This window comes from Scyliorhinus torazame, chromosome 4 (genome assembly GCF_047496885.1).
Source record: "Scyliorhinus torazame isolate Kashiwa2021f chromosome 4, sScyTor2.1, whole genome shotgun sequence".
Taxonomy (NCBI): domain Eukaryota; kingdom Metazoa; phylum Chordata; class Chondrichthyes; order Carcharhiniformes; family Scyliorhinidae; genus Scyliorhinus; species Scyliorhinus torazame.
Window position 1 is genome coordinate 61161860 of NC_092710.1, and position 143494 is coordinate 61305353.

Sequence of the window (143494 nt, forward strand, 5' to 3'; positions counted from 1 at the left end):
GCCTGTGAGAGATGGAGTGAGATTGAAAATCCCGCCCCATTCTGGACACGACACCTGCGGAACGATGTTAGTGTTTTAGAAAATGTGCAAAAATTGATGAAGCTATTTTTTACGGAAAGATCAACTTCTGTTCAGTCGAGGGATTATAGAAACTGGATTGTCCTCCATCGTGAAAAGAAAGGGGAAATCGATAATGACGGGTTTTAATGATATAGAGAGATACTGTCAAAGGCAGCCATGTCGAAAACAGAACAACACAATTTAAGTTGATTTGCAATTGAATCAAAGGTGGAATGAAAGAAACACAGTTTTACAGGGCACTTGGTGAGGATCTAAAATGAATAGGTGGAGAGCAGCGAAGCCATACTCAAGCAGAACCAAATTAAATAGGGAACTGAATTGAAATCTGCAGCACAGAGACGGCAATGTTAGATGAGCTGAGCTGATCTTGCAGGGAGTCGACCAGACAAACCAGCTGAAAGGACATTCTGACGTCCAGGAATTAATTACTGAATGATCAGTCAGAGTGAATGACATCTCTGAAACATACGACATCAAGAGGACGGAGTCATGATTGCCAGAGCAACATTTCTATCGCTCTTTAATACAACTTTCAATTATGAAGATGTGATCATCTGGAGGTAGGAATATTTCAATTAAATCCCAGCGCATAGAATGTTACCTAAAATATTCCCACTGTTTCCTCGAAGCAAAACAAAATCATTTTTAAAAACATAACCACTCCATCAAACACAATGTAAGCCAGGTTTTTAAACACTTAAGTTGTCCCAATATTTAGAAGTCTATATTCATAAAATCCTCCATTCACCACAATCTTTATATTCGCACGTGATTCCAAAAGCGTTATCCCAACTTGAAACGGGACACACTTTCCAGGATAATTTAATACAATGCAATGGAAAAATAGGCTGAGGAGCGGCTGAGGTTCTAACTGAGGCTCTCTTATTGACGGCAGATACTTTCACTCACTGAGGCACGGTGCCAACTACCAAGCGAAAATTGCAATGCACTGTTTCGAATTGTATTCCATTATTTTGCTGCATACACATCGCAAATTGTTTCCCTGTTAAGGAGCTTTATGCCAGTACGAACTGAGTTTTCTGGAATGGTAAATGGAGGCAAAGAATCAGCCAGGAAATTCCCAAATGCTTCTGAAGCCGTGAAATCCATGATCCACCTGCTCCTTTCAAAACCCTTTTCCGACAGATACTACTCAGAGGAGATACCAAGGTTATATTGATCTTGGAGTAGAAGCAATGTTGGTTTTCCCGTGGAGTTTTCGCGTTTAGTGGTTTACTTCAGGAGTTCAAGATCCATATTCCTATACTGTTGCAATAGATTTAGCACAGAAGCATTTGAGATAGCACTTCCTATCTGGGGTTCAATGTTACCATGCTTTTTCCACAGGGTTAGTGTCGAGGTCAAAAACTTTTCACTCTTAAGGAAACTGAGAACCCGGAAACAAATCTTCAGCGCGTTCGAGACGACCATAATTTGGAGAGGTTTTGTAAAAAAACATTTACAGGCTGTGGGCGCCGCTGGTTAGGCGAATATTTATTGACCATCCCCTGTGCATGCTATGTGGATTCCGTATTCTAAATAAATAAAGATATTCGCTTCCTATTATCTTACCATAACTTTTCCATTTCCTCCACAAAGCATTGGCAATCCACTCAAGATTAATGCGTTATTGGCCAGGGGCAGCATGCTAAATTTATGATATGCGAACAAATTCTAAAATTTTGATGTAAAACAAGAGATTCATTCAACAGTGTTCACATTTATTGCAGATTGAGGAATTTTGTCCCCATGTTAAAAGCAGGTTTATGAATATACATAGGACCATGAGAACTTAGGAACAGGGATGGGCAATTCTGGCCCTTGAGCATGTTCTACCATTTAATCAGATCATTGCTAATCTATGCCCCAACTCCGTGAGTCGAATCTTCCGTCAAGTGACAATCACCATTTCATTACCACTCTGTTCCTTCTAAATTACACGAGACTGGAGCTGCACATTTATCACCCATACTTCAGACACAGGCCTGCTGAAACACATGCAGTGCAGCTGCTCCTGGAGTCCTTCTGTGGTGTGCAGGGTTGTTGAGGGGTACAAAGTCACACCCTCTTTTATACTGCACTAACTGTCATAAATTGGCAAGTTTAAAGGTCCCAACCACTTTGACAGAAGTGAATGTAAGTGTGTAATGTGAGTGGGTGAGGGGTTAGCATTGCCAGGGGGACGGTTGGGTAGTCTGGTGGGGTTTGTGGAATGGGGATGGCTGATGTAGTCTCGGGGTGGGAGATTGCGTGGTAATTGGGAGGGGGGGGGGATTATGATGGCATCTGGGATTGATTTTCTTCCTTTTGTCTCTTCCTTTCTTTGCACTTCCCAAAGTACAAGAGAGATCAAAATCTCATTGCAAAGGAATGTCAAACACCCCACCATTGCATCCTATAATTTTATTTCCCCCTCTTCCTCTGTTATGGTTTTACACAAGACATATACGTTGTATAAAACAATGAGCACCATGAGTATGGGAACGGGGAGGATTTGATTATGGAAAGAAGCAAACCTTTTTGCAAAGTCTTTTCTGCAGCTGGCTAGTCCACTGGAATTCTGCAGCTGGATTCAATCCTCGTGGTGGGGGGGGGGGTGCGAATCCCGCGCCGCCACCCCGACATCGTCTGCCGTATTCTCCGCCACCGGTTTACGAGCGGGGCCGTGATATCCGCCACGCCGATCTGGGGCCGTTAGATTCCGGCACCCCCAGCAATTCTCCACGCTGCGATGGGCCGAGCAGTCGTCCGTTTCTGGCCAGTCCCGCCGGCGTGGATTAGACATCATCCCACACGGCGGGACGTGGCAGGTAAATCGGCTGATGAGGAGCCTTTTCTGCATCTGAATGTGAACTTATCCGCGGATTTAGAAGACTGTTCAGAATATTTTTGGACATTTGGAAATTTCGGTTCTGAAGGGTGGGGAGTATCGTGCTGATATTTGAAAATAAAAGTAAAATACTCCCTTTAGTTGATGCGGAATGGAAACGTTAACTCGGTTTCTCTCTCCACTGATGCTGCCAGACCCGCTGAGTTTTTCCTGAAGTTTCTGTGTCCTGAAACTTAATGGGTTTGGTGTAACTCAGATTATCATAGAATTAACAGTGCAGAAGGAGACCATTCAGCCCATCGAGTCTGCACCGGCCCTTGGAAAGAGCACCCTACCCAAGGTCAACACCTCCACCCTATCCTAGTAAGCCCACCCAACAATTTTGGACACTAAGGGCAATTTATCATGGCCAATCCACCTAACCTGCACGTCTTTGGACTGTGGGAGGAAGCCGGAGCACCCGGAGGAAACCCACGCACACACGGGGAGGATGTGCAGACTCCGCACAGACAATGACCCAAGCCGGAATCGAACCTGGGACCTTGGAGGGGTAAAGCAATTGTGCTATCCACAATGCTACCGTGCTGCCCCTGATGTTTGTGAACACAGAGGATAATTCCTGCATTTTCACAATCCAGCACCAATTCTAGTTTGTATTGTGATTTATGTCGGTGCATTATCGCCATGTCATTAAATACAGAAAGAAAATGTAGAGAGTGGGAAATTGCGAATTCGAATAAAATCAAATGAAATTTCCGAATTCAACAAAGGGATGCAATCAACGCTTTCCTCTCGCGACTCTAACGGAGTTATTGTGTCATCTCGGGTTTGGATTTCGTAAGGTTGTGAATGAAAGAATATTTATTGCGAACACAATAATGTTCAGAATTGATATTCTATGTGTCTGTCGGCGACTGCCAAATAGAAAAATACCTTTTGCGTCAAATGGCACCATGGCGGCTTATGTGTAGGTGTAGTCGTGACCGAGTGGTTAAGGCGATGGACTAGAAAGCCATTGGTCCCCGCGCAGGTTCGAATGCTGCCGACCACAAGTATTATTTTTCTCATTCAGGTTCAAGTTTCACCACGTTCTTTGGAACGAATGGAGTCTGATGCGAAATGGTATCCCACACGTTTCAAAAAACGAGATGTTTGTTCCCAACAGAGTGCTCTCTATTTGAAAAGTCGGGACACAGTTCAACATGTGTTATTATTCAGTGATTGGAGAAGTACACAGCGCTTTCTGGATAAGAATTTTACAATGGAACATATGCTATCATTTGGTGAACAGCTTTCTCATTAAGACCATTGGGCAAGCGTTATTGACCAGGGAGGGGAGACGTAAAAGCCTGAATCTTGCTAGCAACAATTCCAATTTTCATTTTTGTCCAGGGATTGACTATGGTGAATGCAGGAAAACTAGTGATTCAAAACAAACCTGTTGGACTTTATCCCGGTGTTGTAAGACCTCTTACTGTGCTCACCCCAGTCCAACAGCAGCATCTCCACATCATGGCTATCGTCAAACTAAGAATGCTTTTTGGATATTGTATATCGCTAATTTATTGTGATTGGTTGAATAAATACAAGAAACTAAAAGGGAACAAGTCAAGATCAGCATCTAGAGAAATGTTCATCACTCACTCGTCAGTCAGGAATGTTGGTTCTTTCCCAAGCACTGGATCCGGGATCGATTACCAAGCATTGCCAATGTAACCTAATGGCGATCAAATGAGGGCTCCCAAGTCTCGAACGTTACTTTGTGACTCTAAAGACGTCGACGAGTGCAATTCAAATAACCGTACTTTCAAACTCCATCTATCTCTCATTGAACTCAGGTTTCTTCTTTATTGTTAATGATGGCTTACCATTGTGGGTTTGATGGCAGACCCGAGTTTTTGCATAAAGGTGGTGAAAGTGATTGAGGAGTATGTGGAAATAAACCAAAATGGGAACGAATCGCCGTCCGTGGTTTGGGAGGCATTGAAGGCCGTAGTGAGGAGATCATTTAATTCACGACAAAGGTGTCTCACGAGGCGCGGGAGGAAGGGCAGCGGTTGATCGGGAGATTTTGGCGGGCGATTGAATATATGTGGTGCACCCGCAACCGCGACATTTAGTGAGGAGGAAGGAGTTGCAGGTGAAGTTTGATCTTCTGTGGAAAGGGAGGGCGGGTCAGCAATGAAGGTGCGCAAGTGGGTTGGCGGTGAATATGGCGAGAAAGCCATTGGATTGCTGGCGGGTCATTTCCATCGGCAGGCAGCAGCGAGGAAAGTGCGAGGGAGTATTTCTGCATCTGAATGTGAACTGGTTCCTGGATTTAGAAGAATGTTCAGAATATTTTTGTGACATTTGGGCATTTCGGTTCTGAAGGGAGGGGAGTATCGAACTGATATTTGAAAATAAATGTAAAATCCTCTCTTTAGTTGATGCGGAATGGAAAGGTTAACTCCGTTTCTCTCAACACTGATGATGCCAGACGGGCTTAGTTTCCCCTGAAGTTTCTGTTTTTCTGTCCTGAAACTTATTGGGTTTGCTTTAAGCAAGAATCTTTCTGGACCCGGAGGATACTTCCTGCATTTTCGGAATCCAGTACTAACTCCTGTTTGTATTGTGATTTCTGTCGGTGCATTATCGCCCTGTCAACAAATACAGAAAGAAAATGCACCGAGTTCAACAGCAGATTGCGAATTTAAATCAAACCAAATGACATTTCCGAATTCAAAAAAGGGATTCCATCAAAGCTTTCCTAGAGCAACATTCACGGAGCTATTGGTTTAGCACACTGGGCTAAATCGCTGGCTTTTAAAGCAGACCAAGGCAGGCCAGCAGTACGTTTCAATTCCGCACCAGCCTCCACGAGCAGGCGCCGGATTGTGGCGACTAGGGGCTTTTTACAGTAACTTCATTTTTAGCCTACTTGTGCGAATAAGCGATTTTCATTTCATTTCTCGGGTTTGGATTTCATCAGGTTCTGAATGAAGGAATATTTATTATGAACTCAATACTGTTCAGAATTGCATTCTGTGTTTCTGTCTGCTAATACGGAATAAAAAAATACCTTCCGTGTTAAATGACACCAAAGCAACTGTTGCGCTCGTGTAGTCGTGGCCGAGTGGTTAAGGCGATTGATTAGTAATCCATTGGGGCCTTCCCGCACAGGGTCGAATCCTGCCGATTATGAGTATACGTTTTCTCATTCAGGTTCAAGTTTCACCACGTTCCTTTGGAACGAATGCTGTCTGGTGCGAAATGGTATCCGACACTTTTCAAAAAGACGAGTTGTTTTTCCCAACAGAGTGCGCTCTATTTGAAAAGTCGGGACACAGTTCAATATGTGTTATTATTCAGTGATTGGAAAAGTACACCGCGCTTTCTGGATAAGAATTTTACAATGGAACATATGCTATTATTTAGTGAACAGAGATGTACAGACAGCTTGCTGATGAAGAGTTAGGCCATGGGCAAGCGTTATTGACCAGGGAGGGGAGAAGGAAAAGCCTGAATCTTGCGAGCAATAATTGCAATTTCCAATTTTGTCCAGTGATTGGCTATGGCAAATGCAGGAAAGTTAGTGTTTCGAAACAAACCTGTTGGACTTTAACCTGGCGTTGTAAGACTTCTTACTGTGCTCACCCCAGTCCAAAACCGGCATTTGCAAATCATGGCTATCTTCAAACTAAGACAATATGAACGCTTTTTGGATATTGTATATCGCTAATTTAGTGTAGATTGTTGAATAAATATTAGACACCAAGAGAGAACAAGTCAAGATCAGCATGGAGAGAAATAAGCCTTACTCACCCGTCAGTCAGGAAAGTTGGCTGCTGCCCAAGTACTGGATCCGTGTTCGATACCCCAGCATTGCCAATGCAACCTGATGACGATCAAATGAGGACTCCAAAGTAGCGAACGTTGCTTTGTGACTCTAAAGACGTCCGCGGGTGCAATTGAAATAACCATAGTTTCAAACTCCATCTACCTCCCATTGAACTCATGTTTCAGACCCGATTTTTTACATTAAGGTGGGGAAACTGATTGAGGAGCACGTGGAAATTAACGAAAATGGGAATGTCTTGCCGTCCGTGGTTTAGGAGGCATTAAAGGCCGTAGTGAGGGAGAAGGTCATTTCATTCATGGCAAAGGTGGTCAGCGAGGCGCTAGTGGAATACAGCCGTTGATCGAGTAGATTTGTTCGGACGATTGAATATAGGTGGTGCACCCGAAACCGGGACATTTAGTGAGGAGGAAGGAGGTGCCGGTGAAGTTTGATCTTCTATCTAAAGGCTGGGCGGTTCAGCAATGGAGGCGCGCAAGGGGGGTTGGCTATGAGTATGGCGAGAAAGCCATTGGATTGCTGGCGGGTCATCTCCATCCGCAGGCATGAGCGAGGGAGGTGGGTGGGGGTACTTCTGCATCTGAATGTGAACAGGTTCGTGGATTCAGAAAAATGTTCAGAAACCTTTGGGGAATTTGGGGCATTTCGGTTCTGAAGGGAGGGGAGTATCAAACTGATATTTGAAAGTAAATGTAAAATCCTCTCTTTAGTTGATGCGGAATGGAAACCTTAACTCCGTTTCTCTCAACACTGATGATCACCGGCTGAATTTACCCTGAAGTTTGTGTTTTTGTGTGTTGAAATTTAATGGATTTGCTTTAACCCAGATGTTTCTGGACCCGGCGGATAATTCCTGCATTTTCGAAATCCAGCACTAACTCCAGTTTGCATTGTGATTTCTGTCGGTGCATTATCGCCCTGTCAACAAATAGAGAAAGAAAATGCACAGAGTCCAACAGCAAATTGCGAATTTAAATCAAATCAAATGACATTTCCTAATTCAACAAGGCGGTGCTATCAAAACTTTCCTATAGCAACCTTAACAAAGCTATTGGCTCATCTCGGGTTTGGATTTCGTCAGGTTCTGAATGAAGGAATATTTATTATGAACTCATACTGTTCAGAATTGTATTCTGTTTGTCTGTCTGCGAATAGAAAAATACCGTCCGCGTCAAATGACACCAGAGCAGCTATTGCGCAAGCGTTATTGACCAGGGAGGGGGGAAGTAAAACCATGAATCTTGCGAGCAACAATTCCAATTTTCAATTTTGTCCAGGGATCGGTTATTGTGAATGAAGGACAGATAGTGTTTCGATACAAACCTGTTGGACTTTAACCTGGTGTTGTAAGACTTCTTACTGTGCTCACCACAGTCCAACACCGGCATCTCCAAATCATGGCTATCTCCAAACTAAGACAATGCGAATGCTTTTTGGATAGTGTATATCGCAATTTTATTGTAGATGGTTGAATAAATACTAGAAATTCAGAGGGAGTAATCCAAGACCAGCATGGAGAGAAATAATCCTCACTCACCCGTCAGTCAGGAATATTGGCTGTCTCCCAAGCACTGGATCCGGGTTCTGTTACCGAGCATTGCCATTTTAACCTTATGGCGATAAATGAGCACTCTCAAGTCGCGAACGTTGCTTTGTGACTCTAAAGAGGTCCGCGGGTGCAATTCAAATAACCATAGTTTCAACTTCCACCTACCTTCCATTGAGCTCAGTCTTCATCTTTATTGTTAACAATGACTTGCCATTGTGGGTTTGATGGCAGACCCGATTTTTTGCATTAAGATGGGGAAAGTGATTGAGGAGTATGTGGAAATGAACCAAAATGGGAACGTCTCGTCGTCCGTGGTTTGGAAGGTATGGAAGGCGGGAGTGAGGGGAGGTCATTTAATTCAAGACAAAGGTGGTTAGCGAGGCGCGGGAGGAAGGCAGCGTTGATCGGGGAGATGTTGGCGTGCGATGGAACATATCTGATGCACACGGAAGCGGGACATGTAGTGAGGAGGAAGGAGTTGCCGGTGAAGTTTGATCTTCTATCGAAAGGGAGGGCGGTTCAGCAATGGAGGCCCGCAAGGGATTGGCGATGAATATGGTGAGAAAGCCATTAGATTGCTGGCGGGTCATTTCCATCGGCTAGCAACAGCGAGGGAGGTGGGAGGGAGTATTTCTGCATCTGAATGTGAACTGGTTCGGGGATTTAGAAGAATGTTCAGAATATTTTTGTGTCATTTGGGCATTTTGGATCTGAAGCGAGGGGAGTATCGAACTGATATTTGATAATAAATGTAAAATCCTCTCTTTAGTTGATGCGGAGTGGAAACGTGAACTCCGTTTCTCTCTCCACTGATGATGCCAGACCGGCTGAGTTTTCCCTGAAGTTTCTGTTTTTGTGTGTTGAAACTTAATGGGTTTGCTTTAACCCATATGTTTCTGGACCCTGAGGATAATTCCTGCATTTTCAGAATCCAGCACTAACTCCAGTTTGTATTGTGATTTCTGTCGGTGCATTATCGCCCTGTCAACAAATACAGAAAGAAAATGCACAGAGTCCAACAGCAAATTGCGAATTTAAATCAAATCAAATGACATTTCCTAATTCAACAAAGTGGTGCCATCAAAGCTTTCCTATAGCAACCTTAACAAAGCTATTGGCTCATCTCGGGTTTGGATTTCGTCAGGTTCTGAATGAAAGAATATTTATTGGTAACTCAATAATGTTCAGAATTGTATGATGTGTTTCTGCCTCCTCCTCCCGAATAAAAAAATACCTTCCGCGTCAAATGACACCGAAGCAGCTTTTGCGCTCGTGTAGTCGTGGCCGAGTGGTTAAGGCGATGGACTAGAAATCCATTGGGGTCTCCCCGCGCAGGTTCGAACCCTGCCGACTACGTATCTTCTTTTTCGCATTCAGGTTCAAGTTTCACCATGTTCTTTGGAACGAATGGTGTCTGATGCGAAATGGTATCCCACACTTTGCAAAAAGACGAGTTGTTTTTCCCAACAGAGTGCGCTCTATTTGAAAAGTCGGGACACAGTTCAACATGTGTTATTATTCAGTGATTGGAAAAGTTCACAACGCTTTCTGGATAAGAATTATACAATGGAACATATGCCATTAATTAGTGAACGGAGATGTACAGACAGCTTGCTGATGAAGAGTTAGGCCATGGGCAAGCGTTATTGACTAGGGAGGGGAGAAGTAAAAGCCTGAATCATGCGAGCAACAATTCCAATTTTCGATTTTGTCCAGGGAATGGCTCTGGTGAATGCAGAAAAGCTAGTGTTTCGAAACATACTTGTTGGACGTTAACCTGGCGTTGTAAGACATCGTACTGTGCTCACCACAGTCCAACACCTGCATCTCTAAATCATGGCTATCTCCAAACTAAGACAATGTGAATGATTTTTGGATAGTGTATATCGCAAATTGATTGTAGATGGTTGAATAAATACTAGAAACTAAGAGGGAACAAGCATGGAGAGAAATAAGCCTCACTCACCCGTCAGTCAGGAATGTTGGCTGTCTCCCAAGCACGAGATCCGGGTTCGCTTACCGAGCATTGCCAATTTAACCTTGTGGCGATCAAATGAGGACTCTCAAGTCGCGAACGTCCGCGGGTGCAATTCAAATAACCATAGTTTCAAACTCCATCTACCTTCCATTGAACTCAGGTTTCTTCTTTATTGTTAACAATTACTTGCCATTGTGGGTTTGATGGCAGACCCAATTTTTTGCATTAAGAGGAGAAAGTGATTGAGGAGTATGTGGAAATGAACCAAAATGGGAACGTCTCGCCGTCCGTGGTTTGGAAGGTATGGAAGGCGGTAGTGAGGGGGGAGGTCATTTCATTCAAGACAAAGGTGGTTAGCGAGGCGCGTTAGGAATGGCAGCGTGGATCAGGGAGTTGTTGGCGGGCGATGGAATATATCTGATGCACACGGAAGCGGCACATTTAGTGAGGAGGAAGGAGTTGCAGGTGAAGTTTGATCTTCTATCGAAAGGGAGGGCGGTTCAGCAATGGAGGCCCGCAAGGGATTGGCTATGAGTATGGTGAACAAGCCATTGGATGGCTGGCTGGTCATTTCCATCGGCAGGTAGCAGCGATGGAGGTGGAAGGGAGTATTTCTGCATCTGAATGTGAACTGGTTCGTGGATTTAGAAGAATGTTGATAATATTTTTGTGACATTTGGGCATTTTGGATCTGAAGCGCGGGGAGTATCGAACTGATATTTGATAATAAATGTAAAATCCTCCCTTTAGTTGATGCGGAGTGGAAACGTTAACTCCGTTTCTCTCTCCACTGATGATGCCAGACCGGCTGAGTTTCCCCTGAAGTTTCTGTTTTTGTGAGTTGAAATGTAATGGATTTGCTTTAACCCAGATGTTTCTGGACCCTGAGGATAATTCCTGCATTTTCAGAATCCAGCACTAACTCCAGTTTGTATTGTGATTTCTGTCGGTGCATTATCGCCCTGTCAACAAATACAGAAAGAAAATGCACAGAGTCCAACAGCAAATTGCGAATTTAAATCAAATCAAATGGCATTTCCTAATTCAACAAAGCGGTGCTATCAAAACATTCTTATAGCAACCTGAGCAAAGCTATTGGCTCATCTCGGGTTTGGATTTCGTCAGGTTCTGAATGAAAGAATACTTATTATGAACACAAGAATGTTCAGAATTGTATTTTGTGTGTCTGCCTGCTCCTCCCGAATAAAAAAATACCTTCCGCGTCAAATCACCGAAGCAGCTTTTGTGTTCATGTAGTCGTGGCCGAGTGGTTAAGGCGATGGTGTCGAAATCCATTGGGGTCTCCCCGCGCAGGTTCGAACCCTGCCGATTACGTATTCCCTTTTTCTCATTCAGGTTCAAGTTTCACCACGTTCTTTGGAACGAATGGTGTCTGATGCGAAATGGTATCCCACACTTTGCAAAAAGACGAGTTGTTTTTCCCAACAGACTGCGCTCTATTTGAAAAATCGGGACACAGTTCAACATGTGTTATTATTCAGTGATTGGAAAAGTACACAGCGCTTTCTGGATAAGAATTTTACAATGGAACATATGCTATTAATGAGTGAACGGAGATGTACATTCAGCTTGCTGATGAAGACTTCGGCCATGGGCAAGCGTTATTGACCAGGGAGGGGAGAAGTAAAATGCCTGAATCATGCGAGGAACAATTCAAATTTTCAATTTTGTCCAGGGATTGGCAATGGTGAATGCAGAAAAGCCAGTGTTTCGAAACAAACCTGTTGGACATTAACCTGGTGTTGTAAGACATCTTACTGTGCTCACCACAATCCAACACCGGCATCTCCAAATCATGGCTATCTGAAAACTAAGACAATGTGAATGCTTTTTGGATAGTGTATATCGCAAATATATTGTAGATGGTTGAATAAATACTTGAAATTAAGAGGGAACAAGTCAAGACCAGCATGGAGAGAAATAATCCTCACTCACCCGTCAGTCAGGAATATTGGCTGTCTCCCAAGCACTGGATCCGGGTTCTGTTACCGAGCATTGCCAATTTAACCTTAGGGCGATCAAATGAGGACTCTCAAGTCGCGAACGTTGCTTTGTGACTCGAAAGACGTCCGTGGGTGCAATTCGAATAATCATAGTTTCAAACTCCACCTACCTTCCATTGAACTCAGGCTTCTTCTTTATTGTTCACAATGACTTGCCATTGTGGATTTGATGGCAGACCCGATTTTTTGCATTAAGATGGGGAAAGTGATTGAGGAGTATGTGGAAATGAACCAAAATGGGAACGTCTCGCCGTCCGTGGTTTGCAAGGTATGGAAGGCGGGAGTGAGGGGAGGTAATTTCATTCAAGGCAAAGGTAGGTAGCGAGGCGCGGGAGGGAGGGCAGCGTTGATCGGGGAGATGTTGGCGGGCGATGGAATATATCTGATGCACACGGAAGAGGGACATGTAGTGAGGAGGAAGGAGTTGCCGGTGAAGTTTGATCTTCTATCGAAAGGGAGGGCGGTTCAGCAATGGAGGCCCGCAAGGGATTGGCTGTGAAGATGGTGAGAAAGCCATTGGATTGCTGGCGGGTCATTTCCATCGGCAGGCAGCAGCGAGGGAGGTGGGAGGGAGTATTTCTGCATCTGAATGTGAACTGGTTCGTGGATTTAGAAGAATGTTCAGAATATTTTTGTGACATTTGGGCATTTTTGATCTGAAGCAAGGGGAGTATCGAACTGATATTTGATAATAAATGTAATATCCTCTCTTTAGTTGATGCGGAGTGGAAACGTTAACTCCGTTTCTCTCTCCACTGATGATGCCAGACCGGCTGAGTTTTCCCTGAAGTTTCTGTTTTTGTGTGTTGAACTTTAATGGATTTGCTTGAACACATATGTTTCTGGACCCTGAGGATAAGACCTGCATTTTCAGAATCCAGCACTAACTCCAGTTTGTATTTTGATTTCTGTCGGTGCATTATCGCCCTGTCAACAAATAATGAAAGAAAATGCACAGAGTCCAACAGCAAATTGCGATTTTAAATCAAATCAAATGGCATTTCCTAATTCAACAAAGTGGTGCCATCAAAGCTTTCCTTTGCAACCTTAACAAAGCTATTGGCTCATCTCGGGTTTGGATTTCGTCAGGTTCTGAATGAAAGAATATTTATTGGGAACTCAATAATGTTCAGAATTGTATGATGTGTTTCTGCCTCCTCCTCCCGAATAAAAAAATACCTTCCGCGTCAAATGACACCGAAGCAGCTTTTGCGGTCGTGTAGTCGTGGCCGCGTGGTTAAGGCGATGGACTAGAAATCCATTGGGGTCTCCCCGCGCAGGTTCGAACCCTGCCGACTATGTATCTTCTTTTTCGCATTCAGGTTCAAGTTTCACCACGTTCTTTGGAACGAATGGTGTCTGATGCGAAATGGTATCCCACACTTTGCAAAAAGACGAGTTGTTTTTCCCAACAGAGTGCGCTCTATTTGAAAAGTCGGGACACAGTTCAACATGTGTTATTATTCAGTGATTGGAAAAGTTCACAACGCTTTCTGGATAAGAATTATACAATGGAACATATGCCATTAATTAGTGAACGGAGATGTACATTCAGCTTGCTGATGAAGAGTTAGGCCATGGGCAAGCGTTATTGACTAGGGAGGGGAGAAGTAAAAGCCTGAATCATGCGAGCAACAATTCCAATTTTCGATTTTGTCCAGGGAATGGCTCTGGTGAATGCAGAAAAGTTAGTGTTTCGAAACATACTTGTTGGACGTTAACCTGGCGTTGTAAGACATCGTACTGTGCTCACCACAGTCCAACACCTGCATCTCTAAATCATGGCTATCTCCAAACTAAGACAATGTGAATGATTTTTGGATAGTGTATATCGTAAATTGATTGTAGATGGTTGAATAAATACTAGAAACTAAGAGGGAACAAGCATGGAGAGAAATAAGCCTCACTCACCCGTCAGTCAGGAATGTTGGCTGTCTCCCAAGCACGAGATCCGGGTTCGCTTACCGAGCATTGCCAATTTAACCTTGTGGCGATCAAATGAGGACTCTCAAGTCGCGAACGTCCGCGGGTGCAATTCAAATAACCATAGTTTCAAACTCCATCTACCTTCCATTGAACTCAGGTTTCTTCTTTATTGTTAACAATTACTTGCCATTGTGGGTTTGATGGCAGACCCAATTTTTTGCATTAAGAGGAGAAAGTGATTGAGGAGTATGTGGAAATGAACCAAAATGGGAACGTCTCGCCGTCCGTGGTTTGGAAGGTATGGAAGGCGGTAGTGAGGGGGGAGGTCATTTCATTCAAGACAAAGGTGGTTAGCGAGGCGCGTTAGGAATGGCAGCGTGGATCAGGGAGTTGTTGGCGGGCGATGGAATATATCTGATGCACACGGAAGCGGCACATTTAGTGAGGAGGAAGGAGTTGCAGGTGAAGCTTGATCTTCTATCGAAAGGGAGGGCGGTTCAGCAATGGAGGCCCGCAAGGGATTGGCTATGAGTATGGTGAACAAGCCATTGGATGGCTGGCTGGTCATTTCCATCGGCAGGTAGCAGCGATGGAGGTGGAAGGGAGTATTTCTGCATCTGAATGTGAACTGGTTCGTGGATTTAGAAGAATGTTGATAATATTTTTGTGACATTTGGGCATTTTGGATCTGAAGCGCGGGGAGTATCGAACTTATATTTGATAATAAATGTAAAATCCTCCCTTTAGTTGATGCGGAGTGGAAACGTTAACTCCGTTTCTCTCTCCATTGATGATGTCAGACCGGCTGAGTTTCCCCTGAAGTTTCTGTTTTTGTGAGTTGAAATGTAATGGATTTGCTTTAACCCAGATGTTTCTGGACCCTGAGGATAATTCCTGCATTTTCAGAATCCAGCACTAACTCCAGTTTGTATTGTGATTTCTGTCGGTGCATTATCGCCCTGTCAACAAATACAGAAAGAAAATGCACAGAGTCCAACAGCAAATTGCGAATTTAAATCAAATCAAATGGCATTTCCTAATTCAACAAAGCGGTGCTATCAAAACATTCTTATAGCAACCTGAGCAAAGCTATTGGCTCATCTCGGGTTTGGATTTCGTCAGGTTCTGAATGAAAGAATACTTATTATGAACACAATAATGTTCAGAATTGTATTTTGTGTGTCTGCCTGCTCCTCCCGAATAAAAAAATACCTTCCGCGTCAAATCACCGAAGCAGCTTTTGTGTTCATGTAGTCGTGGCCGAGTGGTTAAGGCGATGGAGTAGAAATCCATTGGGGTCTCCCCGCGCAGGTTCGAACCCTGCCGATTACGTATTCCCTTTTTCTCATTCAGGTTCAAGTTTCACCACGTTCTTTGGAACGAATGGTGTCTGATGCGAAATGGTATCCCACACTTTGCAAAAAGACGAGTTGTTTTTCCCAACAGAGTGCGCTCTATTTGAAAAATCGGGACACAGTTCAACATGTGTTATTATTCAGTGATTGGAAAAGTACACAGCGCTTTCTGGATAAGAATTTTACAATGGAACATATGCTATTAATGAGTGAACGGAGATGTACATTCAGCTTGCTGATGAAGACTTCGGCCATGGGCAAGCGTTATTGACCAGGGAGGGGAGAAGTAAAATGCCTGAATCATGCGAGGAACAATTCAAATTTTCAATTTTGTCCAGGGATTGGCAATGGTGAATGCAGAAAAGCCAGTGTTTCGAAACAAACCTGTTGGACATTAACCTGGTGTTGTAAGACATCTTACTGTGCTCACCACAATCCAACACCGGCATCTCCAAATCATGGCTATCTGAAAACTAAGACAATGTGAATGCTTTTTGGATAGTGTATATCGCAAATATATTGTAGATGGTTGAATAAATACTTGAAATTAAGAGGGAACAAGTCAAGACCAGCATGGAGAGAAATAATCCTCACTCACCCGTCAGTCAGGAATATTGGCTGTCTCCCAAGCACTGGATCCGGGTTCTGTTACCGAGCATTGCCAATTTAACCTTAGGGCGATCAAATGAGGACTCTCAAGTCGCGAACGTTGCTTTGTGACTCGAAAGACGTCCGTGGGTGCAATTCAAATCATCATAGTTTCAAACTCCACCTACCTTCCATTGAACACAGGCTTCTTCTTTATTGTTCACAATGACTTGCCATTGTGGATTTGATGGCAGACCCGATTTTTTGCATTAAGATGGGGAAAGTGATTGAGGAGTATGTGGAAATGAACCAAAATGGGAACGTCTCGCCGTCCGTGGTTTGCAAGGTATGGAAGGCGGGAGTGAGGGGAGGTAATTTCATTCAAGGCAAAGGTAGGTAGCGAGGCGCGGGAGGGAGGGCAGCGTTGATCGGGGAGATGTTGGCGGGCGATGGAATATATCTGATGCACACGGAAGAGGGACATGTAGTGAGGAGGAAGGAGTTGCCGGTGAAGTTTGATCTTCTATCGAAAGGGAGGGCGGTTCAGCAATGGAGGCCCGCAAGGGATTGGCTGTGAAGATGGTGAGAAAGCCATTGGATTGCTGGCGGGTCATTTCCATCGGCAGGCAGCAGCGAGGGAGGTGGGAGGGAGTATTTCTGCATCTGAATGTGAACTGGTTCGTGGATTTAGAAGAATGTTCAGAATATTTTTGTGACATTTGGGCATTTTTGATCTGAAGCGAGGGGAGTATCGAACTGATATTTGATAATAAATGTAATATCCTCTCTTTAGTTGATGCGGAGTGGAAACGTTAACTCCGTTTCTCTCTCCACTGATGATGCCAGACCGGCTGAGTTTTCCCTGAAGTTTCTGTTTTTGTGTGTTGAACTTTAATGGATTTGCTTGAACACATATGTTTCTGGACCCTGAGGATAAGACCTGCATTTTCAGAATCCAGCACTAACTCCAGTTTGTATTTTGATTTCTGTCGGTGCATTATCGCCCTGTCAACAAATAATGAAAGAAAATGCACAGAGTCCAACAGCAAATTGCGATTTTAAATCAAATCAAATGGCATTTCCTAATTCAACAAAGCGGTGCTATCAAAACTTTCCTATAGCAACCTTAACAAAGCTATTGGCTCATCTCGGGTTTGGATTTCGTCAGGTTCTGAATGAAAGAATATTTATTGCGAACTCAATAATGTTGAGAATTGTATTATGTGTGTCTGCCTGCTACTACCGAATAAAAAAATGCCTTCCGCGTCAAATCGCCGAACCGCATCTGCTCTCGTGGCCGAGTGGTTAAGGCGATGGACTAGAAATCCATTGGGGTCTCCTCGCGCAGGTTCGAACCCTGCCGACTACGTATGTTCTTTTTCGCATTCAGGTTCAAGTTTCACCACGTTCTTTGGAACGAATGGTGTCTGATGCGAAATGGTATCCCACACTTTGCAAAAAGACGAGTTGTTTTTCCCAACAGAGTGCGCTCTATTTGAAAAGTCGGGACACAGTTCAACATGTGTTATTATTCAGTGATTGGAAAAGTTCACAACGCTTTCTGGATAAGAATTATACAATGGAACATATGCCATTAATTAGTGAACGGAGATGTACAGACAGCTTGCTGATGAAGAGTTAGGCCATGGGCAAGCGTTATTGACGAGGGAGGGGAGAAGTAAAAGCCTGAATCATGCGAGCAACAATTCCAATTTTCGATTTTGTCCAGGGAATGGCTATGGTGAATGCAGAAAAGCTAGTGGTTCGAAACATACCTGTTGGACGTTAACCTGGTGTTGTCAGACATCGTACTGTGCTCACCACAGTCCAACACCGGCATCTCTAAATCATGGCTATCTCCAAACTAAGACAATGTGAATGATTTTTGGATAGTGTATATCGCAAATTGATTGTAGATGGTTGAATAAATACTAGAAACTAAGAGGGAACAAGCATGGAGAGAAATAAGCCTCACTCACCCGTCAGTCAGGAATGTTGGCTGTCTCCCAAGCACGAGATCCGGGTTCGCTTACCGAGCATTGCCAATTTAACATTGTGGCGATCAAATGAGGACTCTCAAGTCGCGAACGTCCGCGGGTGCAATTCAAATAACCATAGTTTCAAACTCCATCTACCTTCCATTGAACTCAGGTTTCTTCTTTATTGTTAACAATTACTTGCCATTGTGGGTTTGATGGCAGACCCAATTTTTTGCATTAAGAGGAGAAAGTGATTGAGGAGTATGTGGAAATGAACCAAAATGGGAACGTCTCGCCGTCCGTGGTTTGGAAGGTATGGAAGGCGGTAGTGAGGGGGGAGGTCATTTCATTCAAGACAAAGGTGGTTAGCGAGGCGCGTTAGGAATGGCAGCGTGGATCAGGGAGATGTTGGCGGGCGATGGAATCTATCTGATGCACACGGAAGCGGCACATTTAGTGAGGAGGAAGGAGTTGCAGGTGAAGTTTGATCTTCTATCGAAAGGGAGGGCTGTTCAGCAATGGAGGCCCGCAAGGGATTGGCTATGAGTATGGTGAACAAGCCATTGGATGGCTGGCTGGTCATTTCCATCGGCAGGCAGCAGCGATGGAGGTGGAAGGGAGTATTTCTGCATCTGAATGTGAACTGGTTCGTGGATTTAGAAGAATGTTGATAATATTTTTGTGACATTTGGGCATTTTGGATCTGAAGCGCGGGGAGTATCGAACTTATATTTAATAATAAATGTAAAATCCTCCCTTTAGTTGATGCGGAGTGGAAACGTTAACTCCGTTTCTCTCTCCACTGATGATGCCAGACCGGCTGAGTTTCCCCTGAAGTTTCTGTTTTTGTGAGTTGAAATCTAATGGATTTGCTTTAACCCAGATGTTTCTGGACCCTGAGGATAATTCCTGCATTTTCAGAATCCAGCACTAACTCCAGTTTGTATTGTGATTTCTGTCGGTGCATTATCGCCCTGTCAACAAATACAGAAAGAAAATGCACAGAGTCCAACAGCAAATTGCGAATTTAAATCAAATCAAATGGCATTTCCTAATTCAACAAAGCGGTGCTATCAAAACATTCTTATAGCAACCTTAACAAAGCTATTGGCTCATCTCGGGTTTGGATTTCGTCAGGTTCTGAATGAAAGAATACTTATTATGAACATAATAATATTCAGAATTGTATTATGTGTGTCTGCCTGCTCCTCCCGAATAAAAAAATACCTTCCGCGTCAAATCACCGAAGCAGCTTTCGCGCTCATGTAGTCGTGGCCGAGTGGTTAAGGCGATGGAGTAGAAATCCATTGGGGTCTCCCCGCGCAGGTTCGAACCCTGCCGATTACGTATTCCCTTTTTCTCATTCAGGTTCAAGTTTCACCACGTTCTTTGGAACGAATGGTGTCTGATGCGAAATGGTATCCCACACTTTGCAAAAAGACGACTTGTTTTTCCCAACAGAGTGCGCTCTGTTTGAAAAGTCGGGACACAGTTCAACATGTGTTATTATTCAGTGATTGGAAAAGTACACAGCGCTTTCTGGATAAGAATTTTACAATGGAACATATGCTATTAATGAGTGAACGGAGATGTACATTCAGCTTGCTGATGAAGACTTCGGCCATGGGCAAGCGTTATTGACCAGGGAGGGGAGAAGTAAAATGCCTGAATCATGCGAGGAACAATTCAAATTTTCAATTTTGTCCAGGGATTGGCTATGGTGAATGCAGAAAAGCCAGTGTTTCGAAACAAACCTGTTGGACATTAACCTGGTGTTGTAAGACATCTTACTGTGCTCACCACAGTCCAACACCGGCATCTCCAAATCATGGCTATCTCAAAACTAAGACAATGTGAATGCTTTTTGGATAGTGTATATCGCAATATATTTTAGATGGTTGAATAAATACTAGAAATTAAGAGGGAACAAGTCAAGACCAGCATGGAGAGAAATAATCCTCACTCACCCGTCAGTCAGGAATATTGGCTGTCTCCCAAGCACTGGATCCGGGTTCTGTTACCGAGCATTGCCAATTTAACCTTAGGGCGATCAAATGAGGACTCTCAAGTCGCGAACGTTGCTTTGTGACTCGAAAGACGTCCGTGGGTGCAATTCAAATAACCATAGTTTCAAACTCCACCTACCTCCCATTGAACTCAGGCTTCTTCTTTATTGTTCACAATGACTTGCCATTGTGGGTTTGAAGGCAGACCCGATTTTTTGCATTAAGATGGGGAAAGTGATTGAGGAGTATGTGGAAATGAACCAAAATGGGAACGTCTCGCCGTCCGTCGTTTGCAAGGTATGGAAGGCGGGAGTGAGGGGAGGTAATTTCATTCAAGGCAAAGGTCGGTAGCGAGGCGCGGGAGGGAGGGCAGCGTTGATCGGGGAGATGTTGGCGGGCGATGGAATATATCTGATGCACACGGAAGAGGGACATGTAGTGAGGAGGAAGGAGTTGCCGGTGAAGTTTGATCTTCTATCGAAAGGGAGGGCGGTTCAGCAATGGAGGCCCGCAAGGGATTGGCAGTGAATATGGTGAGAAAGCCATTGGATTGCTGGCGGGTCATTTCCATCGGCAGGCAGCAGCGATGGAGGTGGGAGGGAGTATATCTGCATCTGAATGTGAACTGGTTCGTGGATTTAGAAGAATGTTCAGAATATTTTTGTGACATTTGTGCATTTTTAATCTGAAGCGAGGGGAGTATCGAACTGATATTTGATAATAAATGTAAAATCCTCTCTTTAGTTGATGCGGAGTGGAAACGTTAACTCCGTTTCTCTCTCCACTGATGATGCCAGACCGGCTGAGTTTTCCCTGAAGTTTCTGTTTTTGTGTGTTGAACTTTAATGGATTTGCTTGAACACATATGTTTCTGGACCCTGAGGATAAGACCTGCATTTTCAGAATCCAGCACTAACTCCAGTTTGTATTTTGATTTCTGTCGGTGCATTATCGCCCTGTCAACAAATAATGACAGAAAATGCACAGAGTCCAACAGCAAATTGCGATTTTAAATCAAATCAAATGGCATTTCCTAATTCAACAAAGCGGTGCTATCAAAACTTTCCTATAGCAACCTTAACAAAGCTATTGGCTCATCTCGGGTTTGGATTTCGTCAGGTTCTGAATGAAAGAATATTTATTGCGAACTCAATAATGTTGAGAATTGTATTATGTGTGTCTGCCTGCTACTGCCGAATAAAAAAATGCCTTCCGCGTCAAATCACCGAACAGCATCTGCTCTCGTGTAGTCGTGGCCGAGTGGTTAAGGCGATGGACTAGAAATGCATTGGGGTCTCCCCGCGCAGGTTCGAACCCTGCCGACTACGTATGTTCTTTTTCGCATTCAGGTTCAAGTTTCACCACGTTCTTTGGAACGAATGGTGTCTGATGCGAAATGGTATCCCACACTTTGCAAAAAGACGAGTTGTTTTTCCCAACAGAGTGCGCTCTATTTGAAAAATCGGGACACAGTTCAACATGTGTTATTATTCAGTGATTGGAAAAGTTCACAACGCTTTCTGGATAAGAATTATACAATGGAACATATGCCATTAATTAGTGAACGGAGATGTACAGACAGCTTGCTGATGAAGAGTTAGGCCATGGGCAAGCGTTATTGACGAGGGAGGGGAGAAGTAAAAGCCTGAATCATGCGAGCAACAATTCCAATTTTCGATTTTGTCCAGGGAATGGCTATGGTGAATGCAGAAAAGCTAGTGTTTCGAAACATACTTGTTGGACGTTAACCTGGCGTTGTAAGACATCGTACTGTGCTCACCACAGTCCAACACCGGCATCTCTAAATCATGGCTATCTCCAAACTAAGACAATGTGAATGATTTTTGGATAGTGTATATCGCAAATTGATTGTAGATGGTTGAATAAATACTAGAAACTAAGAGGGAACAAGCATGGAGAGAAATAAGCCTCACTCACCCGTCAGTCAGGAATGTTGGCTGTCTCCCAAGCACGAGATCCGGTTTCGCTTACCGAGCATTGCCAATTTAACATTGTGGCGATCAAATGAGGACTCTCAAGTCGCGAACGTCCGCTGGTGCAATTCAAATAACCATAGTTTCAAACTCCATCTACCTTCCATTGAACTCAGGTTTCTTCTTTATTGTTAACAATTACTTGCCATTGTGGGTTTGATGGCAGACCCAATTTTTTGCATTAAGAGGAGAAAGTGATTGAGGAGTATGTGGAAATGAACCAAAATGGGAACGTCTCGCCGTCCGTGGTTTGGAAGGTATGGAAGGCGGTAGTGAGGGGGGAGGTCATTTCATTCAAGACAAAGGTGGTTAGCGAGGCGCGTTAGGAATGGCAGCGTGGATCAGGGAGATGTTGGCGGGCGATGGAATCTATCTGATGCACACGGAAGCGGCACATTTAGTGAGGAGGAAGGTGTTGCAGGTGAAGTTTGATCTTCTATCGAAAGGGAGGGCTGTTCAGCAATGGAGGCCCGCAAGGGATTGGCTATGAGTATGGTGAACAAGCCATTGGATGGCTGGCTGGTCATTTCCATCGGCAGGCAGCAGCGATGGAGGTGGAAGGGAGTATTTCTGCATCTGAATGTGAACTGGTTCGTGGATTTAGAAGAATGTTGATAATATTTTTGTGACATTTGGGCATTTTGGATCTGAAGCGCGGGGAGTATCGAACTTATATTTAATAATAAATGTAAAATCCTCCCTTTAGTTGATGCGGAGTGGAAACGTTAACTCCGTTTCTCTCTCCACTGATGATGCCAGACCGGCTGAGTTTCCCCTGAAGTTTCTGTTTTTGTGAGTTGAAATCTAATGGATTTGCTTTAACCCAGATGTTTCTGGACCCTGAGGATAATTCCTGCATTTTCAGAATCCAGCACTAACTCCAGTTTGTATTGTGATTTCTGTCGGTGCATTATCGCCCTGTCAACAAATACAGAAAGAAAATGCACAGAGTCCAACAGCAAATTGCGAATTTAAATCAAATCAAATGGCATTTCCTAATTCAACAAAGCGGTGCTATCAAAACATTCTTATAGCAACCTTAACAAAGCTATTGGCTCATCTCGGGTTTGGATTTCGTCAGGTTCTGAATGAAAGAATACTTATTATGAACATAATAATGTTCAGAATTGTATTATGTGTGTCTGCCTGCTCCTCCCGAATAAAAAAATACCTTCCGCGTCAAATCACCGAAGCAGCTTTTGCGCTCGTGTAGTCGTGGCCGAGTGGTTAAGGCGATGGAGTAGAAATCCATTGGGGTCTCCCCGCGCAGGTTCGAACCCTGCCGATTACGTATTCCCTTTTTCTCATTCAGGTTCAAGTTTCACCACGTTCTTTGGAACGAATGGTGTCTGATGCGAAATGGTATCCCACACTTTGCAAAAAGACGACTTGTTTTTCCCAACAGAGTGCGCTCTATTTGAAAAGTCGGGACACAGTTCAACATGTGTTATTATTCAGTGATTGGAAAAGTCCACAGCGCTTTCTGGATAAGAATTTTACAATGGAACATATGCTATTAATGAGTGAACGGAGATGTACATTCAGCTTGCTGATGAAGACTTCGGCCATGGGCAAGCGTTATTGACCAGGGAGGGGAGAAGTAAAATGCCTGAATCATGCGAGGAACAATTCAAATTTTCAATTTTGTCCAGGGATTGGCTATGGTGAATGCAGAAAAGCCAGTGTTTCGAAACAAACCTGTTGGACATTAACCTGGTGTTGTAAGACATCTTACTGTGCTCACCACAGTCCAACACCGGCATCTCCAAATCATGGCTATCTCAAAACTAAGACAATGTGAATGCTTTTTGGATAGTGTATATCGCAATATATTTTAGATGGTTGAATAAATACTAGAAATTAAGAGGGAACAAGTCAAGACCAGCATGGAGAGAAATAATCCTCACTCACCCGTCAGTCAGGAATATTGGCTGTCTCCCAAGCACTGGATCCGGGTTCTGTTACCGAGCATTGCCAATTTAACCTTAGGGCGATCAAATGAGGACTCTCAAGTCGCGAACGTTGCTTTGTGACTCGAAAGACGTCCGTGGGTGCAATTCAAATAACCATAGTTTCAAACTCCACCTACCTCCCATTGAACTCAGGCTTCTTCTTTATTGTTCACAATGACTTGCCATTGTGGGTTTGATGGCAGACCCGATTTTTTGCATTAAGATGGGGAAAGTGATTGAGGAGTATGTGGAAATGAACCAAAATGGGAACGTCTCGCCGTCCGTGGTTTGCAAGGTATGGAAGGCGGGAGTGAGGGGAGGTAATTTCATTCAAGGCAAAGGTCGGTAGCGAGGCGCGGGAGGGAGGGCAGCGTTGATCGGGGAGATGTTGGCGGGCGATGGAATATATCTGATGCACACGGAAGAGGGACATGTAGTGAGGAGGAAGGAGTTGCCGGTGAAGTTTGATCTTCTATCGAAAGGGAGGGCGGTTCAGCAATGGAGGCCCGCAAGGGATTGGCAGTGAATATGGTGAGAAAGCCATTGGATTGCTGGCGGGTCATTTCCATCGGCAGGCAGCAGCGATGGAGGTGGGAGGGAGTATATCTGCATCTGAATGTGAACTGGTTCGTGGATTTAGAAGAATGTTCAGAATATTTTTGTGACATTTGTGCATTTTTAATCTGAAGCGAGGGGAGTATCGAACTGATATTTGATAATAAATGTAAAATCCTCTCTTTAGTTGATGCGGAGTGGAAACGTTAACTCCGTTTCTCTCTCCACTGATGATGCCAGACCGGCTGAGTTTTCCCTGAAGTTTCTGTTTTTGTGTGTTGAACTTTAATGGATTTGCTTGAACACATATGTTTCTGGACCCTGAGGATAAGACCTGCATTTTCAGAATCCAGCACTAACTCCAGTTTGTATTTTGATTTCTGTCGGTGCATTATCGCCCTGTCAACAAATAATGACAGAAAATGCACAGAGTCCAACAGCAAATTGCGATTTTAAATCAAATCAAATGGCATTTCCTAATTCAACAAAGCGGTGCTATCAAAACTTTCCTATAGCAACCTTAACAAAGCTATTGGCTCATCTCGGGTTTGGATTTCGTCAGGTTCTGAATGAAAGAATATTTATTGCGAACTCAATAATGTTGAGAATTGTATTATGTGTGTCTGCCTGCTACTGCCGAATAAAAAAATGCCTTCTGCGTCAAATCACCGAACAGCATCTGCTCTCGTGTAGTCGTGGCCGAGTGGTTAAGGCGATGGACTAGAAATCCATTGGGGTCTCCGCGCGCAGGTTCGAACCCTGCCGACTACGTATGTTCTTTTTCGCATTCAGGTTCAAGTTTCACCACGTTCTTTGGAACGAATGGTGTCTGATGCGAAATGGTATCCCACACTTTGCAAAAAGACGAGTTGTTTTTCCCAACAGAGTGCGCAATATTTGAAAAATCGGGACACAGTTCAACATGTGTTATTATTCAGTGATTGGAAAAGTTCACAACGCTTTCTGGATAAGAATTATACAATGGAACATATGCCATTAATTAGTGAACGGAGATGTACATTCAGCTTGCTGATGAAGAGTTAGGCCATGGGCAAGCGTTATTGACTAGGGAGGGGAGAAGTAACAGCCTGAATCATGCGAGCAACTATTCCAATTTTCGATTTTGTCCAGGGAATGGCTATGGTGAATGCAGAAAAGCTAGTGGTTCGAAACATACCTGTTGGACGTTAACCTGGTGTTGTCAGACATCGTACTGTGCTCACCACAGTCCAACACCGGCATCTCTAAATCATGGCTATCTCCAAACTAACACAATGTGAATGATTTTTGGATAGTGTATATCGCAAATTGATTGTAGATGGTTGAATAAATACTAGAAACTAAGAGGGAACAAGCATGGAGAGAAATAAGCCTCACTCACCCGTCAGTCAGGAATGTTGGCTGTCTCCCATGCACGAGATCCGGGTTCGCTTACCGAGCATTGCCAATTTAACCTTGTGGCGATCAAATGATGACTCTCAAGTCGCGAACGTCCGCGGGTGCAATTCAAATAACCATAGTTTCAAACTCCATCTACCTTCCATTGAACTCAGGTTTCTTCTTTATTGTTAACAATTACTTGCCATTGTGGGTTTGATGGCAGACCCAATTTTTTGCATTAAGAGGAGAAAGTGATTGAGGAGTATGTGGAAATGAACCAAAATGGGAACGTCTCGCCGTCCGTGGTTTGGAAGGTATGGAAGGCGGTAGTGAGGGGGGAGGTCATTTCATTCAAGACAACGGTGGTTAGCGAGGCGCGTTAGGAATGGCAGCGTGGATCAGGGAGATGTTGGCGGGCGATGGAATCGATCTGATGCACACGGAAGCGGCACATTTAGTGAGGAGGAAGGAGTTGCAGGTGAAGTTTGATCTTCTATCGAAAGGGAGGGCTGTTCAGCAATGGAGGCCCGCAAGGGATTGGCTATGAGTATGGTGAACAAGCCATTGGATGGATGGCTGGTCATTTCCATCGGCAGGCAGCAGCGATGGAGGTGGAAGGGAGTATTTCTGCATCTGGATGTGAACTGGTTCGTGGATTTAGAAGAATGTTGATAATATTTTTGTGACATTTGGGCATTTTGGATCCGAAGCGCGGGGAGTATCGAACTTATATTTGATAATAAATGTAAAATCCTCCCTTTAGTTGATGCGGAGTGGAAACGTTAACTCCGTTTCTCTCTCCACTGATGATGCCAGACCGGCTGAGTTTCCCCTGAAGTTTCTGTTTTTGTGAGTTGAAATCTAATGGATTTGCTTTAACCCAGATGTTTCTGGACCCTGAGGATAATTCCTGCATTTTCAGAATCCAGCACTAACTCCAGTTTGTATTGTGATTTCTGTCGGTGCATCATCGCCCTGTCAACAAATACAGAAAGAAAATGCACAAAGTCCAACAGCAAATTGCGAATTTAAATCAAATCAAATGGCATTTCCTAATTCAACAAAGCGGTGCTATCAAAACATTCTTATAGCAACCTTAACAAAGCTATTGGCTCATCTCGGGTTTGGATTTCGTCAGGTTCTGAATGGAAGAATACTTATTATGAACACAATAATGTTCAGAATTGTATTATGTGTGTCTGCCTGCTCCTCCCGAATAAAAAAATACCTTCCGCGTCAAATGACACCGAAGCAGCTTTTGCGCTCATGTAGTCGTGGCCGAGTGGTTAAGGCGATGGAGTAGAAATCCATTGGGGTCTCCCCGCGCAGGTTCGAACCCTGCCGATTACGTATTCCCTTTTTCTCATTCAGGTTCAAGTTTCACCACGTTCTTTGGAACGAATGGTGTCTGATGCGAAATGGTATCCCACACTTTGCAAAAAGACGACTTGTTTTTCCCAACAGAGTGCGCTCTATTTGAAAAGTCGGGACACAGTTCAACATGTGTTATTATTCAGTGATTGGAAAAGTACACAGCGCTTTCTGGATAAGAATTTTACAATGGAACATATGCTATTAATGAGTGAACGGAGATGTACATTCAGCTTGCTGATGAAGACTTCGGCCATGGGCAAGCGTTATTGACCAGGGAGGGGAGAAGTAAAATGCCTGAATCATGCGAGCAACAATTCCAATTTTCGATTTTGTCCAGGGATTGGCTATGGTGAATGCAGAAAAGCTAGTGTTTGGAAACATACCTGTTGGACGTTCACCTGGTGTTGTAAGACATCGTACTGTGCTCACCACAGTCCAACACCGGCATCTCCAAATCATGGCTATCTCAAAACTAAGACAATGTGAATGCTTTTTGGATAGTGTATATCGCAAATATATTGTAGATGGTTGAATAAATACTAGAAACTAAGAGGGAACAAGTCAAGACCAGCATGGAGAGAAATAATCCTCACTCACCCGTCAGTCAGGAATGTTGGCTGTCTCCCAAGCACTAGATGCGGGGTCGCTTACCGAGCATTGCCAATTAAACTTGTGGCGATCAAATGAGGACTCTCAAGTCGCGAACTTGCTTTGTGACTGTAAAGACGTCCGTGGGTGCAATTCAAATAACAATAGTTTCAAACTCCACCTACCTTCCATTGAACTCAGGCTTCTTCTTTATTGTTAACAATGACTTGCCATTGTGGGTTTGATGGCAGACCCGATTTTTTGCATTAAGATGGGGAAAGTGATTGAGGAGTATGTGGAAATGAACCAAAATGGGAACGTCTCGCCGTCCGTGGTTTGCAAGGTATGGAAGGCGGGAGTGAGGGGAGGTAATTTCATTCAAGCAAAGGTCGGTAGCGAGGCGCGGGAGGGAGGGCAGCGTTGATCGGGGAGATGTTGGCGGGCGATGGAATATATCTGATGCACACGGAAGCGGCACATTTAGTGAGGAGGAAGGAGTTGCAGGTGAAGTTTGATCTTCTATCGAAAGGGAGGGCTGTTCAGCAATGGAGGCCCGCAAGGGATTGGCTATGAGTATGGTGAACAAGCCATTGGATGGCTGGCTGGTCATTTCCATCGGCAGGCAGCAGCGATGGAGGTGGAAGGGAGTATTTCTGCATCTGAATGTGAACTGGTTCGTGGATTTAGAAGAATGTTGATAATATTTTTGTGACATTTGGGCATTTTGGATCTGAAGCGCGGGGAGTATCGAACTTATATTTAATAATAAATGTAAAATCCTCCCTTTAGTTGATGCGGAGTGGAAACGTTAACTCCGTTTCTCTCTCCACTGATGATGCCAGACCGGCTGAGTTTCCCCTGAAGTTTCTGTTTTTGTGAGTTGAAATCTAATGGATTTGCTTTAACCCAGATGTTTCTGGACCCTGAGGATAATTCCTGCATTTTCAGAATCCAGCACTAACTCCAGTTTGTATTGTGATTTCTGTCGGTGCATTATCGCCCTGTCAACAAATACAGAAAGAAAATGCACAGAGTCCAACAGCAAATTGCGAATTTAAATCAAATCAAATGGCATTTCCTAATTCAACAAAGCGGTGCTATCAAAACATTCTTATAGCAACCTTAACAAAGCTATTGGCTCATCTCGGGTTTGGATTTCGTCAGGTTCTGAATGAAAGAATACTTATTATGAACATAATAATGTTCAGAATTGTATTATGTGTGTCTGCCTGCTCCTCCCGAATAAAAAAATACCTTCCGCGTCAAATCACCGAAGCAGCTTTTGCGCTCATGTAGTCGTGGCCGAGTGGTTAAGGCGATGGAGTAGAAATCCATTGGGGTCTCCCCGCGCAGGTTCGAACCCTGCCGATTACGTATTCCCTTTTTCACATTCAGGTTCAAGTTTCACCACGTTCTTTGGAACGAATGGTGTCTGATGCGAAATGGTATCCCACACTTTGCAAAAAGACGACTTGTTTTTCCCAACAGAGTGCGCTCTATTTGAAAAGTCGGGACACAGTTCAACATGTGTTATTATTCAGTGATTGGAAAAGTACACAGCGCTTTCTGGATAAGAATTTTACAATGGAACATATGCTATTAATGAGTGAACGGAGATGTACATTCAGCTTGCTGATGAAGATTTCGGCCATGGGCAAGCGTTATTGACCAGGGAGGGGAGAAGTAAAATGCCTGAATCATGCGAGGAACAATTCAAATTTTCAATTTTGTCCAGGGATTGGCTATGGTGAATGCAGAAAAGCCAGTGTTTCGAAACAAACCTGTTGGACATTAACCTGGTGTTGTAAGACATCTTACTGTGCTCACCACAGTCCAACACCGGCATCTCCAAATTGTGGCTATCTCAAAACTAAGACAATGTGAATGCTTTTTGGATAGTGTATATCGCAAATATATTGTAGATGGTTGAATAAATACTAGAAATTAAGAGGGAACAAGTCAAGACCAGCATGGAGAGAAATAATCCTCACTCACCCGTCAGTCAGGAATATTGGCTGTCTCCCAAGCACTGGATCCGGGTTCTGTTACCGAGCATTGCCAATTTAACCTTAGGGCGATCAAATGAGGACTCTCAAGTCGCGAACGTTGCTTTGTGACTCGAAAGACGTCCGTGGGTGCAATTCAAATAACCATAGTTTCAAACTCCACCTACCTCCCATTGAACTCAGGCTTCTTCTTTATTGTTCACAATGACTTGCCATTGTGGGTTTGATGGCAGACCCGATTTTTTGCATTAAGATGGGGAAAGTGATTGAGGAGTATGTGGAAATGAACCAAAATGGGAACGTCTCGCCGTCCGTGGTTTGCAAGGTATGGAAGGCGGGAGTGAGGGGAGGTAATTTCATTCAAGGCAAAGGTAGGTAGCGAGGCGCGGGAGGGAGGGCAGCGTTGATCGGGGAGATGTTGGCGGGCGATGGAATATATCTGATGCACACGGAAGAGGGACATGTAGTGAGGAGGAAGGAGTTGCAGGTGAAGTTTGATCTTCTATCGAAAGGGAGGGCGGTTCAGCAATGGAGGCCCGCAAGGGATTGGCTGTGAATATGGTGAGAAAGCCATTGGATTGCTGGCGGGTCATTTCCATCGGCAGGCAGCAGCGAGGGAGGTGGGAGGGAGTATATCTGCATCTGAATGTGAACTGGTTCGTGGATTTAGAAGAATGTTCAGAATATTTTTGTGACATTTGTGCATTTTTAATCTGAAGCGAGGGGAGTATCGAACTGATATTTGATAATAAATGTAAAATCCTCTCTTTAGTTGATGCGGAGTGGAAACGTTAACTCCGTTTCTCTCTCCACTGATGATGCCAGACCGGCTGAGTTTTCCCTGAAGTTTCTGTTTTTGTGTGTTGAACTTTAATGGATTTGCTTGAACACATATGTTTCTGGACCCTGAGGATAAGACCTGCATTTTCAGAATCCAGCACTAACTCCAGTTTGTATTTTGATTTCTGTCGGTGCATTATCGCCCTGTCAACAAATAATGACAGAAAATGCACAGAGTCCAACAGCAAATTGCGATTTTAAATCAAATCAAATGGCATTTCCTAATTCAACAAAGCGGTGCTATCAAAACTTTCCTATAGCAACCTTAACAAAGCTATTGGCTCATCTCGGGTTTGGATTTCGTCAGGTTCTGAATGAAAGAATATTTATTGCGAACTCAATAATGTTGAGAATTGTATTATGTGTGTCTGCCTGCTACTGCCGAATAAAAAAATGCCTTCTGCGTCAAATCACCGAACAGCATCTGCTCTCGTGTAGTCGTGGCCGAGTGGTTAAGGCGATGGACTAGAAATCCATTGGGGTCTCCGCGCGCAGGTTCGAACCCTGCCGACTACGTATGTTCTTTTTCGCATTCAGGTTCAAGTTTCACCACGTTCTTTGGAACGAATGGTGTCTGATGCGAAATGGTATCCCACACTTTGCAAAAAGACGAGTTGTTTTTCCCAACAGAGTGCGCTCTATTTGAAAAGTCGGGACACAGTTCAACATGTGTTATTATTCAGTGATTGGAAAAGTACACAGCGCTTTCTGGATAAGAATTTTACAATGGAACATATGCTATTAATGAGTGAACGGAGATGTACATTCAGCTTGCTGATGAAGATTTCGGCCATGGGCAAGCGTTATTGACCAGGGAGGGGAGAAGTAAAATGCCTGAATCATGCGAGGAACAATTCAAATTTTCAATTTTGTCCAGGGATTGGCTATGGTGAATGCAGAAAAGCCAGTGTTTCGAAACAAACCTGTTGGACATTAACCTGGTGTTGTAAGACATCTTACTGTGCTCACCACAGTCCAACACCGGCATCTCCAAATTGTGGCTATCTCAAAACTAAGACAATGTGAATGCTTTTTGGATAGTGTATATCGCAAATATATTGTAGATGGTTGAATAAATACTAGAAATTAAGAGGGAACAAGTCAAGACCAGCATGGAGAGAAATAATCCTCACTCACCCGTCAGTCAGGAATATTGGCTGTCTCCCAAGCACTGGATCCGGGTTCTGTTACCGAGCATTGCCAATTTAACCTTAGGGCGATCAAATGAGGACTCTCAAGTCGCGAACGTTGCTTTGTGACTCGAAAGACGTCCGTGGGTGCAATTCAAATAACCATAGTTTCAAACTCCACCTACCTCCCATTGAACTCAGGCTTCTTCTTTATTGTTCACAATGACTTGCCATTGTGGGTTTGATGGCAGACCCGATTTTTTGCATTAAGATGGGGAAAGTGATTGAGGAGTATGTGGAAATGAACCAAAATGGGAACGTCTCGCCGTCCGTGGTTTGCAAGGTATGGAAGGCGGGAGTGAGGGGAGGTAATTTCATTCAAGGCAAAGGTAGGTAGCGAGGCGCGGGAGGGAGGGCAGCGTTGATCGGGGAGATGTTGGCGGGCGATGGAATATATCTGATGCACACGGAAGAGGGACATGTAGTGAGGAGGAAGGAGTTGCAGGTGAAGTTTGATCTTCTATCGAAAGGGAGGGCGGTTCAGCAATGGAGGCCCGCAAGGGATTGGCTGTGAATATGGTGAGAAAGCCATTGGATTGCTGGCGGGTCATTTCCATCGGCAGGCAGCAGCGAGGGAGGTGGGAGGGAGTATATCTGCATCTGAATGTGAACTGGTTCGTGGATTTAGAAGAATGTTCAGAATATTTTTGTGACATTTGTGCATTTTTAATCTGAAGCGAGGGGAGTATCGAACTGATATTTGATAATAAATGTAAAATCCTCTCTTTAGTTGATGCGGAGTGGAAACGTTAACTCCGTTTCTCTCTCCACTGATGATGCCAGACCGGCTGAGTTTTCCCTGAAGTTTCTGTTTTTGTGTGTTGAACTTTAATGGATTTGCTTGAACACATATGTTTCTGGACCCTGAGGATAAGACCTGCATTTTCAGAATCCAGCACTAACTCCAGTTTGTATTTTGATTTCTGTCGGTGCATTATCGCCCTGTCAACAAATAATGACAGAAAATGCACAGAGTCCAACAGCAAATTGCGATTTTAAATCAAATCAAATGGCATTTCCTAATTCAACAAAGCGGTGCTATCAAAACTTTCCTATAGCAACCTTAACAAAGCTATTGGCTCATCTCGGGTTTGGATTTCGTCAGGTTCTGAATGAAAGAATATTTATTGCGAACTCAATAATGTTGAGAATTGTATTATGTGTGTCTGCCTGCTACTGCCGAATAAAAAAATGCCTTCTGCGTCAAATCACCGAACAGCATCTGCTCTCGTGTAGTCGTGGCCGAGTGGTTAAGGCGATGGACTAGAAATCCATTGGGGTCTCCGCGCGCAGGTTCGAACCCTGCCGACTACGTATGTTCTTTTTCGCATTCAGGTTCAAGTTTCACCACGTTCTTTGGAACGAATGGTGTCTGATGCGAAATGGTATCCCACACTTTGCAAAAAGACGAGTTGTTTTTCCCAACAGAGTGCGCAATATTTGAAAAATCGGGACACAGTTCAACATGTGTTATTATTCAGTGATTGGAAAAGTTCACAACGCTTTCTGGATAAGAATTATACAATGGAACATATGCCATTAATTAGTGAACGGAGATGTACATTCAGCTTGCTGATGAAGAGTTAGGCCATGGGCAAGCGTTATTGACTAGGGAGGGGAGAAGTAACAGCCTGAATCATGCGAGCAACTATTCCAATTTTCGATTTTGTCCAGGGAATGGCTATGGTGAATGCAGAAAAGCTAGTGGTTCGAAACATACCTGTTGGACGTTAACCTGGTGTTGTCAGACATCGTACTGTGCTCACCACAGTCCAACACCGGCATCTCTAAATCATGGCTATCTCCAAACTAACACAATGTGAATGATTTTTGGATAGTGTATATCGCAAATTGATTGTAGATGGTTGAATAAATACTAGAAACTAAGAGGGAACAAGCATGGAGAGAAATAAGCCTCACTCACCCGTCAGTCAGGAATGTTGGCTGTCTCCCATGCACGAGATCCGGGTTCGCTTACCGAGCATTGCCAATTTAACCTTGTGGCGATCAAATGATGACTCTCAAGTCGCGAACGTCCGCGGGTGCAATTCAAATAACCATAGTTTCAAACTCCATCTACCTTCCATTGAACTCAGGTTTCTTCTTTATTGTTAACAATTACTTGCCATTGTGGGTTTGATGGCAGACCCAATTTTTTGCATTAAGAGGAGAAAGTGATTGAGGAGTATGTGGAAATGAACCAAAATGGGAACGTCTCGCCGTCCGTGGTTTGGAAGGTATGGAAGGCGGTAGTGAGGGGGGAGGTCATTTCATTCAAGACAACGGTGGTTAGCGAGGCGCGTTAGGAATGGCAGCGTGGATCAGGGAGATGTTGGCGGGCGATGGAATCGATCTGATGCACACGGAAGCGGCACATTTAGTGAGGAGGAAGGAGTTGCAGGTGAAGTTTGATCTTCTATCGAAAGGGAGGGCTGTTCAGCAATGGAGGCCCGCAAGGGATTGGCTATGAGTATGGTGAACAAGCCATTGGATGGATGGCTGGTCATTTCCATCGGCAGGCAGCAGCGATGGAGGTGGAAGGGAGTATTTCTGCATCTGGATGTGAACTGGTTCGTGGATTTAGAAGAATGTTGATAATATTTTTGTGACATTTGGGCATTTTGGATCCGAAGCGCGGGGAGTATCGAACTTATATTTGATAATAAATGTAAAATCCTCCCTTTAGTTGATGCGGAGTGGAAACGTTAACTCCGTTTCTCTCTCCACTGATGATGCCAGACCGGCTGAGTTTCCCCTGAAGTTTCTGTTTTTGTGAGTTGAAATCTAATGGATTTGCTTTAACCCAGATGTTTCTGGACCCTGAGGATAATTCCTGCATTTTCAGAATCCAGCACTAACTCCAGTTTGTATTGTGATTTCTGTCGGTGCATCATCGCCCTGTCAACAAATACAGAAAGAAAATGCACAAAGTCCAACAGCAAATTGCGAATTTAAATCAAATCAAATGGCATTTCCTAATTCAACAAAGCGGTGCTATCAAAACATTCTTATAGCAACCTTAACAAAGCTATTGGCTCATCTCGGGTTTGGATTTCGTCAGGTTCTGAATGGAAGAATACTTATTATGAACACAATAATGTTCAGAATTGTATTATGTGTGTCTGCCTGCTCCTCCCGAATAAAAAAATACCTTCCGCGTCAAATGACACCGAAGCAGCTTTTGCGCTCATGTAGTCGTGGCCGAGTGGTTAAGGCGATGGAGTAGAAATCCATTGGGGTCTCCCCGCGCAGGTTCGAACCCTGCCGATTACGTATTCCCTTTTTCTCATTCAGGTTCAAGTTTCACCACGTTCTTTGGAACGAATGGTGTCTGATGCGAAATGGTATCCCACACTTTGCAAAAAGACGACTTGTTTTTCCCAACAGAGTGCGCTCTATTTGAAAAGTCGGGACACAGTTCAACATGTGTTATTATTCAGTGATTGGAAAAGTACACAGCGCTTTCTGGATAAGAATTTTACAATGGAACATATGCTATTAATGAGTGAACGGAGATGTACATTCAGCTTGCTGATGAAGACTTCGGCCATGGGCAAGCGTTATTGACCAGGGAGGGGAGAAGTAAAATGCCTGAATCATGCGAGCAACAATTCCAATTTTCGATTTTGTCCAGGGATTGGCTATGGTGAATGCAGAAAAGCTAGTGTTTGGAAACATACCTGTTGGACGTTCACCTGGTGTTGTAAGACATCGTACTGTGCTCACCACAGTCCAACACCGGCATCTCCAAATCATGGCTATCTCAAAACTAAGACAATGTGAATGCTTTTTGGATAGTGTATATCGCAAATATATTGTAGATGGTTGAATAAATACTAGAAACTAAGAGGGAACAAGTCAAGACCAGCATGGAGAGAAATAATCCTCACTCACCCGTCAGTCAGGAATGTTGGCTGTCTCCCAAGCACTAGATGCGGGGTCGCTTACCGAGCATTGCCAATTAAACTTGTGGCGATCAAATGAGGACTCTCAAGTCGCGAACTTGCTTTGTGACTGTAAAGACGTCCGTGGGTGCAATTCAAATAACAATAGTTTCAAACTCCACCTACCTTCCATTGAACTCAGGCTTCTTCTTTATTGTTAACAATGACTTGCCATTGTGGGTTTGATGGCAGACCCGATTTTTTGCATTAAGATGGGGAAAGTGATTGAGGAGTATGTGGAAATGAACCAAAATGGGAACGTCTCGCCGTCCGTGGTTTGCAAGGTATGGAAGGCGGGAGTGAGGGGAGGTAATTTCATTCAAGCAAAGGTCGGTAGCGAGGCGCGGGAGGGAGGGCAGCGTTGATCGGGGAGATGTTGGCGGGCGATGGAATATATCTGATGCACACGGAAGCGGCACATTTAGTGAGGAGGAAGGAGTTGCAGGTGAAGTTTGATCTTCTATCGAAAGGGAGGGCTGTTCAGCAATGGAGGCCCGCAAGGGATTGGCTATGAGTATGGTGAACAAGCCATTGGATGGCTGGCTGGTCATTTCCATCGGCAGGCAGCAGCGATGGAGGTGGAAGGGAGTATTTCTGCATCTGAATGTGAACTGGTTCGTGGATTTAGAAGAATGTTGATAATATTTTTGTGACATTTGGGCATTTTGGATCTGAAGCGCGGGGAGTATCGAACTTATATTTAATAATAAATGTAAAATCCTCCCTTTAGTTGATGCGGAGTGGAAACGTTAACTCCGTTTCTCTCTCCACTGATGATGCCAGACCGGCTGAGTTTCCCCTGAAGTTTCTGTTTTTGTGAGTTGAAATCTAATGGATTTGCTTTAACCCAGATGTTTCTGGACCCTGAGGATAATTCCTGCATTTTCAGAATCCAGCACTAACTCCAGTTTGTATTGTGATTTCTGTCGGTGCATTATCGCCCTGTCAACAAATACAGAAAGAAAATGCACAGAGTCCAACAGCAAATTGCGAATTTAAATCAAATCAAATGGCATTTCCTAATTCAACAAAGCGGTGCTATCAAAACATTCTTATAGCAACCTTAACAAAGCTATTGGCTCATCTCGGGTTTGGATTTCGTCAGGTTCTGAATGAAAGAATACTTATTATGAACATAATAATGTTCAGAATTGTATTATGTGTGTCTGCCTGCTCCTCCCGAATAAAAAAATACCTTCCGCGTCAAATCACCGAAGCAGCTTTTGCGCTCATGTAGTCGTGGCCGAGTGGTTAAGGCGATGGAGTAGAAATCCATTGGGGTCTCCCCGCGCAGGTTCGAACCCTGCCGATTACGTATTCCCTTTTTCACATTCAGGTTCAAGTTTCACCACGTTCTTTGGAACGAATGGTGTCTGATGCGAAATGGTATCCCACACTTTGCAAAAAGACGACTTGTTTTTCCCAACAGAGTGCGCTCTATTTGAAAAGTCGGGACACAGTTCAACATGTGTTATTATTCAGTGATTGGAAAAGTACACAGCGCTTTCTGGATAAGAATTTTACAATGGAACATATGCTATTAATGAGTGAACGGAGATGTACATTCAGCTTGCTGATGAAGATTTCGGCCATGGGCAAGCGTTATTGACCAGGGAGGGGAGAAGTAAAATGCCTGAATCATGCGAGGAACAATTCAAATTTTCAATTTTGTCCAGGGATTGGCTATGGTGAATGCAGAAAAGCCAGTGTTTCGAAACAAACCTGTTGGACATTAACCTGGTGTTGTAAGACATCTTACTGTGCTCACCACAGTCCAACACCGGCATCTCCAAATTGTGGCTATCTCAAAACTAAGACAATGTGAATGCTTTTTGGATAGTGTATATCGCAAATATATTGTAGATGGTTGAATAAATACTAGAAATTAAGAGGGAACAAGTCAAGACCAGCATGGAGAGAAATAATCCTCACTCACCCGTCAGTCAGGAATATTGGCTGTCTCCCAAGCACTGGATCCGGGTTCTGTTACCGAGCATTGCCAATTTAACCTTAGGGCGATCAAATGAGGACTCTCAAGTCGCGAACGTTGCTTTGTGACTCGAAAGACGTCCGTGGGTGCAATTCAAATAACCATAGTTTCAAACTCCACCTACCTCCCATTGAACTCAGGCTTCTTCTTTATTGTTCACAATGACTTGCCATTGTGGGTTTGATGGCAGACCCGATTTTTTGCATTAAGATGGGGAAAGTGATTGAGGAGTATGTGGAAATGAACCAAAATGGGAACGTCTCGCCGTCCGTGGTTTGCAAGGTATGGAAGGCGGGAGTGAGGGGAGGTAATTTCATTCAAGGCAAAGGTAGGTAGCGAGGCGCGGGAGGGAGGGCAGCGTTGATCGGGGAGATGTTGGCGGGCGATGGAATATATCTGATGCACACGGAAGAGGGACATGTAGTGAGGAGGAAGGAGTTGCAGGTGAAGTTTGATCTTCTATCGAAAGGGAGGGCGGTTCAGCAATGGAGGCCCGCAAGGGATTGGCTGTGAATATGGTGAGAAAGCCATTGGATTGCTGGCGGGTCATTTCCATCGGCAGGCAGCAGCGAGGGAGGTGGGAGGGAGTATATCTGCATCTGAATGTGAACTGGTTCGTGGATTTAGAAGAATGTTCAGAATATTTTTGTGACATTTGTGCATTTTTAATCTGAAGCGAGGGGAGTATCGAACTGATATTTGATAATAAATGTAAAATCCTCTCTTTAGTTGATGCGGAGTGGAAACGTTAACTCCGTTTCTCTCTCCACTGATGATGCCAGACCGGCTGAGTTTTCCCTGAAGTTTCTGTTTTTGTGTGTTGAACTTTAATGGATTTGCTTGAACACATATGTTTCTGGACCCTGAGGATAAGACCTGCATATTCAGAATCCAGCACTAACTCCAGTTTGTATTTTGATTTCTGTCGGTGCATTATCGCCCTGTCAACAAATAATGAAAGAAAATGCACAGAGTCCAACAGCAAATTGCGATTTTAAATCAAATCAAATGGCATTTCCTAATTCAACAAAGCGGTGCTATCAAAACGTTCCTATAGCAACCTTAACAAAGCTATTGGCTCATCTCGGGTTTGGATTTCGTCAGGTTCTGAATGAAAGAATATTTATTGCGAACTCAATAATGTTGAGAATTGTATTATGTGTGTCTGCCTGCTACTACCGAATAAAAAAATGCCTTCCGCGTCAAATCACCGAACCGCATCTGCTCTTGTGTAGTCGTGGCCGAGTGGTTAAGGCGATGGACTAGAAATCCATTGGGGTCTCCCCGCGCAGGTTCGAACCCTGCCGACTACGTATGTTCTTTTTCGCATTCAGGTTCAAGTTTCACCACGTTCTTTGGAACGAATGGTGTCTGATGCGAAATGGTATCCCACACTTTGCAAAAAGACGAGTTGTTTTTCCCAACAGAGTGCGCTCTATTTGAAAAATCGGGACACAGTTCAACATGTGTTATTATTCAGTGATTGGAAAAGTTCACAACGCTTTCTGGATAAGAATTATACAATGGAACATATGCCATTAATTAGTGAACGGAGATGTACATTCAGCTTGCTGATGAAGAGTTAGGCCATGGGCAAGCGTTATTGACTAGGGAGGGGAGAAGTAAAAGCCTGAATCATGCGAGCAGCTATTCCAATTTTCGATTTTGTCCAGGGAATGGCTATGGTGAATGCAGAAAAGCTAGTGGTTCGAAACATACCTGTTGGACGTTAACCTGGTGTTGTCAGACATCGTACTGTGCTCACCACAGTCCAACACCGGCATCTCTAAATCATGGCTATCTCCAAACTAAGACAATGTGAATGATTTTTGGATAGTGTATATCGCAAATTGATTGTAGATGGTTGAATAAATACTAGAAACTAAGAGGGAACAAGCATGGAGAGAAATAAGCCTCACTCACCCGTCAGTCAGGAATGTTGGCTGTCTCCCAAGCACGAGATCCGGGTTCGCTTACCGAGCATTGCCAATTTAACCTTGTGGCGATCAAATGAGGACTCTCAAGTCGCGAACGTCCGCGGGTGCAATTCAAATAACCATAGTTTCAAACTCCATCTACCTTCCATTGAACTCAGGTTTCTTCTTTATTGTTAACAATTACTTGCCATTGTGGGTTTGATGGCAGACCCAATTTTTTGCATTAAGAGGAGAAAGTGATTGAGGAGTATGTGGAAATGAACCAAAATGGGATCGTCTCGCCGTCCGTGGTTTGGAAGGTATGGAAGGCGGTAGTGAGGGGGGAGGTCATTTCATTCAAGACAAAGGTGGTTAGCGAGGCGCGTTAGGAATGGCAGCGTGGATCAGGGAGATGTTGGCGGGCGATGGAATCTATCTGATGCACACGGAAGCGGCACATTTAGTGAGGAGGAAGGAGTTGCAGGTGATGTTTGATCTTCTATCGAAAGGGAGGGCTGTTCAGCAATGGAGGCCCGCAAGGGATTGGCTATGAGTATGGTGAACAAGCCATTGGATGGCTGGCTGGTCATTTCCATCGGCAGGCAGCAGCGATGGAGGTGGAAGGGAGTATTTCTGCATCTGAATGTGAACTGGTTCGTGGATTTAGAAGAATGTTGATAATATTTTTGTGACATTTGGGCATTTTGCATCTGAAGCGCGGGGAGTATCGAACTTATATTTGATAATAAATGTAAAATCCTCCCTTTAGTTGATGCGGAGTGGAAACGTTAACTCCGTTTCTCTCTCCACTGATGATGCCAGACCGGCTGAGTTTCCCCTGAAGTTTCTGTTTTTGTGAGTTGAAATCTAATGGATTTGCTTTAACCCAGATGTTTCTGGACCCTGAGGATAATTCCTGCATTTTCAGAATCCAGGAGTAACTCCAGTTTGTATTGTGATTTCTGTCGGTGCATTATCGCCCTGCAACAAATACAGAAAGAAAATGCACAGAGTCCAACAGCAAATTGCGAATTTAAATCAAATCAAATGGCATTTCCTAATTCAACAAAGCGTTGCTATCAAAACATTCTTATAGCAACCTTAACAAAGCTATTGGCTCATCTCGGGTTTGGATTTCGTCAGGTTCTGAATGAAAGAATACTTATTATGAACACAATAATGTTCAGAATTGTATTATGTGTGTCTGCCTGCTCCTCCCGAATAAAAAAATACCTTCCGCGTCAAATCACCGAAGCAGCTTTTGCGCTCATGTAGTCGTGGCCGAGTGGTTAAGGCGATGGAGTAGAAATCTATTGGGGTCTCCCCGCCGAGGTTCGAACCCTGCCGATGACGTATTCCCTTTTTCTCATTCAGGTTCAAGTTTCACCACGTTCTTTGGAACGAATGGTGTCTGATGCGAAATGGTATCCCACACTTTGCAAAAAGACGAGTTGTTTTTCCCAACAGAGTGCGCTCTATTTGAAAAGTCGGGACACAGTTCAACATGTGTTATTATTCAGTGATTGGAAAAGTACACAGCGCTTTCTGGATAAGAATTTTACAATGGAACATATGCTATTAATGAGTGAACGGAGATGTACATTCAGCTTGCTGATGAAGACTTCGGCCATGGGCAAGCGTTATTGACCAGGGAGGGGAGAAGTAAAATGCCTGAATCATGCGAGGAACAATTCAAATTTTCAATTTTGTCCAGGGATTGGCTATGGTGAATGCAGAAAAGCCAGTGTTTCGAAACAAACCTGTTGGACATTAACCTGGTGTTGTAAGACATCTTACTGTGCTCACCACAGTCCAACACCGGCATCTCCAAATCATGGCTATCTCCAAACTAAGACAATGTGAATGCTTTTTGGATAGTGTATATCGCAATATATATTTAGATGGTTGAATAATTACTAGAAATTAAGAGGGAACAAGTCAAGACCAGCATGGAGAGAAATAATCCTCACTCACCCGTCAGTCAGGAATATTGGCTGTCTCCCAAGCACTGGATCCGGGTTCTGTTACCGAGCATTGCCAATTTAACCTTAGGGCGATCAAATGAGGACTCTCAAGTCGCGAACGTTGCTTTGTGACTCGAAAGACGTCCGTGGGTGCAATTCAAATAACCATAGTGTCAAACTCCACCTACCTTCCATTGAACTCCGGCTTCTTCTTTATTGTTCACAATGACTTGCCATTGTGGGTTTGATTGCAGACCCGATTTTTTGCATTAAGATGGGGAAAGTGATTGAGGAGTATGTGGAAATGAACCAAAATGGGAACGTCTCGCCGTCCGTGGTTTGCAAGGTATGGAAGGCGGGAGTGAGGGGAGGTAATTTCATTCAAGGCAAAGGTAGGTAGCGAGGCGCGGAAGGGAGGGCAGCGTTGATCGGGGAGATGTTGGCGGGCGATGGAATATATCTGATGCACACGGAAGAGGGACATGTAGTGAGGAGGAAGGAGTTGCCGGTGAAGTTTGATCTTCTATCGAAAGGGAGGGCGGTTCAGCAATGGAGGCGCGCAAGGGATTGGCTGTGAATATGGTGAGAAAGCCATTGGATTGCTGGCGGGTCATTTCCATCGGCAGGCAGCAGCGAGGGAGGTGGGAGGGAGTATTTCTGCATCTGAATGTGAACTGGTTCGTGGATTTAGAAGAATGTTCAGAATATTTTTGTGACATTTGGGCATTTTTGATCTGAAGCGAGGGGAGTATCGAACTGATATTTGATAATAAATGTAAAATCCTCTCTTTAGTTGATGCGGAGTGGAAACGTTAACTCCGTTTCTCTCTCCACTGATGATGCCAGACCGGCTGAGTTTTCCCTGAAGTTTCTGTTTTTGTGTGTTGAACTTTAATGGATTTGCTTGAACACATATGTTTCTGGACCCTGAGGATAAGACCTGCATTTTCAGAATCCAGCACTAACTCCAGTTTGTATTTTGATTTCTGTCGGTGCATTATCGCCCTGTCAACAAATAATGAAAGAAAATGCACAGAGTCCAACAGCAAATTGCGATTTTAAATCAAATCAAATGGCATTTCCTAATTCAACAAAGCGGTGCTATCAAAACTTTCCTATGGCAACCTTAACAAAGCTATTGGCTCATCTCGGGTTTGGATTTCGTCAGGTTCTGAATGAAAGAATATTTATTGCGAACTCAATAATGTTGAGAATTGTATTATGTGTGTCTGCCTGCTACTACCGAATAAAAAAATGCCTTCCGCGTCAAATCACCGAACAGCATCTACTCTCGTGTAGTCGTGGCCGAGTGGTTAAGGCGATGGACTAGAAATCCATTGGGGTCTCCCCGCTCAGGTTCGAACCCTGCCGACTACGTATGTTCTTTTTCGCATTCAGGTTCAAGTTTCACCACGTTCTTTGGAACGAATGGTGTCTGATGCGAAATGGTATCCCACACTTTGCAAAAAGACGAGTTGTTTTTCCCAACAGAGTGCGCTCTATTTGAAAAGTCGGGACACAGTTCAACATGTGTTATTATTCAGTGATTGGAAAAGTTCACAACGCTTTCTGGATAAGAATTATACAATGGAACATATGCCATTAATTAGTGAACGGAGATGTACATTCAGCTTGCTGATGACGAGTTAGGCCATGGGCAAGCGTTATTGACTAGGGAGGGGAGAAGTAAAAGCCTGAATCATGCGAGCAACTATTCCAATTTTCGATTTTGTCCAGGGAATGGCTATGGTGAATGCAGAAAAGCTAGTGGTTCGAAACATACCTTTTGGACGTTAACCTGGTGTTGTCAGACATCGTACTGTGCTCACCACAGTCCAACACCGGCATCTCTAAATCATGGCTATCTCCAAACTAAGACAATGTGAATGATTTTTGGATAGTGTATATCGCAAATTGATTGTAGATGGTTGAATAAATACTAGAAACTAAGAGGGAACAAGCATGGAGAGAAATAAGCCTCACTCACCCGTCAGTCAGGAATGTTGGCTGTCTCCCATGCACGAGATCCGGGTTCGCTTACCGAGCATTGCCAATTTAACCTTGTGGCGATCAAATGAAGACTCTCAAGTCGCGAACGTCCGCGGGTGCAATTCAAATAACCATAGTTTCAAACTCCACCTACCTTCCATTGAACTCAGGCTTCTTCTTTATTGTTAACAATGACTTGCCATTGTGGGTTTGATTGCAGACCCGATTTTTTGCATTAAGATGGGGAAAGTGATTGAGGAGTATGTAGAAATGAACCAAAATGGGAACGTCTCGCCGTCCGTGGTTTGCAAGGTATGGAAGGCGGGAGTGAGGGGAGGTAATTTCATTCAAGGCAAAGGTAGGTAGCGAGGCGCGGGAGGGAGGGCAGCGTTGATCGGGGAGATGTTGGCGGGCGATGGAATATATCTGATGCACACGGAAGAGGGACATGTAGTGAGGAGGAAGGAGTTGCCGGTGAAGTTTGATCTTCTATCGAAAGGGAGGGCGGTTCAGCAATGGAGGCCCGCAAGGGATTGGCTGTGAATATGGTGAGAAAGCCATTGGATTGCTGGCGGGTCATTTCCATCGGCAGGCAGCAGCGAGGGAGGTGGGAGGGAGTATTTCTGCATCTGAATGTGAACTTGTTCGTGGATTTAGAAGAATGTTCAGAATATTTTTGTGACATTTGGGCATTTTTGATCTGAAGCGAGGGGAGTATCGAACTGATATTTGATAATAAATGTAAAATCCTCTCTTTAGTTGATGCGGAGTGGAAACGTTAACTCCGTTTCTCTCTCCACTGATGATGCCAGACCGGCTGAGTTTTCCCTGAAGTTTCTGTTTTTGTGTGTTGAACTTTAATGGATTTGCTTGAACACATATGTTTCTGGACCCTGAGGATAAGACCTGCATTTTCGGAATCCAGCACTAAATCCAGTTTGTATTTTGATTTCTGTCGGTGCATTATCGCTCTGTCAACAAATAATGAAAGAAAATGCACAGAGTCCAACAGCAAATTGCGATTTTAAATCAAATCAAATGGCATTTCCTAATTCAACAAAGCGGTGCTATCAAAACTTTCCTATAGCAACCTTAACAACGCAATTGGCTCATCTCGGGTTTGGATTTCGTCAGGTTCTGAATGAAAGAATATTTATTGCGAACTCAATAATGTTGAGAATTGTATTATGTGTGTCTGCCTGCTACTACCGAATAAAAAAATGCCTTCCGCGTCAAATCACCGAACAGCATCGGCTCTCGTGTAGTCGTGGCCGAGTGGTTAAGGCGATGGACTAGAAATCCATTGGGGTCTCCCCGCGCAGGTTTGAACCCTGCCGACTACGTATGTTCTTTTTCGCATTCAGGTTCAAGTTTCACCACGTTCTTTGGAACGAATGGTGTCTGATGCGAAATGGTATCCCACACTTTGCAAAAAGACGAGTTGTTTTTCCCAACAGAGTGCGCTCTATTTGAAAAGTCGGGACACAGTTCAACATGTGTTATTATTCAGTGATTGGAAAAGTTCACAACGCTTTCTGGATAAGAATTATACAATGGAACATATGCCATTAATTAGTGAACGGAGATGTACATTCAGCTTGCTGATGAAGAGTTAGGCCATGGGCAAGCGTTATTGACTAGGGAGGGGAGAAGTAAAAGCCTGAATCATGCGAGCAACTATTCCAATTTTCGATTTTGTCCAGGGAATGGCTATGGTGAATGCAGAAAAGCTAGTGGTTCGAAACATACCTGTTGGACGTTAACCTGGTGTTGTCAGACATCGTACTGTGCTCACCACAGTCCAACACCGGCATCTCTAAATCATGGCTATCTCCAAACTAAGACAATGTGAATGATTTTTGGATACTGTATATCGCAAATTGATTGTAGATGGTTGAATAAATACTAGGAACTAAGAGGGAACAAGCATGGAGAGAAATAAGCCTCACTCACCCGTCAGTCAGGAATGTTGGCTGTCTCCCAAGCACGAGATCCGGGTTCGCTTACCGAGCATTGCGAATTTAACCTTGTGGCGATCAAATGAGGACTCTCAAGTCGCGAACGTCCGCGGGTGCAATTCAAATAACCATAGTTTCAAACTCCATCTACCTTCCATTGAACTCAGGTTTCTTCTTTATTGTTAACAATTACTTGCCATTGTGGGTTTGATGGCAGACCCAATTTTTTGCATTTAGAGGAGAAAGTGATTGAGGAGTATGTGGAAATGAACCAAAATGGGAACGTCTCGCCGTCCGTGGTTTGGAAGGTATGGAAGGCGGTAGTGAGGGGGGAGGTCATTTCATTCAAGACAAAGGTGGTTAGCGAGGCGCGTTAGGAATGGCAGCGTGGATCAGGGAGATGTTGGCGGGCGATGGAATATATCTGATGCGCACGGAAGCGGCACATTTAGTGAGGAGGAAGGAGTTGCAGGTGAAGTTTGATCTTCTATCGAAAGGGAGGGCTGTTCAGCAATGGAGGCCCGCAAGGGATTGGCTATGAGTATGGTGAACAAGCCATTGGATGGCTGGCTGGTCATTTCCATCGGCAGGCAGCAGCGATGGAGGTGGAAGGGAGTATTTCTGCATCTGAATGTGAACTGGTTCGTGGATTTAGAAGAATGTTGATAATATTTTTGTGACATTTGGGCATTTTGGATCTGAAGCGCGGGGAGTATCGAACTTATATTTGATAATAAATGTAAAATCCTCCCTTTAGTTGATGCGGAGTGGAAACGTTAACTCCGTTTCTCTCTCCACTGATGATGCCAGACCGGCTGAGTTTCCCCTGAAGTTTCTGTTTTTGTGAGTTGAAATCTAATGGATTTGCTTTCACCCAGATGTTTCTGGACCCTGAGGATAATTCCTGCATTTTCAGAATCCAGCACTAACTCCAGTTTGTATTGTGAATTCTGTCGGTGCATTATCGCCCTGTCAACAAATACAGAAAGAAAATGCACAGAGTCCAACAGCAAATTGCGAATTTAAATCAAATCAAATGGCATTTCCTAATTCAACAAAGCGTTGCTATCAAAACATTCTTATAGCAACCTTAACAAAGCTATTGGCTCATCTCGGGTTTGGATTTCGTCAGGTTCTGAATGAAAGAATACTTATTATGAACACAATAATGTTCAGAATTGTATTATGTGTGTCTGCCTGCTCCTCCCGAATAAAAAAATACCTTCCGCGTCAAATCACCGAAGCATCTTTTGCGCTCATGTAGTCGTGGCCGAGTGGTTAAGGCGATTGAGTAGAAATCCATTGGTGTCTCCCCGCGTAGGTTCGAACCCTGCCGATTACGTATTCCCTTTTTCTCATTCAGGTTCAGGTTTCACCACGTTCTTTGGAACAAATGGTGTCTGATGCGAAATGGTATCCCACACTTTGCAAAAAGACGAGTTGTTTTTCCCAACAGAGTGCGCTCTATTTGAAAAGTCGGGACACAGTTCAACATGTGTTATTATTCAGTGATTGGAAAAGTACCCAGCGCTTTCTGGATAAGAATTTTACAATGGAACATATGCTATTAATGAGTGAACGGAGATGTACATTCAGCTTGCTGATGAAGACTTAGGCCATGGGCAAGCGTTATTGACCAGGGAGGGGAGAAGTAAAATGCCTGAATCATGCGAGCAACAATTCCAATTTTCAATTTTGTCCAGGGATTGGCTATGGTGAATGCAGAAAAGCCAGTGTTTCGAAACAAACCTGTTGGACATTAACCTGGTGTTGTAAGACATCGTACTGTGCTCACCACAGTCCAACACCGGCAACTCCAAATCATGTCTATCTCAAAACTAAGACAATGTGAATGCTTTTTGGATAGTGTATATCGCAAATATATTGTAGATGGTTGAATAAATACGAGAAATTAAGAGGGAACAAGTCAAGACCAGCATGGAGAGAAATAATCCTCACTCACCCGACAGTCAGGAATATTGGCTGTCTCCCAAGCACTGGATCCGGGTTCTGTTACCGAGCATTGCCAATTTAACCTTAGGGCGATCAAATGAGGACTCTCAACTCGCGAACGTTGCTTTGTGACTCGAAAGACGTCCGTGGGTGCAATTCAAATAACCATAGTTTCAAACTCCCCCTACCTTCCATTGAACTCAGGCTTCTTCTTTATTGTTCACAATGACTTGCCATTGTGGGTTTGATGGCAGACCCGATTTTTTGCATTAAGATGGGGAAAGTGATTGAGGAGTATGTGGAAATGAACCAAAATGGGAACGTCTCGCCGTCCGTGGTTTGCAAGGTATGGAAGGCGGGAGTGATGGGAGGTAATTTCATTCAAGGCAAAGGTGGGTAGCGAGGCGCGGGAGGGAGGGCAGCGTTGATCGGGGAGATGTTGGCGGGCGATGGAATATATCTGATGCACACGGAAGAGGGACATGTAGTGAGGAGGAAGGAGTTGCCGGTGAAGTTTGATCTTCGATCGAAAGGGAGGGCGGTTCAGCAATGGAGGCCCTAAAGGGATTGGCTATGAATATGGTGAGAAAGCCATTGGATTGCTGGCGGGTCATTTCCATCGGCAGGCAGCAGCGAGGGAGGTGGGAGGGAGTATTTCTGCATCTGAATGTGAACTGGTTCGTGGATTTAGAAGAATGTTCAGAATATATTTGTGACATTTGGGCATTTTGGATCTGAAGCGAGGGGAGTATCGAACTGATATTTGATAATAAATGTAAAATCCTCTCTTTAGTTGATGCGGAGTGGAAACGTTAACTCCGTTTCTCTCTCCACTGATGATGCCAGACCGGCTGAGTTTTCCCTGAAGTTTCTGTTTTTGTGTGTTGAAATTTAATGGATTTGCTTGAACACATATGTTTCTGGACCCTGATGATAATACCTGCATTTTCAGAATCCAGCACTAACTCCAGTTTGTATTTTGATTTCTGTCGGTGCATTATCGCCCTGTCAACAAATAATGAAAGAAAATGCACAGAGTCCAACAGCAAATTGCGATTTTAAATCAAATCAAATGGCATTTCCTAATTCAACAAAGCGGTGCTATCAAAACTTTCCTATAGCAACCTTAACAAAGCTATTGGCTCATCTCGGGTTTGGATTTCGTCAGGTTCTGAATGAAAGAATATTTATTGCGAACTCAATAATGTTGAGAATTGTATTATGTGTGTCTGCCTGCGACTACCGAATAAAAAAATACCTTCCGCGTCAAATCACCGAACAGCATCTGCTCTCGTATAGTCGTGGCCGAGTGGTTAAGGCGATGGACTAAAAATCCATTGGGGTTTCCACGCGCAGCTTCGAACCCCGCCGACTACGTATGCTCTTTTTCTCATTCAGGTTCAAGTTTCACCACGTTCTTTGGAACGAATGGTGTCTGATGCGAAATGGTATCCCACACTTTGCAAAAAGACCAGTGGTTTTTCCCAACAGAGTGCGCTCTATTTGAAAAGTCGGGACACAGTTCGACATGTGTTATTATTCAGTGATTGGAAAAGTTCACAACGCTTTCTGGATAAGAATTATACAATGGAACATATGCCATTAATTAGTGAACGGAGATGTACAGACAGCTTGCTGATGAAGAGTTAGGCCATGGGCAAGCGTTATTGACTGGGGATGGGGGAAGTAAAAGCCTGAATCATGCGAGCAACAATTCCAATTTTCAATTTTGTCCAGGGATTGGCGATGGTGAATGCAGAAAAGCTAGTGTTTCGAAACAACCCTGTTGGACGTTGACCTGGTGTTGTAAGACACCGTACTGTGCTCACCACAGTCCAACACCGGCATCTCTAAATCATGGCTATCTCCAAACTAAGACAATGTGAATGCTTTTTGGATAGTGTATATCGCAAATTGATTGTAGATGGTTGAATAAATACTAGAAACTAAGAGGGAACAAGAATGGAGAGAAATAATCCTCACTCACCCGTCAGTCAGGAATGTTGGCTGTCTCCCAAGCACCAGAACCGGGCTCGCTTACCGAGCATCGCCAATTTCACCTTGTGGCGATCAAATGAGGACTCTCAAGTCGCGAACGTCCGCGGGTGCAATTCAAATAACCATAGTTTCAAACTCCATCTACCTTCCATTGAACTCAGGTTTCTTCTTTATTGTTAACAATTACTTGCCATTGTGGGTTTGATGGCAGACCCAATTTTTTGCATTAAGAGGAGAAAGTGATTGAGGAGTATGTGGAAATGAACCAAAATGGGAACGTCTCGCCGTCCGTGGTTTGGAAGGTATGGAAGGCGGTAGTGAGGGGGGAGGTCATTTCATTCAAGACAAAGGTGGTTAGCGAGGCGCGTTAGGAATGGCAGCGTGGATCAGGGAGATGTTGGCGGGCGATGGAATATATCTGATGCACACGGAAGCGGCACATTTAGTGAGGAGGAAGGAGTTGCAGGTGAAGTTTGATCTTCTATCGAAAGGGAGGGCGGTTCAGCAATGGAGGCCCGCAAGGGATTGGCTATGAGTATGGTGAACAAGCCATTGGATGGCTGGCTGGTCATTTCCATCCGCAGGCAGCAGCGATGGAGGTGGAAGGGAGTATTTCTGCATCTGAATGTGAACTGGTTCGTGGATTTAGAAGAATGTTGATAATATTTTTGTGACATTTGGGCATTTTGGATCTGAAGCGCGGGGAGTATCGAACTTATATTTGATAATAAATGTAAAATCCTCCCTTTAGTTGATGCGGAGTGGAAACGTTAACTCCGTTTCTCTCTCCACTGATGATGCCAGACCGGCTGAGTTTCCCCTGAAGTTTCTGTTTTTGTGAGTTGAAATGTACTGGATTTGCTTTAAACCAGATGTTTCTGGACCCTGAGGATAATTCCTGCATTTTCAGAACCCAGCACTAACTCCAGTTTGTATTGTGATTTCTGTCGGTGCATTATCGCCCTGTCAACAAATACAGAAAGAAAATGCACAGAGTCCAACAGCAAATTGCGAATTTAAATCAAATCAAATGGCATTTCCTAATTCAACAAAGCGGTGCTATCAAAACATTCTTATAGCAACCTTAACAAAGCTATTGGCTCATCTCGGGTTTGGATTTCGTCAGGTTCTGAATGAAAGAATACTTATTATGAACACAATAATGTTCAGAATTGTATTATGTGTGTCTGCCTGCTCCTCCCGAATAAAAAAATACCTTCCGCGTCAAATCACCGAAGCAGCTTATGCGCTCATGTAGTCGTGGCCGAGTGGTTAAGGCGATGGAGTAGAAATCCATTGGGGTCTCCCCGCGCAGGTTCGAACCCTGCCGATTACGTATTCCCTTTTTCTCATTCAGGTTCAAGTTTCACCACGTTCTTTGGAACGAATGGTGTCTGATGCGAAATGGTATCCCACACTTTGCAAAAAGACGAGTTGTTTTTCCCAACAGAGTGCGCTCTATTTGAAAAGTCGGGACACAGTTCAACATGTGTTATTATTCAGTGATTGGAAAAGTACTCAGCGCTTTCTGGATAAGAATTTTACAATGGAACATATGCTATTAATGAGTGAATGGAGATGTACATTCAGCTTGCTGATGAAGACTTAGGCCATGGGCAAACGTTATTGACCAGGGAGGGGAGAAGTAAAATGCCTGAATCATGCGAGCAACAATTCCAATTTTCAATTTTGTCCAGGGATTGGCTATGGTGAATGCAGAAAAGCCAGTGTTTCGAAACATACCTGTTGCACGTTAACCTGGTGTTGTAAGACATCGTACTGTGCTCACCACAGTCCAACACCGGCATCTCTAAATCATGGCTATCTCCAAACTAAGACAATACGAATGCTTTTTGGATAGTGTATATCGCAAATTGATTGTAGATGGTTGAATAAATACTAGAAACTAAGAGGGAACAAGTCAAGACCAGCATGGAGAGAAATAATCCTCACTCACCCGTCAGTCAGGAATGTTGGCTGTCTCCCAAGAACTAGATCCGGGGTCGCTTACGGAGCATTGCCAATTTAACCTTGTGGCGATCAAATGAGGACTCTCAAGTCGCGAACTTGCTTTGTGACTGTAAAGACGTCCGCGGTTGCAATTCAAATAACCATAGTTTCAAACTCCATCTACCCTCCATTGCACTCAGGTTTCTTCTTTATTGTTAACAATTACTTGCCATTGTGGGTTTGATGGCAGACACGATTTTTTGCATTAAGAGGAGAAAGTGCTTGAGGAGTATGTGGAAATGAACCAAAATGGGAACGTCTCGCCGTCCGTGGTTTGGAAGGTATGGAAGGCGGGAGTGAGGGGAGGTCATTTCATTCAAGACAAAGGTAGGTAGCGAGGCGCGGGAGGGAGGGCAGCGTTGATCGGGGAGATGTTGGCGGGCGATGGAATATATCTGATGCACACGGAAGAGGGACATGTCGTGAGGAGGAAGGAGTTGCCGGTGAAGTTTGATCTTCTATCGGAAGAGAGGGCGGCTCAGCAATGGAGGCCCGCAAGGGATTGGCTATGAGCATGGTGAACAAGCCATTGGATTGCTGGCGGGTCATTTCCATCGGCAGGCAGCAGCGAGGGAGGTGGGAGGGAGTATTTCTGCATCTGAATGTGAACTGGTTCGTGGATTTAGAAGAATGTTGAGAATATTTTTGTGATATTTGGGCATTTTGGATCTGAAGCGCGGGGAGTATCGAACTTATATTTGATAATAAATGTAAAATCCTCCCTTTAGTTGATGCGGAGTGGAAACGTTAACTCCGTTTCTCTCTCCACTGATGATGCCAGACCGGCTGAGTTTCCCCTGAAGTTTCTGTTTTTGTGAGTTTAAATGTAATGGATTTGCTTTAACCCAGATGTTTCTGGACACTGAGGATAATTCCTGCATTTTCAGAATCCAGCACTAACTCCAGTTTGTATTGTGATTTCTGTCGGTGCATTATCGCCCTGTCAACAAATACAGAAAGAAAATGCACAGAGTCCAACAGCAAATTGCGAATTTAAATCAAATCAAATGGCATTTCCTAATTCAACAAAGCGGTGCTATCAAAACTTTCCTATAGCAACCTTAACAAAGCTATTGGCTCATCTCGGGTTTGGATTTCGTCAGGTTCTGAATGAAAGAATACTTATTGTGAACTCAATAATATTCAGAATTGTATGATGTGTTTCTGCCAACTCCGACCGAATAAAAAAATACCTTCCGCGTCAAATCACCGAAGCAGCATTTGCGCTCGTGTAGTCGTGGCCGAGTGGTTAAGGCGATGGACTAGAAATCCATTGGGGTCTCCCCGCGCAGGTTCGAACCCTGCTGACTTCGTATGTTCTTTTTCTCATTCAGGTTCAAGTTTCACCACGTTCTTTGGAACGAATGGTGTCTGATGCGAAATGGTAGCCCGCACTTTGCAAAAAGACAGGTTGTTTTTCCCAATCAGAGTGCGCTCTATTTGAAAAGTCGGGACACAGTTCAACATGTGTTATTATTCAGTGATTGGAAAAGTACACAGCGCTATCTGGATAAGAATTTTACAATGGAACATACGCTATTAATTAGTGAACGGAGATGTACATTCAGCTTGCTGATGAAGACTTCGGCCATGGGCAAGCGTTGTTGACAAAGGAGGGGAGAAGTAAAATGCCTGAATCATGCGAGCAACAATTCCAATTTTCGATTTTGTCCAGGGATTGGCTATGGTGAATGCAGAAAAGCTAGTGTTTCGAAACATGCCTGTTGGACGTTAACCTGGTGTTGTAAGACATCTTACGGGGCTCACCACAGTCCAACACCGGCATTTCTAAATCATGGCTATCTCCAAACTAAGACAATGCGAATGCGTTTTGGATAGTGTATATCGCAAATTGATTGTAGATGGTTGAATAAATACCAGAAACTAAGAGGGAACAAGTCAAGACCAGCATGGAGAGAAATAATCCTCACTCACCCGTCAGTCTGGAATGATGGCTGTCTCCCAAGCACTAGGTCCGGGGTCGCTTACCGAGCATTGCCAATTTAACCTTGTGGCGATCAAATGAGGACTCTCAAGTCGCGAAATTGCTTTGTGACTGTAAAGACGTCCGCGGGTGCAATTCAAATAACCATAGCTTCAAACTCCATCTACCCTCCATTGCACTCAGGTTTCTTCTTTAGTGTTGACAATGACTTGCCATTGTGGGTTTGATGGCAGACCCGATTTTTTTCCATTCAGAAGAGAAAGTGATTGAGGAGTTTGTGGAAATGAACCAAAATGGGAACGTCTCGCCGTCCGTGGTTTGGATGTTATGGAAGGCGATAGTGAGGGGGGAGGTCATATCATTCAAGACAAAGGTGGTTAGCGAGGCGCGTTAGGAAGGGCAGCGTGGATCGGGGAAATGTTGGCGGGCGATGGAATATATCTGATGCACACGGAAGCGGGACATGTAGTGAGGAGGAAGGAGTTGCAGGTGAAGTTTGATCTTCTATCGAAAGGGTGGGCGGTTCAGCAATGGAGGCCCGCAAGGGATTGGCTATGAATATGGTGAGAAAGCCATTGGCTTGCTGGCTGGTCATTTCCATCGGCAGGCAGCAGCGAGGGAGGTGGGAGGGAGAATTTCTGCATCTGAATGTGAACCGGTTCGTGGATTCAGAAGAATGTTCAGAATATTTTTGTGACATTTGGGCACTTTGGATCTGAAGCGAGGGGAGTATCGAACTGATATTTGATAATAAATGTAAAATCCTCTCTTTAGTTGATGCAGAGTGGAAACGTTAACTCCGTTTCTCTCTCCACTGATGATGCCAGACCGGCTGAGTTTTCCCTGAAGTTTCTGTTTTTGTGAGTTGAAATGTAATGGATTTGCTTTAACCCAGATGTTTCTGGACCCTGAGGATAATTCCTGCATTTTCAGAATCCAGCACTAACTCCAGTTTCTATTGTGATTTCTGTCGGTGCATTTTCGCGCTGACAACAAATACAGAAAGAAAATGCACAGAGTCCAACAGCAAATTGCGAATTTAAATCAAATCAAATGACATTTCCTAATTCAACAAAGTGGTGCTATCAAAGATTTCCTATAGCCACCTTAACAAGGCTATTGGCACATCTCGGGTTTGGATTTCGTCAGGTTCTGAATGAAAGAATACTTATTATGAACACAATAATGTTCAGAATTGAATGATGTGTTTCTGCCGACTCCGACCGAATAAAAAAGTACCTTCCGCGTCAAATGACAGCGAAGCAGGTTTTGAGCTCGTGTAGTCGTGGCCGAGTGGTTAAGGCGATGGACTAGAAATCCATTGGGGTCTCCCCGCGCAGGTTCGAACCCTGCCGACTACGTATGTTCTTTTTCGCATTCAGGTTCAAGTTTCACCATGTTCTTTGGAACGAATGGTGTCTGATGCGAAATGGTATCCCACACTTTGCAAAAAGACAGGTTGTTTTTCCCAACAGAGTGCGCTCTATTTGAAAAGTCGGGACACAGTTCAACATGTGTTATTATTCAGTGATTGGAAAAGTACACAGCGCTATCTGAATAAGAATTTTACAATGGAACATATGCTATTAATTAGTGAACGGAGATGTACATTCAGCTTTCTGATGAAGACTTCGGCCATGGGCAAGCGTTGTTGACAAAGGAGGGGAGAAGTAAAATGCCTGAATCATGCGAGCAACAATTCCAATTTTCGATTTTGTCCAGGGATTGGCGATGGTGAATGCAGAAAAGCTAGTGTTTCGAAACATACCTGTTGGACGTTAACCTGGTGTTGGAAGACATCGTACTGTGCTCACCACAGTCCAACACCGGCATCTCTAAATCATGGCTATCTCCAAACTAAGACAATGCGAATGCTTTTTGGATAGTGTATATCGCAAATTGATTGCAGATGGTTGAATAAATACTAGAAACTAAGAGGGAACAAGTCAAGACCAGCATGGAGAGAAATAATCCTCACTCACCCGTCAGTCAGGAATGTTGGCTGTCTCCCCAGCACTCGATCCGGGGTCGCTTACCGAGCATTGCCAATTTAACCTTGTGGCGATCAAATGAGGACTCTCAAGTCGCGAACTTGCTTTGTGACTGTAAAGACGTCCGCGGTTGCAATTCAAATAACCATAGTTTCAAACTCCATCTACCCTCCATTGCACTCAGGTTTCTTCTTTATTGTTAACAATTACTTGCCTTTGTGGGTTTGATGGCAGACACGATTTTTTGCATTAAGAGGAGAAAGTGATTGATGAGTATGTGGAAATGAAACAAAATGGGAACGTCTCGCCGTCCGTGGTTTGGAAGGTATGGAAGGCGGGAGTGAGGGGAGGTCATTTCATTCAAGACAAAGGTAGGTAGCGAGGCGCGGGAGGGAGGGCAGCGTTGATCGGGGAGATGTTGGCGGGCGATGAAATATATCTGATGCACACGGAAGAGGGACATGTAGTGAGGAGGAAGGAGTTGCCGGTGAAGTTTGATCTTCTATCGGAAGAGAGGGCGGTTCAGCAATGGAGGCCCGCAAGGGATTGGCTATGAATATGGTGAGAAAGCCATTGGATTGCTGGCGGGTCATTTCCATCGGCAGGCAACAGCGAGGGAGGTGGGACGGAGTATTTCTGCATCTGAATGTGAACTGGTTCGTGGATTCAGAAGAATGTTCAGAATATTTCTGTGACATTTGGGCATTTTGGATCTGAAGCGAGGGGAGTATCGAACTGATATTTGATAATAAATGTAAAATCCTCCCTTTAGTTGATGCGGAGTGGAAACGTTAACTCCGTTTCTCTCTCCACTGATGATGCCAGACCGGCTGAGTTTTCCCTGAAGTTTCTGTTTTTGTGAGTTGAAATGTAATGGATTTGCTTTAACCCAGATGTTTCTGGACACTGAGGATAATTCCTGCATTTTCAGAATCCAGCACTAACTCCAGTTTGTATTGTGATTTCTGTCGGTGCATTATCGCCCTGTCAACAAATACAGAAAGAAAATGCACAGAGTCCAACAGCAAATTGCGAATTTAAATCAAATCAAATGGCATTTCCTAATTCAACAAAGCGGTGCTATCAACACTTTCCTATAGCAACCTTAACAAAGCTATTGGCTCATCTCGGGTTTGGATTTCGTCAGGTTCTGAATGAAAGAATACTTATTGTGAACTCAATAATATTCAGAATTGTATGATGTGTTTCTGCCAACTCCGACCGAATAAAAAAATACCTTCCGCGTCAAATCACCGAAGCAGCTTTTGCGCTCGTGTAGTCGTGGCCGAGTGGTTAAGGCGATGGACTAGAAATCCATTGGGGTCTCCCCGCGCAGGTTCGAACCCTGCTGACTTCGTATGTTCTTTTTCTCATTCAGGTTCAAGTTTCACCACGTTCTTTGGAACGAATGGTGTCTGATGCGAAATGGTATCCGGCACTTTGCAAAAAGACAGGTTGTTTTTCCCAATCAGAGTGCGCTCTATTTGAAAAGTCGGGACACAGTTCAACATGTGTTATTATTCAGTGATTGGAAAAGTACACAGCGCTATCTGGATAAGAATTTTACAATGGAACATACGCTATTAATTAGTGAACGGAGATGTACATTCAGCTTGCTGATGAAGACTTCGGCCATGGGCAAGCGTTGTTGACAAAGGAGGGGAGAAGTAAAATGCCTGAATCATGCGAGCAACAATTCCAATTTTCGATTTTGTCCAGGGATTGGCTATGGTGAATGCAGAAAAGCTAGTGTTTCGAAACATGCCTGTTGGACGTTAACCTGGTGTTGTAAGACATCTTACGGGGCTCACCACAGTCCAACACCGGCATTTCTAAATCATGGCTATCTCCAAACTAAGACAATGCGAATGCGTTTTGGATAGTGTATATCGCAAATTGATTGTAGATGGTTGAATAAATACCAGAAACTAAGAGGGAACAAGTCAAGACCAGCATGGAGAGAAATAATCCTCACTCACCCGTCAGTCTGGAATGATGGCTGTCTCCCAAGCACTAGGTCCGGGGTCGCTTACCGAGCATTGCCAATTTAACCTTGTGGCGATCAAATGAGGACTCTCAAGTCGCGAACTTGCTTTGTGACTGTAAAGACGTCCGCGGGTGCAATTCAAATAACCATAGCTTCAAACTCCATCTACCCTCCATTGCACTCAGGTTTCTTCTTTAGTGTTGACAATGACTTGCCATTGTGGGTTTGATGGCAGACCCGATTTTTTGCATTCAGAAGAGAAAGTGATTGAGGAGTTTGTGGAAATGAACCAAAATGGGAACGTCTCGCCGTCCGTGGTTTGGATGTTATGGAAGGCGATAGTGAGGGGGGAGGTCATATCATTCAAGACAAAGGTGGTTAGCGAGGCGCGTTAGGAAGGGCAGCGTGGATCGGGGAAATGTTGGCGGGCGATGGAATATATCTGATGCACACGGAAGCGGGACATGTAGTGAGGAGGAAGGAGTTGCAGGTGAAGTTTGATCTTCTATCGAAAGGGTGGGCGGTTCAGCAATGGAGGCCCGCAAGGGATTGGCTATGAATATGGTGAGAAAGCCATTGGCTTGCTGGCTGGTCATTTCCATCGGCAGGCAGCAGCGAGGGAGGTGGGAGGGAGAATTTCTGCATCTGAATGTGAACCGGTTCGTGGATTCAGAAGAATGTTCAGAATATTTTTGTGACATTTGGGCATTTTGGATCTGAAGCGAGGGGAGTATCGAACTGATATTTGATAATAAATGTAAAATCCTCTCTTTAGTTGATGCAGAGTGGAAACGTTAACTCCGTTTCTCTCTCCACTGATGATGCCAGACCGGCTGAGTTTTCACTGAAGTTTCTGTTTTTGTGAGTTGAAATGTAATGGATTTGCTTTAACCCAGATGTTTCTGGACCCTGAGGATAATTCCTGCATTTTCAGAATCCAGCACTAACTCCAGTTTCGATTGTGATTTCTGTCGGTGCATTTTCGCGCTGACAACAAATACAGAAAGAAAATGCACAGAGTCCAACAGCAAATTGCGAATTTAAATCAAATCAAATGACATTTCCTAATTCAACAAAGTGGTGCTATCAAAGATTTCCTATAGCCACCTTAACAAGGCTATTGGCACATCTCGGGTTTGGATTTCGTCAGGTTCTGAATGAAAGAATACTTATTATGAACACAATAATGTTCAGAATTGAATGATGTGTTTCTGCCGACTCCGACCGAATAAAAAAGTACCTTCCGCGTCAAATGACAGCGAAGCAGGTTTTGAGCTCGTGTAGTCGTGGCCGAGTGGTTAAGGCGATGGACTAGAAATCCATTGGGGTCTCCCCGCCCAGGTTCGAACCCTGCCGACTACGTATGTTCTTTTTCGCATTCAGGTTCAAGTTTCACCATGTTCTTTGGAACGAATGGTGTCTGATGCGAAATGGTATCCCACACTTTGCAAAAAGACAGGTTGTTTTTCCCAACAGAGTGCGCTCTATTTGAAAAGTCGGGACACAGTTCAACATGTGTTATTATTCAGTGATTGGAAAAGTACACAGCGCTATCTGGATAAGAATTTTACAATGGAACATATGCTATTAATTAGTGAACGGAGATGTACATTCAGCTTTCTGATGAAGACTTCGGCCATGGGCAAGCGTTGTTGACAAAGGAGGGGAGAAGTAAAATGCCTGAATCATGCGAGCAACAATTCCAATTTTCGATTTTGTCCAGGGATTGGCGATGGTGAATGCAGAAAAGCTAGTGTTTCGAAACATACCTGTTGGACGTTAACCTGGTGTTGGAAGACATCGTACTGTGCTCACCACAGTCCAACACCGGCATCTCTAAATCATGGCTATCTCCAAACTAAGACAATGCGAATGCTTTTTGGATAGTGTATATCGCAAATTGATTGCAGATGGTTGAATAAATACTAGAAACTAAGAGGGAACAAGTCAAGACCAGCATGGAGAGAAATAATCCTCACTCACCCGTCAGTCAGGAATGTTGGCTGTCTCCCCAGCACGAGATCCGGGGTCGCTTACCGAGCATTGCCAATTTAACCTTGTGGCGATCAAATGAGGACTCTCAAGTCGCGAACTTGCTTTGTGACTGTAAAGACGTCCGCGGTTGCAATTCAAATAACCATAGTTTCAAACTCCATCTACCCTCCATTGCACTCAGGTTTCTTCTTTATTGTTAACAATTACTTGCCATTGTGGGTTTGATGGCAGACACGATTTTTTGCATTAAGAGGAGAAAGTGATTGAGGAGTATGTGGAAATGAAACAAAATGGGAACGTCTCGCCGTCCGTGGTTTGGAAGGTATGGAAGGCGGGAGTGAGGGGAGGTCATTTCATTCAAGACAAAGGTAGGTAGCGAGGCGCGGGAGGGAGGGCAGCGTTGATCGGGGAGATGTTGGCGGGCGATGAAATATATCTGATGCACACGGAAGAGGGACATGTAGTGAGGAGGAAGGAGTTGCCGGTGAAGTTTGATCTTCTATCGGAAGAGAGGGCGGTTCAGCAATGGAGGCCCGCAAGGGATTGGCTATGAATATGGTGAGAAAGCCATTGGATTGCTGGCGGGTCATTTCCATCGGCAGGCAACAGCGAGGGAGGTGGGACGGAGTATTTCTGCATCTGAATGTGAACTGGTTCGTGGATTCAGAAGAATGTTCAGAATATTTTTGTGACATTTGGGCATTTTGGATCTGAAGCGAGGGGAGTATCGAACTGATATTTGATAATACATGTAAAATCCTCTCTTTAGTTGATGCGGAGTGGAAACGTTAACTCAGTTTTTCTCTCCACTGATGATGCCAGACCGGCTGAGTTTTCCCTGAAGTTTCTGTTTTTGTGAGTTGAAATGTAATGGATTTGCTTTAACCCAGATGTTTCTGGACCCTGAGGATAATTCCTGCATTTTCAGAATCCAGCACTAACTCCAGTTTGTATTGTGATTTCTGTCGGTGCATTATCGCCCTGTCAACAAATACAGAAAGAAAATGCACAGAGTCCAACAGCAAATTGCGAATTTAAATCAAATCAAATGGCATTTCCTAATTCAACAAAGCGGTGCTATCAAAACTTTCCTATAGCAACCTTAACAAAGCTATTGGCTCATCTCGGGTTTGGATTTCGTCAGCTTCTGAATGAAAGAATTATGAACACAATAATGTTCAGAATTGTATGATGTGTGTCTGCCTGCTCCTCCCGAATAAAAATATACCTTCCGCGTCAAATCACCGAAGCAGCTTTTGCGCTCATGTAGTCGTGGCCGAGTGGTTAAGGCGATGGACTAGATATCCATTGGGGTCTCCCCGCGCAGGTTCGAACCCTGCCGATTACGTGTGTTCTTTTTCTCATTCAGGTTCAAGTTTCACCACGTTCTTTGGAACGAATGGTGTCTGATGCGAAATGGTATCCCGCACTTTGCAAAAAGACGAGTTGTTTTTCCCAACAGAGTGCGCTCTATTTGAAAAGTCGGGACACAGTTCAACATGTGTTATTATTCAGTGATTGGAAAAGTACACAGCGCTTTCTGGATAAGAATTTTACAAGGGAACATATGCTATTAATTAGTGAACGGAGATGTACATTCAGCTTTCTGATGAAGACTTAGGCCATGGGCAAGCGTTATTGACCAGGGAGGGGAGAAGTAAAATGCCTGAATCATGCGAGCAACAATTCCAATTTTCAATTTTTCCAGGGATTGGCTATGGTGAATGCAGAAAAGCTAGTGTTTCGAAACATACCTGTTGGACGTTAACCTGGTGTTGTAAGACATCGTACTGTGCTCACCACAGTCCAACACCGGCATCTCCAAATCATGGCTATCTCCAAACTAAGACAATGTGAATGCTTTTTGGATAGTGTATATCGCAAATTGATTGTAGATGGTTGAATAAATACTAGAAATTAAGAGGGAACAAGTCAAGACCAGCATGGAGAGAAATAATCCTCACTCAACCGTCAGTCAGGAATATTGGCTGTCTCCCAAGCACTGGATCCGGGTTCTGTTACCGAGCAGCCAATTTAACCTTAGGGCGATCAAATGAGAACTCTCAAGTCGCGAACGTTGCTTTGTGACTCGAAAGAGGTCCGCGGGTGCAATTCAAATAACCATAGTTTCAAACTCCACCTACCTTCCATTGAACTCAGGCATCTTCTTTATTGTTAACAATGACTTGCCATTGTGGGTTTGATGGCAGACCCGGTTTTTTGCATTAAGATGGGGAAAGTGATTGAGGAGTATGTGGAAATGAACCAAAATGGGAACGTCTCGCCGTCCGTGGTTTGGAAGGTATGGAAGGCGGGAGTGAGGGGAGGTCATTTCATTCAAGACAAAGGTAGTTAGCGAGGCGCGGGAGGAAGGGCAGCATTGATCGGGGCGATGTTGGAGGGCGATGGAATATATCTGACGCACACGGAAGAGGGACATGTAGTGAGGAGGAAGGAGTTGCCGGTGAGTTTGATCTTCCATCGAAAGGGAGGGCGGTTCAGCAATGGAGGCTCGCAAGGGATTGGCTGTGAGTATGGTGAGCAAGCCATTGGATTGCTGACGGGTCATTTCAATCGGCAGGCAGCGACGGAGGTGGGAGGGAGTATTTCTGCATCTGAATGCGAACTGGTTCGTGGATTTAGAAGAATGTTCAGAATATTTTTGTGACATTTGGGCACTTTGGATCTGAAGCGAGGGGAGTATCGAACTTAGATTTGATAATAAATGTAAAATCCTCTCTTTAGTTGATGCGGAGTGGAAACGTTAACTCCGTTTCTCTCTCCACTGATGATGCCAGACCGACTGAGTTTTCCCTGAAGTTTCTGTTTTTATGTGTTGAAATTTAATGGGTTTGCTTTAACCCAGATGTTTCTGGACTCTGAGGATAATTCCTGCATTTTCAGAATCCAGCAGTAACTCCAGTTTGTATTGTGATTTCTGTCGATGCATTATCGCCCTGTCAACAAATACAGAAAGAAAATGCACAGAGCCCAACAGCAAATTGCGAATTTAAATCAAATCAAATGACATTTCCTAATTCAACAAAGTGGTGCTATCAAAGCTTTCCTCTAGCAACCTTAACAAAGCTATTGGCTCATCTCGGGTTTGGATTTCGTCAGGTTCTGAATGAAGAATATTTATTATGAACTCAATAATGTTCAGAATTGTATTATGTGTTTCTGCCTGCTCCTCCCGAATAAACAAATACCTTCCGCGTCAAATCACCGAAGCAGCTTTTGCTCTTATGTAGTCGTGGCCGAGTGGTTAAGGCGATGGACTAGAAATCCATTGGGGTCTCCCCGCGCAGGTTCGAACCCTGCCGATTACATATGTTCTTTTTCTCATTCAGGTTCAAGTTTCACCACGTTCTTTGGAACGAATGGTGTCTGATGCGAAATGGTAGCCCACACTTTACAAAAAGACGAGTTGTTTTTCCCTACAGAGTGCGCTCTATTTGAAAAGTCGGGACACAGTTCAACATGTGTTGTTATTCAGTGATTGGAAAAGTTCACAACGCTTTCTGGATAAGAATTATACAATGGAACATATGCCATTAATTAGTGAACGGAGATGTACAGACAGCTTGCTGATGAAGAGTTAGGCCATGGGCAAGCGTTATTGACTAGGGAGGGGAGAAGTAAAAGCCTGAATCATGCGAGCAACAATTCCAATTTTCAATTATGCCCAGGGATTGGCGATGGTGAATGCAGAAAAGCTAGTGTTTCGAAACAAACCTGTTGGACGTTGACCTGGTGTTGTAAGACATCGTACTGTGCTCACCACAGTCCAACACCGGCATCTCTAAATCATGGCTATCTCCAAACTAAGACAATGCGAATGCTTTTTGGATAGTGTATATCGCAAATTGATTGCAGATGGTTGAATAAATACTAGAAACTAAGAGGGAACAAGTCAAGACCAGCATGGAGAGAAATAATCCTCACTCACCCGTCAGTCAGAAATGTTGGCTGTCTCCCAAGCACTAGGTCCGGGGGCGCTTACCGAGCATTGCCAATTTAACCTTGTGGCGATCAAATGAGGACTCTCAAGTCGCGAACTTGCTTTGTGACTGTAAAGACGTCCGCGGTTGCAATTCAAATAACCATAGTTTCAAACTCCATCTACCCTCCATTGCACTCAGGTTTCTTCTTTATTGTTAACAATTACTTGCCATTGTGGGTTTGATGGCAGACACGATTTTTTGCATTAAGAGGAGAAAGTGCTTGAGGAGTATGTGGAAATGAACCAAAATGGGAACGTCTCGCCGTCCGTGGTTTGGAAGGTATGGAAGGCGGGAGTGAGGGGAGGTCATTTCATTCAAGACAAAGGTAGGTAGCGAGGCGCGGGAGGGAGGGCAGCGTTGATCGGGGAGATGTTGGCGGGCGATGGAATATATCTGATGCATACGCAAGAGGGACATGTCGTGAGGAGGAAGGAGTTGCCGGTGAAGTTTGATCTTCTATCGGAAGAGAGGGCGGTTCAGCAATGGAGTCCCGCAAGGGATTGGCTATGAATATGGTGAGAAAGCCATTGGATTGCTGGCGGGTCATTTCCATCGGCAGGCAACAGCGAGGGAGGTGGGACGGAGTATTTCTGCATCTGAATGTGAACTGGTTCGTGGATTTAGAAGAATGTTGAGAATATTTTTGTGACATTTGGGCATTTTGGATCTGAAGCGCGGGGAGTATCGAACTTATATTTGATAATAAATGTAAAATCCTCCCTTTAGTTGATGCGGAGTGGAAACGTTAACTCCGTTTCTCTCTCCACTTATGATGCCAGACCGGCTGAGTTTTCCCTGAAGTTTCTGTTTTTGTGAGTTGAAATGTAATGGATTTGCTTTAACCCAGATGTTTCTGGACCCTGAGGATAATTCCTGCATTTTCAGAATCCAGCACTAACTCCAGTTTGTATTGTGATTTCTGTCGGTGCATTACCGCCCTGTCAACAAATACAGAAAGAAAATGCATAGAGTCCAACAGCAAATTGCGAATTTAAATCAAATCAAATGGCATTTCCTAATTCAACAAAGCGGTGCTATCAAAACTTTCCTATAGCAACCTTAACAAAGCTATTGGCTCATCTCGGGTTTGGATTTCGTCAGCTTCTGAATGAAAGAATATTTATTGTGAACTCAATAATGTTCAGAATTGAATGATGTTTTTCTGCCTACTCCTCCCGAATAAAAAAATACCTTCCGCTTCAAATGACTCCGAAGCAGCTTTTGAGCTCGTGTAGTCGTGGCCGAGTGGTTAAGGCGATGGACTAGAAATCCATTGGGGTCTCCCCGCGCAGGTTCGAACCCTGCCGACTACGTATGTTCTTTTTCGCATTCAGGTTCACGTTTCACCACGTTCTTTGGAACGAATGGTGTCTGATGCGAAATGGTATCCCGCACTTTGCAAAAAGACGAGTTGTTTTTCCCAACAGAGTGCGCTCTATTTGAAAAGTCGGGACACAGTTCAACATGTGTTATTATTCAGTGATTGGAAAAGTACACAGCGCTATCTGGATAAGAATTTGACAATGGAACATATACTATTAATTAGTGAACGGAGATGTATATTCAGCTTTCTGATGAAGACTTAGGCCATGGGCAAGCGTTGTTGACCAGGGAGGGGAGAAGTAAAATGCCAATTTTCGATTTTGTCCAGGGATTGGCTATGGTGAATGTAGAAAAGCTAGTGTTTCGAAACATACCTGTTGGACGTTAACCTGGTGTTGTAAGACATCGAACTGTGCTCACCACAGTCCAACACCGGCATCTCTAAATCATGGCTATCTCCAAACTAAGACGTTTGCGTTTGATAAGGTTCCCCACGGTAGGCTATTGCAGAAAATACGGAGGCTGGGGATTGAGGGTGATTTAGAGATGTGGATCAGAAATTGGCTAGCTGAAAGAAGACAGAGGGTGGTGGTTGATGGGAAATGTTCAGAATGGAGTTCTGTCACAAGTGGAGTACCACAAGGATCTGTTCTGGAGCCGTTGCTGTTTGTCATTTTTATCAATGACCTAGAGGAAGGCGCAGAAGGGTGGGTGAGTAAATTTGCAGACGATACTAAAGTCGGTGGTGTTGTCGATAGTGAGGAAGGAAGTAGCAGGTTACAGAGGGATATAGATAAGCTGCAGTGCTGGGCTGAGAGGTGGCAAATGGAGTTTAATGTAGAGAAGTGTGAGGTGATTCACTTTGGAAGGAAAAACAGGAATGTGGAATATGTGGCTAATGGAAAAGTTCTTGAAAGTGTGGATGAGCAGAGGGATCTAGGTGTCCATGTACATAGATCCCTGAAAGTTGCCACCCAGGTTGATAGGGTGGTGAAGAAGGCCTATGGAGTGTTGGCCTTTATTGGTAGAGGGATTGAGTTCCGGAGTCAGAAGGTCATGTTGCAGCTGTACAGAACTCTGGTACGGCCGCATTTGGAGTATTGCGTACAGTTCTGGTCACCGCATTATAGGAAGGACGTGGAGGCTTTGGAGCGGGTGCAGAGGAGATTTACCAGGATGTTGCCTGGTATGGAGGGAAAATCTTATGAGGAAAGGCTGATGGACTTGAGGTTGTTTTCGTTAGAGAGAAGAAGGTTAAGAGGAGACTTAATAGAGGCATACAAAATGATCAGAGGGTTAGATAGGGTGGACAGTGAGAGCCTTCTCCCGCGGATGGAAATGGCTAGCACGAGGGGACATAGCCTTAAACTGAGGGGTAATAGATATAGGACAGAGGTCAGGGGTAGGTTCTTTACGCAAAGAGTAGTGAGGCCGTGGAATGCCCTACCTGCTACAGTAGTGAACTCGCCAACATTAAGGGCATTTAAAAGTTTATTGGATAAACATATGGATGATAATGGTATAGTGTAGGTTAGATGGCTTTTGTTTCGGTGCAACATCGTGGGCCGAAGGGCCTGTACTGCGCTGTATTGTTCTATGTTCTATGTTCTAAGACAATGCGAATGCTTTTTGGATTGTGTATATCGCAAATTGATTGTAGATGGTTGAATAAATACTAGAAACTAAGAGGGATCAAGTCAAGACCAGCATGGAGAGAAATAATCCTCACTCACCCGTCAGTCAGGAATGTTGGCTGTCTCCCAAGCACTAGATCCGGGGTCGCTTACCGAGCATTGCCAATTTAGCCTTGTGGCGATCAAATGAGGACTCTCAAGTCGCGAACTTGCTTTGTGACTGTAAAGACGGCCGCGGGTGCAATTCAAATAACCATAGTTTCAAACTCCATCTACCCTCCATTGCACTCGGGTTTCTTCTTAATTGTTAACAATTACTTGCCATTGTGGGTTTGATGGCCGACCCGATTTTTTGCATTAAGAGGAGAAAGTGATTGAGGAGTATGTGGAAATGAACCAAAATGGGAACGTCTCGCCGTCCGTGGTTTGGAAGTTATGGAAGGCGGTAGTGAGGGTGGAGGTCATATCATTCAAGACAAAGCTGGTTAGCGAGGCGCGTTAGGAAGGGCAGCGTGGATCGGGGAAATGTTGGCGGGCGATGGAATATATCTGATGCACACGGAAGCGGGACATGTAGTGAGGAGGAAGGAGTTGCAGGTGAAGTTTGATCTTCTATCGAAAGGGAGGGCGGTTCAGCAATGGAGGCCCGCAAGGGATTGGCTATGAGTATGGTGAGCAAGCCATTGGATTGCTGACGGGTCATTTCCATCGGCAGGCAGCAGCGAGGGAGGTGGGAGGGAGTATTTCTGCATCTGAATGTGAACTGGTTCGTGGATTTAGAAGAATGTTGAGAATATTTTTGTGACATTTGGGCATTTTGGATCTGAAGCGCGGGGAGTATCGAACTGATATTTGATAATAAATGTAAAATCCTCTCTTTAGTTCACGCGGAGTGGAACCGTTAACTCCGTTTCTCTCTCCACTGATGATGCCAGACCGGCTGAGTTTTCCCTGAGGTTTCTGTTTTTATGTGTTGAAATGTAATGGGTTTGCTTTAACCCAGATGTTTCTGGTCCCTGAGGATAGTTCCTGCATTTTCAGAATCCAGCACTTACTCCAGTTTGAATTGAGATTTCTGTCGGTGCATTATCGCCCTGTCAACAAATACAGAAAGAAAATGCACAAAGTCCAACAGCAAATTGCGAATTTAAATCAAATCAAATGACATTTCCTAATTCAACAAAGTGGTGCTATCCGCGAAGGTTCGAACCCTGCCGACTACGTATGTTCTTTTTCTCATTCATGTTCAATGTTCACCACGTTCTTTGGAACGGATGGTGTCTCTTGGGAAATGGTATCCCACATTTTGCAAAAAGACGAGTTGTTTTTCCCAACAGAGTGCGCTCTATTTGAAAAGTCGGGACACGGTTCAACATGTGTTATTATTCAGTGATTGGAAAAGTACACAGCGCTTTCTGGATAAGAATTTTACAATGGAACATATGCTATGAATTAGTGAACGGAGATGTACATTCAGCTTGCTGATGAAGACTTAGGCCATGGGCAAGCGTTATTGACCAGGGAGGGGAGAAGTAAAATGCCTGAATCATGCGAGCAACAATTCCAATTTTCGATTTTGTCCAGGGATTGGCTATGGTGAATGCAGAAAAGCTAGTGTTTCGAATATACCTGTTGGACGTTAACCTGTTGTTGTAAGACATCTTACTGTGCTCACCACAGTCCAACACCGGCATCTCCAAATCATGGCTATCTCCAAACTAAGACAATGTGAATGCTTTTTGGATTGTGTATATCGCAAATTGATTGTAGATGGTTGAATAAATAGTAGAAACCATGAGGGAACAAGCATGGAGAGAAATAATCCTCACTCACCCGTCAATCAGGAATATTGGCTGTCTCCCATTCACGATATCCGGGTTCGCTTACCGAGCATTGCCAATTTAAGCTGATGGCGATCAAATGAGGACTCTCAAGTCGCGAACGTTGCTTTGTCACTCTAAAGACGTCGGCGGGTGCAATTCAAATAACCATAGTTTCAAACTCCATCTACCTTCCATTGAACTCAGGTTTCTTCTTTATTGTTAACAATTACTTGCCATTGTGACTTTGATGGCAGACCCGATTTTTTGCATTAAGAGGACAAAGTGATTGAGGAGTATGTGGAAATGAACCAAAATGGGAACGTCTCGCCGTCCGTGGTTTGGAAGGTATGGAAGGCGGTAGTGAGGGGGGAGGTCATTTCATTCAAGACAAAGGTGGTTAGCGAGGCACGTTAGGAAGGGCAGCGTGGATCGGGGAGATGTTGGCGGGCGATGGGATATATCTGATGCACACGGAAGCGGGACATGTAGTGAGGAGGAAGGTGTTGCCGGTGAAATTTGATCTTCTATCGAAAGGGAGGGCGGTCAGCAATGGCTCTCCTTGGTCTAACCTATTTGTTATCTCTTCAAAGAACTCTAACAGGTTTGTCAGGCACGACCTCCCCTTACTAAATCCATGCTGACTTGTCCTAATCCGACCCTGCACTTCCAAGAATTTAGAAATCTCATCCTTAACAATGGATTCTAGAATCTTGCCAACAACCGAGGTTAGGCTAATTGGCTTATAATTTTCCATCTTTTTCCTTGTTCCCTTCTTGAACAGGGGGGTTACAACAGCGATTTTCCAATCCTCTGGGACTTTCCCAGACTCCAGTGACTTTTGAAAGATCATAACTAACGCCTCCACTATTTCTTCAGCTATCTCCTTTAGAACTCTAGGATGTAGCCCATCTGGGCCCGGAGATTTATCAATTTTTAGACCTTTTAGTTTCTCTCGCACTTTCTCCTTTGTGATGGCTACCATATTCAACTCTGTCCCCTGACTCTCCGGAATTGTTGGGATATTACTCATGTCTTCTACTGTGAAGACTGACGCAAAGTACTTATTTAGTTCCTCAGCTATTTCCTTGTCTCCCATCACAAAATTACCAGCGTCATTTTGGAGCGGCCCAATGTCAACTTTTGCCTCCCGTTTGTTTTTAATGTATTTAAAGAAACTTTTACTATCATTCCTAATGTTACTGGCTAGCCTACCTTCATATTTGATCCTCTCTTTCCTTATTTCTCTCTTTGTTATCCTCTGTTTGTTTTTGTAGCCTTCCCAATCTTCTGACTTCCCACTACTCTTTGCCACATTATAGGCTTTCTCTTTTGCTTTGATGCATTCCCTAACTTCCTTTGTCAGCCATGGCTGCCTAATCCCCCCTCTGATATCCTTTCTTTTCTTTGGGATGAACCTCTGTACTGTGTCCTCAATTACTCCCAGGAACTCCTGCCATTGCTGTTCTACTGTCTTTCCCACTAGGCTCTGCTCCCAGTCGATTTTCGTCAGTTCCTCCCTCATGCCCCTGTAGTTACCTTTATTTAACTGTAACACCTTTACATCTGATTCTACCTTCTTTCTTTCAAATTGGAGATTGAGTTCGACCATATTATGATCACTGCCTCCTAAGTGCTCCCTTACTTTAAGATCTTTAATCATGTCTGGCTCATTACATAACACTAAGTCCAGAAGTGCTTGTTCCCTCGTGGGCTCCATCACAAGCTGTTCCAAAAAGCCCACCTGTAAACATTCAATTACGGCACAGGGACAGGGCAGTTGAAACAGATGGCTCACCATCACCTTATCAAGGACTATATGTAATGGATAATGCATTTTGTTCTCACCAGGGATGCTCACACACATGTTTGAATGAGAAAGCAAGTCTGTTCAGTGCATCCCAAACCTCTCAGGAACCCTCTCCTGCTGTCCTTTTCCAGTCTGAATTGAAAGAGTCCCATAACCTTGTCACTTACACCCTGACATGCACAACAAGGCTGCCCTGTTTTTCAGTGAGTTTAATGTCGAGAGCATATCCAGATGAAATGCAAACGTGAACAAAATTCATAGAAAGAATTGTGGATGATGGTGGAAAATTGAAAGTTTATGTTATCTGAAGTTAATCGCTTCGCACATCCTTTAAGGACTAATGCGAACTATCCCTCTATTCCAAAATTGTGTGCGGAGCAATTCTCTCTGTTGGGGCTCCTTGTAACGTCCGTTTCCAATAGATTTTGGATTGAGAAAAAGTGAAAAGAGAAAGCATTTACTTAGCAGTCACGTGGACAATTACTTGTTCCCAGCAGGTCCGCATGAAGTCTACGCTCCGCCTTGAGGGTTTTGTTTTTCATGTCTCATTCATGGCAATGAGCAACACGTTAGGAATCCATTGTGCAGCATTTTCAAAAGACTTAAGGAGCAGGATGTTTTTTCTCTAATCAGAACTGACTGATAAGGAAGCATAAAAATGTGCATGCTGTGTGGATTAGCCATGCTGAAAAAATCCCCTTCTGTTCAAAGGTCTGCAGGTTAGAGGGGGTATGGGGTGGAATTTCGGCGAGGGTGGGGGTGCGGCCTAGGTCTGATGCTCTTTCTGAGGACAGGTGTAAACTCGATGGGCCAAATGGCCTCCTTCTGCACCCACGGGATTCTATAGAAATTTGCTCCTGCTTTGCTGCATTTTCCGGCGGAGCTGTTGGGAAGCGGGTTATTAGTTGGCGGAGAGAACTGTTGTTTGTTTGAATGCAATCACTGGAAGGGAGGCTGGTGTGATTTGTTGCACTGGCGGGAATGAATTTGCCTGAAACATTGCAGCGAACGAGAGACATGAACACAGTTGAGACCGAGTTCATTGAATACCCCCGTCCACAAGTTTGGAAATGTTCCGCAAAGATCTGTGTGAAAGATGTGATGGTATATAAATCGCACAGAAATGTTAAAAGAAGGACTACTTATCAGAACAAGAGGTGGAAATTTTCTCAGTGGCAAGTAAAAACGACAGGATTAAGGATCGCCATTCCAAACTGTCCAGCAACATGACCGCACATACGATGCGTACGCTTGAGACCAGCACGTGGATCAAACCAGCGACCGTACGTTCTTCATACCACGTACTAACCACCTGAGTTAACCAGATATCAGGGCTGGGTACGTTCTCCTGCCGCCCAGAGGTTTCTGAATATTTCCATCTTCACAAAGTGGCCCAACAGCTTCTACATATTCTGCCCAAAGCACATCTCAAGCTCCAAAATCCTCATCTGATATGTAAGCAATTTTTATGTTTCTGCTCAATTCATGGGATGGTCACAATCCCAGAGCTTTACAGCTCAGACAGAGGCCCCAGTGTCACATTGTTTCTGTGCTCGTGGGGACGGTTCACAGAACCAGGATAAATCGCTCAATCCCAATTGTCTTTTGAAGGATGGCTTAATTTACAGAGTAAAGGCACTTCGGACATTGAAATCTAAATAGTGCCGAAATGTAACCATACCCTGAGTCTGATCCAATTAAAGTGCGTGGAACTGAATTGCCAAATAGAATGTGAGGATGCTTAATTATTTTTAAATCTCATCAAATTGGAAGCAGTATTTGGAAATTGACTGATATGCAGAAGATTTTGGAGCTGCAAATACAGTACAAAGGGGGCTGGTTTAGCACACTGTGCTAAATAGCTGGCTTTTAAAGCAGACCAAGGCAGGCCAGCAGCACGGTTCAATTCCCGTACCAGCCTCCCCGAACAGGCGCCGGAATGTGGCGACTAGGGGCTTTTCACAGTACCTTCATTTGAAGCCTACTTGTGACAATAAGCGATTTTCATTTTCCATTTTCATTTCACAAATGGCAAAGTCACGAACAGTTAATTGGACAACAATATTCAGTACGCTGGCTTCACAGTTCAGAACCCACACTGAGTTAGAATCCAGAAGCGGGACTACAATACGAAAGCAGGGAAGATATGCTGAACCTTTCTGAATGTCTGACCAGAGCCCAGCTGGAGTATTTTCACCCATTCCGGACATCACACTTGAGGAATGATGACAAGGTGCCAGAGGTAATGAAGCCGAGATTTACTGGACTAGTACCAGAGATGCGGGACGGCAGTTGTGTGGCAAGCGCAAACAGCTGAATAGTTCTCCTTGCAGAGGAAGTTAGGAGCTGCTTGAATTGACCTGTTCAAAATGCTGAAACATGCTGAAGTCAATGAGAATAAACTGTTTCTATTGAGAGTTACAGTTACAGCAACCAGAGAATAGAAAATTGACAAAATAATGAGAGGGGGAAAGATTTTGACCTGTAATTCACCGCCTGAAATGTTGGAGGAAGCAAATTCAATCATATTATCAGAATGGATTTCAAGTATTTCCGTGATGTTGGGAAGCTAAATATTTCTGGGGCAAGGATAGGGGGAAGTAAGAGGACCGACACTTCTGTGTTTTCTCATTCTATCGTTTATTGACTGTCAGAATCCTGTTGATAACCGCAAAGCTCCGCATTAATCCTCATGTTTGAGGTATGAAACAGTTACTGAACTGAACTCAATGTTTAATCATTCTTGATTCCTTCCCACTCGGCGCACAGTCCAGCTGTGATCTCACAAAGACACCCGAGATTGGAGTTTCGGCCATCAGCTCTCACTTCACGCAGTGTACAAATCCGGAATCGGGCGGACTTAAGGACAGCACATTTCCTGGGAGACCGAGTCCTCACTGACAGTCAGAGAGCAGGAGAGTCAGGAACAAAGCAACTGCGACACTCCGCTCCGTTCACCCGTCTCAGTGCCAGGAATGACTAATACTAATTTTCTTTAAAACCGAAAATGCCCTGTAGGGATTGATCCCAAATGGACCTTCTCAAGGTAAACACTCTCAGTCTTTTGTTCAAATTGAGATTCAGTTTAGTTTGTAATATAAAAATGTCGACATTGAAGTTCCAGATATGACAACAATCCTAGTGTTAGACGATTAAAATTGACACTGTAAGTATTTCACCCCAATATCTCTGAGTAAACAGCCTAATATTAGTCAGAACGTTTAGACAGACTGAGTGCATTATCAGAACAAAATAATGGGGAACTTTCTCTGTCCCATCTATCATTTATCCGCGCCCCTGCCTCACCTTAGCTGTTGAAACCCTCCTCCAATGTCTTTGCTAATTTTAGACTTAACTAATGTAAAGTTCCCCTCTCCCTTTATCACATTAAAAAATCTTCCTTGAAACCCGCTTCTTCGAAAATGTTTTATTTTTCTACCGACCTAACATCGCCCTTTGTGGCTATCTGGTGAAACACTTTATGAATCACCTGCATTGGTTTTCTCCCATTAAGTTGCGAACAAAATGCAACATGTTAAAATCATAGAATCACAGCACGGTTAGCTCCCAGAAGTAGCCTGTTGTGTGTGCACCCGCTCCAACTCTCCAGAAGAACAATTAACCCCTGCCTCATCTCCCACTTCCACCATCATTTTCCTCTTTATTTCCTCTTCAGCTAATGATCAAATTCTCTTTTGAAAGTCATGATTGAAGCTGCCTCCACCACTCAGGCAGTGTATTCCAGATTCAAATCTGCACAGAAAGGTTTCTCCCCATGTCAACTTTACTTCTTTTGTTAATCATTTTCTGTTCGCAATCCTCTCACAGATTCTCCCTATCAACTCTGTCCAGACCTATCATGATGTATAAAACCTCGATCAAATCTGCACTCAATCTTCTCTTCTGTCAAGAGACCAGCTCCAGATTCCCAAATGTATCTTTGTAGTTGTCATTCCTCATTCACGGAACTACTCTTTTGAATATTTTCTGCACACTCTGCAATGCCTCCACGCCCTCCCTGAAGTGTGGTGTCCAGAACTGAATGCAGTTACAGCGCAAGGTAAAACTGAATGTTCCAGAAAGTTTTATCAAAATTTGCATTGTAGTGTGTTATTTCCCGGTAGACTATGTTCTATTTGAAAAGGTGCCACACAATTATTATTCAGTGATTGGAGAGGTACACATAGCTATGAGCAATCTCTTCAAACTTGGAAAAAGTGAATGATTGTTGATATTGTGCATCGCTAATTTATTGTAGATGGTTGAATAAATACTAGAAATTAAGAGGGGGCTAGTCAAGACCAGCATCTAGAGAAATATTCCACACTCGCCCGTCAGTCGTTAATGTTGGCTGTTTCCCAAGCATCCGGGCTCGATTCCTGAACATTATTTCTGTAACCTTAACTGACCTGAAAGCCGATCAAATGAAGAAGCAGAAGTCGCGAACGTTGATTTGTGACTCTGAAGACATCCACGGGTGCAATTCAAATAACCGTACTTTCAAACTGCATCTGTTTCCCATTGAACTCAGGTTTGTTCTTTATTGTTAATAATGACTTGCCATTGTGGGTTTGATGGCAGACCCGATTTTCTCATTAAGTATGTGGAGTTTAACCAATATTTGGGAGGCATTGAAAGCGGGAGTGAAGGGGAAAGGGGACGGGCAGCACGGTAGCAGAGTGGTGAGCGCAGTTGCTTCACAGTTCCAGCGTTCCAGATTCGATTCCTCTCTGGGTCACTGTCTGTGTGGAGTTTGCGCTTTCTCCTTGTGTCTGCATGGCTTTATTCCGGGTGCTCCGGTTTCCTCGCACAATCCAACGTTTGGCCATGCGAAATCGCCCTTAGTGTCAGCGCCATCGGGAGGTGGGAGTAGGCATTTTTGCATCTGAATGTGAACCGGTTCGTGGATTTAAAAGAATGTTCAGGATATTTTTGAAACATTTGAAATTTCAGTTATGAAGGGAGGGGAGCATCGAGCTCAAATTTGAAAATAAAAGTAAAATCCTCTGTTTAGTTCACGCGGAATGGAAACGTTAACTCCGTTTCACTCTCCACTGATGCAACCAGACCCGCTGAGGTTCCCCTGAAGTTTCTGTTTTTTATGTCCTGTAATTTGATGTCGCTGTTTGCTTTAACCCAGATGTTTCTGGACCCTCAGGATATTTCCAGTATTTTCAGAATCCAGCACGAACTCCAGTTTGTAATGTCATTTCTGTCGGCGCACAGAGAAATAATGTGGAGAGTGGAAAATTGCGAATTGAAATCAAATGACATTTCCTAATTCATCAAATTGATGCGATCAAAGCTTTCCTCTAGCGTCTTTAACGGAGCTTTTGTGTCACCTCGGGTTTTGATTTCGTCAGGTTCTGAATGAAAGAATATTTATGATGAACACAATAATGCTCACGATTGATATTGTGTGTGTCTGTCTGCTACAACGGAATAATAAAAAATCCTTCAGCGTCAAGTGACACAGAGGCGGCTATTGCTTTGTGCAGTCGTGGCCGAGTTGTTAAGGCTACGAACTAGAAATTCCTTGTTCATTACCCACGCAGGTTCGAATCCTGCCGACTGCGGATCAGCTTTTACTCATTTAGATTCAAGTTTCACGACGTTCCTTTGGGCCGAATCGTGCCCAATACGGAATGCTATCCAATACTTTTCAAAAACAGGAGTAGCTTTTCTTATTCTTATTTCCTGAATTTCTCCGAGAAATACAGGAAATTAGTGATTTTCTCTACCTTTGTCTCATCATATCTCCAATTATATCTGATCTGCCTGGCTCTGCGTGTGAATTTGTGAATGTTTGGTTGAGCATTTGCATAGAATAATAAAATTTACAGTGGAGACAGAGGTTATTCCGCCCTTCAAGCCTGCAACATCTCATGGAAAGAGCACGCTACGTAAGTCCACATCTCCAGCCTCTCCCCATAACCCAGTAACCCCACTTGGGCACCAAGGCAATTTAGAATGGCCAATGTACCCCGCAGACACGGGGAGAACGTGCAGGCTCTGCAAAGACAGTCACCCAAGTCGGGAATCGAACATTCCCTGTTCCCAGGCTCCTGACGCTGTGGTGCAACAGTGATAACCACTGTGCTACTTTGCCGCCCAAAATAAGATGCGTCGTTGGCATGATTCCAACCGGCGTGGGGAGATCCCAATGGATTTCTCGGCCATCACCTTGACCACTCGGCCACGACTACACGAGTCGGCGACTCTCTGTGAGCTCTCGCGAACAGATCCTCTTTTTACATATCTTTTAATAGTACTAATATTTTTCATGTACTTAATGATCTGTTTGAGCTGCTCGCAGAAAAATACTTTTCACTGCATCTTGGTACACGTGAAAATAAACAAATTCAATCCAATCCAACATGTCTTGCCTTTGTTTATTGTTCCTGCGTTGCTTTTTTCCTTTATTGTGTGTCTTTCGGATGCTCGTCTTCAAATACCTTTCCGATTCCCTACTTAAGTTAACTTCTACCACTGTTTCAGTCGTGTTAAAGGTAGTAGAAACCCTGAGTGAAAATAATATCTCTGCTCCTAACCACTCTTTATTTTTCTCAATAACTTTAAATCCACGACCCCTAGTTATTGACTTACAAACAGAGGATATCCTTTCCAATTTTATTCTATCCAAATCTTACATTACCTGCAAAACGATTGGTCATCTTTTAATCTTGTATGTTTCAACAACGACAAACCGAACTTTCCCGACAACCGCCCATAACTGAAGTATTTCATCCTCATAAACCTCCCAGTAAGTGTCCAATATCTCCCCTCACTAATGTCTTTGATGAAGAGTGTCATTACCCACAAGAATCGTTATTAATGTCCAGCCACAGGTCTGAAAGTTCCAAGATGATTCCAGTGCTTTTCGAAATGATCTCTTGACTTAATAAACACAAATAACAAGCATGACCTTCGAATACATTATGAGATTTATGTATTGGGATCAGTGTCCTTCTGCCCACTTATAGTTTGCAGAAATCTCGAATTTACAATGTACTGACTTTCCATATTAGTCCTCCCAAAGTTCAGAGTTTCAATTCTTAGCTCTTGTGTTGATTTTTATCTATTTCTACATTGTTATTATTTGTTGTCTTACTTTTTGATCTCCTTTCTGAGCGGATCTTTGTTTCTACGAAAGTCTTGTCTTTGCCACTTTCAATTAATGAGGAGATAGAATTGGTGACGCTTATCTCTGTCTTGCATTCTCTATCTGACATTTTTGAATGTCTGTCTGTTTCACTTTGTTTCCATCTCCTGTAATGAAAGATTCATTCTGTCGGTTTGGTCAATTATTCTAGGATTGCCCCCACATCCTGTGATCTCCTCAGGAGATTCAATTATCTCAGCTTTGAAGATATTTAGCGTTCCCAACCCTCTAGTTAGAGAATCATAGAACATACAGTGCAGAAGGTGGCCATTCAGCCCGTCGAGTCTGCATCGGCATCGGAAAGAGCACCCCGCTTAGGACCACACCTCCACCCCATAACCCCTCCCAACCTTTGGACAGTAAGCGGGAATTTAGCATGGCCAATACACCGAACCTGCACATCTTTGGACTGTAGGACGAAACCGGTGCACACGGAGGAAACACACACAGACACTGGGAGCAAGTGCAAACACCACACAGACAGTCACCTGAGGTTGGAACGGAACCCGGGTCCCTGGAGCTGTGAGGCAGCAGTGCTAACCACTGTGCCACCATGCCGCCCTCCATGCTGTCTCCAAGATTTGTAGATCAGGTGGATTGGCCATGCTAAATTGCCCCTGAGTGTCAAGAGGTTTGGTGAGATTGCAGCGCTTGGGTCTGTGTCGGATGGGCTCACGAATGGGTGGTGCTGGCTCAATGGGCCGAATAGCCTTCTTCTGCACCGTAGGTGATTTAATAATTACCTCAGAAAGCATACAATTGCTATTGAGGGAAGGTAATGAAGGTTCATCAGACTTATTCCGGGGATGGCGGGACTGACTTCTGGAGGGAGGTTGGGCAAGCTGGGCCTGTATTCTTAGAATTTATCAGAATGAGAGGTGATCTGATTTAAATCAACAAAATACTTAAAGGGATAGGCAGTGCAGATGCATGTCTGATGTTTCCCTTGTCTTGGAAGTGTGGAACCAGTGTACGACCGATATAGGAGACATTTCGTTATGCAGAGTATTGTGGAGTTTGGAGTTCTCTACCAAGGGCGTGGAAGCTCAGTCACTGAATATATTTAAGGTAGAGATTGATTATTCTCTGATTGACAATAACGTCAAGGTTTATGGGGATAGTGTGTGTAAAATACATTGAAGTGTCCAATCAGCCATGGTGGTATTGAATGGTGGAATAGGCTAGACGGGCTGAATAGCCTACTCCTGTTTTTATGTTCCTACATTCTGGTAGGACAGAGACAGGAAATGCGTCCAAACACTGCCGCCTGCTAGTTCCCGTCCGAGCCGCACTGCATACTGACTGGGAAATGTGTCACCATTCCTTCCGTGTTGTTGGGTGAAACAACGGGAAATCTATTTAAAAATCACAGTGGAATTACTGACACAGCGACAGAGCGGTTCCAGCAGATGGCTCAGCATTACCTTCTCAATGACAATCTGTGATGGATAATGAATTTTGTCCTCACCAGAGATGCCCACACAGAAGTTTGAATAAGAAAACAATTCATGTCACTGCATCCCAAACCTCCGAGGGAACCCTCCCTTCGTGTCCTTTTCCAGTGTGAATTGAAAAGTCCCACAACTTTGTCACTTACACCTTGACAAATGCAACAAGGCTGCCCTGTTTTTCAGTAGATTATCATCGAGAGCATTGTTTAGATGAAATGCAATCGGGGAACAAAATTCATAGTAAGAAATTGTGGTTGATGGAGGAAAATTTAAATTTTGATTTATATATTTTGTTTTTCACGCCTCTTTCATTGTAACGACCAAACCGTTAGGAATCCGTTGTGCAGCATTTTCAACAGTCTTTAGGAGCAGGATGTTTTTTTCTCTGTCCAGAAACTGACTGCCTGATAAGAAAGTTTAACGATGTGCAGGCTGGGTGGATTAGCCTTTCTGATTGCTGGGCGATTGACTCCTGGCTTCCTCTGACTTTTCGAATGAAGGAGCAACGCTCCGAAAGCACGTGATTCGAAACAAACCTGTTGGACTTCGACCTGGTGTTGGAAGACTTTTAAAAAAAAATCTTTTTATTGGCTTTTCTCATATTTATAAACAGTTGTTACTTATATCCCTTACATTTTTCTTGGCCGTGCTAATTTGCTTTATTTTACAGAGAGGTCTGTTTTGTCCATCATTTGACTAACTGTACGTACATTTTGCTGCCCTCTGGATTGGTCTATCATATCCCCGCTTCCCCACCCCCCCCCCCCCGCCCCCTAGGTTTCAGTAGCCTTCCTCTCCCCTTGTGGTTTGCCCATTTCCCCCTCCCCCCACCCCCCCCCCCGCCCCCCCACTCCTCCCTCCCCCACCTCCGTTGCGCAGTCCTTTGGTTCTTCACCTTAGCTTACTCCTCGTTGCTGGCCTCGAACAGGTTTTGGAACAGGCCGACGAACTGCCCCCAAGTATCCAGGAAGCCTTCCTCTGACCATCGGATGGCGTACTTAATCTTCTCCAGGTGGAGAAATTCCGATAGGTCAGCAAGCCAGTCTGCAGCTTTGGGTGGTGCTGCCAATCTCCAGCCGAGCAGGATTCTCTGGCATGCGATTAGAGAAGCGAAAGCAAGCGCGTTGGCGCTCTTGCCCATATGAAGCTGTGGCTGCTCCGATACCCCGAAGATTGCCACGATTGGGCATGGCTTCACCCTCACCCCCACAACTTTGGACATTGCCTCGGAGAATGCTGTCCAGAACCCAGCAAGCTTCGGGCAAGCCCAAAATATCTGGGTGTGGGGGGGGGGGGGGGGGGGGGGGGGGCGGGGAGGCGGGACCCTCTGGCACCATTCACATTTGTCCTCCACCTCCTGGAAGAACCTGCTCATTCGGGTTCTGGTCAAGTGCGCTCTGTACACCACTTTGAGTTGCATTAGGCTTAGCCTTGCGCAGGAGGAGTTGGAGCTCACCCTTCTCAGTACTTCGTTCCCGAATCCCCATCCTACCTCTGTCCCCAGTTCGTCCTCCCATTTTTGTCTGGTCCCTTCCAGTGGTGTTCAGGCTCTGTCCAATAGCTGTCCATATATTTTCCCACATAGCTCCCCCTTCTCGCTGTTTGTGCCTATCAAGCCCTCTAGTAGTGTGCTTTCCGGATGCCCCGGGCACCCTACTATCTCATTGTGGAGGAAGTGCTTTATTTGGATGTCTCAATCCCTGTCCTCTTGCTAGTTTCCACTTCCTCGTCAGTTCGTCCAATATCGCCAGTCTGCACCCTACGGACAAGTCTCCGACAGTCAGTGTGACCCCGTCCCGCCTCCATCTTTTGAAGGTGGTATCTAGTATGCTGGGGTGAAATCTGTGATTGCCGCAGATGGGAGCCATGAAGGACATTTTGGTTACCCCGAAGTGCTATCTCAACTGGGTCCACGTTCTCAGCGTGGCCGCTACCACTGGGCTCGTTGTGTACCTTGTTGAGGAGGATGGGAGTGCTGCTGTGGTCAGGGCCTGGAGTGTTGTGCCTTTACAGGATGCATCTTCCATTTGAACCCAGTCTGTGTCGGGTTCTTGTACCCATCCCCTCACTTTATCTGCCGTTGCTGCCCAGTGGTAGTATTGTAGGTTCGGTAGAGACAGGCCCTCTTTGACTTTTCCCTCTTTCCAATATCGGCTTGGAACTTCTCGGGTTCTTCCCGCCCCCCCTCCTCCACACACACACACACACACACACAAACGCCATGATTAGACTGTCGATGGTTTGAAAAAAGGGCTTGGGGATAAAGATCGGGATGGATCTAATCAGGAAGAAGTACCTTCGCAGTACGTTCACCTTGATCGTCTTCCCACCAGTCTATCCACTAGGAAAGCAGTGTACCAAGAGTGTACCTTCTACCGGAGACTGTACACCTCCGAGGCCCCCGACGGGGATGCGGGAATGAAACAGTTCCTAGACAGACTGTTCGCTGTGAGCTGCCTACCCTTGACAAAGCCCGTATGGTCCTCTGTGACCACCTCTGGGACGCAGCCCTCCAGCCTTTTGGCCAGGACATTTGCGAGTACTTTCGCATCCACGTTTAGCAATGAAATGGGTCTCTATGATTCACGTTCCATCAGGTCTTTATCTTTTTTGGGTGTCAGTGAAATTGTGGCCTGCGATGGCGTGGGGGCCAGGGTGACCTCTGTCAGTGAGTCTGCGAACATGTCCCTTAGGTGTGGGGCCAGGACTGGTGGGAAGCCTTTGTAGAAGTCCACCGGGAAGCCGTTGGGTCCCGGTGCCTTCCCCGCCTGCATGGAGCTGATGCTCTAGATGATTTCTTCCAGGTATATTGGTGCTTACAGCTCCCCACATCTGTCTTCCCCCACCACTGATACTTCCAGTCTGTCGAGGAATTGTTTCATTCCCGCATGCCCATCGGGGGGCTCGGAGGTGTACAATCTCCAGTAGAAGGTCTTGAATGACTGATTGACCTCCTTTGGCTCTGTCACCAGCCTGCCTTTGCTATCCTTAACTTGTGCTATTTCCCTCGTGGCTGCCTGCTTTCTCAGCTGGTGAGCCAATAGGCATCCAGCCTTGTGTCCGTGTTCGTAGAAGGTCCCCCGTAGAAGGCGGGGTTGGTACACTGCTTTCCTAGTGGATAGCAGGTTAAGGTCCATTTGCAGCTTTTTCCTCTGCGCCAGCATCTCTACGGTTGGGGCGTCAGAATACTTTCTATCAACTTCCAGAATGGAGTCCACTAGCTGTTGCCTGGCCATCCTCTCTTCCCTATCTCTCCTCTGATCACGGCCTTCAGTGCCTCCGAAAATGTGGAGGATGGGACCTCTCTGTTTTGGTTGTTACTACCGTAATCGCCTATGGCCTGTGATATTTTTTGGCAGAAAGCCTTGTCGGCCAGGAGGTTCGTGTCCAGCCTCCATTTGGGGCGCTGGACACAGCCTGTCTCCAACCTCACATCCATATAGTGTGGAGCGTGGTCGGAGATAATGATCGCGGAGTAGTCCATTCCCGTGATCCCTGGAAGCACCGATTTCCCCACTGCAAAGAGGTTGATACGGGTGTATACCTTGTGCACCTGCGAAAGGAACGAGAACTCCTTTTCTCCGGGTGCAGGAACCTTCATGGGTCCACTGCCCCCATCTGTTCCATGAGGGCCCCTAGCTTCCAAACCATGGCAGACGTTTTCCACGTTCTGCGGTTTGATCGGTCGGTCAGTGGGTCCAGCACACGTTTAAAGTTGCCCCCCCCCCCCCCCCCCCCACAATCAGTCGGTGTATGTCAAGGTCGGGGATTTTCGCCATGGTCTTCTTTATGAATTCTGAGTCACCCCAGTTGGGAGTGTACACATTTGCCAGTACGACAATTGCCCCTTCCAGGACACGGCTGACCATGACGTACATTCCCCCTGTCTTGGTTCCCATAAACCTAGTCCTTTTGCAAATTAATATTGCTCCCCCCTAGCCCTCGTCCCGTAGCATGAGTGGTACGTCTGTCGCACCCAGCCCTTCCTTATCAGCAGTCGGTCCTTCTCCCTCAGTCCCTTGTAGGTAGATTATGTCTGCTTTTAGGCTTCTTCGGTGGGCGAACACTCTGGATCTTTTCACTGGACTGTTGAGTCCGCTTACATTCCAGGTAACAATCCTGGTGGTGGGTTTATGAACCCCCGGTCCTGTGGGATAACCCATACTTACCTGGTGGACGTGCCCCTGCACTCCGGGGTTTCCCTTTGCTCGGGGTCTGTCCAAAATGGCCAGAGTCACCGTTCTCACCATAGGGTCGGGCCCAAGCGCTCAGGGGTTTCCCTTTGTCAGGGGACACCCAATGCGGCCACCAGCTTTGTGTACGCCACACGGGTGCGTCCCTGCGCTCTGGGGTCCCCCTCCGCCCTGAAGCCCTCTCAAATGGCTGTTTGTGGCGCCCCCTGGTTCCTCGCCCTGCTCCATGCCCGCCGAGGCCTATGTCTGTACTGCTTCACTACCTCACCCTTCTCTTTGCTTCTCTTTTGTTCTGCACTCTCCCCCCACCCCCCGACTCCTCTCCCCCCCCTCCAGCCCCTGTTCCTTTGTTCCCCCCCTGCATTCTCCACCCCCCTTCTGCCCCCTCCCATCCCTGTGCCAGACGCTCACCGTCCGATGAGAAGGGTGCCGCAGCCCTCCTTGCTTCCTGGCCTCCCGTGCTGGCCCTCCTCGCTAGTTCTTTGGCCCACCTCCCAGTATTCGCCCAGTTCTGGCCCTGTTTAACATTTCTCCTACTGGCACTTGTCTCGCCGTCCCGTTTGCTTTCCTCACCCTCATTTCCCTCGCTCCCCTCCACCCCCATTGGATTGAGAAAGGAGACAAGTTCTGAGACAAGACAGCACAGTCCCGCGCAAGGCATTACACACATGTGCACAGTTCATGAGCCCATTGTCCTTGATTACAGTCTGTCCTCCGCTCTTTGTTCTGGTTTTCCTTTCCTTTTCCGTCCCCATGTCTTTCATTGCGGTTGTGTGTGCTCCTCCCCCAGTTTGTTCGCTCTAACAAACTCATCAGCCGCCGCTGGGTTGTTAAAATACTGCTCCTTTCCTTCAAATATTACCCAGAGTTTGGCCAGGTATAACATTCCAAATTTTACCTTGCATTTGTGCAGTGATGATTTTGCCTTGTTGAATTCAGCCCTTTTTTTGGCCAGGTCTGCCGCAATGTTCTGATGCACCCTTATAGTCTTCCCTTCCCACGTGCTCTGTTTCGTTTGGCGGGCCCAATTTAGGATTCTCTCCCAGTCTTGGAACCGGTGCAGCTTGGCAATAATTGCTCTGGGCTAATCCCCGGCTTTGGGCTTGGGTCGGAGCGAAATGAATTCATATACTTTGGCCAAACAACTGGAAGTTAATATTAGCATAATTAGATCAGATGTGACCAATGCTAATGATTATTAACATTGACACAAATAGACTTGCAGCAACATATGGTTCCACATGACAAACTAAATTAGTGCAATGAGTACAATGGCTCACAGCAGAGGGAGAGATACATCAGGGCACTTTTCAGGCCAGGGAGCCCAGATTTGGCAGCAAACGGGAGGAAGATCGTTTTAAAATTATATAGAGGGATGCAGATCAGGGCGCCCCAATGAGAGACAGAATTAGTAAGATAATTCTTAAGACGGAGAGGGAGAGGGCCAGAGTGAAGAAAGTGGTGTTCGGGCGGAAGGTGGAGCTGAGTCCACAAAAGATCAGCTATGATCTCATGGAATGGCGGAGCAGGCTCGAAATGCCAGATGGTCTACTCCTGTTCCTAGTCCTTATGTCCTTATGTTCTGAAGGATACTCAGAACACAGAACGGGCAGTTGAAGTTTGAAACTGTCTTCTGCAAGTAGCTGCTGAAGTTAAATCAAATGTTAACTTTAAAACTCAGATTAGCAGATGTTTCTGCAGCTAATTGAAGGGATTGGGGAAAGGTTTGTATTTGGAGTCATGAAATAAACAAGGAATTATCTTAGCCAATGGCAGGAAAGGGTCGAGGTCATCGGTGGCCTCTCTTACTCCTATGAATTCCACCCGCCCGGGATATAGATTTATGAATAAGCACTATTCAATATTAAAATAATTGAGACAGGAAGTAACTTAATTAACTTATAATCTTATTTCTGTTATTTTCCAGGTACTTTTTATTTAAAATTCTAGCCAGCAGCTTGAATTTGTATAGCAGCTGAAAAAAGTTCCCGACTGCTGATAATTCTGTATTTTCTCTGGGTAATCAAATTATGAATATGACTTCCACAATGAAGAGAGTCAGGCTAAGAGTGAATCCTCATACTCTACTATAGAAGAAACCTGCAACAAACTGAGAAATGACTTGACAGTGACATCTTACATTAAAACAGCAGTCTGAATCATAAGGAAATGCAATGCCAGAGCAATTTATAGCTCAGGTACCCTAGATTGGGACGTAAATTGGATGAAGAATAATCATAATGAGGGCAGATTTCTATCCCACCATTAGACCGTGCGGCACTGAGGTCAGTTTTAAAGGTAGAAGGAAAAGGGAACCAGCAGAGGGCAACAGTGATGTCAAGAAATATTTCTGTGCACAAACGATGTTTCTGTTTTGGAACTCACGCAGATGTGTTTAATGTTCGGCAAACAGTTCATTTTAAATATGAGATTGACAGATATCGGTAACAAAAGTCATTAAACAATGTCATGAAGCGTGTGCTATAGCTCGAGATAATTAGCTCGAGATAATTCAAAGTCTAAACATCTTGACAACATTTCCGCTGCAGCTTGTGCTCCCTAATTAGTTGCACCATTCACCTGATGGTTCCAGTACAGCACTGTCATCTGACGGGCAATCTGGACAATTGTACATATATATCTTGTCCAGAAACAGAGCAAAATCAAATCTGGAAATTATTTACCTACTCTCGATCGCTGGCTGGGCCAGTATTTATTGCCCATACCCGAGGGCATTCTATAAGCAGTGTGCGATGGAGTTGGCTTCCCATCTCTTGGGATATTCTGTGAGACGGGCAGTGTTAAACACATGATTGTGAATCTGGAGTCGCATTTCGGCCACACATGTAAGGACGGCAGATTTCCTTCCCTGAAGGACATTAGTGAACCAGGTGGGTTGTCACGACGATCGACAATGGTTTCATCATCACGTTTAGACTTGTAATTCCAGATTTGTATTGAATTTAATGGCGGGATTCGGACTCGTGTCCCAAGAGCATGCCTCTGGGTCTCTTGATTACTCGTCCAGTGACAATACCACGAAACCACTACACCACTGCCCCATGTCGGAGCTGCTGGCGGACAAGAAGAGGGTGAAGAGGCAGTTTGATAGGGTGATAACGAGCTAGGCGTTGGGACAGCTGCAGAGGGCGAGGGCGCTCCAGTATGAATATGGAGAGAAGGCGAGTCACATGTTGGGCAAGCAATTACAGCGGCAGGCAGCGTCTCGGGCAATTTGAAAGGTAAGTTCGGAGAAGGGGCAGGTAGTGTCGGAGACCGGAAAAGATAAACGCGATATTCAGGGGGTACTATGAGAAGTTGTATATGGCAGAACCGGTGGTCGAGGTGGCGGATTTGGGACAGTTTCTGAATGGGCAGCCGTTCCCAAAGCTGGAGGAGGGGAATAGACGGGCATTGGAGGAGCCGCTGGGTCTGAGAGAGGCGATAGATAGTATCAGGGGAATGCAGTTGAGGAAGGGCCCGGATTGTTTTCCGCCAGAATTCTGTAAGCAGTGTGCGATGGAGTGGCTCCCCATCTCTTGGGATATTCTGTGAGGCGGTGAAGAGGAAGGAATTTCCAGTAATATTGTCACACACATCGATTTCATTGACCTCAGGTGGAACTTGACAACTTAAGGTTAAGGGGATAGCATGAGGTGTGATACCTTACACTTGACATTGGCAGGGGGTGTGCAGGTGGTAAAGATGAATGTGTTGCCAAGGTTCCTGGCTGTCTTTCAGACCCTCCCGATGTTTCTCCCTGAGGCCCGTTTCGTGTGTGTGTGTGTGTGTGGGGGGGGGGGGGGGGGGGGGTGGCTGGGAGGGGGGGGGGGGGGCGGTGGCGCGAGGTGGAGGTATTGGTCTCGGAGTTTAAATAGAGCAAGAATGGAAGTTAGGGCGAAGGAGGCTCTGTTACAGAGGCAGAGACAGAAAGAGAGGATGGCAGTCCCGAAACTGATACATTATTGCTGAGCTGCGAATGTGGAGAATGAGGCGTTGGTGGTGGTGGTGGTGGTCGGGGGGGGGGGGCGGGGGGGGGGGGGGTTCGAGGGGGAGGTTAATCAACTTAGAGGAGGAGTTCTGCAAAGGGTCCAGTGTGGGCCGTGGTGATTGCCCCACTTCCGTTAACCCCGGGGAAATATGCTGGACGTCCAGTGGTGTATTCGATAAGAAATTAGTTGAGGAGGCATTTCAAGTTGGATCAAATGGTGTTCATGGGAACCTTTGTGGGAACCATACTTTAAGCCAGGGGTGGGGATGGATGGGATGTATGGGAAGTGGAGTGAGGCGGGACTGGAGCGGGTTAGGGATATGTTCTCGCAGGGTCGGTTTATGGGACCTGATGAGCTGCGGAAGAGGTTTGAGCTGCCAAGGGGCAGTGAGTTTTTTCATATGCAAATCATAGAATCATACAATTTATAGTGCAGCAGGAGGGCATTCTGCCCATCGAGTCTGCTCCGGGCTTTACAAAGACGCCTCATGTCCACGCCTCCACCCCACCAGGTAACACAGTAACCCCACTCAGGGCAATTTATCATGGCCAATCCACCAAACCTAAACATTTTTGGACTGTGGGAGGAAACCGGACCACCCAGACGAAATCCACGCAGTCGCGGGCAGAACATGCAGAATCCGCACAGACGGTGATCTAAGCCAGGAATCGAAGCTGGGACCCTGGAGCTGTGAAGCAACTGTGCTAACCACTGTGCTATCCTGCTGCCCACGGATTGCGGGACTTTTTTCAAAAGGAGTGGCAGACATTCCTCAGCTATGGAGTATGCACAATTGGTGCAGCAGCTGTTCCCAGGTGGCAAGCAGACTGGGGACATATACGGGTGGTTTGGGAGCAGGGCAAGACATACGTGGTGAGGATAACGTGTGACGCATTGCAGCGGGTGAACTCAATCTCCTCCTGCAGGAGGATGAGCCTGATTCAGTTCGAGATGGCGCACAGGGTACACATGGCTCGGGCAAGGATGAGTGTGCTCTTCCAGCATTTGACAGACGGGTGTGGGAAGTGTGGGAGGGGGCGGGGGGGGGGGGGCAGTGAACCATACTCACATGTTCTGAGGTTGTAAGGAGTTGGACAGCTTTTTGGATGCGGATTCGGGACGTTATACAGGGCAGTGGGGGCTGAAGTCATGCCAAACCCCATGGTGGCGATCTTTGGGGTTTTGGAGCAGCCAGGGCTGCTGAAGGGGAACGGGGCCAATGTTATGATCTTCGGCTCTCCGATTGCCCAGTGAATGATCATTTCATAGATTTCATAGAATTTACAGTGCAGAAGGAGGCCATTCGGCCCATCGAGTCTACACCGGCTCCTGGAAAGAGCAACCCACCCAAGGTCCACACCTCCACCCTATCCCCACAACCCAGCAACCCCACCCAACACTATGGGCAATTTTGAACACTAAGGGCAATTTAGCATGGGCAATCCACCTAACCTGCACATCTTTGGACTGTGGGAGGAAACCGGAGCACCCGGAGGAAACCCACGCACACACGGGGAGGATGTGCAGACTCCGCACAGACAGTGATCCAAGCCGGAATCGAACCTGGGACCCTGGAGCTGTGAAGCAATTGTGCTATCCGCAATGCTACCGTGCTGCCCCAAGGGAGCCTAGCAGCTGCACCGAGGCCGAGCAGCTGCACCAACAGGGGTTCGAATTGGAGGTCGGAGACGCTGCCGTGGTGGCGACCTGGCTGGGGCGCTTATAACATTTTCTCCAAAAGAAGAAGATTAAGTTCGAGTTGAGAGGGTCAGAAGAGTGTTTTGAGTTGTGGACAAGGCCGATCATCACCTTAATTGAGGAGCTGTTCGTCATGGGAAAGAGAGAGGAAGGCTTGAAGGAAGATAACTGTTCAAGCTGTTGACTATGTGTCGATGGACTGTATATTCTGTCGAAGTTGTGTCTGGTTAGAATTCAATATCTTCAGTAAATGGTTTGTACATTGAAGTCAAATTACTGTTTATTTATACCAAGATCAATCATGGCATATGCAGTTAATCCGACTGGATAACACCTAATACCCCCCTGAGCTGGCCCATCCTCTACCCACACACAGAAGATAGAAAAACACAGAGGAGTTGCAAGGGGTAAAAATAATAAGGATGTAGGTCTTTGCTTCAGAAGGTGGTTCTTTAGCACGCTTTCCTCAGCGCACTTGCTGATTAAAATCTCTGGCTTACAGCTGGTAATGGTCTTCTATGCAGAGCCATTCATTCAGTCTCCCCAGCAGGTTAGAATATTCAGTACACACAGACAGCATGCTCTCCGGAGAGACACCTTAGTCCTCATCAAACTGGGTCTGAGGTTAAGGTTCGCATTTAGGACTATACCTTTCTGGAGAGCCACTTTATTTCACATCTAACCTTGCTTCCACCTCGTGGTTTGACTTCAGGCTTCGGCAGTCGCAAGAGAACAGCACGCAGACTTTGTGGAGAGTCCGTCAGCCTTCACAGTGGCCTTCTGGAGAGAATTAGTCGCGTATTTTACGAGTAGAGTGAGTTAGATCCATTCGGCTGCCAGAATCAAACCTGAAAAAAACTGGATCCCTCGCGCCTCAGAAAATATTCCAATGGGATCAGATCCAATCACCACCTGTTATGTGAAGAGCACAACCTTTTCGGTCAGTTCATTGGCGACCAGCCAAATCAATCAAACCGAGTCTCTGCTAATCTGTCATTGGTGCCGGACAGTCCAGAGCTCCGGTTTGACCCAACACAGGGTAACACTGTGATCTCGTCTGCTGCTGAACTCATCTGCTTGAATTTAAGGCAGAGGCCATAGCTTTCTTCTGCTTGACTGAGTGAGCCAATCTGTCATAAAGACACATGTCCATTTATCATCCACAGATAGAAATAAACGGCAAAATAAAAGAAAGTGGAAAACAAGGAATAGACAAGAAATTAACCAGGAAAGACTTTTTGAACCCTCGAGCATCTTCAAATCAATTAATTTTCGTTCTGGGAATAAGTGAAACTTTAGACAAGGAAACGCAACCAGTGTGAGAAAGTTTATTCATTACTCGATTTTCGTTCTCTAATTTAGGGCAATTTCCACTTTGTATATCGTGCAATTGAGTTGATTGTTGGAGAGAGACGGGCACAAATGCAGATCGTCCGTGTGATGAGAAGAATAAGCTAGCAGCAGTTTGACTGAGAATCTCTAGAGTGAATGTTGACTCGTCCAGAGTTGGTTAGACAGTTGGAGCGTGACAACAAACTCGTCAATAGAGGAACAAGAGTGAGTCGTTAGTTTTCTCGTGGGAGCCAGTCCCTGATTGTCTGGGAGTTTTTATTGATCAAGTAGGAACCAGGATACCGAGTGTAGCACTATACATGGAAAGGACGAGAAATTATGAAACGTGACACTTGTGCGTGCGTAAACTGCTTTCTGTCTGGCAGTAATAGGGCAGAATAAATATTAGAGGGTCACAGTCTTCAATGGTGTGGTTCCCCAAAGCTTAAAGTGGGTATGTTGGCTGCAGCATTTGCACTTTGATATTGTAATAGCAGTGATACTATAACAGTGCAATTCTGTCAGCTGATGTTGTCTCCCATCTGATGTATCTGCAGCTGGTGACCACGTAAGGCGCATGAGGAAACTGTCAGTAATCCTATTGGCTGATTCCGCCGACCAAGTGTTCGAGAGGGGATGCCGCCTATATTTTGGGCTTGGAAAGACAATTAGAATATCTCTCCTGTCTGGAGACAAATTCGATCAGTTTCGTTGAGAAAGGTTGATAAAGGAGCTTACAATGTTGGTATCTCATGAATGATAGGATGAAAATCTTGATTTAAACGAAGCGCCCAGCATAGATTTGAACTCTAGATCAGATGCTGTACAAACGCTGCTGCCTGAACTGTATCATCTGACGTTCGCACATTAGTCTTCATTGGCTGGTGTGCATCAGTACAACTTCCGCAGCTAACATTTCCTTCGCAGTAATACTACCAGTCCAAATGTTTGCTGGCAAGAACCAGGACTAACGACCTCCCTCCCTCATGCTTCACTTGATAAATAGTCACTCTCCCACATGCTATTTAGCAGCAGCTTCAGATGTGAAAATGCAGTTCCCCACAATATCTGTATTGAATAACTTCTCAGCTGGCGAACCTGAGGCACTCATCTACAACCAAAGGTGACAAAGCCTAGAGTAGGAGCCAGCACGTGATAACTTGAAAACAGGTATGCTAAGGATATCAAATCAACATGAAAAATATAGTATTACTTGATGAAACGAGAATGTTCTGGAAGGCAGCACAGTCGCATTGCGGATAGCACAATTGCTTCACAGTTCCAGGGTACCAGGTTCAATTCCGGCTTGGGTCACTGTCTGTGCGGAGTTTGCACATCCTCCCCATGTGTGCGTGGGTTTCCTCCGGGTGCTCCGCTTTTCTCCCACAGTCCAAAGATGTGCAGGTTAGGTGAATTGGCCATAATAAATTGCCCTTAGTGTCCAAAATTTCACTTAGTACTGGGATATGGGTTGGTGTGGACCTTGGGTAGGGTGCTCTTTCCAAGAGCCGGTACAGACTCAATGGGCCGAATGGCCGCTTCCTGCACTGTAAATTCTATGATAATCTATGCATGAATACTGGTCGATAACACTAAAGAAATTAATGTCATGTTGAATGATTACTTTGCATTGGCATTTGAAGCTGAGGAAGAAGTCAACATGTCAGGGATGAGAAGGAAACTGATACACTACCAGAATCAGAGAGGTACACCGATGTGTAAAAATAAAATAATAGTAGTGAAGAAAATGAAAACAAGTGACAAATCACCAGGATCAGTATGTTTTCACACAACGGTTAAAAGGAAGTCGGTGAGCAAATAGCAGTTGCCCTAACCCGGCAGGTTCTCTTGATTTGGGACCAGTCAGTGTACATTGAAAAATGGTTATTGTCACTGTTACATTGAGAGAGGGAAATGAGGTAATCGATGACAATTTAGCCTATAATCTGTTGGTGGGAAATTATTTTAATTTATATTTATATTTAAGAATTAGCTGACCTTTAACATTTTCAGCTGACAACTGGGAGCGATTATTACTTTATAATCTAGGTCATGCCTCGCATATTCGTTTGAATTTTAAAGAGGTGCTTTAAGTAAGGACCAGGAGAATATACAAAGATGTTTCATATGTGGAACTTGAGAACATCTCTTCTAAAGAAACTTTTCATTTAAGTTGTCTCTAATGCTAGCATTCTCTGTGTATCAGATTCCATGCGGCTACCCCTATTGTAGCCCCTACGGGATTTATCAATGTTCAGTCCAATTTCTGTCCCTAGTACTTGTGCTAATTTCTTTCAGTTCCTCATTTTAGTTAGTCCTTTGGTCCTCCACAATATCTTTTTTGTGTTTCTGGGAAGTTTTTGTATCTTTCTCCCTGAAGACAGACACAGTCTCTGTTGTGTTTCTGTCACTTGACAGCTGAAGAGACCCTGCAGCTGAAGAGACCCTGCAAGATATTTCATCACTTGCCGTACTCACGATTTTTAAACATTTAGCATCATTTGTGTCCTCTGTCCCTGTTGATAAAACACGTTTTCCGAAGTTACTGGGAACTATCCTCTTGGAAATACACTTTACACACGGGATATCTGGATCCTTAGACCTTGGATGCTCAAACCCACCAGTCGTTTAGTTTTCATTGGGCCTTTGTTCCCATTCTTAATTAATGAGAGATGATTGATGGAACAAAACTGCAATGCCATCTCCCCCCCCCCCCCCCCCCCACACACACACACAGACACACATATCCAGTTGAACACAAACTATAAATATCTGTTTGGTTTGAATAGCGTTCCGGATCGTGTTTTCTTTAAAGATCAAACGTACGAGTTAATAACTTGATGCAAATTCATTAATTTTTGCATTCGTTTACCACTATGGGCGGCTTTTTCAGGCAAAATAATACCAACATTACCCCCTTTACCACTGTAGGTAGTGCACTCCATCCATTCATGAGCGAGAGAGACGAGCCAATATCAAATCGCGACTAGCGGTAAATTGCTGGGACGGAAGAAATTCAATTTGAGATGGATGGACAGAATACGGACTGTTTCCTCGACTTGAACAGTAATCAGGTGGCATGCATCCCATCTATTCGTCCAGGGCAGTGTTGTTTTATAATGAGCGCTGCTCCTGCAAAAGCCAAGATCGGCGACCACAAAACATCTGATCACCAGATTAAATGTTACCCATGATTTCAATGCGGCGTGTTTGCTCCCAGTAACTGAAGTGCCATATAGCCAACGTCACTTTATTTTTAAAACTTAAGTTTGAAATGTGCAACATTTTGAGTAATGTGTAACTTTTACTCAGCAAAATTACAGATAAAATCTGGATGGCGGAACATGATGGGTGCGTCAAACGAGCAGTAGAAAATCGAAGACATTTACAGGTAAACCGCATCCATTTCACATGACCAGAATGGGACGAAGTTAAAATGTACAAGGAAGCTTTAAAAAATTTGATTCGTTATATAGGCAGTTTTTCAACTAATCTCAGCATTAGTATCCATGGAGATTTCACCACATTTTTCAACTCCTGTCTGAATTTGCTCTGGGTCGCTGTATAAATACATGGGTTTTGAATGCAACTCAACAACTTCAGAAAAGCCCCGGTTTCAGTGGCGAGATATGCAGGGTTTGTGCGATCGGCTCGGTAATAAATGCTGTTTGTCAGTCTGGTAGTTACTAAAGTCACGGCATATGTTAACCACAGCAATATAAAACTGATCGATATCGTGAACAATAAAATAACGGATTTATTTCGGTTCTCAGACTCCGAATCGCTGTGACTCTCACTCCTGTGACCCCGGAGTCCCGTGCGGGCTCTATTCGCTATTAAAATACGGCGTACAGTTAAAATGTTAAACATGAATATGAGAGTAAAAGGAAGCCAAACCACCCAGGCGCTGTAACACCAGACGTATGCGATACCTGGAGGTGAAGAATAAAATTCAACACTCGACTGGCAGCCCCAGTGCACCTTATTAATGATGTGTAAAGGTTCATATGATAACCAAACCGGGATGTCCCTTAACAAGATCACGATTGAGGCGGTTGTTACAATCGCGATGGCAACTCTTTTGGTACATAACCGTGTTTTTAACTTCTGGCAACAGATTGCTACAAATCGATCAAATGTGAAGGTGACGGTGAACCAAACAGAGCTATCAAGGGTGACAGCAGCCATATAGAGAATGGTCCTGCAAACAGGAGTGTGGGACAAGAATGAAAGTGGAAAGTGATAGCTGAAAATGTAATATAACATGACATTGATGATGACGAGCAGTAGGTCTGCTGTCGCCATAGCCACCATGTATGTAGTGATACATTTGGAAAGGCCACAGTTTCCTCGAGAAAGGATCACAATTGTCATTACGTTTGCTGTAAGAAAGAGAGAGATAAGGTAAATCACATATCATCGCCTGATTGAAATGAACGTGGAGCTACTAACTGAAACGAGTTGCATTAATTCCGAGGTATTAAAATATAGGAGGTCTAACTACACGATTAGTAAGCTGGTGCGGATCTGACTCTTCGCTGCAGGATAATGCAGTCAGGAAATCCACTCAAATATCATTTCAGATATTCAATTATATTATCACCAGAGCTATACGTTTTCCAGATACAACGGATCACAGAAAGTGCCAAAACATTGGTCACGTGATTGTTCAGGTAACTATGGATCATAAATGCTGTCTTCAAAAACGGGGTTTGATATGGAACATTTAGTTTAAATAAAATGACAGTCTCCATCTATTAACAACACATAGATTACAATGACTCACCTGGAAGGCCAACGACTGCGAGTATCGGGTAGTAAATCTCTTTCACCAACAGGATAACTGCTTTCCCCATTTTCTCGGTGAGTACTTGGATACTGGAGGAGATGAAAGACTCTGCCTGGCGCACGGGCTAAACAATGGAGCAGGATCTATATTTATATAGAGATCAACCCTCCAAGGAGTTAAACAGTTTTAACAATCATTGACATTAGTGACAGTCATGTAACAAATACATGCATCCGATACATCAAATTGAATTTCCTTTCTTTCGCCATTTCACATTTCCATGCCGGGTTAATTTCATTGAATCCCAGAAATTGTATTCCGGCTCCACAATACAGTTGATGGAAGCTATCATTATCTGGATAACGAACCCACCCGAGTTGCATTTTAAATGAAAGCTAAGTGGAGATTTGAAATGATTTTATTTGAATTATCAGAGCTATCAGAGCAAAATCTCACCAAAACGGAATAAATTCAGCTCCAAGCTTGAGGTTTCTGATTTGAGAGTTTTGAAAAGCAACAAACTGCAATATCGGGGACAGAACACTGATCAACTGCTGGGTAATCATCGCTGCTCATCCCTGTACCACCATTGCTATCTGCTAACATGGGAGCGCAACAAAGTGTCCCAAGTCAATTCCCAAAAGAATTGGTATTGCTACTAAAATGAAGGTGATCCTGAGCCACCGAAGGAGATATTTGGTCAGGTGACAAAAACTTGGTAAAATATGTAGATTTTAACGGGCATCTTAAATAGGAGAGGGAACTGGAGAAGTGGAGAGGTTTAGTGAGGGAGGCCAGAATTCTGGAGCAAGTCAGCTGAAAACACGGCTGTCAGTGTTGTAGCGAGTAAAAGCGGGAATTTACAAGATGGCAGAAGAGCAACATCTGGAAGATCTGTTTTGCTGGAGGAAGTTGCAGACAAAGGGAGTGACGAAGTCAAGGAGGAATTTGAAAGTCAGGATGTGGATTTTAAAATTGAATCATTGCCGATTGGGAGTCAGTGTAGGTCAGTAAACACGGAGATCATTGGTGAACTGGACATGGTTCACGCGACGCTCCAGGCAATGGAATGTTTAATGAGCCCAGGTATATGTGGGTGGAAGGTGGGAATCCGGTCAGGGGAACAGAGAAATAGTCAAGTCTAGAGTGAGCAACAGCAAGGATGAAGGTTTGAGCAGCACGTGAACTGAGACTGGGTCGGAGTTGGACTATGGTTAGGATGTGGATGTACAGTGAATTCACCTGATAACATTCTGCCAGTCTGTCTAATATCATACGTCAGTTTCATCAGAGGCATTGGGCTGAAGTGGATGCAATTCCAGTCCTCGCATTTATATCAGGATTGTTTCTGTGTCTGCTTCTCTGGAGCACAATATTACTATGAGAATTAGTAAGACAATTCTTAAGACGGAGAGGGAGAGGGCCAGATGAAGAAAGTGTTGTTCTGACGCGAAGGTGGAGCTGAGTCCACAAAAGATCAGCGATGGTCTCATTGAATGGCGGAGCAGGCTCGAAGAGCCAGATGGCCTACTCCTGTTCCTAGTTCTTATGTTCTAAAGGATACTCAGAACGCAGAACCGGGAGCTGAAGTTTGAAACTGTCTTCTGCAAGTAGCTGCTGAAGTTAAATCAAATGTTAACTTTAAAACTGAGATTAGCAGATGTTTCTGCATAAATGGAAGGGATTGGGGAAAGGTTTGTATTTGGAGTCATGAAATATACCAGGAATTATCTTAGCCAATTGCAAGAAAGGGTCCACCTCCTCGGGGACCTCTTTTACTCCTATGAATTCCACCCGCCCGGTACATGGATTAATGAATAAGCACCAATCAATATTAAAAGAATTGAGACAGAAAGTAACTTAATTAACTTATAATCTTATTTCTGTTATTTTCCAAGTACATTTTATTTAACATTCTATCCAGTAGCTTGAATTTGTATAGCAGCTGCAAAAATTTACCGACCGCTGATAATTCTGTATTTTCTCTGGGTAATCCGATTATGAATATGTCTTCCACAATGAAGAGAGTCAGGTTAAGAATGAATCCTCATACTCTACCATATAAGTATCCTGCAACAAACTGAGAAATGACTTGACAGTAACATCTTACATGAAAACAGCAGTCTGAATCATAAGGAAAGGCAATGTCAGAGCAATTTAGAGCTCACGTAGCTTAGATTAGGACGTACATTGGATGAAGAAATCATAATGAGGGCAGATTACTATCCCCCACCATCAGACCGTGCGACACTGAGGTCAGTTTTAAAGGGAAAAGGAAAGGGAAACCAGCAGAGGGCAACAGTGATGTCAATAAATATTTCTGTGCACAAACGACGTTTCTGTTTTGGAACTCACGCCGATATGTTTAATGTTCGGGAAACAGTTCGTTTTACATATGAGATTGAATGATATCGGTAACCAAAGTCGTGAAACAATGTCATGAAGCGTGCGTTATAGCTCGAGATAATTCAAAGTCGAAACACCCTGACAACATTTCCGCTGCAGCTTGTGCTCCATAATTGGTTGCACCATTCATCTGATGATTACAGCACTGTCATCTAACGGGCAATCTGGACAATTATACAGATGTATGCTGTCCAGAAACAGCAGGACAAAATCAAATCTGGAAATTATTTCCACAGGCAAACTATTCTAGATCGTCAACAGCGTGATGCAAGAAACTGCTATCAAGTGGTACTTTCACAGCATCAACATGCAAACTATTGCTCCCGTACCAGCCTGCCCGAACAGGCGCCGTAACTTCATTTGAAGCCTACTTGTGACAGTAAGCGATTTTCATTTTCATTTTCATTTCATGTGCGTTCCACCGGGGCCGTTTGATTTCGGCCTCATTAAAGCCTTACTCCAAAGATTTACCAAAGTGCTTCACAACAAACACGCAGTGAGAGTGATTGAACTTGACATCAAGGCAATATTTCACTGGGATTAGCATAATGGAGCCCTGGTAAAACAGTGAGAAACTGGGGAAATCCCGCCGCTGATTAGAGTTTTGATTGGTGGACGTAAATTAGAACATACACAAGAACATCGCTCTGAATTTCTCAGGATCTTGTCCCAGAACCACAAATCTTCAACTTCCTCATCAATAACATTCTCTCCATCATAACGTCAGAATGGGAATACTTTTAATGTACCGTGCTTACGACACTCTGGACAAGTGGCGGTCAATTTCAGCCCCACACTTTTCCGAGTGACAACAAAAGTGAATTGACCAATAAACTTATAATATTTCTCGAGAACATTGGCCCCTGGCTTCACAATAATTATATTCACCAGGTTAATCGGTTGAGGGGACTTCCGGTGGTGGCCAAGGAGTGAGTGGACGCACACAGTGCCGTTCCGGCTGGCAGCCATTGGTTTTGTCATGTTTTACCCTTTATTTCGGTAGTTTGAGCAGAAAAGTGGAGCGGAAAGTGGAAGAGAATAATTTCTCCCTGGATTGGCATGTCTACTGGCTATCGGACCCGGCAGAAGACATTGAAAGGTCTGGCTAACAGTTTGGAGACCTGTCGCGCTGCATCAATTGTACAAATGCAGGAGGGGAAGTGTCGTCGTCGGTGGCAAAGACTCAGATGGAGAAAGTGATGAGATTCATCAAGGAGGAATTGCGACACCAGAGGAAGGAGATGCACAGTGACTGGTAGGAGGTAATTGAGGGAACAGTGCCACCTCTTCCCGGATCAATGGATCGGTTGGAAAAGTGCTTCGAAGCACAGAGGGCGATAATCTATGAGGTGGGTAAGGTGGTGTCTGACTGGAGCGATTGGATTGTGCCTTTGAAGGTGGATTCATGGGGGATCTGTGCAAGTCACTGTTGTCGGAAGGTGGAGGAGCAGGAGAAAAGATCCAGACGATAGAAGTTGTGGAGTGTGTGCCAAAGAACAAAGAAAAAACGTACAGCACATGAACAGGCCCTTCGGCCCTCCAAGCCCGTGCCGACCATGCTGCCCGACTAATCTACAATCTTCTACACTTCCTGGGCCCGTATCCCTCTATTCCCATCCTATTCTTGTATTTGTCAAGATGCCCCTTAAATGTCACTATCGACCCTGTTTCCACCACCTCCTCCGGCACCGAGTTCCAGGCACCCACTACCCTCTGTGTAAAAAACTTGCCTCGTACATCTACTCTAAACCTTGCCCCTCGCACCTTAAACCTATGCCCCCTAGTAATTGACCCCTCTACCCTGGGGAAACGCCTCTGACTATCCACTCTGTCTATTCCCCTCTTAATTTTGCAGACCTCTATCAGGTCGCCCCTCAACCTCCGTCTTTCCAGTGAGAACAACCGCTCCTCATAGCTAATGCCCTCCATACCAGGCAACATTCTGGTAAATCTCTTCTGCACCCTCTCTAAAGCCTCCATATCCTTCTGGTAGTGTGGCGACCTGAATTGAACACTATACTCCAAGTGTGGCCGAACTAAGATTCTATACAGATGCAACATGACTTGCCAATTCTTATACTCAATGCCCCGCCCAATCGAGGCAAGCATGCCATATGCCTCCTTGACTACCTTCTCCACCTGTGTTGCCCCTTTCAGTGACCTGTGGACCTGTACACCTAGATCACTCTGTTATTCAATACTCTTGGGGGTTCTACCATTCGCTGTATATTGCCTACCTGCATTAGACCTTCCAAAATGCATTACCTCACATCTGTCCGGAATAGACTCCATCTGCCATCTCTCCGCCCAAGTCCCCAAACAATCTAAACCCTGCTGCATCCTCTGACAGCCCTCATCGCTATCCGCAATTCCACCAACCTTTGTGTTGTCTGCAAACTTACTAATCAGATCAGTTACATTTTCCTCCAAATCATTTAAAAAGACGACAAACAGCAAAGGTCCCACCACTGATCCCTGTGGAAAACCACTTGTCGCAGCCCTCCAATTAGAAAAGCATCCTTCCATTGCTACTCTCTGCCTTCTATGACCTAGCCAGTTCTGTATCCACCTTGCCAGCTCACCCCTGATCCCGTGTGACTTCACCTTTTGTACTAGTCTACCATGAGGGACCTTGGACCATGTCTGCCGGATAGCGTGGAGGGAAGGATCACAACAAAGTACGTTTCGAGGACATTGGCCAGATTGGTGGAGGAGGAGGTGTGCAAAAGACTCCAGAGGTAGACCGGGCACATACGTCATTACGGCAGAAGCTGACAGCACAGGAGAGGCTCTGCGGAGGGGGCGAGTGGAGAATGTCACTTGGTAGTTTGGAAGGTGAGCATGGTGTAATTGGGGAGCCATCTTGCATGGGCCGGTTCAGAGTCAGATTGGGCAAGGTAGAATCGAGGTGGGATGATGCCAGATTATAGAGAGGGATGGAGGCGCAAGCCTCTGGTGAGCGCTCTGACGTGACACAGCCTTGGGTTGAATGAACCAGTCAAAAGATCACGTATTTTCGCACACCTCAGGGGTTTGCGAGCGGCGGTGATTTTCTTCCAGGAGATCCATATCCGGATGAAGAATCAGGTTAGGCTGAGGAAGGGAGCAGTGGGGCAAGTATTTCACCTGGGGTTTGATTCGAAGTCGTGGGGATGAAAATGCATTTCCAACTTCCTTTAAAAAAATGAACTGCAATGATCTGGTACTACCTTGTCTGTCGGAGCGTTCCAGATCACACCAACTCTGAGTGAAAATTATCTCTCTGCTCCCACCCTCTCTTGATGTTCTGCCAATGACTGAATCCACGACCACCAGTTATTGACCTACACACAGGGGGAATCTTTTCCCTGTCTACTCTTGCCCCACCTCACTCCACTCTTAAGTAATCTTCCAATCTTCTACGTTCGAAGTACAATAACCTGAATTTCCTCAACAACTCCTCATAAATGAAGTATTTCATTCTTGAAAACCACCCTGTACGTTTCCGGTATCTTTGCTGAAGACTGGTGACCAGCATCAACCATAGACTGCTTATTCAGATCAAACTGTGATATCACATATCGCACATGGTCCCGGTGCTTTTATAAACAAGTTTACGACATTATATATCGAAATAACTAATATTATATTCGAACTACATTATGAACTTGTTGTGGACATCAATACCTCTCTGTCAGTTTATATTTTACAAATCTTCGCATTTACAATGTACTGACTTTCTATTATCGTTCTCCCAAATTTCATAATTTCACTTGTTACTTGCTCCTATTGATTGTTATCTATTTTAAAGAGTTATTGTTATGAGTCTTTCTTTCAGAAATCCCTTCTGAGTGGATTGTTATAAGGTTTGCGAAAGATCCGGTACCGTCCCTGGTGGTCAAGTGGTCAGGGTTCAGCAGTTTTACTGCTGCATGTTTGTCACCTGTATTATTGAATCTCTCCTGCTCTCCACCCCATTACAGACTTTCCCTTTTGTTCTTCTTCCCACCCTCCACCAGATATTCAAGGAACAATGCAGGTAGCTCCTTCTCACACACAGTCCCTGTATTAGCACATATTTATTAGGAGATGGGAAGGGCGGAGTCACAGACTCACAGTGCAGATGAGAGAGGCGAAGAAATTCAATACATTAAACATCCGAGCTTAGTGTCAGTTAAATAATTGATAAAATATAGTCGTCAATGTATTGAATAAAGAGGCGAATTACGGAACTGTTGTTTCTCAGAGCCTGTGAGAGATGGAGTGAGATTGAAAATCCCGCCCCATTCTGGACACGACACCTGCGGAACGATGTTAGTGTTTTAGAAAATGTGCAAAAATTGATGAAGCTATTTTTTACGGAAAGATCAACTTCTGTTCAGTCGAGGGATTATAGAAACTGGATTGTCCTCCATCGTGAAAAGAAAGGGGAAATCGATAATGACGGGTTTTAATGATATAGAGAGATACTGTCAAAGGCAGCCATGTCGAAAACAGAACAACACAATTTAAGTTGATTTGCAATTGAATCAAAGGTGGAATGAAAGAAACACAGTTTTACAGGGCACTTGGTGAGGATCTAAAATGAATAGGTGGAGAGCAGTGAAGCCAGATTCAAGCAGAACCAAATTAAATAGGGAACTGAATTGAAATCTGCAGCACAGAGACGGCAATGTTAGATGAGCTGAGCTGATCTTGCAGGGAGTCGACCAGACAAACCAGCTGAAAGGACATTCTGACGTCCAGGAATTAATTACTGAATGATCAGTCAGAGTGAATGACATCTCTGAAACATACGACATCAAGAGGACGGAGTCATGATTGCCACAGCAACATTTCTATCGCTCTTTAATACAACTTTCAATTATGAAGATGTGATCATCTTGGAGGTAGGAATATTTCAATTAAATCCCAGCGCATAGAATGTTACCTAAAATATTCCCACTGTTTCCTCGAAGCAAAACAAAATCATTTTTAAAAACATAACCACTCCATCAAACACAATGTAAGCCAGGTTTTTAAACACTTAAGTTGTCCCAATATTTAGAAGTCTATATTCATAAAATCCTCCATTCACCACAATCTTTATATTCGCACGTGATTCCAAAAGCGTTATCCCAACTTGAAACGGGACACACTTTCCAGGATAATTTAATACAATGCAATGGAAAAATAGGCTGAGGAGCGGCTGAGGTTCTAACTGAGGCTCTCTTATTGACGGCAGATACTTTCACTCACTGAGGCACGGTGCCAACTACCAAGCGAAAATTGCAATGCACTGTTTCGAATTGTATTCCATTATTTTGCTGCATACACATCGCAAATTGTTTCCCTGTTAAGGAGCTTTATGCCAGTACGAACTGAGTTTTCTGGAATGGTAAATGGAGGCAAAGAATCAGCCAGGAAATTCCCAAATGCTTCTGAAGCCGTGAAATCCATGATCCACCTGCTCCTTTCAAAACCCTTTTCCGACAGATACTACTCAGAGGAGATACCAAGGTTATATTGATCTTGGAGTAGAAGCAATGTTGGTTTTCCCGTGGAGTTTTCGCGTTTAGTGGTTTACTTCAGGAGTTCAAGATCCATATTCCTATACTGTTGCAATAGATGTAGCACAGAAGGATTTGAGATAGCACTTCCTATCTGGGGTTCAATGTTACCATGCTTTTTCCACAGGGTTAGTGTCGAGGTCAAAAACTTTTCACTCTTAAGGAAACTGAGAACCCGGAAACAAATCTTCAGCGCGTTCGAGACGACCATAATTTGGAGAGGTTTTGTAAAAAAACATTTACAGGCTGTGGGCGCCGCTGGTTAGGCGAATATTTATTGACCATCCCCTGTGCATGCTATGTGGATTCCGTATTCTAAAGAAATAAAGATATTCGCTTCCTATTATCTTACCATAACTTTTCCATTTCCTCCACAAAGCATTGGCAATCCACTCAAGATTAATGCGTTATTGGCCAGGGGCAGCATGCTAAATTTATGATATGCGAACAAATTCTAAAATTTTGATGTAAAACAAGAGATTCATTCAACAGTATTCACATTTATTGCAGATTGAGGAATTTTGTCCCCATGTTAAAAGAAGGTTTATGAATATACATAGGACCATGAGAACTTAGGAACAGGGATGGGCAATTCTGGCCCTTGAGCATGTTCTACCATTTAATCAGATCATTGCTAATCTATGCCCCAACTCCGTGAGTCGAATCTTCCGTCAAGTGACAATCACCATTTCATTACCACTCTGTTCCTTCTAAATTACACGAGACTGGAGCTGCACATTTCTCACCCGTACTTCAGACACAGGCCTGCTGAAACACATGCAGTGCAGCTGCTCCTGGAGTCCTTCTGTGGTGTGCAGGGTTGCTGAGGGGTACAAAGTCACACCCTCTTTTATACTGCACTAACTGTCATAAATTGGCAAGTTTAAAGGTCCCAACCACTTTGACAGAAGTGAATGTAAGTGTGTAATGTGAGTGGGTGAGGGGTTAGCATTGCCGGGGGACGGTTGGGTAGTCTGGTGGGGTTTGTGGAATGGGGGATGGCTGATGTAGTCTCGGGGTGGGAGATTGCGTGGTAATTGGGAGGGGGGGGGGGATTATAATGGCATCTGGGATTGATTTTCTTCCTTTTGTCTCTTCCTTTCTTTGCACTTCCCAAAGTACAAGAGAGATCAAAATCTCATTGCAAAGGAATGTCAAACACCCCACCATTGCATCCTATAATTTTATTTCCCCCTCTTCCTCTGTTATGGTTTTACACAAGACATATACGTTGTATAAAACAATGAGCACCATGAGTATGGGAAAGGGGAGGATTTGATTATGGAAAGAAGCAAACCTTTTTGCAAAGTCTTTTCTGCAGCTGGCTAGTCCACTGGAATTCTGCAGCGGGATTCAATCCCCGTGGTGGGGGGGGGGGGGGTGCCAATCCCGCGCCGCCACCCCGACATCGTCTGCCGTATTCTCCGCCACCGGTTTACGAGCGGGGCCGGGATTTCCGCCACGCTGATCTGGGGCCGTTAGATTCCGGCACCCCCAGCAATTCTCCACGCTGCGATGGGCCGAGCAGTCGTCCGTTTCTGGCCAGTCCCGCCGGCGTGGATTAGACATCATCCCACACGGCGAGGACGTGGCAGGTAAATCGGCTGATGAGGAGCCTTTTCTGCATCTGAATGTGAACTTATCCGTGGATTTAGAAGACTGGTCAGAATATTTTTGGACATTTGGAAATTTCGGTTCTGAAGGGAGGGGAGTATCGTGCTGATATTTGAAAATAAAAGTAAAATACTCCCTTTAGTTGATGCGGAATGGAAACGTTAACTCGGTTTCTCTCTCCACTGATGCTGCCAGACCCGCTGAGTTTTCCCTGAAGTTTCTGTGTCCTGAAACTTAATGGGTTTGGTGTAACTCAGATTATCATAGAATTAACAGTGCAGAAGGAGGACATTCAGCCCATCGAGTCTGCACCGGCCCTTGGAAAGAGCACCCTACCCAAGGTCAACACCTCCACCCTATCCTAGTAAGCCCACCCAACAATTTTGGACACTAAGGGCAATTTATCATGGCCAATCCACCTAACCTGCACATCTTTGGACTGTGGGACGAAACCGGAGCACCCGGAGGAAACCCACGCACACACGGGGAGGATGTGCAGACTCCGCACAGACAATGACCCAAGCCGGAATCGAACCTGGGACCTTGGAGGTGTAAAGCAATTGTGCTATCCATAATGCTACCGTGCTGCCCCTGATGTTTGTGAACACAGAGGATAATTCCTGCATTTTCACAATCCAGCACCAATTCTAGTTTGTATTGTGATTTCTGTCGGTGCATTATCGCCATGTCATTAAATACAGAAAGAAAATGTAGAGAGTGGGAAATTGCGAATTCGAATAAAATCAAATGAAATTTCCGAATTCAACAAAGGGATGCTATCAACGCTTTCCTCTCGCGACTCTAACGGAGTTATTGTGTCATCTCGGGTTTGGATTTTGTAAGGTTGTGAATGAAAGAATATTTATTGCGAACACAAGAATGTTCAGAATTGATATTCTATGTGTCTGTCGGCGACTGCCAAATAGAAAAATACCTTTTGCGTCAAATGGCACCATGGCGGCTTATGTGTAGGTGTAGTCGTGGCCGAGTGGTTAAGGCGATGGACTAGAAAGCCATTGCTCCCCGCGCAGGTTCGAATGCTGCCGACCACAAGTATTATTTTTCTAATTCAGGTTCAAGTTTCACCACGTTCTTTGGAACGAATGGAGTCTGATGCGAAATGGTATCCCAAACGTTTCAAAAAACGAGATGTTTGTTCCCAACAGAGTGCGCTCTATTTGAAAAGTCGGGACACAGTTCAACATGTGTTATTATTCAGTGATTGGAGAAGTACACAGCGCTTTCTGGATAAGAATTTTACAATGGAACATATGCTATCATTTGGTGAACAGCTTTCTCATTAAGACCATTGGGCAAGCGTTATTGACCAGGGAGGGGAGACGTAAAAGCCTGAATCTTGCTAGCAACAAATCCAATTTTCATTTTTGTCCAGGGATTGACTATGGTGAAAACAAACCTGTTGGACTTTATCCCGGTGTTGTAAGACCTCTTACTGTGCTCACCCCAGTCCAACAGCAGCATCTCCACATCATGGCTATCGTCAAACTAAGAATGCTTTTTGGATATTGTATATCGCTAATTTATTGTGATTGGTTGAATAAATACAAGAAACTAAAAGGGAACAAGTCAAGATCAGCATCTAGAGAAATGTTCATCACTCACCCGTCAGTCAGGAATGTTGGTTCTTTCCCAAGCACTGGATCCGGGATCGATTACCAAGCATTGCCAATGTAACCGAATGGCGATCAAATGAGGGCTCCCAAGTCTCGAACGTTACTTTGTGACTCTAAAGACGTCCACGAGTGCAATTCAAATAACCGTACTTTCAAACTCCATCTATCTCTCATTGAACTCAGGTTTCTTCTTTATTGTTAATGATGGCTTACCATTGTGGGTTTGATGGCAGACCCGAGTTTTTGCATTAAGGTGGTGAAAGTGATTGAGGAGTATGTGGAAATAAACCAAAATGGGAACGAATCGCCGTCCGTGGTTTGGGAGGCATTGAAGGCCGTAGTGAGGAGCTCATTTAATTCACGACAAAGGTGTCTCACGAGGCGCGGGAGGAAGGGCAGCGGTTGATCGGGAGATTTTGTGGGGCGATTGAATATATGTGGTGCACCCGCAACCGCGACATTTAGTGAGGAGGAAGGAGTTGCAGGTGAAGTTTGATCTTCTGTGGAAAGGGAGGGCGGGTCAGCAATGAAGGTGCGCAAGTGGGTTGGCGGTGAGTATGGCGAGAAAGCCATTGGATTGCTGGCGGGTCATTTCCATCGGCAGGCAGCAGCGAGGAAAGTGCGAGGGAGTATTTCTGCATCTGAATGTGAACTGGTTCCTGGATTTAGAAGAATGTTCAGAATATTTTTGTGACATTTGGGCATTTCGGTTCTGAAGGGAGGGGAGTATCGAACTGATATTTGAAAATAAATGTAAAATCCTCTCTTTAGTTGATGCGGAATGGAAACGTTAACTCCGTTTCTCTCAACACTGATGATGCCAGACGGGCTTAGTTTCCCCTGAAGTTTCTGTTTTTCTGTCCTGAAACTTATTGGGTTTGCTTTAAGCAAGAATGTTTCTGGACCCGGAGGATAATTCCTGTATTTTCGGAATCCAGTACTAACTCCTGTTTGTATTGTGATTTCTGTCGGTGCATTATCGCCCTGTCAACAAATATAGAAAGGAAATGCACCGAGTTCAACAGCAAATTGCGAATTTAAATCAAACCAAATGACATTTCCGAATTCAAAAAAGGGATTCTATCAAAGCTTTCCTACAGCAACATTCACGGAGCTATTGGTTTAGCACACTGGGCTAAATCGCTGGCTTTTAAAGCAGACCAAGGCAGGCCAGCAGTACGTTTCAATTCCGTACCAGCCTCCACGAGCAGGCGCCGGATTGTGGCGACTAGGGGCTTTTCACAGTAACTTCATTTGAAGCCTACTTGTGCGAATAAGCGATTTTCATTTCATTTCTCGGGTTTGGATTTCATCAGGTTCTGAATGAAGGAATATTTATTATGAACTCAATACTGTTCAGAATTGCATTCTGTGTTTCTGTCTGCTACTACGGAATAAAAAAATACCTTCCGTGTTAAATGACAGCAAAGCAACTGTTGCGCTCGTGTAGTCGTGGCCGAGTGGTTAAGGCGATTGATTAGTAATCCATTAGGGCCTTCCCGCACAGGGTCGCATCCTGCCGATTACGAGTATACGTTTTCTCATTCAGGTTCAAGTTTCACCACGTTCCTTTGGAACGAATGGTGTCTGGTGCGAAATGGTATCCTACACTTTTCAAAAAGACGAGTTGTTTTTCCCAACAGAGTGCGCTCTATTTGAAAAGTCGGGACACAGTTCAATATGTGTTATTATTCAGTGATTGGAAAAGTACACCGCGCTTTCTGGATAAGAATTTTACAATGGAACATATGCTATTATTTAGTGAACAGAGATGTACAGACAGCTTGCTGATGAAGAGTTAGGCCATGGGCAAGCGTTATTGACCAGGGCAGGGAGAAGGAAAAGCCTGAATCTTGCGAGCAATAATTGCAATTTTCAATTTTGTCCAGTGATTGGCTATGGCAAATGCAGGAAAGTTAGTGTTTCGAAACAAACCTGTTGGACTTTAACCTGGCGTTGTAAGACTTCTTACTGTGCTCACCTCAGTCCAAAACCGGCATTTGCAAATCATGGCTATCTTCAAACTAAGACAATATGAATGCTTTTTGGATATTGTATATCGCTAATTTAGTGTAGATTGTTGAATAAATATTAGACACCAAGAGAGAACAAGTCAAGACCAGCATGGAGAGAAATAATCCTTACTCACCCGTCAGTCGGGAAAGTTGGCTGCTGCCCAAGTCCTGGATCCGTGTTCGATACCCCAGCATTGCCAATGCAACCTGATGACGATCAAAAGAGGACTCCAAAGTAGCGAACGTTGCTTTGTGACTCTAAAGACGTCCGCGGGTGCAATTGAAATAACCATAGTTTCAAACTCCATCTACGTCCCATTGAACTCATGTTTCAGACCCGATTTTTTACATTAAGGTGGGGAAACTGATTGAGGAGCACGTGGAAATTAACGAAAATGGGAATGTCTTGCCGTCCGTGGTTTAGGAGGCATTAAAGGCCGTAGTGAGGGAGGAGTTAATTTCATTCATGGCAAAGGTGGTCAGCGAGGCGCTCGGGGAATAAACCGTTGATCGGGTAGATTTGTTCGGACGATTGAATATATGTGGTGCACCCGAAACCGGGACATTTAGTGAGGAGGAAGGAGGTGCCGGTGAAGTTTGATCTTCTATCTAAAGGCTGGGCGGTTCAGCAATGGAGGCGCGCAAGGGGGGGTTGGCTATGAGTATGGTGAGAAAGCCATTGGATTGCTGGCGGGTCATCTCCATCCGCAGGCATGAGCGAGGGAGGTGGGAGGGGGTACTTCTGCATCTGAATGTGAACTGGTTCCTGGATTTAGAAGAATGTTCAGAATATTTTTGTGACATTTGGGCATTTCGGTTCTGAAGGGAGGGGAGTATCGAACTGATATTTGAAAATAAATGTAAAATCCTCTCTTTAGTTGATGCGGAATGGAAACGTTAACTCCGTTTCTCTCAACACTGATGATGCCAGACGGGCTTAGTTTCCCCTGAAGTTTCTGTTTTTCTGTCCTGAAACTTATTGGGTTTGCTTTAAGCAAGAATCTTTCTGGACCGGGAGGATAATTCCTGCATTTTCGGAATCCAGTACCAACTCCTGTTTGTATTGTGATTTCTGTCGGTGCATTATCGCCCTGTCAACAAATACAGAAAGAAAATGCACCGAGTTCAACAGCAGTTGCGAATTTAAATCAAACCAAATGACATTTCCGAATTCAAAAAAGGGATTCCATCAAAGCTTTCCTATAGCAACATTCACGGAGCTATTGGTTTAGCACACTGGGCTAAATCGCTGGCTTTTAAAGCAGACCAAGGCAGGCCAGCAGTACGTTTCAATTCCGCACCAGCCTCCACGAGCAGGCGCCGGATTGTGGCGACTAGGGGCTTTTTACAGTAACTTTATTTTTAGCCTACTTGTGCGAATAAGTGATTTTCATTTCATTTCTCGGGTTTGGATTTCATCAGGTTCTGAATGAAGGAATATTTATTATGAACTCAATACTGTTCAGAATTGCATTCTGTGTTTCTGTCTGCTACTACGGAGTAAAAAAATACCATCCGTGTTAAATGATACCAAAGCAACTGTTGCGTTCGTGTAGTCGTGGCCGAGTGGTTAAGGCGATTGATTAGTAATCCATTAGGGCCTTCCCGCACAGGGTCGCACACTGCCGATTACGAGTATACGTTTTCTCATTCAGGTTCAAGTTTCACCACGTTCCTTTGGAACGAATGGTGTCTGGTGCGAAATGGTATCCTACACTTTTCAAAAAGACGAGTTGTTTTTCCCAACAGAGTACGCTCTATTTGAAAAGTCGGGACACAGTTCAATATGTGTTATTATTCAGTGATTGGAAAAGTACACAGCGCTTTCTGGATAAGAATTTTACAATGGAACATATGCTATTATTTAGTGAACAGAGATGCACAGACAGCTTGCTGATGAAGAGTTAGGCCATGGGCAAGCGTTATTGACCAGGGAGGGGAGAAGTAAAAGCCTGAGTCTTGCGAGCAATAATTGCAATTTTCAATTTTGTCCAGTGATTGGCTATGGCAATTGCAGGAAAGTTAGTGTTTCGAAACAAACCTGTTGGACTTTAACCTGGCGTTGTAAGACTTCTTGCTGTGCTCACCCCAGTCCAAAACCGGCATTTGCAAATCATGGCTATCTTCAAACTAAGACAATATGAACGCTTTTTGGATATTGTATATCGCTAATTTAGTGTAGATTGTTGAATAAATATTAGACACCAAGAGAGAACAAGTCAAGACCAGCATGGAGAGAAATAATCCTTACTCACCCGTCAGTCAGGAAAGTTGGCTGCTGCCCAAGTACTGGATCCGTGTTCGATACCCCAGCATTGCCAATGCAACCTGATGACGATCAAATGAGGACTCCAAAGTAGCGAACGTTGCTTTGTGACTCTAAAGACGTCCGCGGGTGCAATTGAAATAACCATAGTTTCAAACTCCATCTACGTCCCATTGAACTCATGTTTCAGACCCGATTTTTTACATTAAGGTGGGGAAACTGATTGAGGAGCACGTGGAAATTAACGAAAATGGGAATGTCTTGCCGTCCGTGGTTTAGGAGGCATTAAAGGCCGTAGTGAGGGAGAAGGTCATTTCATTCATGGCAAAGGTGGTCAGCGAGGCGCTAGTGGAATACAGCCGTTGATCGAGTAGATTTGTTCGGACGATTGAATATAGGTGGTGCACCCGAAACCGGGACATTTAGTGAGGAGGAAGGAGGTGCCGGTGAAGTTTGATCTTCTATCTAAAGGCTGGGCGGTTCAGCAATGGAGGCGCGCAATGGGGGGTTGGCTATGAGTATGGTGAGAAAGCCATTGGATTGCTGGCGGGTCATCTCCATCCGCAGGCATGAGCGAGGGAGGTGGGAGGGGGTACTTCTGCATCTGAATGTGAACAGGTTCGTGGATTTAGAAAAATGTTCAGAAATCTTTGGGGAATTTGGGGCATTTCGGTTCTGAAGGGAGGGGAGTATCGAACTGATATTTGAAAGTAAATGTAAAATCCTCTCTTTAGTTGATGCGGAATGGAAACCTTAACTCCGTTTCTCTCAACACTGATGATCACCGGCTGAGTTTACCCTGAAGTTTGTATTTTTGTGTGTTGAAATTTAATGGATTTGCTTTAACCCAGATGTTTCTGGACCCGGCGGATAATTCCTGCATTTTCGGAATCCAGCACTAACTCCAGTTTGCATTGTGATTTCTGTCGGTGCATTATCGCCCTGTCAACAAATAGAGAAAGAAAATGCACAGAGTCCAACAGCAAATTGCGAATTTAAATCAAATCAAATGCAATTTCCTAATTCAACAAAGCGGTGCTATCAAAACTTTCCTATAGCAACCTTAACAAAGCTATTGGCTCATCTCGGGTTTGGATTTCGTCAGGTTCTGAATGAAGGAATATTTATTATGAACTCAGTACTGTTCAGAATTGTATTCTGTTTGTCTGTCTGCGAATAGAAAAATACCGCCCGCGTCAAATGACACCAGAGCAGCTATTGCGCAAGCGTTATTGACCAGTGAGGGGGAAGTAAAACCATGATTCTTGCGAGCAACAATTCCAATTTTCAATTTTGTCCAGGGATCGGTTATGTTGAATGAAGGACAGATAGTGTTTCGGTACAAACCTGTTGGACTTTAACCTGGTGTTGTAAGACTTCTTACTGTGCTCACCCCAGTCCAAAACCGGCATTTCCAAATCATGGCTATCTTCAGACTAAGACAATGTGAATGCTTTTCGGATATTATATATCGCTAATATATTTTAGATGGTTGAATGAATACTAGAAAGTATGAGGGGACAAGTCAAGACCAGCATGGAGAGAAATAATCTTCACTCACCCGTCGGTTAGGAATGTTGGCTGTTTCCCAAGCACTGGATCCGGGTTCGATACCCGAGCATTGCCAGTTTAGCCTTATGGCGATCAAATGAGAACTCTTCAGTCGCGAACGTTGCTTTGTGACTCTAAAGACATCCGCGGGTGCAATTCAAATAACCATAGTTTGAAACTCCATCTACCTCCCATTGAACTCAGGTTTCTTCTTTATTGTTAACAATGACTTGCCATTGTGGGTTTGATGGCAGACATGATTTTTTGCATTAAGATGGGGAAACTGATTGAGGAGCATGTGGAAAGTAACGAAAATGGGATCGTCCCGCCGTCCGTGGTTTTTAAGACATTGAAGGCCGTAGTGAGGGAGGAGGTAATTTCATTCAAGACAAAGGTGGTTAGCGAGGCGCAGGAGGAAGGGCAGCCGTTGATCGGGTAGATTTTTTCGGGCGATTGAATATATGTGGTGCACCGGCAACCGGGACATTTAGTGATGAGGTAGGAGGTGCCGGTGAAGTTTGATCTTCTATCGAAAGGGTGGGCGGTTCAGCTACGGAGGCGCGCATTGGGGGTTGGCGATGAGTATGGTGAGAAAGTCATTGGATTGCTGGTGGATCATGTCCATTGGCAGGCAGCAGCGAGGGAGGTGGGAAGGGGTATTTCTGCATCTGAATTTGAACAGGTTCGTGGATTTCGAAAATGTTCAGAATAATTTTGGGACATTTGGGCATTTCGGTTCTGAAGGGAGGGGAGTATCGAACTGATATTTGAAATTAATGTAAAATCCTCTCTCTAGTTGATGCGGAATGAAAACGTTAACTCCGTTTCTCTCTCCACTGATGATGCCAGACCGGCTGAGTTTCCCCTGAAGTTTCTGTTTTTGTATCCTGAAACTTAATGGGTTTGCTTTAACTCAGATGTTTCTGGACCCCGAGGATAATTCGTTATGACCCTGTCAACAAATACAGAAAGAAAATGCACAGAGTCCAACAGCAAATTGCGAATTTAATACAAATCAAATGGCATTTCCTAATTCAACAAAGTGTTGCTATCGAAGCTTTCCTAAAGCACCCTTAACGGTTTCATCTGGGCTTTGGATTTCCTCAGGTTCTGAATGAAATAATATTTATTATGAACTCAATCATGTTCAGAATTGTATTCTGTGTGTCTGTCTGCTCCTACCGAATAAAACAATACCTTCCGCGTCAAATGACACCGAAGCAGCTTTTGCACCCGTGTAGTCATGGCTGAGTGGTTTAGGCGATGGACTAGAAATCCATTGGGGTCTCCCCGCACAGGTTCGAAACCCTGCCCACTACGAATGTTATTTTTTTCATTCAGTTTCTAGTTTCACCACGTTCCTTTGGAACGAATGGTGTCTGATGCGAAATGGTATCCCACACTTTTCAAAAAGACGAGTTGTTTTTCCCAACAGAGTGCGCTCTATTTGAAAAGTCGGGACACAGTTCAATATGTGTTATTATTCAGTGATTGGAAAAGTACACAGCGCTCTCTGGATAAGAATTTCACAATGGAACATATGCTATTATTTAGTGAACGGAGATGTACAGTCAGCTTTCTGATGAAGAGTTAGGCCATGGGCAAGCGTTATTGACCAGGGAGGGGAGAAGTAAAAGCCTGAATCTTGCGAGTGACAATTCTAATTTTCAATATTGGCCAGAGATTGGCGATGGTAAATGCTAGCACAGTTAGTGTTTCGAAACAAACCTGTTGGACTTTATCCTTGTGTTGTAAGACTTCTTACTGTGCTCACCCCAATGCAAAACCGGAATCTCCAAATCATGGCTATCTTCAAAGTAAGACAAAATGAATGCTTTTTGGAGATTGTATATCGCTAATTTATTGTAGATGGTTGCATTTTCAATTTTGTCCAGGGATTGGCTATGATGAATGCAGGAAAATCCATTTAAGCTGTATCAAATATTAATGACATCAGCCATTTCTTCAAACTCAGAAGTCCTGCAACACCAGGTTATGTCCAACAGGTTTGTTTCGAATCACTAGCTTTCGGAGCACTGTTCCTTCCTCAGGTGAATGAAGAGGTCGGTTTCATAAACATATATATTACAGAGACAAGGATGGAACACAATACCTTGAATGCAAGTCTTTGCAGGTAATTAAGTCTACAGCTCTAGAGGGAGCAACGGGAGAGATTGATCATCGCAGATTAAACAGGTATGAATTCTGTCATGGCAGGACAGTTGGTAGGATTTCACAAGCCCCGGTCAGATGTGGGGGCTGTGTGCAATGTACAATGAATCCAAGATCCCGTTTGAGGCCGTACTCATGTGTTCGGAACTTGGCTATAAGTTTCTGCTTGGCGATTCTGCGTTTTCGCGAGTCCTGAGGGCCGCCTTGGAGAACGCTTACCGAAGGTCAGAGGCTGAATGCCCTCAACTGTTGAAATGTTCCCCGACTGGAAGGGAACATTCCTGCCTGGCGACTGTCGGGTGATGTCTATTCATGTGTTGTCGCACGTCTGCATGGTCTCGCCATTGTGCCACGCTCCGTGACATATTTTCTAGCAGCGCATGAGGAATACAACGTTGGCCAAATCACACGAGTATGTACCACATACCTGGGGATGGTGTTCTGACGTGTAATGGTGGTACCCATGTCGATGATCTGGCACGTCTTGCAGAGATTGCCAAGGCAGGGTTGTATTGTGTGTGGTCGCTGTTCTGAAGGCTGTGTAGTTTGCTGCGAGCAATGGCTAGTAATTCGGAACAAACCTGTTGGCCTTTAACCTGGTGTTGTCTTACTGTGCTCACCCCAGGCCGAACCAGCATCTCCACATCATGGCTACCTACGACACCGCAAACTCTTGGCTCAAACTGGAGAGGATCTCCAAGAAGAAGCACTAACTCCAGATTGTATTCTGATTGCTGTCTGTGTATTATCACCCTGTCAATAAATACAGAAAGAAAATGTAGAGAGTGAGAAATTGCGAATTCTAATCAAATCAAATGACATTTCCTAATTGAACAAAGGGATGGTATGAAAGCTTTCCCATGGGGACATTAACGGTGCTATTGTGTCATCTCGGTTGTGGATTTCGTCAGGTTCTGAATGAAAGAATATTTATTATGTACACAATAATGTTCAGAATTGATATTCTATGTGTCTGTCTGCTACTACCGAATGGGGCATGCCTTACTGAGCAGGGAGGGGAGAAGTAAAAGCCCGAATCTTGTGGGCAACAATTCCAATTTTCTATTTTGTCCAGGGAATGGATGGGGTGAACTGCAGGAGAACCAATTTAAGCTTCATCAAATATTACAGCTATCGGCTATCACTTTAAACTAAGACAAGGTGAATGATTTTTGGATATTCTGCATCGCTAGTTTATTGTAGATGGTTGAATAAATACTAGAAACTAAGAAGGAACAGGTCAAACCAGCATCTAGAGAAATGTTGCTTGTTTGCCCATCAGTCAGTAATGTTGGCTGTTTCCCAGGCAGTTGATCCGGTCAAGCCGCCTTTGTTTCATTTGTTAGTCACCTAAAATCTGATCGCAATCCTCCAGCAGTTCCTCCCTGTCAACTTGTCCAGACTAATCATGATGTCGAAAACCTCGAACAAATCTGGGCTCAACCTTCTCTTCTGTAAAGAGATCAGTTCCTTGCCACCCTCCCTAAAGTGTGGTGTACAGAACTGAATGTATTGTTACAGTGCAAGGCCAAACTAAATGTTCAACCACTGTGCCGCCATGCCACCAAGCCGCCCACCATGCTGCCTCAAAAATGTGTAGATTGGGTGGATTGGCCACGCTAAATTACCCCTACATCTATAATGGTTAGGTTGGATTACGATGTTTCGGTCTGTGTCGGATGGTCTTTTGAATGTTCGGTGCAGACTCGATGGCCCGAATGGCCTCCTTCTGCATTGTCGGGATTCTATAATTACCACAGAAATGAATTATTATTACTATAGAGGGAAGTTATTGAAGGTACATCAAACTTGTTCGGGGGAGGTGGGACTGGCTTATGGAGGGAGATTGGGCAAACTGGGCCTGTATTCTTCGAATTTCGAAGAATGAGAGGTGATCTCGTTTCAACAAACAAAATGCTTAAAGGGATAGGCAGGGTAGATGCAGGTAAGATGTCTCCCTTGGTTGGGTAACGTAGAACCAGAGGAATAAATTTCATATATAAGGGGGATGCAGTATAGAACCGAGATGAGGTTTTGCAGAGTGTTGTGGAATTTGGAGTTCTGTACCCCAGAGTGCTGTGAAACCTCAGTCACTGAATACATTTAAGGTGGGGATTGGTAATTTTCTGATTGAAAATATCGTAAAGGTTTATGGGGACATTATGAGTAAAAGTAATTGAAGTGTCCAGTCAGCCATGATGGTGTTGAATGGTGGAGTAGGCTGTACGTGCCGAATGGCCTACTGCAGATCCTGTGTTCCTACAATCTGGTACGACACAGACAGGAAATGCATCCAAACACAGCCATCTACAAGTTCCTCTCCTAACCGCTCAGTACTGACTTGGAAATGTACCACCATGGCTTCCGTGTTGCTGTGTGAAAAGCACGAAATGCATTTAAAAATCACAGTGGACTTACGGACACAGGGACAGGGCAGTTCAAACAGATGGCTCACCATCACCTTATCAAGGACTATATGTGATGGATATGCATTTTGTTCTCACCAGGGATGCTCACACACATGTTTGAATGAGAAAGCAAGTCTGTTCAGTGCATCCCAAACCTCTCAGGAACCCTCCCCTCCTGTCCTTTTCCAGTCTGAATTGAAAGAATCCCATAACCTTGTCACTTACACCCTGACATGCACAACAAGGCTGCCCTGTTTTTCAGTGAGTTTAATGTCGAGAGCATATCCAGATGAAATGCAAACGTGAATATTTCCATCTTCACAAAGTGGCCCAACAGCTTCTACATATTCTGCCCAAAGCACATCTCAAGCTCCAAAATCCTCATCTGATATGTCAGCAATTTTTATGTTTCTGCTCAATTCATGGGATGGTCACAATCCCAGAGCTTTACAGCTCAGACAGAGGCCCCAGTGTCACATTGTTTCTGTGCTCGTGGGGACGGTTCACAGAACCAGGATAAATCGCTCAATCCCAATTGTCTTTTGAAGGATGGCTTAATTTACAGAGTAAAGGCACTTCGGACATTGAAATCTAAATAGTGCCGAAATGTAACCATACCCTGAGTCTGATCCAATTAAAGTGCGTGGAACTGAATTGCCAAATAGAATGTGAGGATGCTTAATTATTTTTAAATCTCATCAAATTGGAAGCAGTATTTGGAAATTGACTGATTTGCAGAAGATTTTGGAGCTGCAAATACAGTACAAAGGGGGCTGGTTTAGCACACTGTGCTAAATAGCTGGCTTTTAAAGCAGACCAAGGCAGGCCAGCAGCACGGTTCAATTCCCGTACCAGCCTGCCCGAACAGGCGCCGGAATGTGGCGACTAGGGGCTTTTCACAGTACCTTCATTTGAAGCCTACTTGTGACAATAAGCGATTTTCATTTTCTATTTTCATTTCACATATGGCATCGTCACGAACAGTTAATTGGACAACAATATTCAGTACGCTGGCTTCACAGTTCAGAACCCATACTGAGTTAGAATCCAGAAGCGGGACTACAATACGAAAGCAGGGAAGATATGCTGAACCTTTCTGAATGGCTGACCAGAGCCCAGCTGGAGTATTCTCACCCATTCCGGACACCACACTTGAGGAATGATGACAGGGTGCCAGAGGGAATGAAGCCGATATTTACTGGACTAGTACCAGAGATGCGGGACGGCAGTTGTGTGGCAAGAGCAAAAAGCTGAATAGTTCTCCTTGCAGAGGAAGTTAGGAGCTGCTTGAATTGACCTGTTCAAAATGCTGAAACATGCTGAAGTCAATGAGAATAACCTGTTTCCATTGAGAGTTACAGTTACAGCAACCAGAGAATAGAAAATTGACAAAATAATTAGAGGGGGAAAGATTTTGACCTGGAATTCACCGCCTGAAAGGTTGGAGGAAGCAAATTCAATAATATTATCAGAATGGATTTCAAGAAATCCGTGATGTTCGGAAGCTAAATATTTCTGGGGCAAGGATAGGGTGAAGTAAGAGGACCGACACTTCTGAGTTTTCTCATTCTATCGTTTATTGACTGTCAGAATCCTGTTGATAACCGCAAAGCTCCGCATTAATCCTCATGTTTGAGGTTTGAAACAGTTACTGAACTGAACTCAATGTTTAGTCATTCTTGATTCCTTCCCACTCGGCGCACAGTCCAGCTGTGATCTCACAAAGAATCCCGATATTGGAGTTTCGGCCATCAGCTCTCACTTCACGCAGTGTACAAACCCGGAATCGGGCGGACTTAAGGACAGCACATTTCCTGGGAGACCGAGTCCTCACTAACAGTCAGAGAGCAGGAGAGTCAGGAACAAAGCAACTGCGACACTCCGCTCCGTTCACCCGTCTCAGTGCCAGGAATGACTGATACTAATTTTCTTTAAAACCGAAAGTGCCCTGTAGGGATTGATCCCAAATGGACCATCTCAAGGTAAACACTCTCAGTCTTTTGTTCAAATTGAGATTCAGTTTAGTTTGTAATATAAAAATGTCGACATTGAAGTTCCAGATATGACAACAATCCTAGTGTTAGACGATTAAAATTGACACTGTAAGTATTTCACCCCAATATCTCTGAATAAACTGCCTAATATTAGTCAGACCGTTTAGACAGACTGAGTGCATTATCGGAACAAAATAATGGGGAACTTTCTCTGTCCCATCTATCATTTATCCGCGCCCCTGCCTCACCTTAGCTGTTGAAACCCTCCTCCAATGTCTTTGCTAATTTTAGACTTAACTATTGTAAAGTTCCCCTCTCCCTTTATCACATTAAAAAATCTTCCTTGAAACCCGCTTCTTCGAAAATGTTTTATTTTTCTACCGACCTAACATCGCCCTTTGTGGCTATCTGGTGAAACACTTTATGGATCACCTGCATTGGTTTTCTCCCATTAAGTTGCGAACACAATGCAACATGTTAAAATCATAGAATCACAGCACGGTTAGCTCCCAGAAGTAGCCTGTTCTGTGTGCACCCGCTCCAACTCTCCAGAAGAACAATTAACCCCTGCCTCATCTCCCACTTCCACCATCCTTTTCCCCTTTATTTCCTCTTCAGCTAATGATCAAATTCTCATTTGAAAGTCATGATTGAAGCTGCCTCCACCACCCAGACAGTGTATTCCAGATTCAAATCTGCACAGAAAGGTTTCTCCCCATGTCAACTTTACTTCTTTTGTTAATCATCTTCTGTTCGCAATCCTCTCACAGATTCTCCCTATCAACTCTGTCAAGACCTATCATGATGTATAAAACCTCGATCAAATCTGCACTCAATCTTCTCTTCTGTCAAGAGACCAGCTCCAGATTCCCAAATGTATCTTTGTAGTTGTCATTCCTCATTCACGGAACTACTCTTTTGAATATTTTCTGCACACTCTGCAATGCCTCCACGCCCTCCCTGAAGCGTGGTGTCCAGAACTGAATGCAGTTGCAGCGCAAGGTAAAACTGAATGTTTCAGAAAGTTTTATCAAAATTTGCATTGTAGTGTGTTATTTCCCGGTAGACTATGTTCTATTTGAAAAGGTGCCACACAATTATTATTCAGTGATTGGAGAGGTACACATAGCTATGAGCAATCTCTTCAAACTTGGAAAAAGTGAATGATTGTTGATATTGTGCATCGCTAATTTATTGTAGATGGTTGAATAAATACTAGAAATTAAGAGGGGGCTAGTCAAGACCAGCATCTAGAGAAATATTCCACACTCGCCCGTCAGTCGTTAAGGTTGGCTGTTTCCCAAGCATCCGGGCTCGATTCCTGAACATTATTTCTGTAACCTTAACTGACCTGAAAGCCGATCAAATGAAGAAGCAGAAGTCGCGAACGTTGATTTGTGACTCTGAAGACATCCACGGGTGCAATTCAAATAACCATACTTTCAAACTGCATCTGTTTCCCATTGAACTCAGGTTTGTTCTTTATTGTTAATAATGACTTGCCATTGTGGGTTTGATGGCAGACCCGATTTTCTCATTAAGTATGTGGAGTTTAACCAATATTTGGGAGGCATTGAAGGCGGGAGTGAAGGGGAAAGGGGACGGGCAGCACGTTAGCAGAGTGGTGAGCGCAGTTGCTTCACAGTTCCAGCGTTCCAGATTCGATTCCTCTCTGGGTCACTGTCTGTGCGGAGTTTGCGCTTTCTCCTTGTGTCTGCATGGCTTTATTCCTGGTGCTCCGGTTTCCTCGCACAATCCAACGATTGGCCATGCGAAATCGCCCTTAGTGTCAGCGCCATCGGGAGGTGGGAGTAGGCATTTTTGCATCTGAATGTGAACCGGTTCGTGATTTAAAAGAATGTTCAGGATATTTTTGAAACATTTGAAATTTCAGTTGTGAAGGGAGGGGAGCATCGAGCTGAAATTTGAAAATAAAAGTAAAATCCTCTGTTTAGTTCACGCGGAATGGAAACGTTAACTCCGTTTCACTCTCCACTGATGCAACCAGACCCGCTGAGGTTCCCCTGAAGTTTCTGTTTTTTATGTCCTGTAATTTGATGTCGCTGTTTGCTTTAACCCAGATGTTTCTGGACCCTCAGGATATTTCCAGTATTTCCAGAATCCAGCACGAACTCCAGTTTGTATTGTCATTTCTGTCGGCGCACAGAGAAATAATGTGGAGAGTGGAAAATTGCGAATTGAAATCAAATGACATTTCATAATTCATCAAATGGATGCGATCAAAGCTTTCCTCTAGCGTCTTTAACGGAGCTTTTGTGTCACCTCGGGTTTTGATTTCGTCAGGTTCTGAATGAAAGAATATTTATTATGAATACAATAATGCTCACGATTGATATTGTGTGTGTCTGTCTGCTACAACGGAATAATAAAAAATCCTTCAGCGTCAAGTGACACAGAGGCGGCTATTGCTTTGTGCAGTCGTGGCCGAGTTGTTCAGGCTATGAACTAGAAATTCCTTGTTCATTACCCACGCAGGTTCGAATCCTGCCGACTGCGGATCAGCTTTTACTCATTTAGATTCAAGTTTCACGACGTTCCTTTGGGCCGAATCGTGCCCAATACGGAATGCAATCCAATACTTTTCAAAAACAGGAGTAGCTTTTCTTATTCTTATTTCCTGAACTTCTCCGAGAAATACAGGAAATTAGTGACTTTCTCTACCTTTGTCTCATCATATCTCCAATTATATCTGATCTGCCTGGCTCTGCGTGTGAATTTGTGAATGTTTGGTTGAGCATTTGCATAGAATAATAAAATTTACAGTGGAGACAGAGGTTATTCCGCCCTTCAAGCCTGCAACATCTCATGGAAAGAGCACGCTACGTAAGTCCACATCTTCAGCCTCTCCCCATAACCCAGTAACCCCACTTGGGCACCAAGGCAATTTAGAATGGCCAATGTACCCCGCAGACACGGGGAGAACGTGCAGGCTCTGCAAAGACAGTCACCCAAGTCGGGAATCGAACATTCCCTGTTCCCAGGCTCCTGACGCTGTGGTGCAACAGTGATAACCACTGTGCTACTTTGCCGCCCAAAATAAGATGCGTCGTTGGCATGATTCCAACCGGCGTGGGGAGATCCCAATGGATTTCTCGGCCATCACCTTGACCACTCGGCCACGACTACACGAGTCGGCGACTCTCTGTGAGCTCTCGCGAACAGATCCTCTTTTTACATATCTTTTAATAGTACTAATATTTTTCATGTACTTAATGATCTGTTTGAGCTGCTCGCAGAAAAATACTTTTCACTGCATCTTGGTACACGTGAAAATAAACAAATTCAATCCAATCCAACATGTCTTGCCTTTATTTATTGTTCCTGCGTTGCTTTTTTCCTTTATTGTGTGTCTTTCGGATGCTCGTCTTCAAATACCTTTCCGATTCCCTTCTTAAGTTAACTTCTACCACTGTTTCAGTCGTGTTAAAGGTAGTAGAAACCCTGAGTGAAAATAATATCTCTGCTCCCAACCGCTCTTTATTTTTCTCAATAACTTTAAATCCACGACCCCTAGTTATTGACTTACAAGCAGAGGATATCCTTTCCAATTTTATTCTATCCAAATCTTACATTACCTGCAAAACGATTGGTCATCTTTTAATCTTGTATGTTTCAACAACGACAACCCGAACTTTCCCGACAACCGCCCATAACTGAAGTATTTCATCCTCATAAACCTCCCAGTAAGTGTCCAATATCTCCCCTCACTAATGTCTTTGATGAAGAGTGTCATTACCCACAAGAATCGTTATTAATGTCCAGCCACAGGTCTGAAAGTTCCAAGATGATTCCAGTGCTTTTCGAAATGATCTCTTGACTTAATAAACACAAATAACAAGCATGACCTTCGAATACATTATGAGCTTTATGTATTGGGATCAGTGTCCTTCTGCCCACTTATAGTTTGCAGAAATCTCGAATTTACAATGTACTGACTTTCCATATTAGTCCTCCCAAAGTTCAGAATTTCAATTCTTAGCTCTTGTGTTGATTTTTATCTATTTCTAACCTGTTATTATTTGTTGTCTTACTTTTTGATCTCCTTTCTGAGCGGATCTTTGTTTCTACGAAAGTCTTGTCTTTGCCACTTTCAATTAATGAGGAAATAGAATTGGTGACGCTTATCTCTGTCTTGCATTCTCTATCTGACATTTTTGAATGTCTGTCTGTTTCACTTTGTTTCCATCTCCTGTAATGAAAGATTCATTCTGCCGGTTTGGTCAATTATTCTAGGATTGTCCCCACATCCAGTGATCTCCTCAGGAGATTCAATTATCTCAGCTTTGAAGATATTTAGCGTTCCCAACCCTCTAGTTAGAGAATCATAGAACATACAGTGCAGAAGGTGGCCATTCAGCCCATCGAGTCTGCATCGGCATCGGAAAGAGCACCCCGCTTAGGACCACACCTCCACCCCATAACCCCTCCCAACCTTTGGACAGTAAGCGGGAATTTAGCATGGCCAATACACCGAACCTGCACATCTTTGGACTGTAGGACGAAACCGGTGCACACGGAGGAAACACACACAGACACTGGGAGCAAGTGCAAACACCACACAGACATTCACCTGAGGTTGGAACGGAACCCGGGTCCGTGGAGCTGTGAGGCAGCAGTGCTAACCACTGTGCCACCATGCCGCCCTCCATGCTGTCTCCAAGATTTGTAGATCAGGTGGATTGGCCATGCTAAATTGCCCCTGAGTGTCAAGAGGTTTAGTGAGATTGCAGCGCTTGGGTCTGTGTAGGATGGGCTCACGAATGGGTGGTGCTGGCTCAATGGGCCGAATAGCCTTCTTCTGCACCGTAGGTGATTTAATAATTACCTCAGAAAGCATACAATTGCTATTGAGGGAAGGTAATGAAGGTTCATCAGACTTATTCCGGGGATGGCGGGACTGACTTATGGAGGGAGGTTGGGCAAACTGGGCCTGTATTCTTTGAATTTAATCAGAATGAGAGGTGACCTGATTTAAATCAACAAAATACTTAAAGGGATAGGCAGTGCAGATGCATGTCTGATGTTTCCCTTGTCTTGGAAGTGTGGAACCAGTGGACTTAATTTCTAAGAAAGAGGGATGCCATGTACGGCCGATATAGGAGACATTTCGTTATGCAGAGTATTGTGGAGTTTGGAGTTCTCTACCAAGGGCGTGGAAGCTCAGTCACTGAATATATTTAAGGTAGAGATTGATTATTCTCTGATTGACAATAACCTCAAGGTTTATGGGGATAGTGTGTGTAAAATGCATTGAAGTGTCCAATCAGCCATGGTGGTATTGAATGGTGGAATAGGCTAGACGGGCTGAATGGCCTACTCCTGTTTTTATGTTCCTACAATCTGGTAGGACAGAGACAGGAAATGCGTCCAAACACTGCCACCTGCAAGTTCCCGTCCGAGCCGCACTGCATACTGACTGGGAAATGTGTCACCATCCCTTCCGTGTTGTTGGGTGAAACAACGGGAAATCTATTTAAAAATCACAGTGGAATTACTGACACAGCGACAGAGCGGTTCCAGCAGATGGTTCACCATTATCTTCTCAATGACAATATGTGATGGATAATGAATTTTGTCCTCACCAGAGATGCCCACACAGAAGTTTGAATAAGAAAACAATTCATGTCACTGCATCCCAAACCTCCCAGGGAACCCTCCCTTCGTGTCCTTTTCCAGTGTGAATTGAAAAGTCCCACAACTTTGTCACTTACACCTTGACAAATGCAACAAGGCTGCCCTGTTTTTCAGTGAGATTATCATCGAGAGCAGTGTTTAGATGAAATGCAATCGGGGAACAAAATTCATAGTAAGAAATTGTGGTTGATGGAGGAAAATTTAAATTTTGATTTATATATTTTGTTTTTCACGCCTCTTTCATTGTAATGACCAAACCGTTAGGAATCCGTTGTGCAGCATTTTCAAGTCTTTAGGAGCAGGATGTTTTTTTCTCTGTCCAGAAACTGACTGCCTGATAAGAAAGTTTAACGATGTGCAGGCTGGGTGGATTAGCCTTGCTGTTTGCTGGGCGATTGACTCCTGGCTTCCTCTGACTCACCGAATGAAGGAGCAACGCTCCGAAAGCACGTGATTCGAAACAAACCTGTTGGACTTCGACCTGGTGTTGGAAGACATTTTTAAAAAATCTTTTTATTGGCTTTTCTCATATTTATAAACAGTTGTTACTTATATCCCTTACATTTTTCTTGGCCGTGCTAATTTGCTTTATTTTACAGAGAGGTCTGTTTTGTCCATCATTTGACTAACTGTACGTACATTTTGCTGCCCTCTGGATTGGTCTATCATATCCCCGCTTCCCCACCCCCCCCACCCCCCGCCTCCTAGGTTTCAGTACCCTTCCTCTTCCCTTGTGGTTTGCCCAATTCCCCCTCCCCCCCCCCACCCCCACTCCTCCCTCCCCCACCTCCGTTGCGCAGTCCTTTGGTTCTTCACCTTAGCTTACTCCTCGTTGCTGGCCTCGAACAGGTTTTGGAACAGGCCGACGAACTGCCCCCAAGTATCCAGGAAGCCTTCCTCTCACCATGGGATGGCGTACTTAATCTTCTCCAGGTGGAGAAATTCCGATAGGTCAGCAAGCCAGTCTGCAGCTTTGGGTGGTGCTGCCAATCTCCAGCCGAGCAGGATTCTCTGGCATGCGATTAGAGAAGCGAAAGCAAGCGCGTTGGCGCTCTTGCCCATATGAAGCTGTGGCTGCTCCGATACCCCGAAGATTGCCACGATTGGGCATGGCTTCACCCTCACCCCCACAACTTTGGACATTGCCTCGGAGAATGCTGTCCAGAACCCAGCAAGCTTCGGGCAAGCCCAAAATATCTGGGTGTGTGTGTGTGTGTGTGGGGGGGGGGGGGGGGCGGGACCCTCTGGCACCATTCACATTTGTCCTCCACCTCCTGGAAGAACCTGCTCATTCGGGTTCTGGTCAAGTGCGCTCTGTACACCACTTTGAGCTGCATTAGGCTTAGCCTTGCGCAGGAGGCGTTGGAGCTCACCCTTCTCAGTGCTTCGTTCCCGAATCCCCATCCTACCTCTGTCCCCAGTTCGTCCTCCCATTTTTGTCTGGTCCCTTCCAGTGGTGTTCAGGCTCTGTCCAATAGCTGTACATATATTTTCCCACATAGCTCCCCCTTCTCGCTGCTTGTGCCTATCAAGCCCTCAAGTAGTGTGCTTTCCGGATGCCCCAGGCACCCGACCATCTCATTGCGGAGGAAGTGCTTTATTTGGATGTCTCAATTCCTGTCCTCTTGCTAGTTTCCACTTCCTCGTCAGTTCGTCCAATATCGCCAGTCTGCACCCTACGTGCAAGTCTCCGACAGTCAGTGTGACCCCGTCCCGCCTCCATCTTTTGAAGGTGGTATCTAGTATGCTGTGGTGAAATCTGTGATTGCCGCAGATGGGAGCCATAAAGGACATTTTGGTTATCCCGAAGTGCTATCTCAACTGGGTCCACGTTCTCAGCGTGGCCGCTACCACTGGGCTCGTTGTGTACCTTGTTGAGGAGGATGGGAGTGCTGCTGTGGTCAGGGCCTGGAGTGTTGTGCCTTTACAGGATGCATCTTCCATTTGAACCCAGTCTGTGTCGGGTTATTGTACCCATCCCCTCACTTTATCTGCCGTTGCTGCCCAGTGGTAGTATTGTAGGTTCGGTCGAGACAGGCCCTCTCTGACTTTTCCCTCTTTCCAATATCGGCTTAGAACTTCTCGAGTTCTTCCCGCCACCCCTCCTCCACACACACACACACACACACACAAACGCCATGATTAGACTGTCGATGGTTTGAAAAAAGGGCTTGGGGATAAAGATCGGGATGGATCTAATCAGGAAGAAGTACCTTCGCAGTACGTTCATCTTGATCGTCTTCCCACCAGTCTATCCACTAGGAAAGCAGTGTACCAAGAGTGTACCTTCTACCGGAGACTGTACACCTCCGAGGCCCCCGACGGGGATGCGGGAATGAAACAGTTCCTAGACAGGCTGTTCGCTGTGAGCTGCCTACCCTTGACAAAGCCCGTATGGTCCTCTGTGACCACCTCTGGGACGCAGCCCTCCAGCCTTTTGGCCAGGACTTTTGCGAGTACTTTCGCATCCACGTTTAGCAATGAAATGGGTCTCTATGATTCACATTCCATCAGGTCTTTATCTTTTTTGGGTGTCAGTGAAATTGTGGCCTGCGATGGCGTGGGGGGCAGGGTGACCTCTGTCAGTGAGTCTGCGAACATGTCCCTTAGGTGTGGGGCCAGGACTGGTGGGAAGCCTTTGTAGAAGTCCACCGGGAAGCCGTTGGGTCCCGGTGCCTTCCCCGCCTGCATGGAGCTGATGCTCTAGATGATTTCTTCCAGGTATATTGGTGCTTACAGCTCCCCACATCTGCCTTCCCCCACCACTGATACTTCCAGTCTGTCGAGGAATTGTTTCATTCCCGCATGCCCATCGGGGGGCTTGGAGGTGTACAATCTCCAGTAGAAGACCTCCTGATTGACCTCCTTTGGCTATGTCACCAGCCTGCCTTTGCTATCCTTAACCTGTGCTATTTCCCTCGTGGCTGCCTGCTTTCTCAGCTGGTGAGCCAATAGGCATCCAGCCTTGTGTCCGTGTTCGTAGAAGGTCCCCCGTAGAAGGCGGGGTTGGTACACTGCTTTCCTAGTGGATAGCAGGTTAAGGTCCATTTGCAGCTTTTTCCTCTGCGCCAGCATCTCTACGGTTGGGGCGTCAGAATACTTTCTATCAACTTCCAGAATGGAGTCCACTAGCTGTTGCCTGGCCATCCTCTCTTCCCTATCTCTCCTCTGATCACGGCCTTCAGTGCCTCCGAAAATGTGGAGGATGGGACCTCTCTGTTTTGGTTGTTACTACCGTAATCGCCTATGGCCTGTGATATTTTTTGGCAGAAAGCCTTGTCGGCCAGGAGGTCCGTGTCCAGCCTCCATTTGGGGGGCTGGACGCAGCCTGTCTCCAACCTCACATCCATATAGTGTGGAGCGTGGTCGGAGATAATGATCGCGGTGTAGTCCATTCCCGTGATCCCTGGAAGCACCGATTTCCTTACTGCAAAGTGGTTGATACGGGTGTATACCTTGTGCACCTGCGAAAGGAACGAGAACTCCTTTTCTCCGGGTGCAGGAACCTTCATGGGTCCACTGCCCCCATCTGTTCCATGAGGGCCCCTAGCTTCCTAGCCATGCCAGACGTTTTCCCCGTTCTGTGGTTTGATCGGTCGGTCAGTGGGTCCAGCACACGTTTAAAGTTGCCCCCCCCCCGCCCCCCATAATCAGTCGGTGTATGTCAAGGTCGGGGATTTTCGCCATGGTCTTCTTTTTGAATTCTGAGTCACCCCAGTTGGGAGTGTACACATTTGCCAGTACGACAATTGCCCCTTCCAGGACACGGCTGACCATGACGTACATTCCCCCTGTCTTGGTTCCCATAAACCTAGTCCTTTTGCAAATTAATATTGCTCCCCCCTAGCCCTCGTCCCGTAGCATGAGTGGTACGTCTGTCGCACCCAGCCCTTCCTTATCAGCAGTCGGTCCTTCTCCCTCAGTCCCTTGTAGGTAGATTATGTCTGCTTTTAGGCTTCTTCGGTGGGCGAACACTCTGGATCTTTTCACTGGACTGTTGAGTCCGCTTACATTCCAGGTAACAATCCTGGTGGTGGGTTTATGAACCCCCGGTCCTGTGGGATAACCCATACTTACCTGGTGGACGTGCCCCTGCACTCCGGGGTTTCCCTTTGCTCGGGGTCTGTCCAAAATGGCCAGAGTCACCGTTCTCACCATAGGGTCGGGCCCAAGCGCTCAGGGGTTTCCCTTTGTCAGGGGACACCCAATGCGGCCACCAGCTTTGTGTACGCCACACGGGTGCGTCCCTGCGCTCTGGGGTCCCCCTCCGCCCTGAAGCCCTCTCAAATGGCTGTTTGTGGCGCCCCCTGGCTCCTCGCCCTGCTCCATGCCCGCCGAGGCCTATGTCTGTACTGCTTCACCACCTCACCCTTCTCTTTGCTTCTCTTTTGTTCTGCACTCTCCCCCCCCCCCCGACACCCCCCCCCCCCAGCCCCTGTTCCTTTGTTCCCCCACTGCATTCTCCCCCCCCTTCTGCCCCCCTCCCATACTTGTGCCAGACGCTCACCGTCCCACGAGAAGGGTGCCACAGCCCTCCTTGCTTCCTCCCGTGCTGGCCCTCCTCGCTAGTTCTTTGGCCTACCTCCCAGTATTCGCCCAGTTCTGGCCCTGTTTAACATTTCTCCTACTGGCACTTGTCTCGCCCTCCCGTTTGCTTTCCTCACCTTCATTTCCCTCGCTCCCTACCACCCCCATTGGATTGAGAAAGGAGACAAGTTCTGAGACAAGACAGCACAGTCCCGCGCAAGGCATTACACACATGTGCACAGTTCATGAGCCCATTGTCCTTGCTTACGGTCTGTCCTCCGCTCTTTGTTCTGGTTTTCCTTTCCTTTTCCGTCCCCATGTCTTTCATTGCGGTTGTGTGTGCTCCTCCCCCAGTTTGTTCGCTCTAACGAACTCATCAGCCGCAGCTGGGTTGTTAAAATACTGCTCCTTTCCTTCAAATATTACCCAGAGTTTATCCAGGTATAACATTCCAAATTTTACCTTGCATTTGTGCAGTGATGATTTTGCCTTGTTGAATTCAGCCCTTTTTTTGGCCAGGTCTGCCGCAATGTTCTGATGCACCCTTATAGTCTTCCCTTCCCACGTGCTCTGTTTCGTTTGGCGGGCCCAATTTAGGATTCTCTCCCAGTCTTGGAACCGGTGCAGCTTGGCAATAATTGCTCTGGGCTAATCCCCGGCTTTGGGCTTGGGTCGGAGCGAAATGAATTCATATACTTTGGCGAAACAACTGGAAGTTAATATTAGCATAATTAGATCAGATGTGACCAATGCTAATGATTATTAACATTGACACAAATAGACTTGCAGCAACATATGGTTCCACATGACAAACTAAATTAGTGCAATGAGTACAATGGCTCACAGCAGAGGGAGAGATACCTCAGGGCACTTTTCAGGCCAGGGAGCCCAGATTTGGCAGCAAACGGGAGGAAGATCGTTTTAAAATTATATAGAGGGATGCAGATCAGGGCGCCCCAATGAGAGACAGAATTAGTAAGATAATTCTTAAGACGGAGAGGGAGAGGGCCAGAGTGAAGAAAGTGGTGTTCGGGCGGAAGGTGGAGCTGAGTCCACAAAAGATCAGCTATGATCTCATGGAATGGCGGAGCAGGCTCGAAATGCCAGATGGCCTACTCCTGTTCCTAGTCCTTATGTCCTTATGTTCTGAAGGATACTCAGAACACAGAACGGGCAGTTGAAGTTTGAAACTGTCTTCTGCAAGTAGCTGCTGAAGTTAAATCAAATGTTAACTTTAAAACTCAGATTAGCAGATGTTTCTGCAGCTAATTGAAGGGATTGGGGAAAGGTTTGTATTTGGAGTCATGAAATATACAAGGAATTATCTTAGCCAATGGCAGGAAAGGGTCGAGGTCATCGGTGGCCTCTCTTACTCCTATGAATTCCACCCGCCCGGGATATAGATTTATGAATAAGCGCTATTCAATATTAAAATAATTGAGACAGGAAGTAACTTAATTAACTTATAATCTTATTTCTGTTATTTTCTAGGTACTTTTTATTTAAAATTCTAGCCAGCAGCTTGAATTTGTATAGCAGCTGAAAAAGGTTCCCGACTGCTGACAATTCTGTATTTTCTCTGGGTAATCAAATTATGAATATGACTTCCACAATGAAGAGAGTCAGGCTAAGAGTGAATCCTCATACTCTACTATAGAAGAAACCTGCAACAAACTGAGAAATGACTTGACAGTGACATCTTACATTAAAACAGCAGTCTGAACCATAAGGAAATGCAATGCCAGAGCAATTTATAGCTCAGGTACCCTAGATTGGGACGTAAATTGGATGAGGAATAATCATAATGAGGGCCGATTTCTATCCCACCATCAGACCGTGCGGCACTGAGGTCAGTTTTAAAGGTAGAAGGAAAAGAGAACCAGCAGAGGGCAACAGTGATGTCAAGAAATATTTCTGTGCACAAACGATGTTTCTGTTTTGGAACTCACGCAGATGTGTTTAATGTTCGGCAAACAGTTCATTTTAAATATGAGATTGACAGATATCGGTAACAAAAGTCATTAAACAATGTCATGAAGCGTGTGCTATAGCTCGAGATAATTAGCTCGAGATAATTCAAAGTCTAAACATCTTGAGAACATTTCCGCTGCAGCTTGTGCTCCATAATTAGTTGCACCATTCACCTGATGGTTCCACGACAGCACTGTCATCTGACGGGCAATCTGGACAATTGTACATATATATCTTGTCCAGAAACATCAGGACAAAATCAAATCTGGAAATTATTTACCTACTCTCGATCGCTGGCTGGGCCAGTATTTATTGCCCATACCCGAGGGCATTCTATAAGCAGTGTGCGATGGAGTTGGCTTCCCATCTCTTGGGATATTCTGTGAGACGGGCAGTGTTAAACACATGATTGTGAATCTGGAGTCGCATTTCGGCCACACATGTAAGGACGGCAGATTTCCTTCCCTAAAGGACATTAGTGAACCAGGTGGGTTGTCACGACGATCGACAATGGTTTCATCATCACGTTTAGATTTGTAATTCCAGATTTGTATTGAATTCAATGGCGGGATTCGGACTCGTGTCCCAAGAGCATGCCTCTGGGTCTCTTGATTACTCGTCCAGTGACAATACCACGAAACCACTACACCACTGCCTCCCATGCAGGAGCTGCTGGCGGACAAGAAGAGGGTGAAGAGGCAGTTTGATAGGGTGATAACGAGCTAGGCGTTGGGACAGCTGCAGAGGGCGAGGGCGCTGCAGTCTGAATATGGAGAGAAGGCGAGTCACATGTTGGCCAAGCAATTACAGCGGCAGGCAGCGTCTCGGGCAATTTGAAAGGTAAGTTCGGAGAAGGGGCAGGTAGTGTCGGAGACCGGAAAAGATAAACGCGATATTCAGGGGGTACTATGAGAAGTTGTATATGGCAGAACCGGTGGTAGAGGTGGCGGATTTGGGACAGTTTCTGAATGGGCAGCCGTTCCCAAAGAACAAAGAACAAAAGAACAAAGAAATGTACAGCACAGGAACAGGCCCTTCGGCCCTCCAAGCCCGTGCCGACCATACTGCCCGACTAAACTACAATCTTCTAAAAGAAGATTGTAAAGCTGGAGGAGGGGAATAGACGGGCATTGGAGGAGCCGCTGGGTCTGAGAGAGGCGATAGATAGTATCAGGGGAATGCAGTTGAGGAAGGGCCCGGATTGTTTTCCGCCAGAATTCTGTAAGCAGTGTGCGATGGAGTGGCTCCCCATCTCTTGGGATATTCTGTGAGGCGGTGAAGAGGAAGGAATTTCCAGTAATATTGTCACACACATCGATTTCATTGACCTCAGGTGGAACTTGACAACTTAAGGTTAAGGGGATTGCATGAGGTGTGATACCTTACACTTGACATTGGCAGGGGGTGTGCAGGTGGTAATTATGAATGTGTTGCCAAGGTTCCTGGCTGTCTTTCAGACCCTCCCGATGTTTCTCCCTGAGGCCTGTTTCGTGTGTGTGTGTGTGGGGGGGGGGGGGGGGGGGAGGCTGGGAGGGGGGGGCGGGCGGTGACGCGAGGTGGAGGTATTGGTCTCGGAGTTTAAATAGAGCAAGAATGGAAGTTAGGGCGAAGGAGGCTCTGTTACAGAGGCAGAGACAGAAAGAGAGGATGGCAGTCCCGAAACTGATACATTATTGCTGAGCTGCGAATGTGGAGAATGAGGCGTTGGTGGTGGTGGTCGGGGGGGGGGGGGGGCGGGGGGTTCGAGGGGGAGGTTAATCAACTTAGAGGAGGAGTTCTGCAAAGGGTCCAGTGTGGGCCGTGGTGATTGCCCCACTTCCGTTAACCAATATGCTGGACGTCCAGTGGTGTAGTCGATAAGAAATTAGTTGAGGAGGCATTTCAAGTTGGATCAAGTGGTGTTCATGGGAACCTTTGTGGGAACCATACTTTAAGCCAGGGGTGGGGATGGATGGGATGTATGGGAAGTGGAGTGAGGCGGGACTGGAGCAGGTTAGGGATATGTTCTCGCAGGGTCGGTTTATGGGACCTGATGAGCGGCGGAAGAGGTTTGAGCTGCCAAGGGGCAGTGAGTTTTTTCATATGCAAATCATAGAATCATACAATTTATAGTGCAGCAGGAGGGCATTCTGCCCATCGATTCTGCTCCGGGCTTTACAAAGACGCCTCATGTCCACGCCTCCACCCCACCAGGTAACACAGTAACCCCACTCAGGGCAATTTATCATGGCCAATCCACCAAACCTAAACATTTTTGGACTGTGGGAGGAAACCGGACCACCCAGACGAAATCCACGCAGTCACGGGCAGAACATGCAGAATCCGCACAGACGGTGATCTAAGCCAGGAATCGAAGCTGGGACCCTGGAGCTGTGAAGCAACTGTGCTGACCACTGTGCTATCCTGCTGCCCACGGATTGCGGGCCTTTTTGCAAAAGGAGTGGCAGACATTCCTCAGCTATGGAGTATGCACAATTGGTGCAGCAGCTGTTCCCAGGTGACAAGGAGACTGGGGACATATACGGGTGGTTTGGGAGCAGGGCAAGACATACGTGGTGAGGATAACGTGTGACGCATTGCAGCGGGTGAACTCAATCTCCTCCTGCAGGAGGATGAGCCTGATTCAGTTCGAGATGGCGCACAGGGTACACATGGCTCGGGCAAGGATGAGTGTGCTCTTCCAGCATTTGACAGACGGGTGTGGGAAGTGTGGGAGGGGGCGGGGGGGGGCAGTGAACCATACTCACATGTTCTGAGGTTGTAAGGAGTTGGACAGCTTTTTGGATGCGGATTCGGGACGTTATACAGGGCAGTGGGGGCTGAAGTCATGCCAAACCCCATGGTGGCGATCTTTGGGGTTTTGGAGCAGCCAGGGCTGCTGAAGGGGAACGGGGCCAATGTTATGACCTTCGGCTCTCCGATTGCCCAGTGAATGATCATTTCATAGATTTCATAGAATTTACAGTGCAGAAGGAGGCCATTCGGCCCATCGAGTCTACACCGGCTCCTGGAAAGAGCAACCCACCCAAGGTCCACACCTCCACCCTATCCCCACAACCCAGCAACCCCACCCAACACTATGGGCAATTTTGAACACTAAGGGCAATTTAGCATGGGCAATCCACCTAACCTGCACATCTTTGGACTGTGGGAGGAAACCGGAGCACCCGGAGGAAACCCACGCACACACGGGGAGGATGTGCAGACTCCGCACAGACAGTGATCCAAGCCGGAACCGAACCTGGGACCCTGGAGCTGTGAAGCAATTGTGCTATCCGCAATGCTACCGTGCTGCCCCAAGGGAGCCTAGCAGCTGCACCGAGGCCGAGCAGCTGCACCAACCGGGGTTCGAATTGGAGGTCGGTGACGCTGCCGTGGTGGCGACCTGGCTGGGGCGCTTATAAAATTTTCTCCAAAAGAAGAAGATTAAGTTCGAGTTGAGAGGGTCAGAAGTGTGTTTTGAGTTGTGGACAAGGCCGATCATCACCTTAATTGAGGAGCTGTTCGTCATGGGAAAGAGAGAGGAAGGCTTGAAGGAAGATAACTGTTCAAGCTGTTGACTATGTGTTGATGGACTGTATATTCTGTCGAAGTTGTGTCTGGTTAGAATTCAATATCTTTAGTAAATGGTTTGTACATTGAAGTCAAATTACTGTTTATTTATACCAAGATCAATCATGGCATATGCAGTTAATCCGACTGGATAACACCTAATACCCCCCTGAGCTGGCCCATCCTCTACCCACACACAGAAGATAGACAAACACAGAGGAGTTGCAAGGGGTAAAAATAATAAGGATGTAGGCCTTTGCTTCAGAAGGTGGTTCTTTAGCACGCTTTCCTCAGCGCACTTGCTGATTAAAATCTCTGGCTTACAGCTGGTAATGGTCTTCTCTGCAGAGCCATTCATTCAGTCTCCCCAGCAGGTTAGAATATTCAGTACACACAGACAGCATGCTCTCCGGAGAGACACCTTAGTCCTCATCAAACTGGGTCTGAAGTCAAGGTTCGCATTTAGGACTATACCTTTCTGGAGAGCCACTTTATTTCACATCAAACCTTGCTTCCACCTCGTGGTTTGACTTCAGGCTTCGGCAGTCGCAAGAGAACAGTGCGGAGTTTGCACATCCTCCCCATGTGTGCGTGGGTTTCCTCCGGGTGCTCCGCTTTCCTCCCGCAGTCCAAAGATGTGCAGGTTAGGTGGATTGGCCATAATAAATTGCCCTTAGTGTCCAAAATTTCACTTAGTACTGGGATATGGGTTGGTGTGGACCTTGGGTAGGGTGCTCTTTCCAAGAGCCGGTACAGACTCAATGGGCCGAATGGCCGCTTTCTGCACTGTAAATTCTATGATAATCTATGAATGGAGGCCTAATGAATACTGGTCGATAACACTAAAGAAATTAATGTCATGTTGAATGATTACTTTGCATTGGCATTTGAAGCTGAGGAAGAAGTCAACATGTCAGGGATGAGAAGGAAACTGATACACTACCAGAATCAGAGAGGTACACCGATGTGTAAAAATAAAATAATAGTAGTGAAGAAAATGAAAACAAGTGACAAATCACCAGGATCAGTATGTTTTCACACAACGGTTAAAAGGAAGTCGGTGAGCAAATAGCAGTTGCCCTAACCCGGCATGTTCTCTTGATTTGGGACCAGTCAGTGTACATTGAAAAATGGTTATTGTCACTGTTACATTGAGAGAGGGAAACGAGGTAATCGTTGACAACCTAGCCTATAATCTGTTGGTGGGAAATTATTTTAATTTATATTTATATTTAAGAATTAGCTGACCTTTAATATTTTCAGCTGGCAACTGGGAGCGATTATTACTTTATAATCTAGGTCATGCCTCGCATATTCGTTTGAATTTTAAAGAGGTGCTTTAAGTAAGGACCAGGAGAATATCCAAAGATGTTTCATATGTGGAACTTGAGAACATCTCTTCTAAAGAAACTTTTCATTTAAGTTGTCGCTAATGCTAGCATTCTCTGTGTATCAGATTCCATGCGGCTACCCCTATTGTAGCCTCCACGGGATTTATCAATGTTCAGTCCAATTTCTGTCCCTAGTACTTGTGCTAATTTCTTTCAGTTCCTCATTTTCGTTAGTCCTTTGGTCCTCCACAATATCTTTTTTGTGTTTCTGGGAAGTTTTTGTATCTTTCTCCCTGAAGACAGACACAGTCTCTGTTGTGTTTCTGTCACTTAACAGCTGAAGAGACCCTGCAACTGTGTGTGATATTTCATCACATGCCTTACTCACGATTTTTAAACAGTTAGCATCATTTGTGTCCTCTGTCCCTGTTGATAAAACACGTTTCCGAAGTTACTGGGAACTATCCTCTTGGAAATACACTTTACACACGGGATATCTGGATCCTTAGATCTTGGATGCTCAAACCCACCAGTCGTTTAGTTTTCATTGGGCCTTTGTTCCCATTCTTAATTAATGAGAGATGATTGATGAAAAAAACTGCAATGCCATCTCCCCCCCCCCCCCCGCCCCCCCCCCCCCCCCCCCCCCCCCACACACACACATATCCAGTTGAACACAAACTATAAATATCTGTTTGGTTTGAATAGCGTTCCGGATCGTGTTTTTTTTTAAAGATCAAACGTACGAGTTAATAACTTGATGCAAATTCATTAATTTTTGCATTCGTTTACCACTATGGGCGGCTTTTTCAGACAAAATAATACCAACATTACCCCCTTTACCACTGTAGGTAGTGCACTCCATCCATTCATGAGCGAGAGAGACGAGCCAATATCAAATCGCGACTAGCGCTAAATTGCTGGGACGGAAGAAATGCAATGTGAGATGGATGGACAGAATACGGACTGTTTCCTCGACTTGAACAGTAATCAGGTGGCATGCGTCCCATCTATTCGTCCAGGGCAGTGTTGTTTTATAATGAGCGCTGCTCCTGCAAAAGCCAAGATCGGCGACCACAAAACATCTGATCACCAGATTAAATGTTACCCATGATTTCAATGCGGCGTGTTTGCTCCCAGTAACTGAAGTGCCATATAGCCAACGTCACGTTATTTTTAAAACTTAAGTTTGAAATGTGCAACATTTTGAGTAATGTGTAACTTTTACTCAGCAAAATGACAGATAAAATCTGGATGGCGGAACATGATGGGTGCGTCAAACGAGCAGTAGAAAATCGAAGACATTTACACGTAAACCGCATCCATTTCACATGACCAGAATGGGACGAAGTTAAAATGTACAAGGAAGCTTTAAAAAATTTGATTCGTTATATCGGCAGTTTTTCAACTAATCTCAGCATTAGTATCCATGGAGATTTCACCACATTTTTCAACTCCTGTCTGAATTTGCTCTGGGTCGCTGTATAAATACATGGGTTTTGAATGCAACTCAACAACTTCAGAAAAGCCCCGGTTTCAGTGGCGATATATGCAGGGTTTGTGCGATCGGCTCGGTAATAAATGCTGTTTGTCAGTCTGGTAGTTACTAAAGTCACGGCATATGTTAACCACAGCAATATAAAACTGATCGATATCGTGAACAATAAAATAACGGATTTCTTTCGGTTCTCAGACTCCGAATCGCTGTGATTCTCACTCCTGTGACCCCGGAGACCCGTGCGGGCTCTATTAGCTATTAAAATACGCCGGACAGTTAAAATGTTAAACATGAATATGAGAGTAAAAGGAAGCCAAACCACCCAGGCGCTGTAACACCAGACGTATGCTATACCTGGAGATGAAGAATAAAATTCAACACTCGACTGGCAGCCCCAGTGCACCTTATTAATGGTGTGCAAAGGTTCATATGATAACCAAACCGGGATGTCCCTTAACAAGATCACGATTGAGGCGGTTGTTACAATCGCGATGGCAACTCTTTTGGTACATAACCGTGTTTTTAACTTCTGGCAACATATTGCTACAAATCGATCAAATGTGAAGGAGACGGTGAACCAAACAGAGCTATCAAGGGTGACAGCAGTCATATAGAGAATGGTCCTGCAAACAGGAGTGTGGGACAAGAATGAAAGTGGAAAGTGATAGCTGAAAATGTAATATAACATGACATTGATGATGACGAGCAGTAGGTCTGCTGTCGCCATAGCCACCATGTATGTAGTGATACATTTGGAAAGGCCACAGATTCCTCGAGAAAGGATCACAATTGTCATTACGTTTGCTGTAAGAGAGAGAGAGATAAGGTAAATCATATATCATCGCCTGATTGAAATGAACGTGGAGCTACTAACTGAAACGAGTTGCATTAATTCCGAGGTATTAAAATATAGGAGGTCGAACTACACGATTAGTAAGCTGGTGCGGATCTGACTCTTCGCTGCAGGATAATGCAGTCAGGAAATCCACTCAAATATCATTTCAGATATTCAATTATATTATCACCAGAGCTATACGTTTTCCAAATACAACGGATCACAGAAAGTGCCAAAACATTGGTCACGTGATTGTTCAGGTAACTATGGATCATAAATGCTGTCTTCAAAAACGGATTTTGATATGGAACATTTAGTTTTAATAAAATGACAGTCTCCATCTATTAACAACACATAGATTACAATGACTCACCTGGAAGGCCAACGACTGCGAGTATCGGGTAGTAAATCTCTTTCACCAGCAGGATAACTGCTTTCCCCATTTTCTCGGTGAGTACTTGGATACTGGAGGAGATGAAAGACTCTGCCTGGCGCACGGGCTAAACAATGGAGCAGGATCTATATTTATATAGAGATCAACCCTCCAGGGAATTAAACAGTTTTAACAATCATTGACATTAGTGACAGTCATGTAACAAATACATGCATCCGATACATCAAATTGAATTTCCTTTCTTTCGCCATTTCACATTTCCATGCCGGGTTAATTTCATTGAATCCCAGAAATTGTATTCCGGCTCCACAATACAGTTGATGGAAGCTATCATTATCTGGATAACGAACCCACCCGAGTTGCATTTTAAATGAAAGCTAAGTGGAGATTTGAAATGATTTTATTTGAATTATCAGAGCTATCAGAGCAAAATCTCACCAAAACGGAATAAATTCAGCTCCAAGCTTGAGGTTTCTGATTTGAGAGTTTTGAAAAGCAACAAACTGCAATATCGGGGACAGAACACTGATCAACTGCTGGGAAATCATCGCTGCTCATCCCTGTACCACCATTGCTATCTGCTAAAATGGGAGCGCAACAAAGTGTCCCAAGTCAATTCCCCAAAAAATTGGTATTGCTACTAAAATGAAGGTGATCCTGAGCCACCGAAGGAGATATTTGGTCAGGTGACAAAAACTTGGTAAAATATGTAGATTTTAACGAGCATCTTAAATAGGAGAGGGAACTGGAGAAGTGGAGAGGTTTAGTGAGGGAGGCCAGAATTCTGGAGCAAGTCAGCTGAAAACACGGCTGTCAGTGTTGTAGCGAGTAAAAGCGGGAATTTACAAGATGGCAGAAGAGCAACATCTGGAAGATCTGTTTTGCTGGAGGACGTTGTAGACAAAGAGAGTGACGAAGTCAAGGAGGAATTTGAAAGTCAGGATATGGATTTTAAAATTGAATCATTGCCGATTGGGAGTCAGTGTAGGTCAGTAAACACGGAGATCATTGGTGAACTGGACATAGTTCACGCGACGTTCCAGGCAATTGAATGTTTAATGAGCCCAGGTATATGTGGGTGTAAGGTGGGAATCCGGTCAGGGGAACAGAGGAATAGTCAAGACTAGAGTGAGCAACAGCAAGGATGAAGGTTTGAGCAGCACGTGAACTGAGACTGGGTCGGAGTTGGACTATGATTAGGATGTGGATGTACAGTGAATTCACCTGATAACATTCTGCCAGTCTGTCTAATATCATACGTCAGTTTCATCAGAGGTCTTGGGCTGAAGTGGATGCAATTCCAGTCCTCGCATTTATATCAGGATTGTTTCTGTGTCTGCTTCTCTGGAGCACAATATTGGTATGAGAATTAGTAAGACAATTCTGAAGACGGAGAGGGAGAGGGCCAGAGTGAAGAAAGTGTTGTTCTGACGCGAAGGTGGAGCTGAGTCCACAAAAGATCAGCGATGGTCTCATTGAATGGCGGAGCAGGCTCGAAGAGCCAGATGGCCTACTCCTGTTCCTAGTTCTTATGTTCTAAAGGATACTCAGAACGCAGAACCGGTAGCTGAAGTTTGAAACTGTCTTCTGCAAGTAGCTGCTGAAGTTAAATCAAATGTTAACTTTAAAACTGAGATTAGCAGATGTTTCTGCAGCAAATGGAAGGGGTTGGGGAAAGGTTTGTATTTGGAGTCATGAAATATACCAGGAATTATCGTAGCCAATTGCAAGAAAGGGTCCACCTCCTCGGTGACCTCTTTTACTCCTATGAATTCCACCCGCCCGGTACATAGATTAATGAATAAGCACCAATCAATATTAAAAGAATTGAGACAGAAAGTAACTTAATTAACTTATAATCTTATTTCTGTTATTTCCCAAGTACATTTTATTTAATATTCTATCCAGTAGCTTGAATTTGTATAGCAGCTGCAAAAATTTACCGACCGCTGATAATTCTGTATTTTCTCTGGGTAATCCGATTATGAATATGTCTTCCACAATGAAGAGAGTCAGGTTAAGAATGAATCCTCATACTCTACCATATAAGTATCCTGCAACAAACTGAGAAATGACTTGACAGTAACATCTTACATGAAAACAGCAGTCTGAATCATAAGGAAAGGCAATGTCAGAGCAATTTAGAGCTCACGTAGCTTAGATTAGGACGTACATTGGATGAAGAAATCATAATGAGGGCAGATTACTATCCCCCACCATCAGACCGTGCGACACTGAGGTCAGTTTTAAAGGGAAAAGGAAAGGGAAACCAGCAGAGGGCAACAGTGATGTCAATAAATATTTCTGTGCACAAACGACGTTTCTGCTTTGGAACTCACGCCGATATGTTTAATGTTCGGGAAACAGTTCGTTTTACATATGAGATTGAATGATATCGGTAACCAAAGTCGTGAAACAATGTCATGAAGCGTGCGTTATAGCTCGAGATAATTCAAAGTCTAAACATCCTGACAACATTTCCGCTGCAGCTTGTGCTCCATAATTGGTTGCACCATTCATCTGATGATTACAGCACTGTCATCGAACGGGCAATCTGGACAATTATACAGATGTATGCTGTCCAGAAACATCAGGACAAAATCAAATCTGGAAATTATTTCCACAGGCAAACTATTCTAGATCGTCAACAGCGTGATTCAAGAAACTGCTATCAAGTGGTACTTTCACAGCATCAACATGCAAACTATTGCTCCCGTAACAGCCTCCCCGAACAGGCGCCGGAATGTGGCGACTAGGGGCTTTTCACCGTAACTTCATTTGAAGCCTACTTGTGACAGTAAGCGATTTTCATTTTCATTTTCATTTCATGTGCGTTCCACCGGGGCCGTTTGATTTCGGCCTCATTAAAGCCTTACTCCAAAGATTTACCAAAGTGCTTCACAACAAAGACGCAGTGAGAGTGATTGAACTTGACATCAAGGCAATATTTCACTGGGATTAGCATAATGGAACCCTGGTAAAACAGTGAGAAACTGGGGAAATCCCGCCGCTGATTAGAGTTGTGAATGGTGGACGTAAATTAGAACATACACAAGAACATCGCTCTGAATTTCTCAGGATCTTGTCCCAGAACCACAAATCTTCAACTTCCTCATCAATAACATTCTCTCCATCATAACGTCAGAATGGGAATACTTTTAATGTACCGTGCTTACGACACACTGGACAAGTGGCGGTCAATTTCAGCCCCACACTTTTCCGAGTGACAACAAAAGTGAATTGACCAATAAACTTATAATATTTCCCGAGAACATTGGCCCCTGGCTTCACAATAATTATATTCACCAGGTTAATCGGTTGAGGGGACTTCCGGTGGTGGCCAAGGAGTGGGTGGACGCACATAGTACCGTTCCGGCTGGCAGCCATTGGTTTTGTCATGTTTTACCCTTTATTTCGGTAGTTTGAGCAGAAAAGTGGAGCGGAAAGTGGAAGAGAATCATTTCTCCCTGGATTGGCATGTCTACTGGCTATCGGACCCGGCAGAAGACAGTGAAAGGTCTGGCTAACAGTTTGGAGACCTGTCGCGCTGCATCAATTGTACAAATGCAGGAGGGGGAAGTGTCGTCGTCGGTGGCAAAGACTCAGATGGAGAAATTGATGAGATTCATCAAGGAGGAATTGCGACACCAGAGGAAGGAGATGCACAGTGACTGGTAGGAGGTAATTGAGGGAACAGTACCACCTCTTCCCGGATCAATGGATCGGTTGGAAAAGTGCTTCGAAGCACAGAGGGCGATAATCTATGAGGTGGGTAAGGTGGTGTCTGACTGGAGCGATTGGATTGTGCCTTTGAAGGTGGATTCATGGGGGATCTGTGCAATCACTGTTGTCGGAAGGTGGAGGAGCAGGAGAAAAGATCCAGACGATAGAAGTTGTGGAGTGTGTGCCAAAGAACAACGAAAAAAAGTACAGCACATGAACAGGCCCTTCGGCCCTCCAAGTCCGTGCCGACCATGCTGCCCGACTAATCTACAATCTTCTACACTTCCTGGGCCCGTATCCCTCTATTCCCATCCTATTCATGTATTTGTCAAGATGCCCCTTAAATGTCACTATCGACCCTGTTTCCACCACCTCCTCCGGCACCGAGTTCCAGGCACCCACTACCCTCTGTGTAAAAAACTTGCCTCGTACATCTACTCTAAACCTTGCCCCTCGCACCTTAAACCTATGCCCCCTAGTAATTGACCCCTCTACCCTGGGGAAACGCCTCTGACTATCCACTCTGCCTATTCCCCTCTTAATTTTGCAGACCTCTATCAGGTCGCCCCTCAACCTCCGTCTTTCCAGTGAGAACAACCGCTCCTCATAGCTAATGCCCTCCATACCAGGCAACATTCTGGTAAATCTCTTCTGCACCCTCTCTAAAGCCTCCATATCCTTCTGGTAGTGTGGCGACCTGAATTGAACACTATACTCCAAGTGTGGCCGAACTAAGATTCTATACAGATGCAACATGACTTGCCAATTCTTATACTCAATGCCCCGCCCAATCGAGGCAAGCATGCCGTATGCCTTCTTGACTACCTTCTCCACCTGTTTTGCCCCTTTCAGTGACCTGTGGACCTGTACACCTAGATCACTCTGTTATTCAATACTCTTGGGGGTTCTACCATTCGCTGTATATTCCCTACCTGCATTAGACCTTCCAAAATGCATTACCTCACATCGGTCCGGATTAGACGCCATCTGCCGTCTCTCCGCCCAAGTCCCCAAACAATCAAAGCCCTGCTGCATCCTCTGACAGCCCTCATCGCTATCCGCAATTCCACCAACCTTTGTGTTGTCTGCAAACTTACTAATCAGATCAGTTACATTTTCCTCCAAATCATTTATAAAGACGACAAACAGCAAAGGTCCCAGCACTGATCCCTGTGGAAAACCACTTGTCGCAGCCCTCCAATTAGAAAAGCATCCTTCCATTGCTACTCTCTGCCTTCTATGACCTAGCCAGTTCTGTGTCCACCTTGCCAGCTCACCCCTGATCCCGTGTGACTTCACCTTTTGTACTAGTCTACCATGAGGGACCTTGGACCATGTCTGCCGGATAGCGTGGAGGGAAGGATCACAAAAAAGTACGTTTCGAGGACATTGGCCAGATTGGTGGAGGAGGAGGTGTGCAAAAGACTCCAGAGGTAGAGCGGGCACATACGTCATTACGGCAGAAGCTGACAGCACAGGAGAGGCTCTGCGGAGGGGGCGAGTGGAGAATGTCACGTGGTAGTTTGGAAGATGAGCATG

The 143494-nt window shown here is 44.8% G+C and overlaps 28 non-coding genes across 28 annotated transcripts; all 28 read left to right on the forward strand.

The window, feature by feature from the left end:
- Positions 1-9572: 9572 nt before the first annotated feature.
- trnas-aga (transfer RNA serine (anticodon AGA)) lies at positions 9573-9654 on the forward strand. The gene has a single exon. It is a non-coding gene; the product is annotated as a tRNA-Ser (tRNA).
- A 1875-nt stretch (positions 9655-11529) lies between these two features.
- trnas-cga (transfer RNA serine (anticodon CGA)) lies at positions 11530-11611 on the forward strand. The gene has a single exon. It is a non-coding gene; the product is annotated as a tRNA-Ser (tRNA).
- A 1908-nt stretch (positions 11612-13519) lies between these two features.
- Positions 13520-13601, forward strand: trnas-aga (transfer RNA serine (anticodon AGA)). The gene has a single exon. It is a non-coding gene; the product is annotated as a tRNA-Ser (tRNA).
- A 1875-nt stretch (positions 13602-15476) lies between these two features.
- Positions 15477-15558, forward strand: trnas-aga (transfer RNA serine (anticodon AGA)). Its single transcript has one exon. It is a non-coding gene; the product is annotated as a tRNA-Ser (tRNA).
- A 1898-nt stretch (positions 15559-17456) lies between these two features.
- trnas-aga (transfer RNA serine (anticodon AGA)) lies at positions 17457-17538 on the forward strand. The gene has a single exon. It is a non-coding gene; the product is annotated as a tRNA-Ser (tRNA).
- Positions 17539-19413: 1875 nt separating this feature from the next.
- trnas-aga (transfer RNA serine (anticodon AGA)) lies at positions 19414-19495 on the forward strand. The gene has a single exon. It is a non-coding gene; the product is annotated as a tRNA-Ser (tRNA).
- A 1905-nt stretch (positions 19496-21400) lies between these two features.
- trnas-aga (transfer RNA serine (anticodon AGA)) lies at positions 21401-21482 on the forward strand. The gene has a single exon. It is a non-coding gene; the product is annotated as a tRNA-Ser (tRNA).
- A 1875-nt stretch (positions 21483-23357) lies between these two features.
- On the forward strand, positions 23358-23439 carry trnas-aga (transfer RNA serine (anticodon AGA)). Its single transcript has one exon. It is a non-coding gene; the product is annotated as a tRNA-Ser (tRNA).
- A 1905-nt stretch (positions 23440-25344) lies between these two features.
- Positions 25345-25426, forward strand: trnas-aga (transfer RNA serine (anticodon AGA)). The gene has a single exon. It is a non-coding gene; the product is annotated as a tRNA-Ser (tRNA).
- A 1877-nt stretch (positions 25427-27303) lies between these two features.
- On the forward strand, positions 27304-27385 carry trnas-aga (transfer RNA serine (anticodon AGA)). Its single transcript has one exon. It is a non-coding gene; the product is annotated as a tRNA-Ser (tRNA).
- Positions 27386-29289: 1904 nt separating this feature from the next.
- On the forward strand, positions 29290-29371 carry trnas-aga (transfer RNA serine (anticodon AGA)). The gene has a single exon. It is a non-coding gene; the product is annotated as a tRNA-Ser (tRNA).
- Positions 29372-31277: 1906 nt separating this feature from the next.
- Positions 31278-31359, forward strand: trnas-aga (transfer RNA serine (anticodon AGA)). Its single transcript has one exon. It is a non-coding gene; the product is annotated as a tRNA-Ser (tRNA).
- A 1906-nt stretch (positions 31360-33265) lies between these two features.
- Positions 33266-33347, forward strand: trnas-aga (transfer RNA serine (anticodon AGA)). The gene has a single exon. It is a non-coding gene; the product is annotated as a tRNA-Ser (tRNA).
- Positions 33348-35224: 1877 nt separating this feature from the next.
- On the forward strand, positions 35225-35306 carry trnas-aga (transfer RNA serine (anticodon AGA)). Its single transcript has one exon. It is a non-coding gene; the product is annotated as a tRNA-Ser (tRNA).
- Positions 35307-37210: 1904 nt separating this feature from the next.
- On the forward strand, positions 37211-37292 carry trnas-aga (transfer RNA serine (anticodon AGA)). The gene has a single exon. It is a non-coding gene; the product is annotated as a tRNA-Ser (tRNA).
- A 1906-nt stretch (positions 37293-39198) lies between these two features.
- trnas-aga (transfer RNA serine (anticodon AGA)) lies at positions 39199-39280 on the forward strand. The gene has a single exon. It is a non-coding gene; the product is annotated as a tRNA-Ser (tRNA).
- A 3862-nt stretch (positions 39281-43142) lies between these two features.
- trnas-aga (transfer RNA serine (anticodon AGA)) lies at positions 43143-43224 on the forward strand. Its single transcript has one exon. It is a non-coding gene; the product is annotated as a tRNA-Ser (tRNA).
- A 1873-nt stretch (positions 43225-45097) lies between these two features.
- Positions 45098-45179, forward strand: trnas-aga (transfer RNA serine (anticodon AGA)). Its single transcript has one exon. It is a non-coding gene; the product is annotated as a tRNA-Ser (tRNA).
- Positions 45180-47054: 1875 nt separating this feature from the next.
- Positions 47055-47136, forward strand: trnas-aga (transfer RNA serine (anticodon AGA)). The gene has a single exon. It is a non-coding gene; the product is annotated as a tRNA-Ser (tRNA).
- A 1906-nt stretch (positions 47137-49042) lies between these two features.
- Positions 49043-49124, forward strand: trnaf-aaa (transfer RNA phenylalanine (anticodon AAA)). The gene has a single exon. It is a non-coding gene; the product is annotated as a tRNA-Phe (tRNA).
- A 1875-nt stretch (positions 49125-50999) lies between these two features.
- Positions 51000-51081, forward strand: trnas-aga (transfer RNA serine (anticodon AGA)). The gene has a single exon. It is a non-coding gene; the product is annotated as a tRNA-Ser (tRNA).
- A 1905-nt stretch (positions 51082-52986) lies between these two features.
- On the forward strand, positions 52987-53068 carry trnas-aga (transfer RNA serine (anticodon AGA)). The gene has a single exon. It is a non-coding gene; the product is annotated as a tRNA-Ser (tRNA).
- Positions 53069-54979: 1911 nt separating this feature from the next.
- Positions 54980-55061, forward strand: trnas-aga (transfer RNA serine (anticodon AGA)). Its single transcript has one exon. It is a non-coding gene; the product is annotated as a tRNA-Ser (tRNA).
- Positions 55062-56966: 1905 nt separating this feature from the next.
- On the forward strand, positions 56967-57048 carry trnas-aga (transfer RNA serine (anticodon AGA)). Its single transcript has one exon. It is a non-coding gene; the product is annotated as a tRNA-Ser (tRNA).
- A 1910-nt stretch (positions 57049-58958) lies between these two features.
- On the forward strand, positions 58959-59040 carry trnas-aga (transfer RNA serine (anticodon AGA)). The gene has a single exon. It is a non-coding gene; the product is annotated as a tRNA-Ser (tRNA).
- A 1899-nt stretch (positions 59041-60939) lies between these two features.
- On the forward strand, positions 60940-61021 carry trnas-aga (transfer RNA serine (anticodon AGA)). Its single transcript has one exon. It is a non-coding gene; the product is annotated as a tRNA-Ser (tRNA).
- A 1899-nt stretch (positions 61022-62920) lies between these two features.
- Positions 62921-63002, forward strand: trnas-aga (transfer RNA serine (anticodon AGA)). Its single transcript has one exon. It is a non-coding gene; the product is annotated as a tRNA-Ser (tRNA).
- Positions 63003-64908: 1906 nt separating this feature from the next.
- trnas-aga (transfer RNA serine (anticodon AGA)) lies at positions 64909-64990 on the forward strand. Its single transcript has one exon. It is a non-coding gene; the product is annotated as a tRNA-Ser (tRNA).
- Positions 64991-143494: the final 78504 nt, after the last annotated feature.